Genomic DNA, 144,179 nt, shown 5'->3' with positions numbered 1-144,179 from the left:
AGAAATAGTTCATGCAGTAGCCCTTGGACCAGTCCAGACTGGGCAAGATGTGAAAAATGTGCTCTACACGGCAGTCAGGGAGAATGGTCCTACCTGGAGCCTCTGGCAGAAAGCTCCAGGGGAGACTCGAGGTCGACCCCTCGGCTTTTGGAGTCGGGGATATAAAGCATCCGAGGCCAGCTATACTCCCACTGAAAAAGAGATACTGGCAGCCTATGAAGGGGTTCGAGCTGCCTCAGAAGTGATCGGAACTGAAGCGCAGCTCCTCCTGGCACCCCGGTTGCCTGTGCTGGGCTGGATGTTCAAAGGCAGGGTCTCCTCTACACATCATGCAACTGATGCTACATGGAGTAAGTGGGCCGCACTAATTACACAACGAGCTCGAATAGGAAATCCCAGTCGTCCAGGAATTCTAGAAGTCATCATGGACTGGCCAGAGGGCAAAGATTTTGGGATGTCACCAGAAGAGGAGGTGACGCGTGCTGAAGAGGCCCCAGCATATAATGAACTGTCAGAGAGTGAAAAGCAATATGCCTTGTTTACTGATGGGTCCTGCCATATAGTGGGAAAGCATTGGAGATGGAAGGCAGCTGTGTGGAGTCCCCTGGGACAAGTTGCAGAAACTGCTGAAGGAGAGGGTGAATAGAGTCAGTTTGCAGAGGTGAAAGCCATCCAGCTGGCCTTGGACATTGCTGAACGAGAAAAATGGCCAGTACTTGATCTCTATACTGACTCATGGATGGTGGCAAATGCCCTGTGGGGGTGGTTGCAGCAATGGAAGCAGAGCAACTGGCAACGCAGAAGTAAACCCATCTGGGCTGCTGCATTGTGGCAAGATATCGCTGCTCGGGTGCAGAACCTGGTGGTGAAGGTACGCCACGTAGATGCTCATGTACCCAAGAGTCGGGCCACTGAGGAACACCAGAATAACCAGCAAGTGGATAAAGCTGCTAAGATTGAAGTGGCTCAGATGGACTTGGATTGGCAACATAAGGGTGAATTATTTTTAGCCCGGTGGGCCCATGACACCTCAGGCCATCAAGGCAGAGATGCAACATATAGATGGGCTCGTGATCGAGGGGTGGACTTAACGATGGACACTATTGCCCAGGTTATTCACGAATGTGAAACATGTGCTGCAATTAAGCAAGCCAAGCAGTTAAAGCCTCTCTGGTATGGAGGACGATGGCTGAAGTACAAGTATGGGGAGGCCTAGCAGATCAACTATATCACACTCCCACCGACCCGCCAAGGCAAGCGCTATGTGCTTACCATGGTGGAAGCAACCACCGGCTGGCTGGAAACATACGCTGTGTCCCACGCCACTGCCCGGAACACTATCCTGGGCCTTGAGAAACAAGTCCTGTGGCGACACGGCACCCCAGAGAGAATTGAGTCAGACAATGGGACTCATTTCCGGAACAACCTCATAGACACTTGGGCCAAAGAGCATGGCATTGAGTGGGTATATCACATCCCCTACCATGCACCAGCCTCTGGGAAAATCGAAGGGTACAATGGGCTGTTAAAAACTACCCTGAGAGCAATGGGTGGTGGGACTTTCAAACACTGGGATACACATTTACCAAAAGCCACCTGGTTGGTCAACAGTAGGGGATCTGCCAACAGGGCTGGCCCAGACCAATCAGAACTTTTACGTACTGTAGAGGGGGATAAAGTTCCTGTGGTGCGCATAAAGAATTTGTTGGGGAAGACAGTCTGGGTTATTCCTGCTTCAGGGAAAGGCAAACCCACTCGTGGGGTTGCTTTTGCTCAGGGACCTGGATATACTTGGTGGGTAATGCGGGAAGATGGGGAAGTCCGATGTGTACCTCAAGGGGATTTGATTTTGGGGGAAAACAGCCAATGAACTCGGTTGTATGCTGTTGCCTGCTCTATAACACTTTTATAGCCCACCAGCTAGATATCTTCAGGTCGCCAGCAATTGACCCTGACTTCCCTCCGATCATCACCTCAACAAAGAATGAATTTTGAGGAAACCAGACGAGCTCAGCAGTGACCAGACGAGTTTGGCGGTATCATCAGCAGGCAACAACCCAACACTACATACCGTCCCTCCTGCCCTGAAAGACTATTACAAGAGATGGAGCCTGACATCATGGACTGGATGAGTTCAGCAATTTTACAGGGATTGGTCCATGGACTAGGGAATGATATCTTTCTCTGTGTGTGGGTGTGGGTGTATATATATGTGTATGTATGGGACAGGGGGCGATGGTGTGTTGAGAGATGTGGGATCTGAGCATGACGTGAATGGTATGGAATAAGGGGTGGATACTGTCCTGGGTTCAGCTATAGCAGTCATTTTTCTCCTTCTTAGTAGCTGGTGCAGTGCTGTGTTTTTTAACTTTCAGCCTGGGAACAACGCTGATAACACTGATGTTTTTAGTTGTTGCTAAGTAATGTTTATTCCAACCAAGGACTTTCTCAGTCTCATGCTTTGCCAGGGAGGAGGGGAAGCTGGGAGGAAGCAGAGACAGGACACCTGACCCAAACTAGCCAAAGGGGTATTCCATACCACAGCACGTCATGCCCAGTATATAAACCAGGGGGAGTTACCCGGAAGGGCTAGATCACTGCTCGGGTCAGGCTGGGTATCGGTCAGCAGGTGGTGAGCAATTGTATCCTCTCCACTTGTTATTTCACTAATCATTATTATCATTGGTGGTAGCAGTAGTGGTTTTGTATTATACCTTAGTTACTGGACTGCTCTTATCTCAACCCGTGGGAGCTACATTCTTCCGATTCTCCTCCCCATCCCTCCGGGAGCGGGGGGAGGAAGGGGGGGAGTGAGCGAGCGGCTGTGTGGTTCTGAGTTACGGGCTGGGCTCAAACCACGACAGCAATTTTATTCTCTCCCCTTGTTATTTCCCTTATCATTATCATTATTGGTGGTAGCAGTAGTATTTTTTATTATACCTTAGTTACTGGACTGTTCTTATCTCAACTTGTGGGAATTCCATTCTTTTGATTCTCCTCCCCATCTCTCTGGGAGTAGGGGGAGGTAGAAGGGGGGGGAGTGAGCGAGCGGCTGCAAGGCTTGCGTTCCCAGCGTGGTCATCACCTCTATACTTTGGGAGGTATATAATGGAATTTTTTAGCAATTACACATCTCTTTTTTCTCCTTGGGGAGTCAACCTTTGAAGGAGAAATTCTCTCACACCCCCCGCTCCCCCACCAGTCTATTTACAGCAGCATGTGAGAGTTCTAAAGGTTTTGGATGGCCTTTGAATACCCTTGAGACCTGATTGTGCTGGGGATCAGCAAGTTGGCACACAGAGAGAATGTGTTTTACCCACAGCCATCCCACCCTGAGAATGCTCTGTTTCGTCTGATCTCGAAATTTAAGCAGGGTCGAGTTCGGGTCTGGTCTAGAGTTAGACGATGATATAGGAGGACCACCAAGAGATTTTCCCTGAGGCTGGACAGTTATGAGTGGCAGGGTGTGTGGGATAGTATGGGCAAGTATCTAGGCCAGTGGGACCCTCCAGTGCTTTGGAACTTCACCACTGAACAAGTGTAACATCCGGAAAAACTAGTAAAACACTTAAATGAGGTGTGCTGTCATTCTGGCAATACCAGAGAGGGACAAATCATGGCAACGCACTGGGGCTTGGCCTATGCCTACAGAGCCCCGCTCAACACTATCCAGCACCTTCAAAGGGAAAAAATGTCTCTGGATCTGATGGCAAAGCAACAGACAACGCAGCTACTCCAACTCCAAGCACAGCAGCTACACCAACCCCAATGACAAGCACAGCTGCTACTCAAACCCTGATAGCAACAGACAATGCAGCTACTCCAAGCACCGCAGCTACACCAACCCCAGTGACAAGCACAGCAGCTACTCAAACCCCGACAGCAACAGACAACACAGCTGTTGGTGTTACTCAACCCCCAAGCACAGCAGCTGCACCAACCCCGGCAACAGACACTGCAGCTACTCCAATCCTAGTGGCAGACACTGCAGCCACTCCAACCACAGTGATAGACACTGTAGCTAAACCGAATGGCCAATTCATGCCAGTATCGGTTGCCCCTGTAAGCAAGAGGAAAAGCAAATGAGAGGCACAAAGAGCAACCCATGCTGTGAAGAAAGATGAAGACCCAATGCACTTACTACAGGGGACAGCATCTGAACAAGAGTTATTACTACGTGAATCAGAGGAAGACGAAGAAGAGGTGACTTCGCAACCCCGGATCTTGACTGAGCTGTGGAATATGCGAAAAGATTTCACCCAACTTCCAGGGGAGCACATCATCACCTGGTTGCTCCGATGCTGGGACAATGGGGCCGACGGTCACAAACTAGAAGGTAGGGAAGCCAAGCAGCTGGGATCACTTCCTGCCTTTGGAGGTGGCTTTTGGCAGCTGTGAAGGAAAGGTTTCCCTACAAGGACGATGGTTTGTGTTGCTCAGTCAAATGGACCATGATACTTAGTTTCTGGACTGTTCTTATCTCAGCTTGTGGGAGTTACATTCTTTCGATTCTCCTCCCCATCCCTCCGGGAGCAGGGGGAGGAAAAAGAGGGGGAGTGAGCAAGCGGCTGCGTGGTTCTGTGTTATCGGCTGAGCTTAAACCACGACATCCACCCATTAAAGGCAGTTGTAAACCAAACATCATTCCACCCGGGACAAGGCAGTTGCAAGTATGATTGGAGATGATACTCTGGGCATAAGTATTTATCATACTGCTTAACTTCCTTTGCTCTTTTAGATCTCCACACTCAAGTACTTGACAGGCATCAAATGGTATAGTTTGTGAATTTTGTTCCTTATTAATATTTATCCACCATTTAACTGGGTATCCTTGCATTCCTCTCATTTGGTCAAGATAGATAGGTTTCTTCTTCCAAATTTTTCCCTTGAACTCCTAACAGATAAAAGTTCATTATCACTATGATCTTCCACATTTTCCCCAAAAAACATGTTTTCGACAGAGCAAATACAGCAAATACAAAATAATCTTATAAAGGTTCTCACATAGTTTTGGAAGCAGGGGTGTATGCTTGTCGTCTCTTTATCTTAATACAAAGGTGTTGACGCGGGAGTCACGGACAATGCTGAGACGACCAATGTGATCAAGCGATTGCCAAAGTTTATTGCCGATACATCTGACTATATAGTTACATTGTTCTGTTAGCTAAGCGTCATACATCCGGATACAACGATTTCATTGGTCCTCCCAAAAAGTCTAACATGCTTACTTTGCTAAATATCGCGGTTTACTTGCTAAATATTGCATATCTGTCACCATCCTTAAAACCTTCTGCTTTTTGCAATTTCACATCCTGTTCTTTCTTTCAGTGGAAAGTTTCAACACAACCGTTACTTCTTTACACATAGTTTTAGTTCCTTATACATAGCATTAGTTCCTTATACATAGCTCTAGCTGCTCTTGCTAAGTCTTTGCGGTTTCTGCTCACACTTCCTTATGCATAGCCTTAGCTGCTCTTGCTAAGTAACCCTATAGTTGCCAAAAGGCCTAAGCTCTGCTTCAGGCAATAGTTCTGCCCATTGATCTGTGGCCTCTGCTCACCTCCGTTACCGGCCTATCCACACAAATGGGGTTCTCGGTTGATTGTACATGCCACTGCCCATCTTCAGATGGGAGTTCCACTGGTCCTTTGATCCTACTATAGTGTGTCCAACCCTCTTCATAAGTCCTCACAGCAGTTTCAGTGGTCAACAGTACTTGAAGCAGGCCTTCCCAGTTGCCCTGGGTTCAGTTGTAACAGTTAGTTATTTTTCTCCTTCTTAGTAGCTGGGGCAGTGCTGTGTTTCAGATTTACTCTGAGAACAATGCTGATAACACACCAATGTTTTAGTTGTTGCTGAGCAGAGAAACCACTCCAACCCCAGTGAAAGACACTGCAGCCACTCCAACCCCAGTGACAGACACTTCAGCCACTCCAACCACAGTAGCAGGCACTGCAGCTGAATCAAAGGACCAATCCGTGCCAATATCAGTTGCCCCTATAAGCAAGAGGAAAAGCAAACAAAAAGCACAAAAAGAAATTTGCGTAGTGAAGGAAGATGAAGACTCAATGCACAAATTAGAGGGGGTGACATTTGAATGAGGGGAATTAGTACAAGACTCAGAGGAAGAGGTAACTTCTTGATCCCAGTCCTCGACTGAGCTGCAGAATATGCAAAAAGATTTCAGCCATCCTCCAAATGAGCACATCATCACCTGGATGCTCTGATGCTGGGACAATGGGGCTGATGGTCATGAACTAGAAGGTAGGGAAGCCAAGCAGCTGGGATCACTTGCTAGGGAAGGGGGAATTGACAAAGTGATTGCAAAAGAAAAAAGAGTCCTCAGCCTCTGGAGGTGGCTCTTGGCAGCTGTGAAGGAAAGGTATTCCTACAAGGACAATGTTATGTGTCACTCAGCCAACTGGACCACGACAGAGAGAGGCATCCAGTCCCTGAGGGAATCAGCCATTCTAGAGATGATCTATCATAGGCCGGATGCTGGGAATGCATCTGTAGATCCAGATGAAGTCGAATGTACACTATCCATGTGGCAGAAACTTACATGGAGTGCGCCATCACCATATGCCCATATGCTCTTGGCAGCTGTGAAGGTATCCCTACAAGGATGATATTATATGTCGCCCAAGCAAGAGAACCATGATAGAGAAAGGCCTCCAGTACTTGAGGGAATTAGCCATTCTAGAGATGATCTATCATAAGTCGGACGCTGGGAATGGTTCAGAGGTTCCATGCATCCTTGGCATAGACTATCTCGGGAGAGGGTACTTTGAAGACCCAAAAGGGTACCAATGGGCTTTTGGTATAGCTGCCTTGGAGACAGAGGAAATGAAGCAGCTGTCCACCTTGCCTGGTCTCTCAGAGGATCCTTCTGTTGTGGGGTTGCTGAAGGTCAAGGAACAACAAGTGCCAGTTGTGACCACAACAGCGCACCGGCAGCAATATCGCACCAACCGAGACTCCCTGATTCCCATCCATAAGCTGATCTGCAGACTGGAGAGCCAAGGAGTGATCAGCAGGACCCGCTCACCCTTTAATAGCCCCATATGGCCAGTGCAAAAGTCTAACAGAGAGGGGACACTAAGAGTAGACTATTGTGGCCTGAATGAAGTCACACCACCATTGAGTGCTGCCGTACCAGACATGCTAGAACTTCAGTATGAACTGGAGTCAAAGGCAGCCAAGTGGGATGCCACAGGTGATATTGCCAATGCATTTTTCTCAATCCCTTTGGCAGCAGAGTGCAGGCCATAGTTCGCTTTTACTTGGAGGGGCATCCAGTACACTTGGCATCGACTGCCCCAGGGGCAGAAACATGGCCCTACCATCTGCCATGGACTGATCCAGACTGCACTGGAACAGAGGCAAGCTCCAGAACACCTGCAATACATTGATGACATGGAAACAAAATGAAGTATAGAGGTATTTCCATTTTTAGACCCCTGCTTTATTAATATAGTACTTGCCACTGGCACATGCTCTACCAATAAAGTATCATCTGTGAGATGTCACTCACTGACATTGAGTGCCACATAACGAAGCAGGCCAAGCATTTGCTGAGCTGAGCATGTTCTCTAGAGGGAGGTATATAACTAGAGATTATATGACCTGGATAACATTTGACAGGATTATGCCTTCATACATGTTCGCTCAGCACCTTATGCACTGAAGCTCCCCCAGTCTGGAGCCACAGGACATTACTGCAACCCAAGTATTATTTATGTTGGCAGCTGAGAGATAGATCATGGGTGAGGAAAGAGAAAAAGAAACATTGGTAGTGAATGAATTTAGGTGTGTTCTTTATAGCATCAAACATCTTAATAGAGACTGTACTGACCTAAACACACAGCAGAGACATTCTGTCCCAGAAGCTTTATTTTCTATAGAGATCTAGATTTTCAGAGCTCATGCGTATTTTTATACATTTTTGTGGCTCAAACATGCTCTTTTCTGCATGACAACTTGTACACAAGAAGTTTCACCTCAGCATTCAAAACCCACCTGGATGCATTCCTGTGTAACCTGCTCTAGGTGGCCCTACCTTGGCAGGGGGGTTGGACTAGATGATCTCCAGAGGTCCCTTCCAACCCTAATGATTCTGTGATTCTGTGATTATCGTGTGGGGTGATACAGCAGTAAAATTTTTTAAGAAAGGGAAGAAAATAATCCAATTCCTTCTAAAGGTTGGTTTTGCTATAAAACAAAGTAAGGTCAAGGGACCTGCACAGGAGATTCAATTTTTGGGAATAAAATGGCAAGATGGACGTTGCCAGATCCCCACAGATGTGATCAACAAGATAACAGCAATGTCTCCACCAACTAACAAGAAAGAAACACAAGCTTTCTTAGGTGTTGTGGGGTTATGGAGAATGCACATCCCAAATTACAGTCTGATTGTAAGCCCTCTCTACCACGTGACCCGGAAGAAGAATGATTTCGAATGGGGCCCTGTGCAAGTTGCAGAAACTGCTGAAGGAGAGGGTGAATTGAGTCAGTTTGCAGAGGTGAAAGCCATCCAGCTGGTCTTGGACATTGCTGAACGAGAAAAATGGCCAGTACTTTATACTGACCCACAGATGGTGGCAAAAAACCAGCCCTGTGGGGGCTGTTGCAGCAATAGAAGCAAAGTAACTGGCAACACAGAGGTAAACCCATCTGGGCTGCAGCACTGTGGCAATATATCGCTGCCTGGGTGCAGAACCTGGTGGTGAAATTACACCACGTAGATGCTCATGTACCCAATGGAACTCATTTCCAGAACAACCTCATAGACACATGTCAAAGAGCACAGCATCGAGTGGGCATATCATCCCCTACCATGCACCAGCCTCTGGGAAAATCGAATGGTACAATGGGCTGTTAAAAACTACACTGAGAGCAATGGGTGGTGGGACTTTCAAACACTGGGATACACATTTACCAAAAGCCACCTGGCTCGTCAACACTAGAGGATCTACCTACAGGGCTGGCCCAGCCCAATCAGAACTTTTACATACTGTAGAGGGGGATAAAGTTCCTGTGGTGCACATAAAGAATTTGTTGGGGAAGACAGTCTGGGTTATTCCTGCTTCAGGTAAAGGCAAACCCCCTCGTGGGGTTGCTTTTGCTCAGGGACCTGGATATACTTTGTGGGTAATGTGGGAAGATGGGGAAGTCCGGTGTGTACCTCAAGAGGACTTAACTTTGGGGGAAAACAGCCAATGAACTCAATTATATGCTGTTGCCTGCTATATAACACTTCCATGGGGATCTGAGCATGATGTGAATGGTACAGAATAACCGGTGGATACTGTCCTGGGTTTGGTTGTAACAGTTATTTTTCTCCTTCTTAGTAGCTGGTGCAGTGCTGTGTTTTTGGCTTTAGTCTTAGAACAATGCTGATAACACACCAATGTTTTACTTGTTGCTAAGTAGCATTTACACTGATCAAGGACTTTTCAGTCAGAAAACTTTTTTTTCTGTGCATATGAATCAATCCACAGGTGACAATAACCTGTTGACCCTAAAAATTTTCTTAGCTCTTTCTTAGTCTTTGGAAGGGGTAACTCAACTATTCCTTTTATCCTTTTGTCCTGGGTTCAGCTATAGCAGTCATTTTTCTCCTGCTTAGTAGCTGGTGCAGTGCTGTGTTTTTTTAACTTTCAGCCTGGGAACAACGCTGATAACACCGATGTTTTTAGTTGTTGCTAAGTAATGTTTATTCCAACCAAGGACTTTCTCAGTCTCATGCTTTGCCAGGGAGGAGGGGAAGCCGGGAGGAAGCAGAGACAGGACACCTGACCCAAACTAGCCAAAGGGGTATTCCATACCACAGCACGTCATGCCCAGTATATAAACCGGGGGGAGTTACCCGGAAGGCCCAGATCACTGCTCGGGTCAGGCTGGGTATCGGTCGGCGGGTGGTGAGCAATTGTATCCTCTCTCCTTGTTATTTCACTAATCGTTATTATCATTGGTGGTAGCAGTAGTGGTTTTGTGTTATACCTTAGTTGCGGGACTGCTCTTATCTCAACCCGTGGGAGTTGCATTCTTCCCATTCTCCTCCCCATCCCTCCGGGAGCAGGGGGAGGAAGAAGGGGGGGGGGGGGAGTGAGCGAGCGGCTGTGTGGTTCTGAGTTACCGGCTGGGCTCAAACCACGACACCTTTTCAGGTTTATCTTCTGTTTTCCTTCACTAATTAAGTGTCCCAAGTATTTGACTTCCCTTTCTACATATTGTAGTTTGGTCTTTGAAACTCTCAGTTCCTGTTCTCCTAGGAAATTCAACAAGGCATTTGTGGCGTCTGCCACTACCTCCCTCTTTTTCCCTGAGATTAGGTCATCTACATGTTGCAATACAGTGACATCAGGGAGTGGTTCAAATTTCTCTAGCACCTGTTCCAATACTTGTCCAAATAGATTTGGTGACTCAGTAAATCCTTGTGGTAACACCGTCCATCTAAACTGCTGTTTACGCCCCGTGTACCTCCCATTCAAATGCAAACATGTCTTGGCTTTCTCGATCTAGTGGACATGCCCAAAAGGCATCATTTAGGTCCACTACACTGAACCATCCATGGTCATGTGGTATTTTACTTAACAAGGTGTAAGGATTTGCGACCAGTGGATGTTGGACCTGAACTATTTGGTTCAGTTTTCTCAAGTCTTGCACCAAATGATATGACTCATCAGCTTTTCGTACAGGTAAGAATGGGGTGTTAAAGGGAGACATGCAGGGAGGGTTCTAGAAGCCCATCCTTAATTAGGGCTTTTATGACTGGCTGTAATCCTTTGTCCCTCTAAAGGAATAGGATATTGGTTTTGATTAACAACCTCATCTTCCCTTTTCAATTTAATCTTTAAGGGAGATATATTTAATCCTCCTCTGTTTCCCTCTTTTACCCAAATGACTGGGTCTATCTTTTCCTCATCCTGTTCTGTTAATAAAGCCATTGAAACCAAAATTTGATCCCCATAAGTTTTCATTTCTAACCCTAGTTGTACAATTAAATCTCTCCCTAGCAAATTGCTTCCTGCTTCAGGAATGTATAACAATTACCCTTGAATTGTTTTGCTATTTAATTTCAAGGTAGTGTCTTAAAAAATGGGAACTGGTAATCCTTCTTCTTTTACTCCTGAAACAGCCTTCGGTTTGATAATTTCAGTCCCTGAGGTATATAATTCAATGAGGTTCTGGCTGCCCCTGTATCTACTAAAAAGGCCACCTCCTCCTCCTGAGGTCCCACCTTTAAATTTATCAAGGGCTCCTGGTAGAACCTCAGGTTGAGGAACCCCTGAACCCCTCCCTATTCAGTGTCTTCAAATGTCATCAGTGGGATCGCTTTCTCCTCTCTTCTAAGTTCAGGGCACTTGTGTTTAAAGTGTCCACTCTTTTGGCATAGGAAACATCTTGTGGCTGGGAGTGCAGTTGGTGGCAACTGCCAATATCTCCTCAGTCCCCTACTACTACTGCCTCCCCTTCTCACACCCCTCAGGCCCCAGCCCCTTCCTATTGTCCAGGCCCCTCAGCCTCCTGGAGCCACAGGTTCTATTCTCTTTTCCACTACTTGATTCACCATGGACATAATCATTTTTGCTTTTTGGGCTTCCCTTAGTAATTCCTCTAAGGGTCTTTCACTCCACCCATCTATTTTCTGTATCTTTTTCCTAATGTCCAGCCAAGCCTTAGTTACAAAATGGACTTTCAGTAGACCTTGGGCTACAGGGTCTTCAGGATTCATTCCTGAATATTTCCTCATCTGATCCCTCAATAGCTGTAAGAATGCTGAAGGGGTTTCATGTCCACTTGGAAACCAGTAATGAGTGGTGTCCCTCAGGGATCGGTGTTGGGAACAATCTTGTCCAACATCTTTGTTGGCGACATGGACAGTGGGATTGAGTGCGCCCGCAGCAAGTTTGCTGACAACACCAAGCTGTGTCGTTCTGTTGATATGCTGGAGGGAAGGGATGCCATCCAGAGGGACCTTGACATGCTTGAGAGGTGGGCCGATGCCAACCTCATGAAGTTTAACCAAGCCAAGTGCAAGGTCCTACACCTGGGTAGGGGCAATCCCAGGCACTGCTACATGTTGGGCGGAGAAGAGATTCAGAGCAGCCCTGCTGAGAAGGACTTGGGGGTGCTGGTTGATGAGAAACTTAACACAAACCTGCAGTGTGTGCTCGCAGCCCAGAAAGCCAACCATATCCTCGGCCGCATCAAAAGAAATGTGACCAGCAGGTCAAAGGAGGTGATCCTGCCCCTCTACTCTGCTCTTGTGAGACCTCACTTGGAGTACTGTGTACAGTTCTGGTCTCCTCAACATAAGAAGGACATGGAGCTGTTGGAGCAATTCCAGAGGAGGGCCACAAGGATGATAGGGGGGCTCAAGCACCTCCTGTATGAAGACAGGCTGAGAAAGTTGGGGCTGTTCAGCCTGGAGAAGAGAAGGCTGCGTGGAGACCTCATAGCAGCCTTCCAGTATCTGAAGGGGGCCTATAAGGATGCTGGAGAGGGACTCTTCCTTAGGGACTGTAGCGGTAGGACAAGGGGTAATGGCTTCAAACTTAAACAGGGGAAGTTTAGGTTAGATATAAAGAAGTTCTTTACAGTGAGGGTGGTGAGGCACTGGAATGGGTTGCCCAAGGAAGTTGTGAATGCTCCATCCCTGGCAGTGTTCAAGGCCAGGTTGGACGGAGTCTTGGGTGACATGGTTTAGTGTGTGGTGTCCCTGCCCATGGCAGGGGGGTTGGAACTACATGATCTTAAGGTCCTTTCCAACCCTAACTATTCTATGATTCTATGATTCTATTATTCTCTTGCTCAGTCCTATGATTCTCCTGCTCTTTGCTTTTATAAAATTCTGTAATTTTTGAACTGCTTCTTTTGTTCCATAAATTATCAATTCCCTCAAGTCCCCCATATTTGCCCTATGTGCTGGATTATTATTATCCCAATTTGGGTCAACATTTGGAAATTTTTTTTCTGCTGGTACAATTCGCTGGCTCTGGAGGGTGCCTTCTTTCCCATTCCTGCATAGCTGTTCTCCTAATCATTCCCTGTTCTTCCCCCGTAAACAGAATATTCATTATAGACATCATTTCTTGCCAGGAGTAAAAGTTAAGCCCCCAAACCTGATCTAACTGCTCTGCCACTCCTATAGGATCTTCGATTAAAGATTTCATTTCTTTCTTAAAATCTCTAACTTCAGTACTAGTAAGTGGAGCACTTGCCCTGCTCCCAAGGGAACCGCCTGAAGTGGGTATAAGATTTCGACTGTTCTTCCTTTACCAGACTGTTCTTTTCCTGGAGGTATGGGGAAGTTTGAAAGATCCTTCTTACACTGTTCCAATTCTTTTTCCAAATTAGGGTAACAGCTCTGGGATGGGGCGCTAGGTGCAGCCTCTTGGTCAGGTCCCTGTCCATCCTCTTGGAAAAGAAGATCAAATAAGTTTCTTAAATTAGGCTCATCAGGATTTTCAGGGGGTGGGTTATGAATTATTTGGGGGGAATCATATGGAGGGGGTAAACTTTTTAGAGGATCCCATGCTTTAGACTTTTCAGTATTTTCCTTAACTTTCTTGTTTGTTGTTTTTAAGGGGAACAAGTGAACTGTGGGGAGGGGCAGAATTCTTCCCCCCTGCTTCGTTGTTGAACCCAACCCGAGTCCCCCATGAGACCTCTTTCACCTCTCACACTCCCAGCATACCCAACATGTGGCATAATCAGACTCTTCCTGTGAGAAAGGTTCCTTACCATTTGCATAAAGATTTAAAGCCTGACATACCCATGCTTCCTCAGCCCCATACTTTGGCCAAAAAAAGGGCCGGTGGCTCAATACTTTCCTTTGTCCATATAAAACAACAATATTGTATCATCTTTTTCTTATCTTTTCCCTTAGTACAAGACATGTCTTTCCAGTTTTTCAACATCCTCCCTAAGGGACTGTCTGGAGGAATGTGTGAGAGACTGAACTGAAATCAGACTCCGAGGACTGATGACTACAGACCCCCGGGACACCGCTGGATCCACGGTGGTGACTGTCTCTCTGCACCCCAAATTCTTGCTTCATTTCTATCTATCTTTTTTCCAATCTGTCCTAGCACTATCTCTTTTTTATAATAATTTCCTTTTTTATCATAATTGTCTTTCTATAATAAACAAACTGATTGATTACGGTACTTGACTTTGCTTGTGTCTTAATTTCACTCTGGGGATCACGAATAAAATAGGTCTGACACTGGGTTTTTATCCACTTGGACCCTGACAGAAGATTCTTCTCATCCCCTCTCTTTTCCTTAGGCCTACTCTTCTTATTCCCCATTCTCTTTCCTGATACTCCCTTTCAGCAAGTCCTTATGCTTTGTCCTTCTCTGGCTGTATCCCTTGCGGAATAACAGAAATGCAGATCCGGACTCCACACTCGCTTCGTACTTACTTGTAAGTAAGTCTCAGACACACACACTCACTCAAGTCTCTCAGAATGTCCCAACCACCAAGGTAATACTTAAAGTCCAATTTTCTTACCTTGGTCCATGCATGGAGTTGCCTGGTTGCTGCAGTGGTGCCTACATCTGTGTATGAACTCATAGAACAGTTACGGTTGGAAGGAACCTTAAAGATCATCTAGTTCCAAAACCCCTGCCAGAGGCAGGGACACCTTCCACTAGACAAGGGTGCTCAAGGCCACATCCAACCTGCCCTTGAACACTTCCAGAGATGGGACAGCTACAACTTCTCTAGGAAACATGTTCCAGTGCCTCATCACCTACACGCTAAAGAATTTTTTCCTAATATCTAATCTAAATATCCCCTCTGTCAGCTTAAAGCCATTATCCCTTGTCCTATCACTACATGCCCCTGTAATGTGTCCCTCTGCAGATTTCTTGTAGACCCCCTTTAGGTACTGGAAGGCTACTTCCGGGAGTTACCTGGAAGGCAGATCACTACTCGGGTTGGGCTGGGTATCGGTCAGAGGGTGGTGATTCTCCTCCCCATCCCTCCAGGAGCTGGGGGGGAGGGGAGGGGGAAGAAGTGGGGAGCGAGCAAGCGGCGGCGTGGTTCTGAGTTACCAGCTGGGCTTAAACCATGACAGGTCTCCCCTGAGCCTTCTCTTGTCCAGGCTGAACAAGCCCAACTCTCTCAGCCTGTCTTCATAGGAGAGGTGCCAGCCCTCTGATCATCTTCATGGCCCTCCTCTGGACTCACTTGAGCAGGTCCACTTCCCTCTTGTGTTGGCAACCCCAGAGCTGAACATGGTACTCCAGGTGGGGTCTCATGAGAGCAGAGTAGAAGGGGAGAATCACCTCCCTCGACCTGCTGGTGCATACAGTTGCTTCTCTGGGCTGCAAGCGCACACTGCCGGCTCATGTTGAGCTTCTCATCAACCAAAACCCCCAAGTTGTGGGAGAGGATGGAAACTATTTGATTATTGCCAAAGAGAAGTAACTGCTTGGCTGGAGAAGAAAGAGTTAAAGAAGAACCAAAGTACATTGTGCAATCAAGCAGAGTGACCCAGCTGGACAGAAGCAGGAGAACAGAAAGATAAGGAACTGGTTATTTTGGGACTGTTTGTGAAACGACAAAGAATGTTGAAAAAACAAAACTGTAAACCGGGAAATAAACATGATGTGCTAAAAATAGCTTGGTATAAAAGTTAGACCAATAGGCTAAAAATAGCTTTTGCTAGAATGGTATAAAAGATAGAGCAATAGGCAATAGTGATTCGCTGCATGAAGATGCTTTGAGTCCGTGCCTTTCAGATGCCACACCGAGTCTTTGCACAAGTCCAGTAAGATGACATGAGTTGCTCTTCCCTTATTGACCAACACCATAGGCCTGTCATAGGAAGCCACCAAATTTTTCAGGCATGGTTTCTCCTTAGTGAAGACATGTTGTCTGTCACCAATCACCCCCTTATTGTGCCTTAGTACAGTTTCCAGGACAACCTGCTCCATGATCTTCTCGGGCACCAAGGTGAGGCTGACTGGCCTGTAGTTCCCCGAGTCTTCCTTTTTTCCATTTTATAAATGGGGTTTAGGTTTCCCCTTTTCCAGTCAGCAGGAACTTCACCCTGACTGCCATGACTTCTCATACATGATAGATAATGGATTAGCAACTACATCCGCCAGTTCCCTCAGGATCTGCAGATGCATCCTGTCAGATCCAATCAACCTGCACACCTTCAAGTTTCTTAGATGGTCTCAAACCTGATCTTCTCCTACACCAGGCAGTTCTTCATTCTCCCAGACCCTGCCTTTGCCTTCTGCAACTTGGGCAGTGTGGCTGGAGCTCTTGCTGGTGAAGACAGAGGCAAAAAAAGTCATTGAGTGCCTCTGCTTTCTCCATGTCCTGGGTGACCAGGTCTCCCATGTCCTGCTGCGGGGGGGGGGGCACATTTTTCCATGCCTTCCTTTTACCCCCCATGTACCTAGAGAAGTTTTTCTTGTTGCCCTTAATGTTTTTGGCCAGATCGAGTTCTATCAGGGTTTTAGCTTTCCTAACCTGATCCCTAGCTGCTCTATTTCTCTGTATTACTCCCAGGCTACCTGTCCTTGCTTCCACCCTTGGAAGGCTTCCTTTTTGTGCCAGAGTTTGTCCATGAACTCCTTGCTCATCCACACAGGCCTCCCTGGTATTCTTGCCTGACTTCCATTTTGTCAGGATGCATTGCTCTTGAGCTTGGAGGAGATGATCCTTGAATATTAACCAGCTTTCTTGGGCCCCTCTTCCTTCCAGGGCTTTGTCCAATGGCACTCCACCAAGCAGATCCCTCAAGAGGCCAAAGACCATTCAAGTCCAGGGTAGTGAGCTTGCTGTGCACCCTCCTCACCACCCTAAGGATCTCATACTCCACCATTTCACGGTCACTGTAGCCAAGGCTGCCCTCCAGCCTCACATTCCCCACCAGCTCCTCCCTGTTGTTGAGGATAAGGTCCAGCGTAGCCTTTCTCCTCATTGGTTCCTCTATCACTTGGAGAAGGAAGTTATCACCAGTGTATTTCAGGAACCTCCTGGACTGCTCGCGCCCTGCTGTGTTGTCCCTCCAAGAGATAACGGGATGGTTAAAGTCCCACATGAGGGCCAGGGCTCATGAACACGAGGCCACACCTATCTGTCTATAGAGGTGTCGAGGTTTAAGCCCAGCCAGTAACTTCGAACCATGCATCCACTTGCTCGCTCCCCCCCGCTTCTTCACTCCCCCCAGCTCCTGGAGGGATCAAAAGAATGTAAACCCCACAGGTTGAGATAAGAACAGTCCAATAACTAAGGTACGATACAAAACTACTACTACTACCACTAATAATAATAACGATAAGGGAAATAACAAGGGGAGAGAATATAAAACTAAAAAGGGAAGGGGGAAAAAACCAACAATAAACACAAGTGATGAACAATACAATTGCTCACCACCCTCTGACCGATACCCAGCCTGACCCAAGCAGTGATCTGGATCTTCCGGCTAACTCCCCCCAGTTTCTATACTGGGCATGACGTGTTGTGGTATGGAATACCCCTTTGGCTAGTTTGGGTCAGGTGTCCTGTCTCTGCTCCCTCCCAGCTTCTTGTGCCCCTCCTCGCTGGCAGAGCATGAGACTGAAAAGTCCTTGATCAGGGCAAGCATTACTTAGCAACAACTAAAAACATCGGTGTGTTATCAGCATTATTCTCAGACTAAAGTCGAAAACACAGCTCTGCACCAGCTACTAAGAAGGAGAAAAATAACTATTACAGCTGAACCCAGGACAAAAGGGCCTCATCTTCTCTTTCTTCCTGGTCAGGTGGCCTGTAGCAGACAACCACTATAATGTCCCCTCTTCCTGCCCTCCCCTTAATCCTGACCCATAAGCTTTCAGACAGCTCCTCATCCATCCCCAGGCAGAGCTCTGTGCACTCCAGCTGGTCATTGACATAGAGGGCAACACCCCCTCCTCATCTCCCCAGCCTGTCCTTCATGAAGAGCCTGATTCCTTCCATTCCAACACTCCTGTCACAGGAGTCATCCCACCACATCTCTGATGCCAATAAGGTTGTAGCTCTGCAGGCATGCACACATCTCTAACTCTTCTTGCTTGTTCCCCATGCTATGTGCATTGGCATAGAAGCATTTAAGTTCATCCCCTGATGAAGCTGGCTTATTGGCTAGAAGGCTTATGTGCTGCTCATGAGGTACTCCTTTGCTGACCTACAACCCCTCTCCAGGTTCTGAGCATCTCCTGCTGGCACCAGCATAAAACTGGTAGGAGTGAAATGGATTGAGGTTCCCCTCCCCCAACAACTTTAGTTTAAAGCCCTCTTCACCAGCTTGGTAAGCCTGTGACTGAAGATGCTCTTCCCCTTCTCTGACAGATGGACCCCATCAGCCTCCAGCAGACCAGGTTTCTCAAAGAGAGTCCCATGGTCTAAGTAGCCAAACCCCTGGATGTGGCACTAGTCCCATAACCATTAATTGATTCACCAGATTCAACTGGCCCTTTCAAACCCCTTCCCTTTGACCAGGAAGATTGATGAGAAAACTACCTGCACTCCAGAGTCCTTGACCACCGCTCCCAGGCTCTGTAACCCTTCTTCATAGTCCTCAGACTGCTCCTATCTCTATCAGTGATGCCCACATGAAACAACAGCAGTGGATAACAATCAGTGGATTTTATGAGGCTTGGTATTCTATTGGTGACATCCCTGATATGAGCCCACATTAAGCAGCACACCTCTCGAGAGAGCACATCAGATCAGCAAACTGGTGCCTCTGTACCTCTCAGGAGTCACCTACTACTATCATCCATCACCTTTTCTTAGTTGTGCTTCTTGTTATTCAGAGTGCAGACTGGGATGATGTACTCTCTTCTGCTGTGATAGGTCTTTCACCATTAGTCTGCGGAGCAGCAAAGTAGTTCTGCAAGAGCACCTCAGTCTTCAGTGGAAATGTCTTTCTCCTGCAGGTCTTGCCATTGCAAGCTTCCATTTCCCTGCATTATTGCCCCCTCTTTCTTCTATGTGTGCTGCTGTGGGAGTTTTTGGCTGTAGGTCCATTGCAGACTGTGCTTGGAATCAGCTATCTAACTCCTCCTCAGCCTCTCCACTGCTACCTCCTGTAGCTCAGCCACCTGCTGCAGGAGGTCCTCCTCCTGGGCACACCTTCTGCAAGCAGGTCTGCTGCCTGTCCATGCCACAAGACAAGGGTCTAAGCACTACCCTGCAGCCCAAGGTCTGCACTGCATCCTCTCCCCACAGTCCAAGGTCTGCAGCAGCTCCAAGTGAAGGCATCAGCAACCGCAGGGGTAGATGGTGCAGACTCCCCGGCCAGAGCTGCAGCCTTTGTTCTCCAATGAGTGCCCACCATTCTACCTAGAGGGCCAGATAGTATGAGTGCCCCAATCTGTGCAAATGTCCTGTGGAATGCCCCTCCTTCGAGGAGGCACCATCCCACATGAACTGCCACACAAACTGACAATACACCCTATTCACAGCACTCACAATCCTTAGGCCTGCCTTTTGTGGGAGTGGGGAGTGGGTGCCATTGCTTCTGACCCCGCCCACACTATGTCAGCTGCTGTCGGTTCCCCATGTGTTTTGTTGCTGTCCTGGGTTTCCTTGGCTCAGGAAATCCCTGTCTGCCACGATCTCCTGCTCTGTTGCAGAATGCTCATTCTCCGGAGCTATTCACTTCGGCAAGAAACAAATGTTTCCTCAGAGATTTAGTCAATAACTTCTACCAATTCACTGACTTTACTTTCTTGAAAACTATGGCAACATATATGCTATTTAATATATTCAATATATTTTCCCATTAATGGAAATTATTCAATTGCAACAAATTTAGGGCTTCATGCAGCTTTAATGAAATTTTAATGAAATTTTAATTTGTTTATTAACTGAAATTATTTAGATCTGCTTTAAAATGTATTTTAAATAAAATACATTATAATTAAAAATAAACTGTTAATGTTTTAAAAATTTCTGTTTCTTTGGGTCAGACAAACAAGTAACTGTTTGCCATGTTCCATAGCTTGTATTTGGATATTATTTTTTGTTTGTCTTTCATGGAAGGTTCCACTACCAAAAGATGAACATAGTTGAAAATTTGGTCAATAATGCTAATGCATTTAATAAATCATTCATTTATATTTTTACAGTCTGCCTTCACATGCTTCCTGTGTTTACCTGGCCAGGAGGAATGCTTAAAATGTTTCTAGACTTCAGATGAGTGGATAGATAGTGAGAAATATGTTTAAATGTGATGCCCATGTTTGTATTTTGACACTTGAATAGTTGTATTTTCTATTGAAATTAATTATTTCCCTTATAAAATATTGGTTTTATTTATAGTTATGAGTAAATTGAAGCTTGCATAATCTTCGGTCAGCAGGGATTAACTTGGTATAATTTATAAACAAATTGGACATATTTTATAGTAGTATTGTTATATTGATGTGCTAAGAGCTGATAAATCAGATAGAAACACTTAAGTTCTTACTTCCAAAATCTATATACTGTAACTGTTGTGTAAACTTTCATGAAGATTGCACTAATATGCTGAATAGTAACTACATTCACTTATTTTGATTTTATGACAATTATCCGCACATAGGGTTAAATTTCAGAAATGAGTTAAATTCTGTTATTTGTTCAGATTTTATTATTCTTTTTTCTTTTTAGTCCTACTTTGCTTCATTAGATGCAGTAATACCTCCCTTGCCTGTGACAATTTCCATTATCTCAAAAGCAGCTATTAAGTATCATTACAAGAAAGCATTATAGAAGGATACCACATACATTAATAGTGACAATAAAGATGATATAGTCACATTTTCACTTGTTTCTTTGTTCTAAAGATGTTAATCAAATTTCAGGCTCTTCTGAGCATTCTTTCCTCTGCTTACACTGTCCCAGTTTCAGCTGGGATAATTTTCTTCCTAGTAGCTGGTACAGTGCTGTGTTTTGGCTTTAATCTGAGAATAATGCTGATAACACACCAATGTATTAGTTGTTGCTAAGTAGCACTTACCCTAAGTCAAGTCCATAACAGCTCCTCTCTGCTGCTCCTTCCTCCTTACACTTTTCCTCTGCTCCAGCATGGTGTCTCCACGGGCTGCAGGGCACTATCTGCTCTGGTGCTTGGAGCACTACCTCTCCCTCCTTTGTCACTGACTTTGCTGTTCTTAGGGTTGTTTCTCACATTTTTTTTTTCCTCACTCCTCTTCCTGTCCACTGTTTCTGCCCTTTCTTAAATATGTTTTCTCAGAGGCACCACATACGTGGCTGATGGACTCAACTGTGTGCTGTGGTGGCTCCTTTGGAGTCATCTGGAACCATCTGTCTCCAGCATGGGACAGGACCAACTTCTCACAGAGGCCACCCCTGCAGCCCCCTGCTGCCAACACCTTGCCACAGCCACCCCATACAGCCTCCTACTTCCCAAGACACTGCTATCATCAGTAGGCAGTACGATATGCAGGGACCTCTCTGTTTTCCTCTATGAATCAAGACATTTCGCTATTTAAGATGATCATTAAGTCAGAGAAAAGAAGTGGAAGGAAGAAAAGAGTAGAAACTGTGCAAGGAAGCAAAACAACACACTGAATGGTCCATTAATGTTATTTTCCTTATTCTAACATAATTCCTTTCTCAGTTTTACAGGCAGATTCCTCTTCTGATCCTCACCATGGTCTTCTGACTGTGTCTTTATAGAATCATAGAATAGTTAGGATTATAAAGGACTTAAAGATCATCTAGTTCCAACCCCCCTGGCATGGGCAGGGACACCGCACACTAAACCATGTCACCCAAGACTCCGTCCAACCTGGCCTTGAACACTGCCAGGGATGGAGCATTCACAACTTCCTTGGGCAACCCATTCCGGTGCCTCACCACCCTCACTGTAAAGAACTTCTTTATATCTAACCTAAACTTCCCCTGTTTAAGTTTGAAGCCATTACCCCTTGTCCTACCACTACAGTCCCTAAGGAAGAGTCCCTCTCCAGCATCCTTATAGGCCCCCTTCAGATACTGGAAGGCTGCTAGGAGGTCTCCACGCAGCCTTCTCTTCTCCAGGCTGAACAGCCCCAACTTTCTCAGCCTGTCTTCATACAGGAGGTGCTTGAGCCCCCCTATCATCCTTGTGGCCCTCCTCTGGAATTGCTCCAACAGCTCCATGTCCTTCTTATGTTGAGGAGACCAGAACTGTACACAGTACTCCAAGTGAGGTCTCACAAGAGCAGAGTAGAGGGGCAGGATCACCTCCTTCGACCTGCTAGTCACACTTCTTTTGATGCAGCCCAAGATATGGTTGGCTTTCTGGGCTGCGAGTGCACACTGCACGTTCATGTTAAGTTTCTCATCAACCAACACCTCCAAGTCCTTCTCAGCAGGGCTGCTCTGAATCTCTTCTCTGCCAAACCTGTAGCTGTGCCTGGGATTGCCCTGACCCAGGTGTAGGACCTTGCACTTGGCTTGGTTAAACTTCATGAGGTTGTCATTGGCCCACCTGTCGAGCATGTCAAGGTCCCTCTGGATGGCATCCCTTCCCTCCAGCATACCAACAGAACAACACAGCTTGGTGAGGGTGCACTCAATTCAATGGAATACAATCTACTTTTGTTCACATACAAAATAAAATTATTTGTTGTTGTAAAGGTGGGCAAATGGTCACTCCAATCCCAAGGAAATGTGCCTGCAGCATTAGGCAATGCTATACACCAAGGTAATGTAATATCGAATGTCAATTCTGCCCCATAATAATCTGGTTGCCCGATAAGGGAAAACATGGGATCAAAAGGAAAAGATATGCAGGGAACCACATAACTATCTGCCCGTATAATCTCATGATGCCCTGGAATTAGGGAGGAGTTTGTAAATGCGATAACTCTAGAGTTTCCAATTACCTGTTTTGTAAATGTATAATTCATATTTGGATATGAGGCATTACAACTCCAGCTGTTACCATAAAAGTCAGTCAGAGAAACTCTCTAAGACTCAATTTGGAGTTTTAGAAAGCAGGCATTCTTTATTGCAGCACTGGGCGCACACATGAATCGTTTTGCAAAGCTGAGCGTGCCCGTTACCTGCCGGCAGCAGCTATATATTTAACATACTCATGCATATTTACAGAGTTTCCAGGAACTAATTATATTTGCATCCTAATTAAGCATGCGCTTTCTTGCTGAGTGGGGGTCTCTGGTGGTTGCCGATAGTCTTCCTCACTGTGTTTACTGAATGACCTCAGAGCTTGCGCATGCTTACAAGGTCCTAGTGCTGAGTTGGCAGTTGGTATGTCCTTGCTTCTGTTCTGTTCCAGTCTCGCTCCACGTTGAGCGCCACTCTGCTATCTTGAAGGCTGGCATCCTTGGTCTTATTAACTGTCTCCTTAGATGTTATCAGTCCTATGATGTTCCTTCCCCCATCAGCCAAACATTCCTTTCTCTCTACGTGTTTGTAAGTTAGAGCAGTTTGGTCTATTCTACTATGTTAAAGGCACACACATAATTCTTACTTTAAAATTTAAGCCTACACAGTGATTCCAAATATCTTTATCACTTCAGGTGTAATACCCAGAAAAAGTATCATTAATGTTGGGGCAGTCCAAGGCACAATACAGGTTGGGTGGAGAAGAGATTCAGAGCAGCCCTGCTGAGAAGGACTTGGGGGTGCTGGTTGATGAGAAGCTTAACATGAGCAGGTAGTGTGTGCTCGCAGCCCAGAAAGCCAACCATATCCTCGTCCGCATCAAAAGAAGTGTGACCAGCAGGTCAAAGGAGGTGATCCTGCCCCTCTACTCTGCTCTCGTGAGACCTCACTTGGAGTACTGTGTACAGTTCTGGTCTCCTCAACATAAGAAGGACATGGAGCTGTTGGAGCAAGTCCAGAGGAGGGCCACGAGGATGATAGGGGGGCTCAAGCACCTCCCGTATGAAGACAGGCTGAGAAAGTTGGGGCTGTTCAGCCTGGAGAAGAGAAGGCTGCGTGGAGACCTCATAGCATCCTTCCAGGATCTGAAGGGGGCCTATAAGGATGCTGGGGAGGGACTCTTCATTAGGGACTGTAGTGATAGGACAAGGGGCAAAGGGTTCAAACTTAAACAGGGGAAGTTCAGGTTAGATATAAGGAAGAAGTTCTTTACAGTGAGGGTGGTGAGGCACTGGAACATGTTGCCCAAGGAAGTTGTGCATGCTCTATCTCTGGCAGTGTTCAAGGCCAGGTTGGATGGAGTCTTGGGTGACATGGTTTAGTGTGTGGTGTCCCTGCCCATGGCAGGGGGGTTGGAAGTAGATGATCTTTAAGTCCTTTATAATCCTAACTGTTCTATGATTCTATGATTCTATAAGGACAATCATTGAATGTATAGGACTTTGGACCCTTTCTCCATATCCCTCAGTGAGGAGGTGGTCAGCATTCTATCGAAGAAAGTATCCACCTTTCATTATACAATTTGTGGGAGAAAGCACATAGGGCCAGGATACAGATGTAACATTTCTCATAAAATCATTAGAGTTTGTTATTGGTGTTGCAAAAAAATTTAGACCCTGATCAGCGGAAGGGGGTAAAGCTATGCATAACCCTTGGTCTGTTTGATTCCATAACCTAGCAAATCCTTGGATTAGATTCCACCTGTGGTTTTTATTACCATTATTTTGGGTCATTGAGGGCGAGAGGCTATCTGGTCCCCCCAGCAAACATATCTGCATATGCACAAGTAGCAAGCACAAATAACCAGACACAACATTCCTGAGATGAAAATTGATCATTCGTGGTCATTTTCCGTGAGTCTTCCTTTTACCTGTAAGAAAATAGAAAACATTCGGCTCGGTTCTCATTCGAACCGGTCCTAAAAAGAGGGACTTATGCATCGCGTGTCTGTTAATCTTGTGCTCTTTTCCATGGGCATTGGTAGCCACCCAAGCGTAAATATTTAGTGGAGTTTTGAGAACTAAGGGCCCTTGTCCTACCGTGGGTAGTTCCACTAGCATCCCTCCGCTCTTGGAGGGATGGGGAGGAGAATCAGAAGAATGTAACTCCCACGGGTTGAGATAAGAGCAGTCCAGTAACTAAGGTATAATACAAAACCGCTACTGCTACCACCAGTGGTAATAACGATAAGGGAAATAACAAGGGGAGAGGATACAATTGCTCACCACCCGCTGACTGATACCCGCCAACCGATACCCAGCCCGACCCGAGCAGTGATCTGGGCCTTCTGGGTAACTCCCCTCAGTTTATATACTGGGCATGACGTGCTGTGGTATGGAATACCCTTTTGTCTAGTTTGGGTCAGGTGTCCTGTCTCTGCTTCCTCCCGGCTTCCCCTCCTCCCTGGCAAAGCATGAGACTGAGAAAGTCCTTGGTCGGAGTAAACATTACTTAGCAACAACTAAAAACATCAGTGTTATCAGCGTTGTTCCCAGGCTGAAAGTTAAAAAACACAGCCCTGCACCAGCTACTAAGAAGGAGAATAATGACTGCTATAGCTGAACCCAGTACACTGCTGTAGCTGAACCCAGGACACTGGGATATTTCCAGTTTTGCATGTAAAGGCAACTGAAGTCCAGCTGCATTCAGGCAAGCATCCTCACTAACAGATGGTTAATGTTTAGGATCAACACAAGGAGTATTGCAGGGATCACCAAGACACTTTCGTCCAAGTGAAATGTAGTTGCCTTGGAAAATAACACATAACAAGAAATAAATTCCACTAAACTCCTCTCCCCTGAGACCCATCAAAGGAACACAGCTTGACTCAAAACTCTGAAAGGAAGGCAACCACAAAGGGGATACTACAGACAATAAGGAGGAGACAGGCAAATCATCAGCTAAATATAACTGTTTGCATGAATTTACATGAAATGAATGTCAGTGGTTGCAGGTTACCACTCACTGCGGTGGAAATGCACAGCAGCTCCACATGGGCAGACTGGCTGTCAGAGCCCGGATTAACCGAGAGGGCTGTCTGGAGTTGGGTATTTGCTGGAATCACACCTCCCTGCCCATCTGCTTCCTTTAACTGAGTGTTCACTTCAGCCTGTTGCAAAACACACACCCTTCAGTATCAGAATTTCAAGATTTTCATTCAAGCAACCTAGAAAACATTCACATTAGTCCTCCTCTTCTTGCAGGAGAAGGTTGCATTACAGCAATTCTCAGACACTTCACATAGCTATGCAGAGCAGCTGGATTAGGCATGGAGCTGTGGATACTTGTGCTACAATCTTTTCAAGTGTTTTATTGTTGATGGTGCTCAGCTCTGTAGCCAAACCTTTGTTCAGAATAGCACTTAACATCTATTCAATTTTAAGCAGAAGCTTAACTCCATGCTTTTCCTATGGTGGTCATTTACTGTTCAAATATGAGTTTGCACTTTCCACAGACTGTTTTATGAAGCTCTTTATTCCTGTGCCTTCGCCACCAAGCCACAAGTGTGCTTCCTACACCCTAGCAGTGCTGCCAGCTCTCACCCAATTACCTGATCCTCTCACACAAGCCCCTCTGACCCCCCGAGTTGGCTTATGCATTTTAAAAATACAATTTTCAGTCATAAGCCAAAGCACAGGGCTGGACAGAATCCAGCTCCAAACACAACTGCTTTGGCAAGATGAAGGAGCAAGGAAAATGTTACTTATTAAAATACAAAAAGCAAGTTCTTAACTCACACAAGGAGCAAGCCAGATGCAGAAGAAGGAAGCCCCAGTAGACAATCTTGCTGCATCCTAACAGGTTACAGCTCTGACTTGTTTGGACTGCCCCATGACTGCTTCCCATATTACTCCAGATTTATTAGCAATAGGAAGGTGTGTTTTGGCCCTATACATTAAGTAGTACCTTTGCATTTTCCTCATAATTTCTCAATTCCAGCAGCAGATTTTGTTTCTTCTAAGTTCTCTGATTAGATCCTGCTCAGCACTTTAGTCCATTAGGTTTCCTTTCATCTCCTCACCTCTTGGCAGGTAGCTTCGGATTGTACAGAAACAAAACATAGCCCATTTCAGCAAAGCTTTTCACAGCCTCCCCAAAACTTCTGTCTCAGTAACAAGACCCCCTTGCACCACCTCAGCAGCAGACACTAGTTCTGGTCTTCAGCTGAAAACCTGAGCATTGATTTACACCCTGACTCTGGGAGGCTCTGATTTTCCAGGTGATCAGGACAAGAGAACTGCGCATTTGAACAAAGGTAAATTTCAAACCTGTCTTTAAGCTGTCTTCACCTGACCAGACAAGTGCACAGCCCAGTCCTTTTGCCATAGGATTCCCACTGCAATCATTCTGTCAGGTGCTTAGGCAAGTTTGCAATTATGCAAAATTAATAAAATGTGTACCTGGATTTCTAGAGCTGGTCAGAGGAGTTGTTGCTGTCTAGAAGTGACTTCAAGTCACTGTCACTCAGCCAGTAAACAAGATTTACCCACACTAGTTTTTCCCCAAATTAAGGGATACTTCACTTCAAGGGGTAAGGCCTGTTTCCCAGTAGCCCAGTGGAGCAGTTATGGAAATATCTCCAACTGTCTGTGGAGACAGAAGAGCTGAGTGGATGAGACAAAAATGCTTGCTATAAACTTCCATTTTGCTCTAGGGCTGTGTGATCTGATTGCAGCTGACAACGAAAGCCAGGGACAAAAGTCTTATACCTGAGAAGAATATGCTGCCTGACTTCATATGACTGCTGCTGCCCTGTAAAAAAGTTGTAGGGAACTCAAAAAGCATTCAGCATGCACACTGTTCTCCAATGAAAGGACCTGCTTTATTATGTCTGAGTGAATAATTCATTTAAAACATGAGCAATACAGAAACACAGAAGAACACCTCATGTGAAAGGGTGCTGGCCCCAAACAGAACTCTAATGACAAGGACTGTGAGAATGCATTGTCCATATACCCCCCCCAACAACTATTTAGTACTATTTTATTATTTAGTAACACCTAAAGGCTCCAGCCTAAAGGGATCCACACTGTGCCAAGGTTTGTTTATGACAGACCCATCAGGAAAGGATGATAATGTTCAGTGATGTTAACCTACACAGCTCTGCTAGGACAAGGTATCTTCAGAGCTGTACAATGTTCCCCTTCTGTAAGCTTGGGAATAAGGTTTATATGCTGAAGCCCAAGCACAGCAAATCCCCACAGCCTGTGATTAAGACAGGAGACAGACAGCAAAACACTGCTATTTAACAAGGACGGGCTTTTGTTCCAAATGGGCTGTGCCAGACCTGCTTGTCTCAGGCCATCGACGCCAAGCATTTGGATAATCACACCAGTGTCTTTCCTGAAGCCATCCCTGTAAATTCAGGCTGATCTTATTCAAATAATCTGTGATCATATTTGTTCCCACTCACAGTAACCAGGTTTGATTTCTTGAATGTATGGTGGGATAAATCCACCAGTTCTCCAGTCTCAGGACAGCATTTTCCAGGGAACAAAGTGCTGTTAACATCTAAAATTTTTAATATAAGAACTATTCATCTTTAGAAGAAAACCAACACACACGCACCCTTAGCTCTCTAAACAACTTTAACCACTGTAAAGCAACCAAAGAATTATCACATATAGGAAAAAAAGATTTCCTATACATTCATCTATAATAATGTTGCCTGAAGAATCACAGTCTGTACTGACTATAGTTCTCTTTGCATTATTAGGATGGAACTTCTTGCATTAGGCAAATGAATTTTGATGGCTTCTTAGATCATAATGAAGCTCACACTGATTATCACAGGGAAGGCAATATTCAAAATCCTGTTTGCAGATAGCATAACTCAAAATTCCCTTATCTTCACATAAAACAAAGGGAACTTGGCACACAAAAATGCCTGTGGAACCAAAACAACATTTAGCTAATCTGAGATCATGTGATGTGCCTGATATTATTGTGTATTAAATTAATAACCTGAGCAGTGCTCTTACCTTCACCATCAACTGAACAGCAGATTAACTGGGTGCTCCCATCCATTCTGTAATCCCCCTCCACCACTCCTGCAATTGAGGAAGCAAAGTTGTCCTTAAAGATGACCTCCCCGGTTTGGTCACTGTGTGCATCAACCTGGAACAACAAAAGAGTTCCAAGGCACAGTGTGAACAGAAAAGCTAACTTCAAAATATATGTCATGCCACACTGAGCTGTTAACCTCCACTCACAGAACTGCAGGTGAACTTGCAGCTCTGCTGATCAGAACACCACGCATGAAACAAATACCATCAAGAAATGACCTCTAGACAGACTCAGCTAGAAGGAACTGCTATTCAGAGATGCTTCCCTAAGTTACAAACAAGAGGAAGGAAAGAAGGGGACTGCAAGTCTGCACTGGGAAGGTTATACACACATGAATGCAGCAATGATGGGACTAAACCAGAAATAACCATAATGCAACCTCACCTCTCAGCTGCAGCCCTTGTGTGGTGAATTATTTTTATACACAAATACCACAACCTTTAATTACCTTTTGTTGCTGCGTTGCTTCAGCCAAGACTTGCAGAACTAAGCCAACCCCTGGCTTAGGGCTAGAAGATCACAGACACCAATATGGAGGATGACCAAATAGCGTTTTATTAAACAACAGCAGGTGTTTTATACCTTTCGGCCACACGGAAGTACCTGTGCTGACCCAATCAGAGGGCAGGTTAACAATTTTTACCTTTTATGGTATTGTCCAGCCTTGCCCCACAATTCCCCTCTCCATGCTATGGGGCTTGTGAGAGTATCTAGGGAGGGGCTCTCTCTTTCCGTACATCGCGATATCTTCTGGCCGCCATACCTTAACTACCTACATATCCCCCCTCCCTATGCACCAATAAGGTGATTAAGATAAAACAATCCTAAAAATACATATCATAAAACTTGTGTGCAAACCTAGCAAATGTGTACTGTTTCTACATTATTTCTTATAAAAATTCTAAAAATATACATTATAAGTTTAGATAGAAAATATAAGGCACGCCAAACAGGATAACTGGGGAACAACTGAGAGTAGTGGTGTATAACTAGGGATAGCTAAAGGGAGTTTTAAACGAAAACAGTCTTAGAGCAATCGCTAAAATGCCATTAATCTAATGCTAACACTCTCTAATTGACTCTTAACAAATGAAACGAGCTTGACAGGGTCCCAAAATCACTGCTATTACAATCATTGTGATTGGTCCCATTAGGTAGATATCAGGGTGGTCAGCCATGGTGAATGGTTGAACCATGACGTAAACCAACTTTGCTGTGCCTCTCGTTCCCTCCTTCGTTTTTTTTCCAGACCTTTCTGCAATTTGGTCATAGTGTCTTTTACTATTCTGGTGTGGTCTGCATATACACAACACCCTTCCTCTAGTGCAGTGCACACTCCCCCTTGCTGTAGAAGCATCAGGTCTGATCCTCTTCCTTGTCATCTTCATTCGTCACTGAGACGTACCGGTTGCGAGGGTGTCCAACAATCCAGTCCTGCGGACAAGAACTCACAATTTTCATTAGTTTTATTCTGATCCTGCTTTAATTCTGCCTTAATACATCTGCTAGGTACCCATCTCAGCAATCCCTCCTTTTCTACTGCTGCATACCCTCTTCCAATTGTATGCAGCCTCCACCCGGATTCCCACTGTAGGTCCCCTGGAAATTTAACACGCACCTGGGGAAAGGTAGTTACTTGTTGTTTTAAATACTGTTTTTCCATTGGCGAATACTGTTTGTGTCCTCTAATATAGTGATTTAAAGCTAACAGGGCTCGATTTAAGATATTAGTTTGTTGATCTGTCGGTATTTTTCCCGAATACCCTTCTTCTTCTCCAAGGATCTTAATTTTTTCCTTGAGCGCACGATGACCACGCTCCACAATCCCCTGGCCCTGACAGTTGTATGGGATCCCGTGTTTTAATTCAATGTCCCACTTCTTGCACCAATCTTCAACTAATGTGCTTCTAAAACAAGGCCCATTATCTGTTTTAATCGTTTTTGGGGTTCCCAGCCAGGCCATGACGGTGACCCAGTGTTGTATGACTGTCTTTCCCGTCTGCTTGATGTGTGGTGTGGCCATTATTGCACCGCTGTAAGTATCAACTGTAACCGCAAGGTGCTTCCTAGGGGCCATGAGTGAACATTCCGTAAAGTCTGTCTGCCATAACTCTTGTGCTTGCAGCCCTCTAGGATTCACTCCAGCCTCCCATAATGGGGAGTGCTGGCAATAGGGACAAGTAGCGACAACTTCCCGAGCTTCTCTAATAGGAATATTACATTCTTTTGCCAATGCTTTTGCACCAATATGTAGCTTTCGGTGCAGTTCACTAGCCTGTTGTAATGTCCACAACCTTTTTGCAGCAGAATCTGCTTTTGTGTTACCTTCCACCAGTGGACCAGGGCAATTTTGGTGGCTATTGATGTGAATTACTGTGACTGTACCAGTTCGCTTTCCTAATGCTTCTTGTAATGCATTTGAAATGTCCCCGTTAGCGTATCCTCCTCTCTTCATTGATTGAACCAATTTGTACACGTACATAGAGTCTGTACAGACATTAATATGTTTTTCAGGAGTTTGTTCAAGCGCTAGACACATAGCTTTTGCCTCTAGCCATTGAACACTCTTCCCTGCTTCTACCCAGATTAGTTTTTCCCATTTATCGGCTTCCTTCCAGACCACCACTGCTGTGTCTGTGACAGAGGATGCATCGGTAAAATATGTCAGCCCAGGCTGGGGATTATCGAGCACTCTCAACTGCAGTGAGGGCTGTAATGCATCCATGTATCTTTTCCAGAGCTCTACCTTTCCTGTCTCAACCTTCCCATGGTATGTACTTAGAGATAATTACAGCTCTACTTCGTTCTCCATCAGTTCTGTCACCTGTTTTTTAGTCCAGGGCAGCCAGATGACATCTGGTTCCTTGCCAAATGTTTTTCTGCTTGATTTTCTTAAAGATTCCATTACCAAAACTGCAACCTTGCTCCACCTCACAAAGCTGTCATTTCCCTTTGAAGAGTATGCCCACAACAGGGGACACAATTCCTTCTTTCTGTCTTGTCCTAGCATTCCAAAACAGCCTCCTTTGGTAAAGGCCCAGGCTAAAATGATGTCCTTGCCTGGTTGTATGCGAATAAGGGCAAATTTCTCTGTTCTGCGTTGGATTTCTACCAACGCCTTTCGCGCCTCCTCTGTAAGAGTGCGTGGTTCCCAAATTTGGTTACCCTTTAACAGGTCATAAAAAGGTTCCATTAGGTCATTGGGGATCGGAACAAAAGTTCTCAACCATTGAATGGCCCCCACTAGCTTTTGAACATCGTTAAGTGTCTTAATTTCTGGATTTATTTGGATAGGTTGGGCAGTGACCTGTTCTCCCCTAATTTCTGTTCCCAAGTATTTGAGTGTACTACCCTTTTGAATCTTCTCCTCTGCTATGTTTAACCCGAATTGCTGTAAATTGGTCTGCACCTGTTGGAACAAGGAATCCAGGACGGCTCTGTCCTCTGCAGCCATCAGGATATCATCCATGTAATGCAAAACCTTTGTTGAACTCCACTTTTCCCTGATACCCTCCAGCGCCTTAGCCACGTAACGCTGGCACATTGTGGGTGAGTTTTTCATACCTTGTGGCAGGACTGTCCATTGCCAGCGTGTTGCTGGCTCCTCCAAATTGATTGCAGGTAGGGTAAAGGCAAACCTTTTCCGGTCTTCCAGGGCAAGAGGGATGCTGAAAAAACAATCTCGAATATCAATTATTATTATATACCAATCCTGTGGGATAGCAGAAACAAGCGGCAGACCAGTTTGCAAAGGTCCCATCGCTTCCATCTGCGCATTCACAGCTCTCAGGTCATGGAGTAATCTCCATTTGTTTTTGTTTTTCTTTCGAATTACGAATATCGGGGTGTTCCATGGACTAGTAGAAGGCTCAAGATGACCACTTTGAGCTTCTACCTTCACAATTTCCTTGGCTGCTTGTAATTTTTCTTGAGTGAGGGGCCACTGTTCCACCCAAACCGGATCATTCGTCAGCCAAGTAATTCTATCTTGTTGTGGGTCAGGTTGAGCAGTGGCCCCCCCTAAAAATCCTTCATAGTAATTCCCATTTGACGGAGTGCATCTCAGCCTAACAGGGCTTGGTCTATCCTAGCAATAACAGGAGTCACTGTGGCAACCAACTGTTTTCCCTGCTCTTCATCATCTATTATAAACATCATTGGCTGCGAGCTTACAAGAATGTTAGTATCCCCTCCCACCCTGGTGACGTGCCCCCCCGGTTGGCTTGGCCACGAGGCCGGCCAAATCCTCCAGGAGATTACGGTGACGTCTGCTCCAGTGTCCATGAGCATTGAAATCAATAACCTACTCGGGTATCCTCCTCTCACTGGAGTTACTTCTACGGGGACGACAGGGCGCCTGTCCATGTCTAAGACCAGGGCCACGCTGGGGTCTCGTCCTGGGGACTGGTTTGAGTGAGTATCTTTGACAGGGGAGGTAGATGGCCAGTTGTTTGGGGGCCCAAACCCCTGTACTTTGGGCCCCCATTTTGGTTTCCCGACTGCGGCTTACGACATTGCCTGGCTATATGGCCTTGTTTACCACAATTCCAGCAAGGTCCTTGAGGTTTATCACTGCCTTTCTTGCAGGTATAACTGCGCTGCCCCCCACGCCTCCCGATCTTGCCGAGCCCATTGCAATAAGGCCAATAACTTTCCCAGAGTGATGAGAAGATCTGGCTTTCCCACCAGTGCCTGCTCAATCAGTGTCTGTTTAAGTTGTGGCCAATTTTTGGAATTAAATATCTGAGCAGGGTGACCAAGCACCCCACTGTGAATCAAAGATTCCAGGCACGCCTTAATGCTGCCAGATTTGATACAAATCTTGAAATCCTTTGCCAACGTTTTCAGTACCTTAACCGTCACATCCATGCTCGCGAGCTACACCTCTGCCCTCCGAACGAATCACGTCGGGATCACCACTTGTTGCTGCGTTGCTTCAGCCAAGACTTGCAGAACTAAGCCAACCCCTGGCTTAGGGCTAGAAGATCACAGACACCAATATGGAGGATGACCAAATAGCGTTTTATTAAACAACAGCAGGTGTTTTATACCTTTCGGCCACACGGAAGTACCTGTGCTGACCCAATCAGAGGGCAGGTTAACAATTTTTACCTTTTATGGTATTGTCCAGCCTTGCCCCACAATTCCCCTCTCCATGCTATGGGGCTTGTGAGAGTATCTAGGGAGGGGCTCTCTCTTTCCGTACATCGCGATATCTTCTGGCCGCCATACCTTAACTACCTACACCTTTCATTGGAGAACAACAGCAAGGGGGGCTCAGTTCTGTATAGTCTGTCTTTCCAAAGCCCAGGACCCAGCATTACTCTTTCTAGGAGCTAGGGACTGTTTCAGTCCAACAAGCAGGATAGAGACTGCCAGTGGAAAAGAACAGAAAAAGGAGTAAAGGAAGGAGAGGTTCTCTCTTTAACAATGTTATACACCTAATCCAGCATAAACAACAACATATCTGAGCTCTAGACTGCCAGCCTGATATGAAGTTAATTAAATTCCCCCAGGCTAATAAGAGCAATGAGAAGTGTGAAGGAAAAAAAGCATAGCTTTACATAAAAAAAAACCTGGCAAGCTGTGTGCAGGAGAGATTTGGCAGCTAGAACAGTTATTTCTGGCAAAGAGGAATACCAATCAACAGTCTTAAGAGACTAAGACTGAGCTGTATAGAATACATAGAATTAAATAATGCTTGATTAATCCTGCACAGTCGAGACTGACGCTGCTCTCCTGTTACATAACTGCTTTGTCTTCCCTGTGCTTGAGAACATTGAGGAAACATCACAGAGGATTATTAGCATGTCCTCAAAACACAGATGAAGAGACACTCAGGAGCTCTAGGATGTGGCATATGATCTCTGCTGCCATAGAAACAACTTACCACACCTTAGCAATTGACTCTGAGCTAAGCAGAGGAAGCAGCTTTTCTCTGATCTTGCACTTGGCACAGGATTCGCCAGCCAAACTAGGTTTACTGTAATAGTTCTTCAGTGCTCAGTTTTCAGCAGTCTTTTTAATTTTTTGGCTGTTCTCCTTCAGATAATTTCACAGCCTTGTTCAAACACAGCTTCCAGATTTACAGCTCCTCATTCCCCCCCTATATAAACTTACCTTCCCATTGGACCAGCCAGTGATCACATACACCATCAGAGTTTAGGTCAAACGCATGTATGCTCATTGCGTGGTTTTTGGACTGAGGAGAGAAAACAAAGAACAAGCTAATCACAGAACCATAGACTGGTTTGGGTTGGAAGGGACTGTAGTGTTGCATGGGGTTGTTGTGGCCCAAGTGCAGGACCCAGCACTTTGTCTTGTCGAACCTTATACAATTGGCCACAGCCCATCGATCCAGCCTGTGTAGATCCCTCTGCAGACCCTTCCTACCCTTGAGCAGATCAACACTCCCACCCAACTTGGTGTCATCTGCAAATTTACTGAGGGTGCACTCGATCCCCTCATCCAGATTGTCAATAAAGATATTAAAGAAGACTGGCCCTAATACTGAGCCCTGAGGGACACCACTAGTGACCAGTTGCCAACTATATGTGACATCATTCACCATTACTCTTTGGGATCGGCCAGCCAGCCAGATTTTTACCTAGTGAAGAATCTACATATCCAGGCCATGAGCAGTTTCTCCAGGAGAATGCTGTGGGATAGAGTGTTGAATACTTTACTAAAGTCCAAATAGACAGTGTCTACAGCCTTTCTCTCATCAATCAAACAGGTCATCTTGTCATAGGAGATCAGGTTGGTCAAGCAGGACCTGCGCTTCGTAAACCTGTGCTGACTGGGCCAGATTCCCCTGGTTTTCCCACATGTGCTGTGTGATAGCACTCAGGATGATCTGCTCCATGACTTCCCCGGCACTGAGGTCAGGCTGACAGGCCTGTAGTTTCCAGGGTCCTCCTTCCTGCCCTTTTTGTAGAGGAGTCATGTTGGCCAACCTCCAATCCTCTGGGACCTGCCCACTAGACTAGGACTTCGCCCAAGACAGCCTCCAGCCATCACATCACCCACCAGTCCTTCTCTGTTTGTGAACAGCAAATCTAGCCAGGCATCCCCCTAGTTGGCTCACTCACCAGTTGGGTCAGGAAGTTATTTTCCACACCCTCCAAGAACTTCCTGGACTGCTTCCTCTCTGCTGTGTTGTACTTCCAGCAGACATCTGGTAGGTTGAAGTCCCCCATGAGAACAAGGGCTAGCGATTGTGAAACTACTACCAGTTGTTTGAAGAATGCTTATTCAGTAACTTCATCCTGGTTGGGTGGTCTATAACAGACTCCTATCAGGATATCAGCTTGGTTGGCCTTCCCCCTGATCCTCACCCACAAACATTCAACTTTCTCACAACGTTAAGTTCCATGCAGTCGATGCACTCTCTGACATACGATGCAACCCCACCACCTCTCTTTCCTTGCCCATCCCTTCTGAAAAGCCAGTAGCCATCCATTGCAGCACTCCAATCATGTGAATCATCTCACCACATTTCTGTGATGGTGACTGTGTCATGGTTTTCCTGCTGCACAATGGCTTCCAGCTCCTCCTGTTTGTTGCCCATCCTGGAGGTATTGACATAAATGCATTTAAGTTGCCCTGTGGATCTGACCTCCAACACTGGCATGCTGCCCCCGGCTCATTTCTAGCAAGCCTGGTTTTATCCCCTTCCCCCTTCAAACCTAGTTTAAAGCCCTCTCTATGAGCTCTGCTGACTCCTGATCTAGGATCCTTTTCCCCTTTTGGGACAGGCGTACCCCATCTGCTGCCAGCAGGCCTGGTGCCATGTATACCAACCCATGGTCAAAAAACCCAAAATTCTGATGGTGACACCAGTCCTGGAGCCAGGAATTGATCTGCATGATTTTCCTGATGCTTCCATCATCGTTGCTTGTGACTGGCAGGATAGATGAGAAAACTACTTGGGCTCCTCAAACCTGAACCAGTCACCCTGAAGTCCTTCTTGAGTCCCCTCAGGCTTCTTGTCAATGAGACTTCCTCATTGCCCACCTGACAGACCAGTAAAGGATAGTAATCATCAGGCCGTACCAGACAAGATACTTTTCTGGTGACGTCCCTTACTCTGGCCCCAGGGAGGCAAGCAGACTTCCCTGTGAGTCAGTTCCGGTTGACATATCAGGCCCTCTGTTCCTCTCAGTGTGGAGTCACCAATCACAACCACTCTTCTTTTTTTCTTAGTAGAGGTGGTCATGATACAAGGGGTTGACCAACTCACCCGTGGCAAAACTCTTCCAACCTGGATCATCCCTTATCTACTTCATCATCTTCCTCTTTTTTCTGCTCCTCAAGTACCAGAGCCTCATATCTGTTGTAGAGAGGTACCTGGGAAGGTGACATAGGCTGGGAGGCAATGCGCCATCCACTCCGAGGAGTAACCTGCTTCACACCTCCCCTGTCTCCTAGGTCCCCTCCATCTGCCTGGTGGCAAGAGGGTGGGGGATCCTTAATTTCTTTTGCCTTGGGTGGCTGGCTTGTTTCTCTTAGGGATGATAGAGTACAGCTCCACCAATCAATCTCCTCCTCTGTGGTGTATGAATGGCACGGACTCAAAGCATCTTCATGCAGCAAATCACTTTATTGCCTATTGCTCTAACTTTTATACCATTCTAGCAAAAGCTATTTTTAGCCTATTGCTCTAACTTTTATACCAAGCTATTTTTAGCACATCATGTTTAGTTCCTGGTTTACAGTTTTGATTTTTCAACATTCTTCGTCATTTCACAAACAGTCCCAAAATAACCAGTTCCTTATCTTTCTGTTCTCCTACTTCTGTCCAGCTGGGTTGCTCTGCTTGATCACACAAAGTTTCTTCTTTAACTTTTTCTTCTCCAGGCAAGTAGTTACTTCTCTTTGGCAATAATCAAATAGCTTCCATCCTCTCCCACAAGTAGTTACTTCTCTTTGGCAATAATCAAATAGTTTCCATCCTTCCCACACTCCTCAGATTCCCTTATACTCTTTAGGCTCTCCACTTCTTCTCATAGCTCTGCCACCATGCAGAGCAGATCATCCACCTGGCCACATCTTGCACAGCTACCATCCAACATCAGTGACAGTCTCCGGCACTCACTGCAGCCAGACACCTGGACAGCTACATGTTTTCAAGGGACCTCTGTCTGGGTCACCACATCCTTTCTGGCCAGCAGAGAGGACTTTGTTTTCTTTGCCTTCTGCTGAGAGGATACCATGCTTGAGCACCTTCTGGGTAACCACTGGCTGTGTTGCCTCTTAAGCTGTCTGGGCTTCAACACCCTCCCCACTCACCCTTGTCTGCACGAACTGCCACACTACACCCTAGTCACCTGTGCTCCCAGGGGGAGTAATTTATATGTTTAGGGGGGTGGTGGTCGTAATTCCTGGCGTCACCCCCTATGAGTCAGCTGCTTGCATTATTGTTATCAGCATTATTCTCAAACTAAAGCCAAAATACAGCACTGTACCAGCTACTAGGAAGAAAACTAATTCTGTTCCAGCTGAAACCAGGACACTAGGACAGTGGGTACCTCTAATGTTTTGGAACTTCACCCCTGAACAAGTGCGGAATCTGGAAAAACTAGTAAAATATTTGGAAAAAAGTATGCTGTCGCCCTGCAATTCCGGAGGGGCGCAAATCACTGCAACATGCTAGGGGCTGGCCCATGCCTACTAAGCCCTGCTCAACACTGTTCAGTACCCTCAAGAGGAAAAGAAGTTTTCTAGATCTGATGGCAAAGCAACAGACACTGTGGCTACTCCAACCCTGGTGACAGGCACTGCAGCTGAACCAAAGAACCAACCCCTATTATCAGTTGCCCCTATATGCAAGAAGAAATGGACAAGAAAGGCAGCTCATTTAGTGAAGGAGGACAAAGCAGAGCCATCACAAGAACATGAGAAAGAGGCAGAACCAGAGGTAATGTCTTGATCCCTATCCTTGACTGAGCTGCAGGATATGCAAAAAGATTTCAGCACATAATCACCTGGTGTCTCTGATGCTGGGGCAATGGGGTCAACAGTTTCAAATTAGAGGGTAGGGAAGCCAAGCAGCTGGGATCACTTGCTAGGCAAGGGGGAATTGACAAGTCAATTGGGAGAGGGACACAAGCCTCTGGAGGGAACTCCTGTCAAGTGAAGGAAAGGTATTCCTTCAAGGAAGATGTTATATGTCGCCCAGGCAAGTGGACTGCAATAGAGAGAGGCATCCAGTACCTGAGGAAATTAGCCATTCTAGAGATGATTTATTATAACTCAAACACTGAGCAGTCACCCACAGATCCATATGAATTCCACTGTACATGACCCATGTGGCGCAAATTTGTACAGAGTGCACCATAATCATATGGCAACTCATGGGTTGTAATGAGCTGGAGGGACTAAGCAGGACTGATGGTGGATGAAGTAACATAGAATCATAGAATACCAGGTCTGAAGGGACATCAAGGATCATCTGATCCAGCCTTTCTAGACAAAGCATGACCTAGATCTGTCAGATCTGGGAGTTTGAAGACAATCTCTCCCCTTCCCATTTTAGCTGTGGAAAAACTGTCCTGGAAGGTCTAGCAATTCAAAGAGGATATGTCCTGCTGCCCACTTGTATGGACCCACATCTCAGCTATTGACAGTAAGTGCCCTGTTGCTCACGAGGGAGTATATAGAAGGTACACACCATGGAGTACTCTGTGGTTTTATCTGCGGGACCATGGAGAGGACATGAGCAAGTGGAATGGAAAAACTACCTCAACCCTAGAGGCACAGGTATATGAATTGCAAGGAAAACAAACCACAAATAGGGGTTATTCCAGGAGAGCTTCTGCTCCAACCTCTGGTGGGCAGTTTCCCAAATGGAGTAAGAGCTCATTTTACTCTGAAATCTATGGAAAGGAATTCTAATCCTTTTTTACAAGAATTAAGCAGAGAATCTTATGACCAGTATGAGAGGGGCCCTGCCTCCAGCCAGGTGGAGGAGAGGGACAACTAGATTTACTGGACTGTGCGGATCAGATGGCCTGGCACATCAGTCCCACAGGAGTATAAGGCTCTAGTAGATACTGGTGCACAGTGTACCCTGATGCCATCAAGCTATTAGAGGTCAGAACCCATTTGTATTTCTGGAGTGACGACAGGGGGATCCCAAGAACTAACTGTACTCAAAGCTGAAATCAGCCTGACAGAGAAGGAGTGGCAAAAGCACCCCATTGTGACTAGCCCAGAGGCTCCGCGCATCCTAGGCATAGACTATCTTAGTAGAGGGTATTTTAAGGACCCAAAAGGGTATCGATGGGCTTTTGCTATAGCTGCCTTGGAAACAGAGGAAGTTAAGCAGCTGTCTACATTGCCTGGTCTCTCAGACAGAGAGTGGAGACTAACAGTAGACTATCGTGGCCTGAATGAAGTCACACCACCATTGAGTGCTGCTGTACCGGACTTGCTAGAACTTCCATATGAACTGGAGTCAAAGGCAGCCAAGTGGGATGCCACAATTGATATTGCCAATGCATTTTTCTCAATTCCTTTGGCAGCAGAATGCAGGCCACAGTTTGCTTTTACTTGGAGGAGCATCCAGTACACTTGGAACCGACTGCCCCAGGGGTGGAAATATGGCCCTACCATCTGCCATGAACTGATCCAGACTGCACTGGAACAGGGCAAAGCTCCAGAACACTTGCAATACATTGATGACATTGTGTGGGGTGATACAGCAGCAGAAGTTTTTGAGAAAGGGAAGAAAATCCAAATCCTTCCAAAGGCTGGTTTTGCCATAAAACAGAGTAAGGTCAAGGGACCTGCATGGGAGATTCAATTTTTGGGAATAAAATGGCAAGATGGACGTTGTCAGGTGTCCACAGGTGTGATCAACAAGATAACAGCAATGTTTCCACCAACTAGCAAAAAAGAAACGCAAGCTTTCTTAGGCGTTGTGGGTTTTTGGAGAATGCACATCCCTAATTACAGCTGCTAAGCTGACCCCTGAGGGATGCCACTTGTCACTGATCTCCACTTGGACACTGAGTCATGGACCACAACTCCTTGAGTGCGACCATCCAGCCAATTCCTTATCCACCAAGTGGTCCATCCATTTAGAGACAAGGATGTTGTGTGGGACAGTGTCAAATGCCTTGCACAAGTCCAGGTAAATGACATCAGTTCCTCCTCTGTTATCCACCAAAGCTGTAGCCCCATCGTAGAAGGCCACTAAATTTGTCAGGTACGATTTGCCCTTAGTGAAGCCATGTTGGCTGTCAACAATCACCCCCTTATTGTCCATGTGCCTTAGCATAGTTTCCAGGAGGATCTTCTCCATGATTTTGCCAGGCACTGAGGTGAGACTGCCCAGCCTGTAGTTCCCTGGGTCCTCCTTTTTTTCCTGTTTAAAAATGGGGGTTATATTTCCCCTTTTCCAGTCAGCAGGAACTTCACCAGACTGCCATGACTTCTCAAATTTAATGGGTAATGGCTTGGCAACTTGAGTTGCCAGTTCCCTTGGGACCTGCAGATGCATCTCGTCAGGTCCCATGGACTTGTGCACCATCAGGTTCCTTGATCTTGAACCTGATCTTCCTCCTAGGTTGGCTTTAAAAGAATGCAAACCCACAATTATGTGCATATAACTACAATAGGAACTTATGACTTCTGTGATTAACAAAAATGCTTCTAAACCTAAAGCAATTTTCATCAAGCTGATCTCATTCAAACTAAATTAAGCAATTCTCAAAACAAGGTTCACTCCTGGATATGGCCATGATTTGAGAACAAATCTAGAAGACCAAAGGTAGATAAAAATGAGCAAGGAATGCTGGTGGTTAATAATTACTCTAGTTATTAAAAGAGATTGGTATGCTGTTTTCTGTAGGTATAGAGACTCAGTGGGATCACTGTGGGGGAGTGAGTGGTGCTTAGACTGGAGTTAAGCCATGACACAAGGTTCTTCATAGCAGCATCATTATTGTATTTTTATGCTTTTACTAAGATTATTTCAGGGCAAGATTGAATTTGGGTAAGGGTTTTGTCAGGCATGTTTCTTTCCTGGAACCTGGAGTTCCACGTTCAGCGTTCATCAAATTGATGAGTACCTTCTGATGAAACCTTGGTTCATTGAATGGAGGTTTCAAATTTGAAAAATAATAATGAAATGCTTCAGTGGTTCCATTTCTGTTCAATACAGTATGCAAACACATGTCTGTGTTTGCGGTTAGACATGAGGCGAGCCCTGTGGTCTGGCAGCTCCCCACAAATCACCTCTCCCTTTCCCAGGCATTGCTTGGGATCCAGGCATCACTGTCTGAATGCACTGGAGTTTGATTATCCTCTGCAGCACAATACTATGAAATACGATGTTTCCCATAGTTATGGGTCAAGTCTCCTCAGATCCTGTGGGAAGCTGCTTGGTAGGGAAGCCATTACTGACATTTCCATGGTGATCTTGGGAACAGTGGCCCAGTCATGTTTTAGTCCCCCTCCCTAAGTGGGTCTTAGCTTTACTATCTTCACCTTGATGCTGTGTAAGGCAGAGTCATTACAAATCTGAATTCACAAAAAGAAGAACCATTAATATTCAGGCTGTTAATAAAATGAATGAAGATTGCAGTCCTTTGTTACACTTAGTAAAGGTCTCTTGTTCAGTTTCACAGTAGATAATTATGTTTTTACAACCCATTTACTGTACACAGAGAACTAAAAAAAAACCCAAACAAAACCAAACAAACAAACAAACAACAAAACAACTAAAGAGCTTTAGAATACCCAACAAGCAACAATTAGTTTGATGGGGGAATATGGTCATTTGGACTTTGTGTTGTTAAGCTTCAAACAAGGATGACCCTATATTTTACTAAAGACATTTAGAATGCAACCAGAGCCTTTGAATTTTCAGAACTGTTAGGTTTGTGGTATCTCCTCATGCTGCACTGCCATGGCTGCTAGCACCGATGATTCATTTATACAGATTTTTCAAAAGAAAAAGGTTTTGTGCATGAAAACAGACCTCTATTAATTTTGTGACTAATGGAGTATGGGACTGTATTAAGAATCTCTACCTTACTATATATGCTAAACCTCGTCATGTAAAAATGTGAATGTTTATATTTTATTTGAAATAAAAATATTTTAAATTTATTTTACTTTAAAACAAAACAAATTTAACATTCTGTAGACTAAAAAATGCTTCCCCAAAGATTCTGGTGTTTCCCGTTTTGGCATGTTTATATTTCTGGCAAGTATGAGGCATTATAGAGTTAGTCTAGGGGTATATTCAGAGAGAGAGAGAAATTGCATTTTTTTTCCCTTGAAGTCTGGCTTCTTCTTTCCCGTTCCTATGAACATATGATGCTTGATGCCTTTGGCTTAATTTGTAGCCACCCACTCCAGAGCTGAAGGAGCCTGTGGAGATTAGTCATGAAGGACCTGCTATCCCAACATCTTTTAGGAGAAGGACATTTGCTAGTGGAAGACATGTGGTCATGGACTAAACTATGATGCCTTCAAATTGAGCCTGCTGGGTGCTGATTTAGAGAGGTTTGACTCATTTTCTAGTTGATGAGCTTTACAGGAAATTGAGAGCAACCACAGCCAATTGTACTGATGGTTATTAGACAATGGGGACCAAAGGAAACCCACTGAGTCCAGAACAGTGATACAAAGCTGTCAGACCCCACGTACAGGCAGGTAAATAGCACATAGCAGCAAAGTTTACAGGAGAGTCTGGAAGGTGTGTCTCCAGGGGAGTCACTGCTGGACTTCCTCCTGCTCTCCCAGCTGAAAAGCATCTTTGCAATGTGTTCATCAGCCACCAGAGGTCTTTGCATTATGTTGGGTAGCACAGACACTTCTAGCTAGTAAACAAAGGAGACAAGGCTGGAACTCAAGTTCATGTCTGTAGGTTTTAGTTTAAATTGCTTTAATTTTATTTAAAACACTTTCTCTTTAATAAAAGCCTACATTGTATGAATCTTCTTATGATAATGGTGGGTTACAGGTAAGAAAGTAAGGACAGTAGGATAAAAGACTTTTCAATGCCCAGACAGTGTTGACATTATTAAAACAAGTTTCTATGTCTTTCACCATAAGTCTTTCTTTGAGAATTTTTCTTGTGTTAATGTCCTGGGTTCAGCTATAGGAGTCATTTTTCTCCTTCTTAGTAGCTGGTGCAGTGCTGTGTTTTTGACTTTCAGCCTGGGAACAATGCTGATAACACCAATGTTTTTAGTTGTTGCTGAGTAATGTTTACTCCGAGCAAGGACTTTCTCAGTCTCATGCTTTGCCAGGGAGGAGGGGAAGCCGGGCGGAAGCAGAGACAGGACACCTGACCCAAACTAGCCAAAGGGGTATTCCATACCACAGCACGTCATGGCCACTATATAAACTGGGGGGAGTTACCCAGAAGGCCCAGATCACTGCTCGGGTCGGGCTGGGTATCGGTCAGCAGGTGGTGAGCAATTGTATCCTCTCCCCTTGTTATTTCCCTTATCATTATTATTATTGGTGGTAGCAGTAGTGGTTTTGTATTATACCTTAGTTACTGGACTGCTCTTATCTCAACCCGTGGGAGTTACATTCTTCCGATTCTCCTCCCCATCCCTCTGGGAGCGGGGGGAGGAAGAAGGGGGGAGTGAGTGAGCATCTGTGTGGTTCCGAGTTACTGGCTGGGCTCAAACCACGACAGTTAACCACAGTTTAAAGTACCAATATTATTTTAAGGGAATTTTTATCTGACTATGGACTATATATTTAAAATGTATCATTAAAAGTAAGAAAGATATTTAATGTAAAAAATCACCTGCAGGTACTTGAAATCCTTATTTTTCAAAACTCACAAGTTACTACAAATTTTATTTCACTGACTTTGCATAGTAGTATTTATAGTTTTGGTTTCGAAGCATCAACTCTTTTTTTTTTCTGTTGGTGCAAAGCCAGCATTGTAGAAGGGATGTAAAATTTCAACAAGCCTAAATACCAGTGGGAATACCAGTGCTGGATTTGTATTCTTAAATACTATCTTAAAAGCTCTATATAATCATTATTGCAATGATCTTGAAAATATCAATTAGAAAAGGAGCTAATAATTACTAAGCCTGTAACAGAACATGAACTAATTGGACTTAACTGCAGATTTTGTGTGTATGCTTCCGTAATCAATGAAAACACTTTTCAGTGACTTGCCTGGCAGGAAGAAAAGCTGCTCATTTCTGTTAATAAGCTCCTTAATGGAATACAGAAAGAGAAAACCAAAAAGTGAACAAGACCAATTAGTTGTTTACATTTTGGAATCTATACCTAGCATTGATTTCTTTTATGGGCAGAACACTTTCAGGTGCATGCAGCTGTCCTGGAATATAAGACTGTTCCTCTCACATCAGTCAGGATTAAGACAAAGTAATTTCTGAATTGGAGATTATGATTTATCCCCAAAAATCTATATTTTCATCACAGTGTTTTCCACTGTTCTGTAGAACAATATATGTAGTTCTCGAGCTAGGTTATACTTTTTCCTTCACATTTCATTAGAAATACTTCCAGTTTTGGTGGTAAGATTATAATCTCCATCACACCAATGCTATGCCTTATTCTTGGATTGTGTATTTGGTTACATGTATGTAGACTCATGCGAAACTTACCTATAGTTAGAAATCTGGAAAGGAAGGGGATCCAGCTTGTTCTCTGCGGTGCATGCTCTGCAAGACTAAAAAAAGAAAAATACAGTAAAGCTTAAATTTTGTTTCTGTAGGCAGCAGATATGACTCCAACTCTGAATGTGCACAAAGAACAGCTATGCAGAATAAGAAGGTATCATTTTTACATCACCCCCTTTTAGAACTGAACAGCACTTTAAGAATATTTAAAGACCTGTTGGTAGGAGAATATTATAGATCCTCCATGTCTTCTGGTTGTTTTGAACGCATTAAAAGTAACATCTGGCAAATGTTCTGTAACATCAGAAGAGTGACATGAATTCTTTTTGGCTCATTTTCTGACAGCATTCTAGGAGACAGTGCCAAATGTACAGGTGATGTGTAAGTCTGTAAGTTAAGTTCACTCGAGTTTACTCAGACTCTCTTTCACTTTTCTAGGCCCAGCGGGTGAAAAGCATAGATGAATTTTAAACGAGGGGACATAAATAACAAACTGGTAATTGGCAGTGAGTCCTGGTAGTGCATGTTGGTTAGAGAGAGTACGCAAGAGTCCAAGAGAGCTGAGATGTTGTAGAGAAAGTCCAACCTGATTCAGGGGCCACAACTTAGATGAATTCATATTTCTGGAGATAGCTGCTCAGCATCTGTATAAATTATATCCAATTTTGAGTTTATGGTTATTTGAACACAGTTTCTATGCAAAGAGTACTGATATTCTAGTCTCTACCCTAAATACACAATTTCAGCCTCAGGTATTACACCACGCTGTGTGAGCAGAGGATTGAGGTTACTTAAAAGTAACAATTAGTACCAAGAGTGAATAAACAACATCAAAAATTAACATGGCATGTAAAAATCATCCCCTGTTGTCATTGTTTTGTGCAGGCAAATTGAACACGTATTCAACTCAGCTTTGCTCTGAAGATAACTTGTGTATCATATTGGGTGCAAGCAACACTACTCAAAATACTGTATGTGTCTCTGTCTTTATTGTAAAAAAATATTGTCCAGAAGTAACAGAAACAAAACACATCCGTGACTTTTTCATCTGGGTACATTTGTACATGCCAGGTGTTACCAGTCACAGACCAGCACAGCTAATAAATTAAACTCACAATTCCTGAATTCTAGTCATGATCGGCTGGTAATGTGAAGTCTCAGACAGGTAAAGTAACTTGGGCCAACATTTTAAACTGGGATCCACAAGTGAATCTTCATTTAGATGCCTAAATAAACATGGTCTGACTTCAGGTATTCAGAAAAAATGCTTTGTAAGGTAAATTTACAGCTTCCAGCACATTTTTAAAAGTTTTCCTAGATAGCTACATCTGAATGCTTATATCTTAGCTAATTTTAGTGTTTCTACCATTAAAATGTTTTGAAACTTTTACGGGAAGCAGCCTGAAAGGTTTTCACAGGACATGGTGGTTTGTTCTGTGCTCTTTGTTCAAAACACATGCAAAGAAAAAAAATGTTTTCAAATACTCTTCTTGGTAGCAATGCCAGGCACAGCTGAGATAAAGATGAAACAAAACAACATGGACATAGGTACATTTACTGTACCTTTTATTACACTTGGTACAGTAAATTGAACCCATAGGTCTTGTATATGCTCCCCAAATTATTAACTAGTTCTATTTTATGGGAATATGCAAAAATCACCCCTGTGAACAACTGGACATAGCCTCTCATCAGCACACTGTTGTGAAGCAGTGGTTGGCTTATACCATGAAATCAGAGTACTTATATGTATTTTATATATATATATATTTTTTTTTTTCTGTCTGATATGGGTCCAGTGCTGTAACCCCATTGTAGAAGGCCACCAAATTTGTCAGGCACAATTTGCCCTTAGTGAAGCCATGTTGGCTGTCACCAGTCACCTCTCTGTTTTGCCTGTGCCTTAGCATGATTTCCAGGAGAATAATTTACTTTAAAACCCCCACTTTTATGTGCTTATTGCTCATTGTCTACATCTTTCCCTGTTGATTCCTTTGTGAGAAAAAATACATTTTCATTTCTCCCTATGATCTGTGTTGTCATGCACAAATTACCTATTTATTTCCTCTCCTAATTAATTAGTCCTAATCTCTGAACATTTCTTCTTATAGCTGAACAGTTCTTCATTTTATTTTTTGTCAATAAAACTTGGAATCATTCCACTGAATTTTAGGGTCCTAATCGAATCTCTTGATTTAGGACCCACATAACAGTGGACTCCTGTAATGTCAGGGGAAGAAAGTTTACATCTTTGGAGGTACAGTTTTGTATGCACTGGCTATAAAGAGAGCATGGGATGATAAGACTCCTTATCTGAGTATGTCAAATAAGTATCTAAATTTATGGATATAGTCTTGAAAGGTGAGAAACCCCCATATTTTCATAACCAATCAATTATCAGCAGTGTTTGATAACCTGTTGCTCTAATGTAAGTATTGCTGTGCTAATAACCAGTGCTGCCCTCCGAGCAGTTGTGGAGCTGTTGGCAGAAACACTTAACTATGCCAATCAGGAACTCTAGTGCTTACTTTGATCTCTAAGGAAACATATCACCAAATTTTGATGAACTATACACATGTTAAAATTTTGTGAAAAACTGGTCAGCATACAGAACTGTCAAATTCTGTTAACTTATTTAGATTCTGGTTCTTCCTGAGCTCCTTTAAAATGCTTGATAACTTTTGTTGGGAAGAATTACACACCTGCAAACAGCTCTGGCTAATTCACCATCTCTTTCATGATGCTAAATGGAACCTGCTCGAAAAAGGAGATCCAGGAACTTTTACTGGAAAAGCAGTGCAAGCTGCAGGCATTGCATCTGCATACTTTCTTTTGGTCTGTTTGTATTTTGTTTTAAGTGCATAACTCCCTTGGGAGGCAAGAAATTTATTTTTTTTTTTCCCCCCAGTTTTAGGGATGCCAGCATTTTCAAACTGAATACAAAATTTTAAATATTCAAATCTACATATAAGCACTTGAAGAAATATTCAGTGCTTCAGGGGCACTCACAATTTTTAGTAAAACAACATGAAACGTAGAATCATAAAATGGTTTGGGTTGGAAGGGACCTTAAAGATCATCTAGTTCCAACCCCCCCGCCATGGGCAGGGACACCTTCCACTAGACCAGGTTGTTCAAAGCCCCATCCAGCCTGGCCTTGAACATTTCCAGGGATGGGGCATCCACAGCTTCTCTGGGCAACCTGTTCCAGTGCCTCACCACCCTCACAGTGAAGAATTTATTCCTAATATCTAATCTAAATCTACCCTCTGTCAGCTTAAAGCCATCCCCCCTTGTTCTGTCACTACATGCCCTTGTAAAAAGTCCCCCTCTAGATTTCTTGTAGGCCCTCTTTAGGGGAGCCCTCAGAGTTTGGGAAAAATACTCATTATGCATTTATGCACCTCTCTAGATATTCTGCTGCCTACCCAAAAGTTTCAAAGTCAATTTTAAATTGAGCTTGCCATTTGAGATTTTTTTTTAAATTTTTGATGAACAGTGAAAACTTTTTAGTGTTTGTTTTTGCTGGTTTTTGTTCTTTATTTCATACTCTTTCATGCTTTCACTTGCTTTAGACACACTTGGCATCTAAATTTTAATCATATCTATTCATTTTACCTGTCTCTTTATACACTTTTAAATCAGTGTATACTTCTTCTGGAAGAATATTATGTTCAGATTATTTTTTAATCAATTTTATTGCCAAATCCTGTTTTCCTTACTCATGCAAGTATTCCTGAAGAAATCAATTGGACTACTTGCATGAGAAAATCAATCAGTTCTTGCCTTTATTTGGTAAAGCAACAGACTTGAAAAAAGCAGTATTGCACCTGCTATGGGTAGCCAGAAACAGTGATGAGCTCCTTGATAGGATTAGATGTAATTTTAAGTGCAACTGGTAAAAAAAATCCCTCCCACCAACCCCAACTCCTAACTCTACAGTAATTCCACTGCAGCAAAGAAGTTCAAGAATTACTGACAAGAGCCAGACTGCCTAGTAAGCACCACCTAACAGACATAGAAACATGATCCACATAATTTTTAAGCTTGGTAGACATTTTGTCCTTCTTTCAAAAAAGGAAAAAAGTGATCTTTTGAACCAGGCACACATAAACCGTATACATTCATGGTTTTACTGTTATGGGAAGGCCTTCGATTTGAAACATCCTTGTAGATACACACTGAAAATACTTCTGTTAACCAGCTACTTGTTGCTGATTGATTGTTTCAAAATAAACATGTTCTGCATTGTCATTGCATATAAGGAAATTATTTTAACTTTAAAACAAAAAAGCTCTCTCCAGTCCCAAGTTAATCACTGACCTTTCACTCACAAAATTTATGCCAGCAAAGCTGACAACATAGTCTGCAACTATGAAATGAGTGCAGGACTACATGTAACACAAATTCCCTGGCTTACTTCCTATTAAGCCCCTCTAGAAATCTCCAGGACTGTGGGCAAAATCTGAAAACTCCTATAAACAGGGATATGATACCTGCCTCGCAGTTAAAGATTGTGTTCAGCTGAATGGTACAAAGAGTGCAGATAGCATCTTGTAATAATATCATTGAAGTCACCAGTTATAGAGGGGGGCAGGGAGAAAGCAAATGTAAATAATAATTAAAATAAACTTGAAGAATTAAATGCATCAGTTTGTTATGTGTATATTTATAAAGTGCAATTATATTTGAAATGATAATTGCTCCTTGCACTTTAAAGGTCCTAACTTAGTTGTTTTTCAGAGAGCTGTAGTTGGTAAAAGGTATCAGTGAAAGTTATTAGAGCACTCAAAAAGTTTGTAATGAAGCTGAAAGCATACAAGCATTAGATTTATCTCACCTGACTCCCCTTTCACCCCAAAGTTACAGCTCAGTTCAGTTAACCAAAACGTGCAAACCTCAGAAAAAGATTTAGGGAAAAATATCTTTTTGCCTCAAATATATCTTCATTTTTGAAGGTATTGATGTGAAAACAGGACAAACACTTGAATTTTGTTTGTGGTTGGATTTACGATTTTCATGCTTGTAAAAAAAAATATAAAGGAGGTGCAATTCCATTGTCATGACCCTAAAAGAGTCATTTAGAATGAGCTCTCTCCCCTTGGGACCAAGGACCAAGTTCACGATACCCTTGTACTGAATTAAGGTGAAACAACACCAACCAGTTTTATGATTTATTAATACAAAATACAAGGCATATGGTTAGATATAATAACTCAACAACGATTACTTTAACTGGATAGGCAAGTCCCATGCCATGCATTTTTACTTAGATCTAGTCAATATTCAATTAAAAAGTGAGGAGAGGAGAGGAGAGGAGTAATCCCAGTAAGTTAGTCGGAAACTCCCCTACCACCATAGCAGTAGAGACTGCATTCTTGTCTCCTGGTAAGCAGCATTTTACTCAGGCTGTTGGTTGGGGTTGTAAATTTCCAAAGGCATCTGCTACAATCACTCCCTAAGATAAGAGGAGTTGCAAGCAGATAGTCATGACCTGTGGATCCAGCGACGTCTTGTTGGTCCTCTTCACCCAGGGTATTGCTGGTAGTGGGAGCTCACCCTCTGACCTGAGCCCCCCCTTTTATGTTCACCTGCTTTGGAGTGTTATCTGTAATTTGAATATGAAGTGTAGAGAGGCATTACTATGATAATGATGGATATGTTTTAGTGAACACATGCGTAGTTCCAAAGTTGGGGTTCCAAGAGGGTCCTCTGGGTGGTCCTCTGGGTGGTCCTTGTCCCTCATATTGTGGTGTCCGCTACCGGACTCCATCCTCTGAGTCAGCTCATCCTTGAGTCATCCTTTGAGTTAAGCATCTTTCACAGTCCTGTGGAGGCATATCAGATTCAAACAAAGGGGTCAGAACAATCCTATCTACACAGTATAGAGAGCTAACATCCTTGTCGTTTGCTTCCTTTAAGCTCAAGGCCTCCTATGGTCAAATGCAAATGGTGCCTGAGACAAGCTCATTTTCCTGTCTCTGACTCTCACGCTATGAAATGTAACCGGTGTTTCAGACAAGCTCAGTGTCTAGGCTCTCACACCACCCAGTGGGGCTCAAACACTGCTGGGCTCAGTGTTGGGTGTCTTCATCCACGGAGGTTATAGGCACATAAGATCAGAAGGAAGTATAGAAGAAGAAGAAGTAACAACACACGTAATCATACATCACATAGTAGCTATGCAAATCATTAACAATATCTTCTTTAAACAGTAACATATTGTTGTGGTTTAAGCCTAGCCACTAACTCAGAACCACGCAGCCGCTCACTCACTTGCCCCCTTCTTCCCCCCCTGCTCCAGGCGGGGTGGGGAAGAGAATCGAAAGAATGTAACTCCCACAGGTTGAGACAAGAACAGTCCAATAATTAAAGTATAATACAAAACTACTACCACCACCACTAATAATAATAAGGGAAATAACAAGGGGAGAGAATGTAAAACTAAAAAGGGAAGGGAAAAATAAACAATAAACACAAGTGATACACAATACAATTGCTCACCACCTGCTGACTGATACCCAGCCTGACCCAGGCAGCGAAAGAAGGGGGCAAGTGGAGGAAGATGACTGTCCACAATGGCAATCACAAAGCAAACACACACATATTAAAATAATAATTACAGCAATACCTAAAAGAATAATTGATCCAGTATAAACTAACATGGCTGTGTACAACATTTTTTCCTTTCTTCTTGTGACTCTTCTGGCAGTATAATTCACCGATTGATTTGTTGTCTATATCATGACAGGGGAGTACCTTTTTGTGTTATTCCTGGGTCTCCAGTGATGCAAAGATGGTCATGGTTGTTGACTGTGGCCCTTGTGGTCAATGCAGAGGCTGATGGCCACACTTCCCTGGTCTGCTGGGGTTGGGATTCGCATAGGCAGCAAGAAAACAGATTTCCACACACCCAGCCCATAAAGATGTACACATATTACCATCATTACAGGCCCAGATCAAACCAGCTGGAGCATCATTAGAGGCAACACAACAGTCATTACGACATGCAAAATTTGCACTCACTGACTAGCATGCTGTGATTTCAGCACAAACAGGCCATTTTTAAGGTGATGTAAACTGACCAATAGTATTTTACCCAATTGTATTGTTTCCAGTTAGAGCAATTTATTACATTTTATCAAGACCACAATGCTCACTTTTTTGATACTGAGGCAAAAGAGAATCCTGGATCAAATGGTGTGAAACCCTGACCATCTAACCCAAACCAGGTACAATTATTATTGTTGGGGTTTTTTTTCCTTTTCTTTTGGGGCAATATTGTCCTCTGTTCCATTGTATGCACCAGGTTGTATTTATGGGTTGACTATACAGTAGGATGTTAGTGTCATATCCCCAGTTATAAATCTGTTGTTCCCCATAAAATCTGATCACAGGTAAAAGTTACGTTTAAGCCTTCTTCATAACACATGCAGGTTGTGCTATTGATGGTGGAAAAATTGAATGGCTGATTAATTTGTACAGAAACTTGCCTTCCATCCGAGGAAAAAGGATTCACTATTTCAAGGATACCCTGGGTATTCCACAGTCATAGCAAACTTCCTGCTATGTCCATGGGAAGAATACCCATGGGAAGGGGGTCTGCTACAGATTTAGGCAGAGGCAAGCAAGCAGTAATACTAGATTCATTGAGGGTGGTTGCAAACCCCTTCATCAAGGTTAGGACTAAGTTGTCCTCCAAACCATAAGTGGCTTGAGTTCACAAAGTTCGCTTATTTTTACCTCGGGTATGTTCCTGATTCCGGTAGTAGATTTGCCACAATGCATATAAACACATGTCCTGGGTTCAGCTGTAGCAGTAATTTTTCTCCTCCTTAGAAGGGCTTTGAGCTGCTTTGGAAGTGATTGGCACTGAAGCACAGCTCCTCCTGGCACCCTGGTTGCCCGTACTGGGCTGGATGTTCAAAGGCAGGGTCTCCTCTACACATCATGCAACTGATGCTACATGGAGTAAGTGGGCCGCACTAATTACACAGCGACTTGGAATAGGAAATCTCAGTCATCCAGGAATTCTAGAAGTCATCATGGATGATCCTCCCAAGAAAGGTGCTGCTCCAGTCTCTGGTGAGCAGTTTCCCAGATGGAGTGGAAGAGCTGATTTTACTCAAACTCTTGAGATAAGGAATACTAATCCTTTTCTACAAGACATAAGTGGAGAATCTTATGGTTACCATTAGAGGGGCCCTGCCTCCAGCCAAGTGGAGGAGAGGGACAATCGGGTTTACTGGACTGTGTGGATCAGATGGCCTGGCATGTCAGTCCCACAGGAGTATGAGGCTCTAGCAGATACCGGTGCACAGTGTACCCTGATGCCACCAAACTATCAAGGGGTAGAACCCATTTGTATTTCTGGAGTGACAGGAGGATCCCAAGAGTTGACTGTACTGGAGGCTGAAATCAGCCTAACTGGGAAGGAGAGGCAAAAGCACCCTATTGTGACTGGTCCAGAGGCTCCATGTGTCTTTGGCATAGACTCTCTCAGGAGAAGGCACTTCAAAGACCCAAAAGGGTACCAATGGGCTTTTGGTACAGCTGCCTTGGAGGAAATGAAGCAGCTGTCCACCCTGCCTGGTCTCTCACAGGATCCTTCTGTTGTGGGGTTGCTGAAGGTCAAAGAACAACAAGTGCCAATCGTGACCATAACAGTGCACCGGCGGCAATATCGCACTAATCGAGACTCCCTGATTCCCATCCATAACTGATCCATAGACGGGAAAGCCAAGGAGTGATCAGCAGGACCCACTCACCCTTTAATAACCCCATATGGCCAGTGCGAAAGTCTAATGGAGAGGGGACACTAAGAATAGAGTATCATGGCCTGAATGAAGTCACACCACCATTGAGTGCTGCTGTACCGGACATGCTAGAACTTCACTATGAACTGGAGCCAAAGGCAGCCAAGTGGGATGCCACAATTGACAGTGCCAATGCATTTTTCTCAAGCCCTTTGGCAGCAGAATGCAGGCCACAGTTTGCTTTTACTTGGAGGGGCATCCAGTACACTTGGAACCGACTGCCCCAGGGGTGGAAACACAGCCCTACCATCTGCCATGGATTGATCCAGACTGCACTGGAACAGGGGCAAGCTCCAGAACACCTGCAATACATTGATGACATCATCGTGTGGGGTGATACAGCAGAAGCTGTTTTTGAGAAAGGGAGGAAAATAATCCGAATCCTTCTGAAGGCCGGTTTTGCCATAAAATGGAGCAAGGTCAAGAGACCTGCACAGGAGATTCAATTTTGGGGAATAAAATGGCAAGACGGATGTCGCCAGATCCCCACAGACGTGATCAACAAGATAACAGCAATGTCTCCACCAACTAATAAGAAAAAAACACAAGCTTTCTTAGGTGTTGTGGGGTTCTGGAGAATGCACATCCCAAATTACAGTCTGATTTTAAGCCCTCTCTACCACGTGACCCAGAAGAAGAATGATTTCAAATGGGGCCGTGAGCAACAATGTTCCAGGGATTGAAGGATTCTGGGTGGAGAAGGGTGTAAGCCACGCACACACACACACCAAACTGCTAGAAAGTTTATTACAAGATCCAGAATAGATATAAAAACCAGAAATATAACCAGCTAGAAAGAGAGATAAGTAAAGGCTACCACAAACTAGGTTAGGCACAGATTCTTACCGACCCACACACTTATAAAATGACCAAGAGGCCAACTCCGAGGTGCATCGTGAAGAGATGGGGTGGCAGGCACTACTTTAGCAGGCGTCCCCACGGAGATAAAGTGAACCATAAAAGGTAGTTGGATCTGCCTCCTTCTCAATCTCTCTCGAACCCCGGGCTTTTTATATGTCGAAAGTGCAGACTCATCCTGATGCAGGGGGGCAGTCTGCGCCAGGAGGAGTGGCCTTGCCGGCCCTGTGCCATACACACTCATTCTAGATGATCGGGGTGGTCCACCACGGACCAATTCCACAGTGTTAGACCGGTTTAACAAAAACAACAAACCTTTGAACAAATTAAATGAGAAATAGTTCATGCAGTAGCCCTTGGACCAGTCTGGGCCGGGCCAGATGTCAAAAATGTGCTTTACATCACAGCCAGGGAGAATGGTCCTACCTGGAGCCTCTGGCAGAAAGCTCCAGGGGAGAGTCAAGGTTGACCCCTGGGCTTTTAGAGTTTGGGATACAGAGGATCCGAGGCCAGCTATACTCCCACTGAAAAAGAGATACTGGCAGCCTATGAAGGGGTTTGAGCTGCCTCAGAAGTGATTGGAACTGAAGCACAGCTCCTCCTGGCACCCCGGTTGCCTGTGCTGGGCTGGATGTTCAAAGGCAGGGTCTCCTCTACACATCATGCAACTGATGCTACATGGAGTAAGTGGGCCACACTAATTACACAATGAGCTCGAATAGGAAATCCCAGTCGTCCAGGAATTCTAGAAGTCATCATGGACTGGCCAGAGGGCAAAGATTTTGGGATGTCACCAGAAGAGGAGGTGATGCATGATGAAGAGCCCCCACCATATAATGAACTGTCAGAGAGTGAAAAGCAATATGCCTTGTTTACTGATGGGTCCTGCTGTACTGTGGGAAAGCATTGGAGATGGAAGGCAGCTGTGTGGAGTCCCCTAGGACAAGTTGCAGAAATTGCTGAAGGAGAGGGTGAATAGAGTCAGTTTGCAGAGGTGAAAGCCATCCAGCTGGCCTTGGACATTGCTGAAGGAGAAAAATGGCCAGTACTTGATCTCTATACTGACTCATGGATGGTGGCAAATGCCCTGTGGGGGTGGTTGCAGCAATGGAAGCAGAGCAACTGGCAACACAGAAGTAAACCCATCTGGGCTGCTGCATTGTGGCAAGATATTGCTACCCAGGTGCAGAACCTGGTGGTGAAGGTATGCCACGTAGATGCTCATGTACCCAAGAGTCGGGCCACTGAGGAACACCAGAACAACCAACAGGTGGATAAAGCTGCTAAGATTGAAGTGGCTCAGATGGACTTAGATTGGCAACATAAGAGTGAATTATTTTTAGTCCTGTGGGCCCATGACACCTCAGGCCATCAAGGCAGAGATGCAACATATAGATGGGCTTGTGATAGAGGGGTGGACTTAACGATGGACGCTATTGCCCAGGTTATTCATGAACGTGAAACGTGCTGCAATTAAGCAAGCCAAACAGTTAAAGCCTCTCTGGTATGGAGGACCATGGCTGAAGTACATGTATGGGGAGGCCTGGCAGATTGACTCTATCACACTCCCACCGACCCGCCAAGGCAAGCGCCATGTGCTTACCATCGTAGAAGAAGCCACCGGATGGCTGGAAACATACGCTATGCCCCACGCCCCTGCCTGGAACACTATCCTGGGCCTTGAGAAACAAGTCCTGTGGCGACACGGCACCCCAGAGAGAATTGAGTCAGACAATGGGACTCATTTCCGGAACAACCTCATAGACACTTGGTCCAAAGAGCATGGCATTGAGTGGGTATATCACATCCCCTACCATGCACCAGCCTCTGGGAAAATTGAACAGTACAATGGGCTGTTAAAAAGTACACTGAGAGCAATGGGTGGTGGGACTTTCAAACACTGGGATACACATTTACCAAAAGCCACCTGGTTGGTCAACACTAGGGGATCTGCCAACAGGGCTGGCCCAGCCCAATCAGAACTTTTACGTCCTGTAGAGGGGGATAAAGTTCCTGTGGTGCACATAAAGAATTTGCAGGGGAAGGCAGTCTGGGTTATTCCTGCTTCAGGTAAAGGCAAACCCAGTTGTGGGATTGCTTTTGCTCAAGGACCCGGATATACTTGGTGGGTAATGTGGGAAGATGGGGAAGTCTGATGTGTACCTCAAGGGGATTTAATTTTGGGGGGAAAACAGCCAATGAGCTCAATTATATGCTGTTGCGTGCTATATAACACTTTTATAGCCCACTAGCTAGATGCCCCTCTCCACCAGTCTGGGCTTTGAAGAGAAGATATGTGCTATCATGATCATCAGCAGAAAATAAAATCATGAGAGAAGCCAGCAGCAGCAGAACTGTCCTCAGGACACCACCAGCTGACCCTGACTTCCCTCTGATCATTACCCCATCAAAGAATGAACTTTGATGAAACCAGACAAGCTCAGCAGTGACCAGATGAGTTTGGTGGTCTCATCAGCAGACAATGATCCAACACTACACCCTGTCTCTCCTGCCCTCCAAGACTGTTTCAGGAGATGGAGCCTGATATCATGGACTGGATGAATTCAGCAACTTTATAGGGATTGGTCCATGGGCTAAGGAATGACATCTCTCTCTGTGTGTGTGTGTGCGTGAGTGTGTATATATATATATGTGTCTGTATATATATGAGACAAAAGCGATGGTATATTGAAAAATGTGGGATCTGAGCCTGACGTGAATGGTATGGAATAAGGGGTGGATACTGTCCTGGGTTCAGCTGTAGCAGTCTTTTTTCTCCTTCTTAGTAGATGGCACAGTGCTGTGTTTTTGATTTTAGTCTGGGAACAACGCTCATGACACACCGATGGTTTTACTTCCTTCTAAGTAATGTTTATTCCAATCAAGGACTTTCTCAGTCTCATGCTTTGCCAGGGAGGAGGGGAAGCCGGGAGGAAGCAGAGACAGGACACCTGACCCAAACTGGCCAAAGGGGTATTCCATACCACAGCATGTCATTTCCAGTATATAAACTGGGGGAATTACTTAGAAGGCCCAGATGGCTGCTCGCAGCGGGCTGGGTATCGGTCAGCTGGTGGTGAGCAATTGTATCCTCTCCCCTTGTTATTTCCCTTATCATTATTATCATTGGTGGTAGCAGTAGTGGTTTTGTATTATACCTTAGTTACTGGACTGCTCTTATCTCAACCCATGGCATTTACATTCTTTTTATTCTCCTCCCCATCCCTCCATGAGCGGGGGGAGGAAAAAAGGGGGGAGTGAGCGAGCAGCTGCGTGGTTCTCTTGTCCTCCTTACAGTTCCTCTTAAGAAGCCCTGCCTTTAACACAAAGTACTTTCCATGACTATCTGCTCTACCCACACTTCTCCCTTTCCCTTCTCCCTCCCCATCAGGATTGTCATAACAAACAGTTTATAACCACAACAATGAGAATCAGAAAATGAACAAGAGACATCTCCTTGCCTGGTGGAAGGAGACTGGAGACACTTGAAAGAAAACCAGCGTGTTCCATGAAGGTACCAATGACTTGACAGTTTGCTGGGGTTCAAAGTGTTCTGAGGAGGAAGAAAACACACTCTGGTTAAGATATGAACGGGAACTTCCTAGAAACTGCTGTTTCTCTCTGACTTCATGACATTGTGACTGGTGAGACACCTGGGTTTAAGAGATGGAGCTGAGAGCAAGGGCTTGGTGAGCAATCAGTGGAATTCTGCTGCTGGAAAGGGAAGTTATCATCATCAGTTTAGCTTTCCAAGTACAGTTACTGGCATCACTTCCATCCTGCCTCCGCTCTTGGCTCTTGCCAATGGAAAAAAAGGACATTTCTTTGTCTGCTGTCTCCCATTAGCATTGCATGCAAAGCCCGCTACAGCCCATCCCTAAGGTACAAATTTTACCTACCCATCATCTTCTCTGGACAAAGGAGAAACTCTTTCTCTCCCTTCTACTCTTTGAGGAGAGTTGCTGCAAGGGGCGCACAAGCTTCATTTTTTTCAGCCACCTGCAGCAGAGCTCGGGGCTCTTACCATCTGTGCTGTACAGGTCCAACGTTCCCCCGTCCCTTTTCTCCCAGGGTGGTACAGGATGAAAGCAATTCTCCGACCTTCCAACTCATCATCATGGCACAGCAAGACATCCGCAATTACACACGTTTTGCTGCTGTAGCATCTTTCCAGTACACACATGATTCATTCTAATGACTGCTTCCCAGCTTTGTCCCACAAGGATACAAGAAAAAAAACCACACCTCTTCCAAGAACTGCATTTTCACTCGTCAGCATCACCAGCCCAAGATTTGCAAGATTAACTTCTATGGGACCACACTGCAATTGGCAGATTAGCCCACCCTGAAGGTACAGGCAGTTTTAATTCATCCCCTGCCCCTCCCTGGTTGTCCCTGTGTTCAAGGCCAGGTTGGACAGGACTTGGAGCAACCTAGTCTAGTGGAAGGTGTCCCTGCCCATGGCAGGGAGTTGGAACTGAATGAGCTTTAAGGTCCCTTCCAACCCAAACCAGTCTGCAAGTCTTTAATTCCCCATCCGGAGCCGGCAAGGCCCCGAGCCGACGCTTTACCTCAGCGCCGCGACGTTGCGGCTCCGCCCTTCCCCCAGCTCCTCGGAATGCGGCGGCCTATTGGAAAAGAAAGGATAGGGGTTAGCGCTGCCCAGCTCGTCCCGGCGCGGCCCGGGGCCCACCTGCCACAGCAAGAGAAGTTCGTTGCGTCGCCCATGGAAGCCGAGGCCCAGCAGTTCGTCGCGCAGCGCCTCCACGAAGGCCGTGCCCGCCAGGAAGTCGAGGATGACGCCGTGCCGGAAGGGAGCTGGCTCCACCGCCACCGCCTCTGCAGCAGGGGAAGCGCCACCAGTGAGGAGAGGAGACAAAGGTCAGGGCGGGTGGTGTCGGGTCAAACTGTACCGTGTCGGAGCGGCTCCTCGCGGGCCCAGGCCTCCGCCGCCCGCTCCCACAGTGCCACGTCACTGAGCTCGGCGCACATCTCCCGTTTCCTGCACTTCTTCCCCAGTGCCCCGCTTGGCGCCCATGGTCGCAGCCCTGACCCTGCACCGCGACTCCTAGCAACCCTCGCGCTGCCCGCTGACCTAACCGCACCGCACGAAAGCAGGGCGGCTCCTTTCTATGGTCGCGGCGGAAGTTCCGATGTGGCGGCGTGCGAAAGGGAGCGCGGCTTGACTGGAGGCTGACGGCGATCGCCTCTGAGTACCGATCGCTCCCGCTGCCATGTCCGTGGTGCCGCCCAACCGTTCGCAGACTGGTTGGCCCCGCGGGGTGAACCAGTTCGGGAACAAGTACATCCAGCAGACGAAGCTGCTCACGCTGGAGAGGACCATCAACCTGTGAGTGCCACTCGGGCCTCCCCGCGCCCGTCCTGTTCTGTTAGCCAGCTCTTCTCCGCTCCTGCCACTGGGAGGTTTCTGCTCAGCGCCCGCCGTGCAAGGGCCGCCCGGGGGGACCCTGGTCCTCAGGGGGCTGAGGGGAAAGCGGCGCGGCGCCTGTGGCTGATGCTGGGGCGGGCAGCGACCGGGGGAGTGCGGAGCGATTAGCAACAGAAACAGTGCCTGGCCCGGGCAGTGCAGGCCCCGAGCACTGCAGCCCACAGCGTTTCTGCGCGGGGAACTCGAGCACCAACCGCCCGCGGGGCTCGGGGGAGTGGGCTCGGCCCGGTGGGGTTTGGGCTAGCTCCGTACGGGCGGTAGGACGGGGTTAGGCACAGCCGGTGTTTGCCCAGTGGCTGCGGCTGGCATTTAAATTCAGAGCGGTTCCTACCAAATAAAACTTCTGTCCTAGATACAGGCTATTTGCTAATAACTATTTGCACGATATGAGAAGCCACACACGTTATCTTCCTCAGTAAGTTCTGATGGATGTGTTCTTTGTGAACTACATCTCTCCAGTTGCAGAATCAGCAAATGTTAACTGTAAGTCACCGTTTGATTTTAGCTATTAATTGCAGACTCATTTTTTTTGTATAGCTGACTTTATTCACAGTTAGAGTCTTGAAGTTCAAATATGAACATCAGAGACTCAATGTTTTTATAGTGTTTCTAAAGAAAAGACTCAGCAAGAAGCTGCGTTATCAGTGTCACTTATTTTTAAGTATAGGCTAAGGGTTTTGATGTGCAGACTAATGTACCCACTTTGGAGCATGGATTAGCATAGATTTTTAATTAATAAAGCTGTTTGTGTATCTAAAACTGTGAATTAATGGAAAAAGAAATGTAAATGGTTCTAAGCTATAAGTGAAAGTGGGGGACTTGCTAGTGGATGAATCTCTGTTTAGGAAGCCATTTGTGTGTGTGAGAAAGGGCTCTAACAGCTGCAGCTGGCTTGTGATTTTGCCACTAAGACATTAGGGAAATTTGGAGGAGGGGAAGTGTATGCTACTTAACTTTAACATGATTAAGTATTGGGGAAAGAATACGCCACAAGATGCATCTCAAGGAAAACATTCCCCATGAAATTGGTCATTTATTCTGTTAATTCAGTTGCTGTATGCCACAAGTTGATAAAAGCATGGTGATAACTGCTCTGCCCAGAACCCCGTTTCCTCTCTCTTTCTGACTTAGCTGGATGATCCTGTCTTCCCTTCAGGCCTCATGCTACCAGATCTCTGTGTTACTTGGATTTTTGTGTACAATAACATTCTCCTGTTGCCCTCTGTGCTCTCTAGGACTGACCAATCTCTTGCCTAACTTTTCCTTTGTTTACTGGCTCTTTTCAGTCCCTCTTCCCTGGAGAAATCACTCAACTTTCCGCTGTACTGTCAGGAGAGAATGCAGAAGCCCAGCAGAGTGATCTGCTCAAACTCTTGATCTTACCCCTGGCCCTGCACGTAGAGACTCAGCATTTGTCCTCTTCTGTGATCCAGATGTCTGATTTCCCACTTCAAAACAACCCCACTTCTAACAGTTTAGTCCTCAAGCTCTTCATTACTTCTGCAGAAAAAACCCCAACCCAACTTGCTGTCCTGTGCAGCTTGCTTCCTTCCCAGCAGAGCTTTTCTCTCCTGTCCCTTTCCCAGCTCCTCTCAGAGCCTCAGCTGCCTTTTCTCTGCAGTGTGGAGATCGAAGACGGTGGCTGTTGACTAATAGTTGCTGCTGGTTCTCCTGGGCTTCTTTCCTTCTGAATCAGCACCACACTAGCATGTCCATCAGCAGGATGTTCTGTGCTTTCATGTACCATGGTGCAGATCTTCCTGTGGTAGCGGCCCCGTAAGTCACAAACAAGAACTCACCCAGCGCTGTTCATTCCATCGAGCACAGGAGGTTCTGCCTCAGGGGAGATGTTGTGTCACAGTGATTTAAATTTAGATTTCTTGTCATGCAGTAACTCTTTTTCCCTCCTTGCAGGTATCCACTGACAAATTACACATTTGGTACAAAGGAACCCCTGTATGAGAAGGACAGCTCCGTGGCAGCTCGGTTTCAGCGCATGAGGGAAGAGTTTGACAAGATTGGCATGAGACGGACGGTGGAAGGGGTTCTGATTGTCCATGAGCACAGGCTGCCCCACGTGCTGTTACTGCAGCTGGGGACAACTTTTTTCAAGCTGTAAGTGTCTGTTTCTTGAATGTAACTTTTAGTTTTAACTTTATTATTACAGACCACTAAACATGGAGGCTAGAGGTTAAAGTGTGGCTGACTGACAGATGTTTTAAATGTGATTCATTTCTTGCAGAGATATAGTCTGGAAAAACTTTCTTTAACAATGGGGTTTTCATCTAAAGTGTATTTGTGTGACTCTGCTCATGAGTGGGGTGATGTCATTTGGAACCAACCAGAAATCTTAGTTATGGTGTGTTACTATGGTAAAATCCTGTGTTGTACTGACATTGTGAAAGCTGCTATGCTTAAATATGCTTATGCTATGGCTGCAAAAATGGTAACGTGGGGCTGAAGAAACAAACCCCAGTAAATGCAGAATGATAGCTGTTTACAAACTACTGGGGGAGCTGGGGACAGCAAGAAAGGTTGGTGTCTAAATGTGAGAAAATGGCTTCAGTTCATCTCAGTTATCACTGCCAGAGTAAAATGTTACTGTTTAGATCGTATGGTTGTAGTGATGGTGGTGTTTTCCTGCTTGTGCTTTTGCTTTGATATTTTTAACATTTATATTGTTTGTTCTCAATTTTGTGCATGTGCATGTGGCATGTAATTTTATATCCAGATTCTTTCTTAACATCTTGATTTGGGGGATGTTTGTGGACAAAATAGGCTAGACTAAAGTTTTGCAAAACTCTATAACGATGAAAATGTGTTTTTAGGGTTTTGGTTTGGGTTTTTCTTTTTTTTTTTTTTTCTTCATTAACCTTGCATCAAATGCAGGGTGGTTCCCCACCAGACTTTTATTTTCCACTTCCTGTGTGCATCAGGGAGTGCTGTTTCTGAGATAAGAACAAATACAGTCAGTATTTACAACTCTTTCTTCAACTTCTGGTGCTTACATGTTATTGTTAAAACTTTACCTTTAAGTGTCACAGTTGTTGTGTATATTGTTACACTTTGTCTTGCTGAAGATGAAGCATTTTATAGTTACTTTTTAGGGGCCATACAGTGGCCATTTTAGTCAGGGCTTTGGTGAAAGTTATCCTACTGTCTTCAAATTCAGCAAAGTTGGATTTGGAACTTCTGACTTAAGGGGCCTTGAGTGAATTTGTAACTCCCTGCCTGGAAGCACATCCAGTCTTACCTGTGAAAGTCGGTAAATGTGATAAACCGTAACTTTAGCTTTCATCCTTATTTATTTTGACAGACCTGGTGGTGAACTCAATCCAGGAGAAGATGAGGTAGAAGGGCTCAAACGCTTAATGACAGAGGTCTGTTTTCTTTCATTATGTTGCTATTCCAGAATGTTGGATTATTTTAGAGTCCAAAGCATTTGTCTTCTTTCCGCTTCTGTTACTTTGATGCTTTTGTGATGCTCACAGGTAGCTAACAAATAAAGCAATGAGTTTGCATTTATCTGCATTCCAAGCATCACAGAGTGGTCTGATGGCTGACCTCCCACCTGCTCAAGTCCCATCTTTGTTTGCAGCTTCGCTTTTTGGCTGGCTTCAGGCAAACAAGCGTGCAGATGAGCAGTAAAATATGTTGTGGAGCACAACTGATGAGGACTTGCCTTTGAGATAGCTTTCCCAAGGCACCAATTAACCTTCTGTGCTCTCAAAGTAGCCTCAGTTAATTCTGTCTGGTAGTGTAACAATGCGTTTCATTCTTCCTGTTGGCCTGATGGGGCTCTGTTCAGATGAATCCTAGAATACTAGAATGGTTTGGGTTGGAAAGGACTTTAAGATCATCCAATTCCAACCCCCTACCATAGGCAGGGACACCTTCCACTAGACCGGGTTGCTCAAGGCCCCATCCAACCTGGCCTTGAACACTGCCAGGGATGAAGCATTCACAACTTATTTGGGCAGCCTATTCCAGTGCCTCACCATTTGCACAGTAAAGGATTTCTTCCATATATCTAACCTAAATCTCTCCTGTTTAAGTTTGAACTCATTACCCCTTGTCCTATTGCTACAGTCCTTGATGAAGAGTCCCTCTCCAGCATCCTCGTAGGCCCCCTTCAGATACTGGAAGGCTGCTACGAGGTCTCCACGCAGCTTCTCTTCTCCAGGCTGAACAGCCCCAACTTTCTCAGCCTGTCTTCATACGGGAGGTGCTCCAACCCCCAGATCATCCTCGTGGCCCTCCTCTGGACTTGCTCCAACAGCTCCATGTCCTTGTTATGCTAGGAACACCAGAACTGCACACAGTACTCCCAGTGAGGTCTCACGAGAGCAGCATAGAGGGGCAGAATCCCCTCCCTAGACCTGCTTGTCACACTGCTGGGGGTGCAGCCCAGGACACGGTTGGCGAACATAGCATGGAATTTGAAATACTCTCTAAAGTGTCGTTGTCATTGAAGCTTTTACTAAAAAATGTCACTTTATACAAAAATACTCTCAAATTCTGTTAAAAGCTGTTCCAGAGCAGTTTCAAATGACATCGGATCCTTATTCCAGCAAATCTTCATGCTTCCAGTATGTTTTTTTCTAAAAAAAATTTGACTGGGGGTAGTTAGAGTTTTGACTGTAACTGGATTTTTGGTAGATACTGGGTCGTCAGGATGGTGTTCAGCAAGACTGGGTGATTGATGACTGCATTGGTAACTGGTGGAGACCGAACTTTGAACCTCCACAGGTGAGTACTCACATTGACTTTCATCATCTTCAGCCAAGTATTGATTGTGCTTCCAAAAGCCTTCAACTTACCAGTTGGGCTTTTTGAGTTCCCACTGCATGAGCAATTAGTTTTTTTGGTTTTTACCTGTTAAATCTCCTTTGCATGCCATGTAAATTCCCATTGTAGCCACAATGCTGTGTATGGAACAAATGCCCTGAGAATAAATTAGTCTCATTGCACTATTTCTAAATGCTTTAATATTGAAAATACTTGCTCAGTTTGCTGTTACACGTTTCTGTCTTGCTGGGTTGTTTTAACTGCTCATGAGTAATGGTGCCTCTTTAGATCCTGTCAATAGCTGTGACAGCAACAGCATTCCCTTCCAAGTACTTTCTTATAAAAGTGTTTTTTGTTATTTGATGCCATGAAAGAACAATGTATGACACGTTGAAAGCTTGCACAGTGCTTGGTAATTTGTAAAGTAGCACTTAACATTGCACAGTATTTTCAAAGCTCTGCACAACCAATTTTTGTCGATTTTCTTTCAGTATCCCTATATCCCAGCTCATATTACAAAACCAAAAGAACACAAAAAGCTTTTCTTGGTCCAGCTTCAAGAAAAAGGTGAGTGTTTGTTTGCAGCAAAGGATTGTATTTTTAACAATGTCTAAATGCTTGCATGTCACACAAGGAAAGGCAGTGGCAAGTTTGTGTTCATATGCTTGCAGTTTTTCACAGTTAATCACTAAAACAGTTCAATGCTGGTATCAGTTTTGAAGGTGGGTGATCTTTGGAACATGAGTTCCTAGTAAATTCTCATTCCTGCTGTAGATACAGCATGCGAACCCCATATTTAACTAGAAAAGGAATAAACCTGCTGTAGTGCTATAGGTAGTGACCTTGTTTTGAGGTGGGGAGGGAAGGGGGTGGTGATCTCTTGGCTGAATGTGTGGCGGTTTTTCTCATTAATCAACTTTTATTTGGTTTTAGCTTTGTTTGCAGTCCCCAAAAATTACAAGTTGGTTGCCGCACCGTTGTTTGAGCTCTATGACAATGCACCAGGATATGGACCCATTATTTCCAGCCTTCCTCAACTTTTGAGCAGGTATATTATGATTTATTTGTATTTGGGTTCTTGGGAACGCATTTGCTGTGGGACACCACAGAAACTGACTTGAAAAAGGTTGCAGCTTAGAATGTACCTCAGACAAGGTGTAATGGACAATTTAGAGGCACTGATCACAACTTGCTGGCATCAAAGTCCTATCTAGCAGGTTGTAGCAAGGGAAAATGTGAAAGATGGTGAGGATGAAGCTGTGCATAGGCTAAGGAACAGCTCCTTGTATGCATTAGGGACAGCGTGAGAGTAAAAGCCAAGATGTGTGTTTGAAGCCCTCAGGTGTGCATGTTATCACAGCTTCATGCTGGTTAAATGTGGTGGGTTTTTATAGACAACATCTTTATATCACAAGTATCTGTAAGGACAGCTGTATTTTTTTTCCTTCCTTTTCCCAAAGTACACGCTCTCTGGCTTTCTTACCTGAACATGGCTTGCACCTTGGGTCTCCAGAGCTCACTAGTCTCACTAGTTTCTGTTACTTCAGCAAATGTTCAGGAGCTCCAGGCATCCCACAGCCTGTCAGCTGTTACTTGGGGAAGCAGTTCTGCCATCCACCTACTTTAATGAAGACAGTCTGTTAGCAGAATGGGGGTTTTCTCTATATAGCCCCAATTTTGGCAGTTGTAGCTATGGAGGCTATTCTGCAGCCAGCTGCCAGTGTGGTACCAGACCCATCCCAAGGGATGGACATCTGGAAGCTGAGATGGATGCTTGCTCTCATGGTGGGAATGCTTATTGTTGGGGAACTTAGTTGAGAAGAATTAGCTCTGCTGTTGGGTATGTCCATATGTCACCCCTGGAGTATAGAAGGTTGGCCCTGGCAGCCAAAACATGGCAAAACAGTTGCTGATGATGGGGGAATGTAACTCTCACTGGTATTTTCATGTCTATAAAGCTCTGTTAAGAGTTGAAATATTAATTAGTTCTTGGGCAACCTTAATGGCAATGCTAACGTAGGATTGGCTGTTAAAAATTATGCTTCCTGCTCTACCATAAAACTGTCTTATTAAAAAACACACTTTTGTTCTGTCAGATGGAGGCTTATCAAGCACAGAAATGAAATGTTTGCTTATTCATTCCAAAATATCACTTAGTGAGGAATTTTTCACATCCTTTTAATTTTAGGTTCAACTTTATTTACAACTGAGGTCCTGTATACCTGAAGAGTCTGAGAGAAGCAGCCGTCTCTGTGAGCACAGCTTTAAAATGTAGAGAAAAAAACACAGGGTTTTTTATGTCATTCTTTCCCTGAAGGCTACTAAACTTTCCATGGTGTGAATAGAGAAGTGAATCACAACTGTTTAAGTAATGGGATGGCAATGTGTTATCAGTGTTTTAATCACTTTTCATTGTAATTTTTTTTTTTTTTTTTTTTGGTACAACATTAAACAAAATGGTTAAGATTGCCTTCGGTTTGTAGTTTTCTTTCTTTCTTTTTTGCTTTAGTTTTCTCCTAATTTTAAGTACATATTTTAAACTTTACTACTTCAGGTGTGCAGAAGATCTTGTAAACAAGAGGAGGACCTAAACATTCAGGGACTATTCAGATGTGCTGATCTGCATCCCTGAGCAGGGAATTAGTCTGAGGGAGAAATTAAACAGTAAAAGTAGGTGCAATATAATTTTGAGTTTTAGCTTAGAGAACAGAATTGCTGTTTTGAGGGAGTATGAGTATTTAAAGGCAGGTGTAGCCTTTGTTCAAAGCTTGCCAGAACTGATCTAGAAGCATTATTGCTTGTACAGGGCTTAGAGGAGATGAAACATGTATCTTCTCCTGCTGTGCCTCCTTAAGAAAATAACAACCCAACAAACTGTTGAACTGGCCTGAGATCCAGTTAAAATACTGGGAGTGAAATTAATTTTATTTATTTTTCTATAGCTACAAACAGAATTTGGGTGATGTTGAAATGTTTTGCTGATACCATATGCAAGTGGCTCCACATTATGCCGAGCTGTCAGACCAGTGTGCTGTGTCATCCTGGAAGAGATGCCCAGACCTCTGCTATTTCTCAACATTTCAGTCTCAGGTTGCAAATACCAACCTTTATAGTTTTGTTTTTTTTACTGTGCTTGGCTAAATATCAATTCCAGTTGGATGTGTCGCTTCCTAATGCCTCCAGCCTTCCACGGTTTTGCTTAATAACTCTTTTAAAGACTTGTTTCCAAATTCTGCCTCAGGTCAGAAGATGCACTGTTGCTTGTATGCTGTCCTCTTTTACAGAGGCATTGTTGGAGAGCACGTGCTGCCAAGAGAATTGAAACTTGCCATGGGGCTTGGTTCTGTTGCTGGTAATGCTGATAAGCCATGTACAGAACAATTGCAAGAGCTTGGTGCTTCAGCCAAATTGAAGCTGTGCAGTACAGGATTGATACTGGAAAAAAATACTGGAAAATGTAGTGGTGGGACTGTTCACTTCAGTCTTATGGATGGAACATCCAACCTAGATGTATGGTTAGCAGAATATATGGTTTCTTAGGCTGCTGCCACATGGGGAAAATAAAGCTAGTGGGGGAGTGTAGAACACAACAGCTTTTGCATGGAGCAGGGAGGAAGGGAAGGTGGAGGTTTGGAAGTCAGATGCTATGAGAACAAGCTGCACAGCACTGCTTTCAAGGCCTGGCATTTAACAGCCTGTCATGGTTTAAGCCCAGCCAGTAACTCAGAACCACACAGCCGCTTGCTCACTCCCTGCCTTCCCCCCCCCCCCAGAGGGATGGGGAGGAGAATCGAAAGAATGTAAATCCCACAGGTTGAGATAAGAGCAGCCCAGTAACTAAGGTACCATACAAAACTACTACTGCTACCACCAATAATAATAATGATAAGGGAAATAACAAGGGGAGAGGATAGAATTGCTCACCACCTGCCAACTGATACCCAGCCCAACCTGAGCAGTGATCTGGGCCTTCTGGGCAACTCCCCCCAGTTTATATACTGGGCATGACTTGCCATTGTATGGAATATCCCTTTGGCCAGTTTGGGTCAGGTGTTGTGTCCCTGCTTCCTCCCGGCTTCTTGTGCCCCTCCTCACTGGCAGAGCATGGGACTAAAAGTCCTTGATCGGAGTAAACATTACTTAACATGCCGATGTTTTTAGTTGTTGCCATCAGCGTTGTTCTCAGGCTAAAGTCAAAAACACAGCACTGCACCAGCTACTAGGAAGGAGAAAAATGACTGCTACAGCTGAACCCAGGACACAGCTCCCCCCTCATCTTCCCTTGTGTGCTAGTTTGAGAAACCACAATTAGTTCCACGCGGCCTGTACAGGAGCGCTGCAAGCGCAGCCTCCACTCCCTGCCTCCAGGTTTTATGGATATCGAGGGAGATCTGTTCTCTTCCCCCCTCCTCGCCCCGGCTGGTCGTGTGGAGGCCGCCCCAGGGGCGGGGCCGGGTCCCGGGGAAGCACCACCCCGGCCGTGACTCAGCGTGCTAGGCCTTGTCTGTGACGGGGTGGTTGTGGCGTGCTGGGCCGGGGGGTTCGGGTCCGTTCCCTTCCCCGGCCGCGGGGAGGGGTGGCGGTGGGGTGGGACACGGCATTAGGCCGCAGGAGCCGAGGCAGCGCGGCTGGGCGGCGGCGAGGGCTCTGCGATGCCGCTTTTGTTCCTGGAGCGCTTCCCCTGGCCTAGTCTCCGCACCTATACGGCGCTTAGCGCCGTGGCCCTGCTGGGCACTGGCCTCAGCGCCTACCGCGCTCTCAGCCAGGCCCCCGGCGGGGCTGCGGGCATTAAATCGGCCGAGCCCTTGCGCCGCGGCGGGCCGCGGGCCCTGGATGTAGTCTACTACTTGCTGTCGGACAGCCTCTGCATCTGGGTGAGCTCGGGACGGGCGGGTGGCGGTGGGGCCTGCGGGCCCGGGCGGCACTGTGGGCCCCGTGGCCTGCAGAGAGGCCTCTGCCGGCTCCTCAGCACGGCGGGCGGGCGGGACGTCTCGTTATTCTTGTTCGGAAGTTGCGCCCGGTATAACGAGGGGACTCAGCGGGGCGCGGAGGGGGTGCTGCCGGGCCGGCTGCCCGCTCTGGTCCGGGATGCGCCCCTGCACTCCCCGGGCCGCTACCGCCTCCCTCCCGTGGCCGAATGATGGGGTTGCGTTAGAGCTGAGCGCCCTGAAGGTCCAGCCCGGTGCTGGTGCCCATTCCCCTTCGCCATAGGCGGGTTTGGGGTGAAGCTCTCGGCAGTGGGTGCCCGGTGAGTGCTGCCTCAAGCATTGCGTGTCCCCTCAGCTGGAGATCTGTGGAGGAGACCACCGGGTGTTCAATTTTAAAACAACGTTTAAAGTCATGCCAGTGAGAGGAAGCATTCTCACCATTTAAGAAAATAAAATAATTTTGTGTAGCTATTTAAACCTAAACCTGGCAACAGTATATGATTCTTGGCTCACTAATTTCCATAGTTTAAATAAAGGCTCATCAAAGGGATATCAGAAACCCAGCTGAGCTGCTGCTGTTGAGCTTTGCCTCATTCAAAGGTGGTGTTAGTTGGACATCTCCTTTACAACATGCTTGCTTGACTGAGGCACTGGGTTTTGAATATACCAAGCACATTCAGCCTGTTGAAACTTTGTCTCAGGACCTTAAATTAAGAGCCCTGGAAAAGTTTACTGTATGTCCTTTAGAAATGACAGGGTGAGGCTGCTTCTTCATCCCCCCCCTCCCCCCTTTCAGTATTCTGCATAGGTCAAAAGTTAATTACAAGTGTCTTTGTCAGATGTGAGAAGCAGTTTTCCCAGGCCTGTATATTATGTTCCTTGCTGTTTTGCTTTAAAGCAGTTTCCCAAGCAGGATTAAAGCAGTGTTGTTACAGGAGGGGTAATGCTTCTAATCCTTCTAGACAATGTCTGAATCTGGTTCCTGTAGCAACAGATTCAAACTGTAGTTTTCTTATCTGTCCTGTGTTAAACAAAATGAGCACCTCTGGGATCTGTAAGTTTTGTCCCCATTTTTCCTTGGTGCTAAAATTTGCTGATCTGTATAAAACAATTTATCGTGAAGAGGTAGGTTAGTTCGTTGGCTATACCGGTGTATCAAAATGACCATGTCAGTATTTCTAGAAAAGAAAGTTAAGTGACTTATTAGCTACTGTATGTGTCTTGGAATCAGCCAGGCTTAAATTTCAGCCCTCTCAAAAAAAAGACAACCAATACTGTTCTGTGAACAATAGCAGGTTTTATTAGACTCGTTCATTCTCCTTCTCTCCCTTTCCTTCTAAATAGAGCAAAAGTATTTGTCGCTGACTGCTCGCTTTCTTTCCAGGTACTAGTGAACACTGCCTGCTGTTTTCTGATGTTGGTGGCTAAGTTCATCCAGTGTATGGTGTTCGGTCCTCTCCGTGTCAGTGAGAGACAGGTAAGACTGCAATGTGTTGCCTCAGATATTGTGTTTCGTTATTTCTTGGTGTGTGACTGGTGTCTGTACATTTCCGTATGGAATTGCTGAAAGTACACATGAAAAGTAAATTTCAGGACAACATAAAGTTAAATCTCACCATCTGGTTAGCTACTATATTCACAGCGACAAGCTTCCAGTTTATTTCTTGTCTTGGTTTCAGCTGTAACAGTTAGGGTTTTTTTTTTCCTTCCTAGTAGCTGGTGCAGTGCTGTGTTTTGGCTTCAGTCTGGGAACAGTGCTGATAACACACTGATATTTTTAGTTGTTGCTAAGTAATGTTTACTCTGATCAAGGACTTTTCAGTCTCTCATCCTCTGCCAGTGAGGAGGGGCACAAGAAGCCGGGAGGAAGCAGAGACAGGACACCTGACCCAAACTAGCCAAAGGGGTATTCCATACCACAGCACATCATGCCCAGTATAGAAACTGGAGAGAGTTACCGATTGCTGCTCGGGTCAGGCTGGGTATCGGTCGGTGAGTGGTGAGCAATCGTATTGTGCATCACTTGGGTTTATTGTTTGTGGGTTTTTTTTTTTTCCTTTCCCCTTTTAGCTTTATATTCTCTCCCCTTGTTATTTCCCTTATCATTATTATTATTAGTAGTAGTATGTCCTGGGTTCAGCTATAGCAGTCATTTTTCTCCTTCTTAGTAGCTAGTGCAGTGCTGTGTTTTTTAACTTTCAGCCTGGGAACAACACTGATAACACTGATGTTTTTAGTTGTTGCTAAGTAATGTTTATTCCAACCAAGGACTTTCTCAGTCTCGTGCTTTGCCAGGGAGGAGGGGAAGCCGGGAGGAAGCAGAGACAGGACACCTGACCCCAACTAGCCAAAGGGGTATTCCATACCACAGCACGTCATGCCCAGTATATAAACCGGGGGGAGGTACCCGGAAGGCCCAGATCACTGCTTGGGTCGGGCTGGGTATCGGTCGGCGGGTGGTGAGCAATTGTATCCTCTCCACTTGTTATTTCACTAATCATTATTATCATTGGTGGTAGCAGTAGTGGTTTTGTATTATACCTTAGTTGCGGGACTGCTCTTATCTCAACCCGTGGGAGTTACATTCTTTTGATTCTCCTCCGCATCCCTCCGGGAGCGGGGGGAGGAAGGGGGGGAGTGAGCGAGCGGCTGTGTGGTTCTGAGTTACCGGCTGGGCTCAAACCATGACAGTTCTTTTTGGCGCCCAACGTGGGGCTCGAAAGGTTGAGATAACGACAGATCTGACCAGAGTGTGTTTAATCATATTTGTGATAAGCATTCATTGTTACTACTCGTCACAATGGTGATTATTTGGCTCTCAGACTTGTTGCGCTTGATCTCAGGGTTTCAGCATGTTGTACCTTACTTAAAGCCACTATTTGCTGTTTTAGTGTTTATTGGCTGGGGGGCCTGGGCTAAGGTTCTTGTTTCACTGTACTTCATGGTAATGACTTGTAATACAATAGACTCATTGATCATGAAACTGGTCTGGTTTGTGCTTCCAGCGTGGCCATCACCTCTATATATTGGGAGGTATATAATGAAATATTTTAGCAATTGCATATCTTTTTTTTTCTCCTCGGGGGGTAAACTTACGAAGGAGGCATTCTCTTTCACCCCCCATTCCCCCACCAGCCTATTTGCAACAGCAGTTGAGAGTTCTGAAGGTATTGGATGGCCTTTGAATACCCTTGAAACCTGCCTGCTGATTGTGCTGGGGATCAGCATGTTGGCAAACATACGGAGTGTGTTTTACCCATGGCCATCCCGTCGTAGGAACATCGTATTTCGTTTAATCTCAAAAGTTCAGCAGTATCAGGTTCGAATCTGGTCTAGGATTAGACGACGATATAGGAGGACCACCAAGAGATTTTCCCTGAGGCTGGACAGTTATGAGTGGCAGGGTGTGTGGGATAGTATGGGCAAGTAACTAGGCCAGTGGGCCCCTCCAGTGCTTTGGAACTTCACCCCTGAACAAGTGCAACATCCGGAAAAGCAAGTAAAACACTTAAACGAGGTGTGCTGTCGTCCTGGTTATACCAGAGAGGGACAAATCATGGCAACGTGCTGGGGCTTGGCCTACGCCTACAGAGCCCTGCTCAACACTATCCAGCACCTTCAAAGGGAAAAAAATGTCTCTGGATCTGATGGCAAAGCAACAGACAACGCAGCTATGCCAACTACAAGCACAGCAGCTACTCAGACCCTGACCGCAACAGACAACACAGCTACTCCAAGTACGGCAGCTACATCAACCCCAGTGACAAGCACAACAGCTACTCAAACCCTGACCACAACAGACAACGCAGCTACTCCAACTTCAAATACAGCAGCTACACCAACCCCAGTGACAAGCACAGTAGCTACTCAAACCCCGACAGCAACAGACAATGCAGCTGTTGGTGTTACTCAACTCCCAAGCACAACAGCTGCACCAACCCCAGCAATAGACATTGCAACCACTCCAGTCCTAGTGGCAGACACTGCAGCCACTCCAACCACAGTGACAAACACTGCAGCTAAACCAAATGGCCAGTTTGTGACAATGTCTGTTGCCCCTGTAAGCAAAAGCAGACGAGAGGCGCAAAGAGCAACCCGCGAAGCGAAGAAAGATGAAGACCCAATGCCATTACTACATGCAACAGCATCTGAACAAGAGTTACTACTACGTGGGTCAGAGGAAGAGGAAGAAGAAGAAGAGGTCACTTCTCGACCCCGGGCCTCAACCGAACTGCGGAATATGCGAAAAGATTTCACCCGTCTTCCAGGGGAGCACATTGTCACCTGGTTGCTCCGATGCTGGGACAATGGGGCCGACGGTCACGAACTAGAAGGGAGGGAAGCCAAGCAGCTGGGATCACTTGCTAAGGAAGGAGGAATTGATAAAGCGATTGCAAGAGAGAAGCGAGCCCTCAGCCTTTGGAGGCGGCTGTTGGCAGCTGTGAAGGAAAGGTTTCCCTACAAAGACGATGTTAGGAGTCCCTCAGCCAACTGGACCACGATAGAGAAAGGCATCCAGTCCCTGAGGGAATCAGCCATTATAGAGATGATCTATCGTAGGCCGGATGCCAGGAACACATCCGTAGATCCAGATGAAGTCGAATGTACACGACCCATGTGGCGGAAACTTACACGGAGTGCACCATCATCATATGCCCACACATTGGCATCAATGACCTGGAATGACGGAATATCACCAACAGTGGATTGCCTGATTCGTCAACTCTGAGAGTTCAAAGACAATCTCACCCCTTCCATCATTTCAGCTGTGGAAAAACTGTCCCAGGAGTTCAAACAATTGAGAGACGATTTATCCGATCTATCCAGCTCCCCACTCGTACCAACCCATGTCTCAGCTATTAACAGAAGGCGCCCTACTGCTCGAGAAAGAAAATATAGGAGGTGCATGCCACGGGCCACCCTATGGTTTTACCTGCGGGATCACGGAGAAGATATGAGAAAGTGGGATGGAAAACCTACTTCAGCTCTGGAGCAACTGGTGCGTGAACTGAAGAGGAGAACAATGGTCAAGGATGATCCTCCCAGGAAAGCTGCTGCTCCAGTCTCTGGTGAGCAGTTTCCCAGATGGAGTGGAAGAGCTGATTTTACTCCAGCTCCTGTGATAAGGAATACTAATCCCTTTCTACAAGACATAAGTGGAGAATTTTATGATCACTATTAGAGGGGCCCTGCCTCCAGCCAGGTGGAGGAGAGGGATAATCGGATTTACTGGACTGTGTGGATCAGATGGCCTGGCACATCAGTCCCACAGAAGTATAAGGTCTAGTAGATACCGGTGCACAGTGTACCCTGATGCCATCAAGGTATCAAGGGGTGAAACCCATTTATATTTCTGGAGGGACAGGAGGATCCCAAGCGTTAACTATGCTGGAAGCTGAAATCAGCCTGACTGGGAGGAAGTGGCAAAAGCCCCCCATTGTGACTGGTCCAGGGGCTCCATGCATCCTTGGCATAGACTATCTCAGGAGAGGGTACTTCAAAGACCCAAAAGGGTATAGATGGGCTTTTGGTATCGCTGCCTTGGAGACAGAGGAAATTAAGCAGCTGTCCACCTTACCCGGTCTCTCAGAGGATCCTTCTGTTGTGGGGTTGCTGAAGGTCGAAGAACAACAAGTGCCAATTGCGACCACAACAGTGCACCGGCGGCAATATCGCACCAACCGAGACTCCTTGATTCCCATCCATAAGCTGATCCGTAGACTGGAGAGCCAAGGAGTGATCAGCAGGACCTGCTCACCCTTTAATAGCCCCATATGGCCAGTGCAAAAGTCTAATGGAGAGTGGAGATTAACAGTAGACTATCGTGGCCTGAACGAAGTCACACCACCATTGAGTGCTGCCGTACCGGACATGCTAGAACTTCATTATGAACTGGAGTCAAAAGCAGCCAAGTGGTATGCCACAATTGACATTGCCAATGCATTTTTCTCAATCCCTTTGGCAGCAGAATGCAGGCCACAGTTTGCTTTCACTTGGAGAGGCATCCAGTACACTTGGAACCGACTGCCCCGGGGGTGGAAACACAGCCCTACCATCTGCCATGGATTGATCCAGACTGCACTGGAACAGGGGCAAGCTCCAGAACACCTGCAGTACATTGATGACATCATCTTGTGGGGTGATACAGCAGAAGAAGTTTTTGAGAAAGGGAGGAAGATAATCCAAATCCTGCTGAAGGCCAGTTTTGCCATAAAACGGAATAAGGTCAAGGGACCTGCACAGGAGATTGAATTTTTGGGAATAAAATGGCAAGATGGACATCGCCAGATGCCCACAGACGTGATCAACAAGATAACAGCAATGTCTCCACCAACTAACAAGAAAGAAACACAAGCTTTCTTAGGTGTTGTGGGGTTCTGGAGAATGCACATCCCAAATTACAGTCTGATTGTAAGCCCTCTCTACCATGTGACCCGGAAGAAGAATGATTTCAAATGGGGCCCTGAGCAACAACAAGCCTTTGAACAAATTAAACGAGAAATAGTTCATGCAGTAGCCCTTGGACCAGTCCAGACTGGGCAAGATGTGAAAAATGTGCTCTATACCGCAGCTGGGGAGAATGGTCCTACCTGGAGCCTCTGGCAGAAAGCTCCAGGGGAGACTCGAGGTCGACCCCTCGGCTTTTGAAGTCGGGGATATAAAGCATCCGAGGCCAGCTATACTCCCACTGAAAAAGAGATACTGGCAGCCTATGAAGGGGTTCGAGCTGCCTCAGAAGTGATCGGAACTGAAGCGCAGCTCCTCCTGGCACCCCGGTTGCCTGTGCTGGGCTGGATGTTCAAAGGCAGGGTCTCCTCTACACATCATGCAACTGATGCTACATGGAGTAAGTGGGCCGCACTAATTACACAACGAGCTCGAATAGGAAATCCCAGTCGTCCAGGAATTCTAGAAGTCATCATGGACTGGCCAGAGGGCAAAGATTTTGGGATGTCACCAGAAGAGGAGGTGATGCGTGCTGAAGAGGCCCCACCATATAATGAACTGTCAGTGAGTGAAAAGCAATATGCCTTGTTTACTGATGGGTCCTGCCCTATTGTGGGAAAGCATTGGAGATGGAAGGCAGCTGTGTGGAGTCCCCTGGGACAAGTTGCAGAAACTGCTGAAGGAGAGGGTGAATAGAGTCAGTTTGCAGAGGTGAAAGCCATCCAGCTTGCCTTGGACATTACCGAATGACAAAAAATGGCCAGTACTTGATCTCTATACTGACTCATGGATGGTGGCAAATGCCCTGTGGGGGTGGTTGCAGCAATGGAAGCAGAGCAACTGGCAACGCAGAAGTAAACCCATCTGGGCTGCTGCATTGTGGCAAGATATTGCTGCCCGGGTGCAGAACCTGGTGGTGAAGGTACTCCACGTAGATGCTCATGTACCCAAGAGTCGGGCCACTGAGGAACACCAGAATAACCAGCAAGTGGATAAAGCTGCTAAGATTAAAGTGGCTTAGATGGACTTAGACTGGCAACATAAGGGTGAATTATTTTTAGCCCTGTGGGCCCATGACACCTCAGGCCATCAAGGCAGAGATGCAACATATAGATGGGCTCGTGATCGAGGGGTGGACTTAACAATGGACACTATTGCCCAGGTTATTCACGAATGTGAAACATGTGCTGCAATTAAGCAAGCCAAGCAGTTAAAGCCTCTCTGGTATGGAGGACTATGGCTGAAGTACAAGTATGGGGAGGCCTGGCAGATTGACTATATCACACTCCCACCGACCCGCCAAGGCAAGCGCTATGTGCTTACCATGGTGGAAGCAACCACCGGCTGGCTGGAAACATACGCTGTGTCCCCCGCCACTGCCCGGAACACTATCCTGGGCCTTGAGAAACAAGTCCTGTGGCGACACGGCACCCCAGAGAGAATTGAGTCAGACAATGGGACTCATTTCCGGAACAACCTTATAGACACTTGGGCCAAAGAGCATGGCATTGAGTGGGTATACCACATCCCCTACCATGCACCAGCCTCTGGGAAAATCGAAGGGTACAATGGGCTGTTAAAAACTCCACTGAGAGCAATGGGTGGTGGGACTTTCAAACACTGGGATACACATTTACCAAAAGCCACCTGGTTGGTCAACACTAGGGGATCTGCCAACAGGGCTGGCCCAGCCCAATCAGAACTTTTACCTACTGTAGAGGGGGATAAAGTTCTTGTGGCGCACATAAAGAATTTGCTGGGGAAGACAGTCTGGGTTATTCCTGCTTCAGGGAAAGGCAAACCCACTCGTGGGGTTGCTTTTGCTCAGGGACCTGGATATACTTGGTGGGTAATGCGGGAAGATGGCAAAGTCCGATGTGTACCTCAAGGGGATTTGATTTTGGGGTAAAACAGCCAATGAACTCAATTGTACGCTGTTGCCTGCTCTATAACACTTTTATAGCCCACCAGCTAGATATCTTCAGGTCGCCAGCAATTGATCCTGACTTCCCTCCGATCATCACCTCAACAAAGAATGACTTTTGAGGAAACCAGACGAGCTCAGCAGTGACCAGACGAGTTTGGCGGTATCATCAGCAGGCAACAACCCTACATACCGTCCCTCCTGCCCTGAAAGACTGTTACAAGAGATGGAGCCTGACATCATGGACTGGATGAGTTCAGCAATTTCATAGGGATTGGTCCATGGATTAGGGAATGATATCTTTCTCTGTGTGTGGGTGTGTATATATGTGTATATATGGGACAGGGGTGATGGTGTGTTGAGAGATGTGGGATCTGAGCATGACGTGAATGGTATGGAATAAGGGGTGGATACTGTCCTGGGTTCAACTATAGCAGTCATTTTTCTCCTTCTTAGTAGCTGGTGCAGTGCTGTGTTTTTTAACTTTCAGCCTGGGAACAACGCTGATAACACTGATGTTTTTAGTTGTTGCTAAGTAATGTTTATTCCAACCAAGGACTTTCTCAGTCTCGTGCTTTGCCAGGGAGGAGGGGAAGCTGGGAGGAAGCAGAGACAGGACACCTGACCCAAACCAGCCAAAGGGGTATTCCATACCACAGCACGTCATGCCCAGTATATAAACCGGGGGGAGTTACCCGGAAGGGCTAGATCACTGCTCGGGTCGGGCTGGGTATCGGTCGGCGGGTGGTGAGCAATTGTATCCTCTCCCCTTGTTATTTCACTAATCATTATTATCATTGGTGGTAGCAGTAGTGGTTTTGTATTATACCTTAGTTGCGGGACTGCTCTTATCTCAACCCGTGGGAGTTACATTCTTTTGATTCTCCTCCGCATTCCTCCGGGAGCGGGGGGGGGAAGGGGGGGAGTGAGCGAGCGGCTGTGTGGTTCTGAGTTACCGGCTGGGCTCAAACCACGACATAGTAGTAGTTTTATGTTTAGTTATTGGACTGTTCTTATCTCAACCCATGGGGTTTACATTCTTTCGATTCTCCTCCCCATCCTGCCTGGAGGGGGGGAAGGGGGGTGTGTGTGTGTGAGTGAATGGGTGTGTGGTTCTGAGTTACTGGTTGGGCTTAAACCACGACATTTCTGAAGCGAACTTTTCCAGTGTTCCTATTGTGTTTTCTAAGCCCAACTTGAAACTCCTGCTTCCTTAATGAACTTTGTCAGATTTTTTTTTTTCAAGTGCAAAATTTCAGAATACTTATAACATGGGTTCTGCTGTACTTGGTTTGTGCTTGGTAGCATTTCTCCAGTGTGTTTTGTAGTCATTTATCAGCACTGGCAGTCCAAGTTCCCTATTGTACCTTGTTTTGTGCCTTGATTGCTGGAGGAGTGCTTTCTGTCCTCATATGCTGAGTGCATGGTTTATCTGCCCTCATGTTTAAGAGGGAGTAGGCAGGCATATGCCCAGAGAAAGGAGTTAAGCAGGGCTGAAAACTCAGGTGGTTTAGTCTTGCTCTTGGGCTAGGTGAGAATGTTTTTAAAAATTTAGCATTGAACCCCAGGCTTTTTACAAACAGGATCCTGCAAAAGATGAAAGTAGCAGCAGCAGTTTGAATAGATTCTGTATATTTTTTTAAAAGGAAAGTCAAAGGCATAAGTTGCTCTGTGTAAATGCAATAGCAGTGGTTTGAAATGTGTTTGCATATTTTAGTTAAAAGTATGTAAATGCAGTTTTTCAGGAGAAATCAGGCCATGATGATTTTCGGCATGCAGAACTGGGGCACATAAAGTTTCACTAATAACCATGGGTCTCTCAAAGCCTGTTGTATTTGTAATTCACAAATAGAGCCTCCGAGTGAAGCCTATGAAAAACAAGGCACTATCAAACTGCTTTGGGCCAGATCTACTTTCCAGTCTGCGTCAACTACAAGGATGTGGAATTTTAACCAGCGATAATTTCCAGAATGTTCTCTACCCTCTTAAAAACTGAAGAGAAAAGCAGGAACAGTGTGGATCCATTTGTGTTTGAGCAGTGGGAGTATGCTTCTGTTTTCCACATAAAGGAAAGCCGGTTATTAATATTGGCAAGCCAAAAATGTCTGCATTGTGAAGGAATTCTGGGCCTGTCTTAACTAAACTCCTGGTGATTTTGTCATGTTCTTTAACAAAGCATTTTATTTCATGAATGCTTTTATCCCCAATGAGCTGGCTCGCTATCTGCTGCTTGAGACCATTGTATTGTTTCTTTCGTACTGTGCGTGCATGGGAATAGGGTTTTTTTTCATTGCTCATTTGTCTCATTCTCCACTGCAGGCATTGTGCTTTTTAAGAACAGACTTTGTCATCTTCCCTTAATCATCTGTACTTTTGACAGGTTCTTGGAAGCAAGGTGCTAGGCTATTTGGGCATCTTGTATAACTAACCGTGGCACTTCTCTTAGCAAAGAGGACTTTGTTCACAGCCCAATAGCTGTATTTCTTGGGCATGGAGAATCAAACTAAGATCAAACTTGGTTTGTGCTAAGCTAAGGGTAATAAATGCTATTCAAGAAGTGTGTGCAGCAGGCTTTTGCTAACATATTGTTGCATTTCTACTTCCATCTTGGTTTTTTTCCTTTCTCTTTTTTTCTCTCCTTCTCTCCCCTGCATGTAGAATCATAGAATCAACTAGGCTGGAAAAGACCTTGAAGATCATCAAGTCCAACCTTTACCCCAGCACTGTCAAGGCCACCACTAAACCATGTCACTAAGGGCCTCATCTACACATTTTTTGAACACTTCCAGGGACGGTGATTCTACCACTTCCCTGGGAAGCCTGTTTCAATACCTGATCATCCTCTCACTCAGTGAAGAAATTTCTCCTAATATCCAGTCTAAACTTCCCCTGGCACAGCTCATGGCTTGTCAGTGCTCTCGCTTCAGTAACCAAATGTCTTTCCTTTACAGCATCTCAAGGATAAATTCTGGAATTTCATTTTCTACAAGTTCATCTTCATTTTTGGTGTGCTGAATGTTCAGACAGTGGAAGAAGTGGTGATGTGGTGCCTCTGGTTCTTTGGACTTGTGTTTCTTCATCTTATGGTTCAGCTCTGCAAGGATCGCTTTGAATATGTGAGTTTTGATTGAGGGCTGTTTTTTGGGCCATGCAAATTCAGTTTCTAGTTTGGGCACTGCCTCGTGATCAGTTACAAACAGATTATTTAGACCTTTTCCCTACCCTGTGGCACTGAACATGTGCACCTCCCAGTAGCTTCAAATACTTGCTTTAAAGCGCACATGAATTGTACTCCTTCAGTTTTCCCATGAGTCAAATGGAGCTGAAGATATACTTTTTTTTTCTTTGATAAATTGCTCCTTCTACGTGCTCTATAATTACTATTACATAACTCTGTGAGATGTCTTCATAGCTCTGCTGAGCAGAGAAATCTTGATAGTAGAACATCCCTTAGGTTGGTGCCCTCTAGGATTGGTCTATGAAGCCTGTTTCTGCGGATTCTGCGCTCAGGTTTCAAGCTCGTTTGCATATACCAAATATTGTCTTTATACAGTGCAACTTTCTCCATAAGCTACATCCCAGTTTCTGTTAATACCAAGAATAAATTCAGTAGAGATGCAGAAATTGAAGGCTGGGCAAGGAAGAAGGAACTGGAATGTTAACAGAAACATCTTTTAATGTCTATAATGGACATGTGTTTTCCTCAGCTTCTCTGTCCTGCAATGAAAGTTTGAACTAAGTTGAATCCATGAATTTCCTTTTGGTAGCTCTGTGCTTTGCTGCTTTTTTTTTTTTTTTTTTGTTTAGTATCCAGTAAGGGCTGTTACTTCACAAGAAGCTAAGCACTAAGCTTGAAACTAGATTGGTTGAGGTTAGGAAAATGGAGACAGAAGCAAACAAGGCAGCCATCTGATATTTTTAGTGTTGTTCAGAAAGCTGTGAAAGAACAAAGCTCATGGAAAAAAATCCTTATTATATTCCTTCTGCATTCAAAGCATGTATTGTAATTCTTTACTTGGACAAACAGTACTTGTGTGATCTGCCTTGCAGACTTGGGGGGATGCGGCACTGAACCAGATATAAAGGAGGAAGAAAAGCAATTTAAAAACAAAACATGGAAGTCAACTTCATCAACTGGACCAGAGGGAAGCTTTGGGCAACTCCTTTCCTTGTCCTGTTATTCCCTTTCCTGCCCTGAAAATAAAGGGGTGGGCCACCAATACTTTGCCTCTTGGGTTGTCTTTGATTTCAACAACCTACGTGTAGCCTACTGTTAAGGCAGTTTAGAGAATTAGTATGCTATGCACGCTATTGAATGAGACAACTATTTTAAGCAGACTCTCTCCAGCAGTCTCTAGCTGCAGGTTGAATTTTTGGGGGAGATGTCTCCTTCCAGAAGAAGATGACATTGGAAGAGCTACAGGCTGGAAGATAAAGCTGGACAAGTTCAGATGAAAAATTGGCAGAACAATTCTCATTTCTCAAAGACTGTATATTAAGGTTGGGTGTCTTTGTAAAATGCATGTTCATCCTATGCAAATGCTGTAGATTTGATGCAGAAACTACTGTGTGAGAAAGTGCCTGTGGTTTTCTTGCACAGGTGATCTAAACATTAGATCAGATAATCGTAATGATCCCTTCTGGCTTTAAAAGCCTGGTGACTGTAAATGACAGTGAAACGGATGAGGCTTAGGGATGGTGTGTGGTTTTAGCTTTATTCTGGGTCATCTGTTACTACACTGTGTGGTTGAGGTTATGAAATCTGTTTTATTCTAGAAAGCAAAAGATTTTCCTGGATGAGGACTTGTTTGGTGAGGTGACTATGGAAGGCAGGGTGGATGAAGTACTCCTTTAAACATGTTTTGTGTTTATGTATTTGTGTTGCAGCTTTCCTTCTCTCCTACCACACCCATGAGCAGCCACATAAGAGTCATGACCCTGCTTGTAGCCATGCTCCTGTCCTGCTGCGGATTAGCCGTCATCTGTGGTGTTATCGGCTACACCCATGGCATGCACACATGGGCTTTCATGGCAGCAGAGGTGAGACTTCCTTCGTGTGTCGTGGTTTCTGCTTTGCTTTTCACCCCTTACTTGGGGGTATCGTGGCATGCAGTGGGTTTCTTTTTAGTTACTCACTGTCGTGGTTTGAGCCCAGCCGGTAACTCGGAACCACGCAGCTGCTCGCTCACTCCCCCACTTCTTCCTCCCCCCGCTCCCGGAGGGATGGGGAGGAGAATCGGAAGAATGTAACTCCCACGGGTTGAGATAAGAGCAGTCCAGTAACTAAGGTATAATACAAAACCACTACTGCTACCACCAATGATAATAACAATAAGGGAAATAACAAGGGGAGGGGATACAATTGCTCACCACCCGCCGACCGATACCCAGCCTGACCCGATCAGTGACCTGGGCCTTCCGGGTAACTCCCCCTGGTTTCTATACTGGGCATGACGTGCTGTGGTATGGAATACCCCTTTGGCCGGTTTGGGTCAGGCGTCCTGTCTCTGCTTCCTCCTGGTTTCCCCTCCTCCCTGGCAAAGCATGAGACTGAGAAAGTCCTTGGTCGGAGTAAACATTACTTAGCAACAACTAAAACATCGGTGTTATCAGCGTTGTTCCCAGGCTGAAAGTTAAAAAACACAGCACTGCACCAGCTACTAAGAAGGAGAAAAATGACTGCTATAGCTGAACCCAGGACAGTATCCACCCCTTATTCCATACCATTCAGGTCATGCTCAGATCCCAGATCTCTCAACACACCATCGCCCCTGTCCCATATATGCACATATATATACACCCAAACACAAAGAGAAAGATATCATTCCCTAGTCCATGGACCAATCCCTATGAAATTGCTGAATTCATCCAGTCCATGATGTCAGGCTCCATCTCTTGTAATAGTCTTTCAGGGCAGGAAGGACGGTGTGTAGCGTTGGGTTGTTGCCTGCTGATGACACTGCCAAACTCGTCTGGTCACTGCTGAGCTCGTCTGGTTTCCTCAAAATTCATTCTTTGTTGAGGTGATGATCGGAGGGAAGTCAGGGTCAGTTGCTGACGACCTGAAGATATCTAGCTGGTGGGCTAAAAAAGTGTTATAGAGCAGGCAACAGTGTACAATTTAGTTCATTGGCTGTTTTCCCCCAAAATTAAATCCCCTTGAGGTACACACTGGACTTCCCCATCTTCCCACATTACCCACCAACTATATCCAGGTCCCTGAGCAAAAGCAACCCCACGAGGGGGTTTGCCTTTACCTGAAGCAGGAATAACCCAGACTGTCTTCCCCAACAAATTCTTTATGTGCACCACAGGAACTTTATCCCCCTCTACAGTAGGTAAAAGTTCTGATTGGGCTGGGCCAGCCCTGTTGGCAGATCCCCTAGTGTTGACCAACCAGGTGGCTTTTGGTAAATGTGTATCCCAGTGTTTGAAAGTCCCACCACCCATTGCTCTCAGGGTAGTTTTTAACAGCCCATTGTACCATTCGATTTTCCCAGAGGCTGGTGCATGGTAGGGGATGCGATATACCCACTCAATGCCATGCTCTTTGGCCCAAGTGTCTATAAGGTTGTTCTGGAAATGAGTCCCATTGTCTGACTCAATTCTCTCTGGGGTGCCGTGTCGCCAAAGGACTTGTTTCTCAAGGCCCAGGATAGTGTTCTGGGCAGTGGCGTGGGACACAGTGTATGTTTCCAGCCAGCCGGTGGTTGCTTCCACCATGGTAAGCACATGGCGCTTGCCTTGGCGGATCGGCAGGAGTGTAATATAGTCAATCTGCCAGGCCTCCTCATACTTGTACTTCAGCCATCGTCCTCCATACCAGAGAGGCTTTAATCGTTTGGCTTGCTTAATTGCAGCACATGTTTCACATTTGTGAATAACCTGGGCAATAGTGTCCATTGTTAAGTCCACCCCTCGATCACGAGCCCATCTATATGTTGCATCTCTGCCTTGATGGCCTGAGGTGTCATGGGCCCACAGGGCTGAAAATAATTCACTCTTATGTTGCCAGTCTAAGACCATCTGAGCCACTTCAATCTTAGCAGCTTTATCCACTTGCTGGTTGTTCTGGTGTTCCACAGTGGCCCGACTCTTGGGTACATGAGCATCTACGTGGCATACCTTCACCACCAGGTTCTGCACCTGGGTAGCAATATCTTGCCACAAAGCAGCAGCCCAGATGGGTTTACTTCTGCTTTGCCAGTTGCTCTGCTTCCATTGCTGCAACCACCCCCACAGGGCATTTGCCACCATCCATGAGTCAGTATAGAGATCAAGTACTGGCCATTTTTTGTCATTCATTAATGTCCAAGGCCAGCTGGATGGCTTTCACCTCTGCAAACTGACTCTATTCACCCTCTCCTTCAGCAGTTTCTGCAACTTGTCCCAGGGGACTCCACACAGCTGCCTTCCATCTCCAATGCTTTCCCACAATATGGCAGGACCCATCAGTAAACAAGGCATATTGCTTTTCACTCTCTGACAGTTCATTATATGGTGGGGCCTCTTCAGCACGCGTCACCTCCTCTTCTGGTGACATCCCAAAATCTTTGCCCTCTGTCCAGTCCATGATGACTTCTAGAATTCCTGGACGACTGGGATTACCTGTTTGAGCTCATTGTGTAATTAGTGCGGCCCACTTACTCCATGTAGCATCAGTTGCATGATGTGTAGAGGAGACCCTGCCTTTGAACATCTGGCCCAGCACAGGCAACCGGGGTGCCAAGAGGAGCTGCGCTTCAGTTCCAATCGCTTCTGAGGCAGCTCGAACCCCTTCATAGGCTGCCAGTATCTCTTTTTCAGTGGGAGTATAGCCGGCCTCAGATCCTTTATATCCCCGACTCCAAAAGCCGAGGGGTCGACCTCGAGTCTCCCCTGGAGCTTTCTGCCAGAGGCTCCAGGTAGGACCATTCTCCCCGGCTGCAGTATAGAGCATATTTTTTACATCTGGCCTGGCCTTGACTGGTCCAAGGTCTACTGCATGAGCTATCATTTAATTTGTTCAAAGGCTTGTTGTTGCTCAGGGCCCCATTTGAAATCATTTTTCTTCCGGGTCACATGGTAGAGAGGGCTTACAATCAGACTGTAATTTGGGATGTGCATTTTCCAGTACCCTGCAACACCTAAGAAAGCTTGTGTTTCTTGCTTATTAGTTGGTGGAGACATTGCTGTTATCTTGTGATCACGTCTGTGGGCATCTGGCAACGTCCATCTTGCCGTTTTATTTCCCAAAATTCAATCTCCTGTGCAGGTCCCTTGACCTTACTCCCTTTTATGGCAAAACCGGCCTTCAGCAGGATTTGGATTATCTTCCTCCCTTTCTCAAAAACTTCTTCCACTGTATCACCCCACACGATGATGTCATCAATGTATTGCAGGTGTTCTGGAGGTTGTCCCTGTTCCAGTGCAGTCTGGATCAATCCATGGCAGATGGTAGGGCTGTGTTTCCACCTCTGGGGTAGTCAGTTCCAAGTGTACTGGACGCCCCTCCAAGTGAAAGCAAACTGTGGCCTGCATTCTGCTGCCAAAGGGATTGAGAAAAATGCATTGGCACTGTCAATTGTGGCATCCCACTTGGCTGCCTTTGACTCCAGTTCATATTGAAGTTCTAGCATGTCCGGTACGGCAGCACTCAATGGTGGTGTGACTTCATTCAGGCCACGATAGTCTACTGTTAGTCTCCACTCTCCATTAGACTTTTGCACTGGCCATATGGGGCTATTAAAGGGTGAGTGGGTCCTGCTGATCACTCCTTGGCTCTCCAGTCTACGGATCAGCTTATGGATGGGAATCAGGGAGTCTCGATTAGTGCGATATTGCCGCCGGTGCACTGTTGTGGTCGCGATTGGCACTTGTTGTTCTTCGACCTTCAGCAACCCCACAACAGAAGGATCCTCTGAGAGACCGGGTAAGGTGGACAGCTGCTTAATTTCCTCTGTCTCCAAGGCAGCGATACCAAAAGCCCATCTATACCCTTTTGGGTCTTTGAAGTACCCTCTCCTGAGACAGTCTATGCCAAGGATGCATGGAGCCCCTGGACCAGTCACAATGGGGTGTTTTTGCCACTTCCTCTCAGTCAGGCTGATTTCAGCCTCCAGTACAGTCAACTCTTGGGATCCTCCTGTCACTCCAGAAACACAAATGGGTTCCACCCCTTGACACCTTGATGGCATCAGGGTACACTGTGCACCGGTATCTACTAGAGCCTTATACTTCTGTGGGACTGATGTGCCAGGCCATCTGATCCACACAGTCCAGTAAATCCGATTATCCCTCTCCTCCACCTGGCTGGAGGCAGGGCCCCTCTAATAGTGATCATAAAATTCTCCACTTATGTCTTGTAGAAAGGGATTAGTATTCCTTATCACAGGAGCTGGAGTAAAATCAGCTCTTCCACTCCATCTGGGAAACTGCTCACCAGACACTGGAGCAGCAGCTTTTCTGGTAGGATCGTCCTTGACCATTGTTCTCCTCTTCAGTTCACGCACACATTGCTCCAGAACTGAGGTAGGTTTTCCATCCCACTTTCTCATGTCTTCTCCGTGATCCCACAGGTAAAACCATAGGGTGGTCCGTGGCGTGTACCTCCTATATTTTCTTTCTCGAGCAGTAGGGCATCTTCTGTTAATAGCTGAGACATGGGTTGGTACACGTGGGGAGCTGGATAGATCGGATAAATCGTCTCTCAATTGTTTGAACTCCTGGGACAGTTTTTCCACAGCTGAAATGATGGAAGGGGTGAGATTGTCTTCGAACTCTCGGAGTTGACGAATCAGGTAATCTGCTGTTGGTGATATTCCGTCATTCCAGGTCATTGATGCCAATGAGTGGGCATATGATGATGGTGCACTCCGTGTAAGTTTCAACCACATGGGTCGTGTACATTCGACTTCATCTGGATCTACGGATGTGTTCCTGGCATCCGTCCTACAATAGATCATCTCTAGAATGGCTGATTCCCTCAGGGACTGGATGCCTTTCTCTATCGTGGTCCAGTTGGCTGAGGGACTCCTAACATCGTCTTTGTAGGGAAACCTTTCCTTCACAGCTGCCAACAGCCGCCTCCAAAGGCTGAGGGCTCGCTTCTCTCTTGCAATCGCTTTTTCAATTCCTCCTTCCCTAGGAAGTGATCCCAGCTGCTTGGCTTCCCTCCCTTCTAGTTCGTGACCGTCGGCCCCATTGTCCCAGCATCGGAGCAACCAGGTGACAATGTGCTCCCCTGGAAGACGGGTGAAATCTTTTCGCATATTCCGCAGCTCAGTTGACGTCCGGGGTCGAGAAGTCACTTCTTCTTCCTCTTCCTCTGATCCACGTAGTAGTAACTCTTGTTCAGATGCTGTTGCATGTAGTAATGGCATTGGGTCTTCATCTTTCTTGACTGCAGGGGTTGCTCTTTGTGCCTCTCGTCTGCTTTTGCTTACAGGGGCAACAGACATTGTTACAAGCTGGCCATTTGGTTTAGCTGCAGTGTTTGTCACTGTGGTTGGAGTGACTGCAGTGTCTGCAACTAGGATTGGAGTGGCTGCAGCGTCTGCCACTAGGGTTGGTGTAGCTGCAGTGTCTGTTGCCGGGGTTGGTGCAGCTGTTGTGCTTGGGGGTTGAGTAACAGCAACAGCTGCATTGTTTATTGCTGTCGGGGTTTGAGTAGCTACTGTGCTTGTCGCTGGGGTTGGTGTAGCTGCTGTATTTGAAGTTGGAGTAGTTGCGTTGTCTGTTGTGGTCAGGGTTTGAGTAGCTGCTGTGCTTGTAGTTGGTGTAGCTGCATTGTCTGTTACTTTGCCATCAGATCCAGAGACATTTTTTTCCCTTTGAAGGTTAGTGTTGAGCAGGGCTCTGTAGGCGTAGGCCAAGCCCCAGCACGTTGCCATGATTTGTCCCTCTCTGGTATAAACAGAACGACAGCACACCTCGTTTAAGTGTTTTACTAGTTTTTCCGGATGTTGCACTTGTTCAGGGGTGAAGTTCCAAAGCACTGGAGGGGCCCACTGGCCTAGATACTTGCCCATACTATCCCACACACCCTGCCACTCATGACTGTCCAGCCTCAGGGAAAATCTCTCGGTGGTCCTCCTATATCGTTGTCTAACCCTAGACCAGATTTGAACCCGATACTGCTTAACTTTTGAGATCAGACGAAATAAGGTGTTCCCAGGGTGGGATGGCCATGGTTAAAACACACTTCATATGTTTGCCGACATGGTGATCCCCAGTACAATCAGCAGGCAGGTCTCAAGGGTATTCAAAGGCCATCCAAAACCTTCAGAACTCTCAACTGCTGTTGCAAATAGGCTGGTGTTGGAACAGGGGGTGAAAGGGAATGCCTCCTTTCTAAGTTGACCCCCTGAGGAGAAAAAAAAAGCTATGCAATTGCTAAAATATTTCATTATATACCTCCCAAAGTATAGAGGTGATGGCCACACCGGAAGCACAAACCAGACCAGTTTCATGATCAATGAGTCTATTGTATTACAAGTCATTACCATGAAGTACAGTGAAACAAGAACCTTAGCCCAGGCCCCCCAGCCGATAAACACTAAAACAGCAAATACTGGCTCTAAGTAAGGTACAACATGCTGAAACTCTGAGATCAAGCACAATAAGTCTGAGAGCCAAATAATCACCATTGTGACAAGTAGTAACAATGAGTGCTTATCACAAATATGATTAGACACACTCTGGTCAGATCTGTCGTTATCTCAACCCTTTGTGCCCCACGTTGGGCGCCACAAAGAACTGTCGTGGTTTGAGCCCAGCCGGTAACTCGGAACCACGCAGCCGCTCACTCACTCCCCCCCTTCTTCCTCCCCCTGCTCCCGGAGGGATGGGGAGGAGAATTGGAAGAATGTAACTCCCACGGGTTGAGATAAGAGCAGTCCAGTAACTAAGGTATAATAGAAAACCACTACTGCTACCCCCAATAATAATAACGATAAGGGAAATAAGAAGGGGAGAGGATACAATTGCTCACCACCCGCCGACCGATACCCAGCCTGATTCAAGCAGTGATCTGGATCTTCCGGGTAACTCCCCCCGGTTTATATACTGGGCATGACGTGCTGTGGTATGGAATACCCCTTTGGCCAGTTTGGTTCAGGTGTCCTGTCTCTGCTTCCTCCCGGCTTCCCGTCCTCCCTGGCAGGGCATGAGACTGAGAAAGTCCTTGGTCAGAGTAAACGTTACTTAGCAACGACTAAAAACATTGGTGTATTATCAGCGTTGTTCCCAGGCTGAAAGTTAAAAAACACAGCACTGTACCAGCTCCTAAGAAGGAGAAAAATGACTGCTATAGCTGAACCCTGGACACTCTACAAGGAAGAAACTCCAAAGATGCAAACAAGCCTTTCCTTGTTTTAGAGTAGTTGCTGGGTCTGCATGCTTTTTCTCTTTAGATTTTAAGCCTTCAAAAAAAAATCTTTGTCTGAAGGAGCGAATGAGAGGATAAATCCGTAAGATGATGTTGAAACCAAATGGCAGCCTATGAGAAAATAATGGTTGTGCTTCATGAATGTTGCAAGAAGGGTTAGTTGAAATAGCTGCTAGAGAGAGGGAGACAGTGTCCATCAAAGTGTAATGTGCACCTCAGCTTGTTCCTTTGAGGTTTTATTTCCTTTTTAATTTCTTCCCAAAAAGAATGAGACTATGTTTGTGCCAAGAATAGTGTCTCAACTGAGATGAGCAGCACGTGTTTTTGCACTCCTGAACCCTTGACAGCATGGAGTAAACAGTATGCTTGTGGAACGAGCGTCAGTATGTTTTTGATGTTACAGTGGGTTGTTGCACTCTGCCTGAGGAAGTGATAATCTTCAGCAACAGGGAGGTAACCAGTATAATTGCATTTCAGTCGTGTTAGCATATCCTTAGTTCAGATAACAAGTAGCATGTACAGTTTGTTTTTCTTCTCCTATCTTGAATTCATACTTGGAGTTAGCTGATAGTATGATGCTGGTCACACAACAGTTCAGTTTCATATGTCAGCTTACTTTTCCCTAAATAAGAAAATATGCAAGGCCAGATTTGTAATTACACAGTGGAACGTATTGAAGATTTGTCAGTGTCTTTAATAGGTGGGGTCTTGGTGGTGGGTGTGTCTCTTATCTTGGTGTGGCAGAAGGATGCATCGTATGTGTGCCAGCATGGTGTAGGTTTATCAGGGAGTGTTGCATTGCCCAAGTTTTGCCTCCTTGGTGCTGTGGTGGTGTGTTTTGGGTTGCAGGGTGTGGCCCAGCTATTCATTTCAGTGGGAGCTGTTCTGTCTGGTCATGAACAAAGGAGTAGCTCAGTCAGCAGAAGTGTGTGGTGCTCAGCTAAGTTGTGGATCCGCACATCTTGCTGTGCTGCTGGAAAGGGTCTCTTATCCTTGCAGCTGCTGGTTTTTGAGGGTGTGCCTGAGCTGAGGGTTGCACAAGCCTGTTAGGTTTGATAGCCTCAGATGGACTCTGGAAAGCTGTCTGATTGTTTATTGAACTCATTTATAGTTTGGCCTCTGCAATATCCAAAGGCAACAAATTCTGCCTTTAACTTGGCTTTGTGTACGTGAAAGAGCTCTTTTATTTGTTCTGAATCTTCTGTCTGATAATGTCTTTGGCTGTCATATAATACATTTACAGTGAAAAACTGCAAAGAATCATTCCTTGTTTACTCTTCTTCATACCATTTGTGATTTTTATAGACCTTTCTCCTGTTCCCCTTTTGACTTCCCTTCCAAGCAAAAGAATTCTAGTCTGTTTAATCTTTCCTTATATGAATGTGTCTAATATCTTGTCCTTTCATGAACATTTTAAATATGCCTTTATATGGATTGGGCAACCGCGAGTAGTTTCCTTGATTTTAATACCCAGCAGTGATGGAAGTGGAATAAAACATTTAGGTTTCTTTCTGTAGAGGTACTAGCAGTGACACCTCATGGCAGTCCTCAAGCTCTCAGCAAAAAGCATTAAATCTTGCAGACTAAAATGTCTTCCTGGTGGTGGCTTGTGTGATGCTGTTCGAGAGGGACCCTGCCAAGTGTATTCCGTTAATGTAACTTAATGTAATTAAATACACACTAAGCTATTCATCTCTCTCCTGACTCTGCAAACATTGATTTAGCTTGATGCCTCGGGGTTTTCAGTAAAGCAATATAGATGTTTTTCTCAGGTTTTAGTTAGGCTTCCCCTTGTTCTGGATTGTTTGTCAGCATTTTCTTTCCTGCAAAGGATGGATGTGAAATGTGCAAATGCCCAGAGAAGGTTGAATGGGAACAGTCTGTAATTTTGAGTAAACATTGAGCTTTTTAGTCTTAATATATGGTATTTGAGAATTATAGTATAGCAAGTAGTGTCCAGTCTGTCTATCTTTGCACCTTTTTTTATTGTAAGAAGGACTTACTCCGTTCCTATAGCAGCTATCCTCTGATCCTGTTTCATACATCTCAGTTAAGACTGTATGATGATAGTGATATTCAAATCTTAGAATTGTACCTTGCAGATATTTTCCTGCAAGGCTTCTCATGCCACATCCATTATCCCATGGTTTGAGTGCCTTCCAGTCGTGTGCTAATCTGTGTGACTAGTATCTGCCAGTATCACAGAGTCCATGGGGGATAAGCAGTTTGTTTCAAGCGGAGCAAGAGCTCTCGAGGTGTTGGTACTGAAAATGGCCTGCTGTACATTTAGAACCTCAGATTGTGGAGTTGTGTAGCTTGTGAGGTAGCGTTGTACTTCCTGCAAAGCATTTCTCATGTCAGAATGTTGAAACATGTTTCTGGAAACTGTGGAGGAACCAGAGACCAGGGCCTTGACCCAGTCTGCACTTAGCTCATCCTTTTAATTTTGATGCTCCTGCTGACTCAGCATTAACGAGTATAAATCGGGTCAGTCTTGGAAATACTAACTTCTTAATAGTTGCAGAGACTAGATTCTTCAGATGTCTGCCTGATAGATGTTTTCCATGCTGGAGACCCCATGCTGGAGACCTTATGCCACAGGTACTGGTTTTGACACAGGTTTATTTTATTTTGATCCAGCAACTCAGGTAATCATTCTGTTTCACCACTTGGATGTTTAGAATTTGGACCTATTTGTTTGTCCTCTGTGGTCTGTCCAATGGTTCCCCATAGCCAAAGACCTTGTGTGAACAAGGTGTAGTCTTTTTCTGGTACCCACATACAGGGGAACAGTAGACAGCACAGGGTCTTGTAATGTGCCTTGCAGGAGCAGCTAGTGTATTAATTTAACTTTTATGGAAGATGTTTGTAATGAGAACAGCACAATGTGCTAGGTGACTTGCTGTTATCTTGATGGTTTTTTTGTGTGATGTGAGCATCTTATCCTAAAGCCCTTCTATGGATGAAAGATTGCACCAGTGTTTAAGTAGTCACAGGAACTATTTTAAAGCCAGCTAGTAAACAGTTGGCAGATATGTTGGCTATTACTAAGGATTAAATACACATAGAAGCATTTTAAGAATGCTTTCGTCCTGGGTTCAGCTGTAACAGTTTTTCCTTCCTAGTAGCTGTGGTGCAGTGCTGTGTTTTGGCTTTAGTCTGAGAACAATGCTGACAACACACTGACAGTTTAGTGGTTGCTAAGTAATGCTTATCCCAATCAAGGACTTTTCAGTCTCTCATGCTATGCCATTGAGGAGAGGCACAAGAAGCCGGGAGGAAGCAGAGACAGGACACCTGACCCAAACTAGCCAAAGGGGTATTCCATACCACAGCACATCATGCCCAGTATATAAACTGGGGGGAGTTACCCAGATGGGCAGATTGCTGCTCGGGTTGGGCTGGGTATCGTTTGGCAGGTGGTGAGCAATTGTATTGTGCGTCACTTGGGTTTATTGTTGGGTTTTTTTTCCTTCCCTTTTTAGTTTTATATTCTCTCCCCTTGTTATTTCCCTTATTATTATTATTGGTGGTAGCAGTAGTAGTTTTGTATTATACCTTAGTTGCTGGACTGTTCTTATCTCAACCCATGGGGTTTACATTGTTTCCTTTCTCCTCCCCATCCTGTGCAGAGAGGGGAGAAAGAAGGGGGGGAGTGAGCGTCTGCATGGTGAGTTACTGTCTGGGCTTAGACCATGATAATCCTTTGTGGTGCCCAATGTGGGGCACAAAGGGTTGAGATCTGACCAGAGTGTGTCAAAACGAATTTGTGATAAGCATTCATTGTTTCAGATTAATAGTCACTTGTCACAATGTTGGTTTATTTGCTCTCAGAGTTGTTGCGCTTGGTCTCAGAGTTTCAGTATGTCACACCTTACTTGCAGCCAGTATTTTTTGGTTTAGTGTTTATCGGCTTTGGGGCCTGGGTTAAGGTTCTCGTTTCATTGTACTTTATGATAATGGCTTGTGATACAATAGAATTATTGATCATAAAACTGACCTGGTATGTGTTTTCAGCATTGCTGTAGGCTTAAATTTTAAACTAACAATAGTGTGTGTGCCTTTCACATAGTAGAATAGACCAAACTGCTCTAACTTACTAACATGTAGAGAGAAAGGAATGTTTGGCTGACGGGGGAAGGAACATCCTGATAACAACTAAGGAGACAGTAAATAAGACCAAGGATGCCAGCCTTCAAGACAGCAGAGTGGCACCCAATGTGGAGCGAGACTGGAACAGAACAGAAGCAAGGACATACCAACTGGTAACTCAGCACTAGGACCTTGCGAGCGTGCGCAAGCACTGAGGTCATTCAGTAAACACAGTGAGGAAGACTATCAGCAACCACCAGAGACTCCCACTCAGCAAGAAAGCGCATGCTTAATTAGAATACAAATATTATAATTAGTTCCTGGGAAAGCTATGAATATGCATGAGTATGCTAAATATATAGCAAGTAATGGGTGCACTCACCTTTGCAAAACAATTTGTGTGTGTGCCCAGTGCTGCAATAAAGAATGCCTGCTTTCTAAAACTCCAAATTGAGTCTTAGAGAGTTTCTCCGACCGACTTTTATGGTAACGTTGCCATCACCTCATGCCCCCCCCTCCTTGGAAGGCCAACCTATGGAGGACACATCCTCCTGCACCTTCCCCTCCCCCACCAGGTTATTTACAGTAGCATTTGAGAATTTTATAGATTCGGAATATCCTTTGAGTACCCTTGAAACCAGCCTGCTCCTTTTGCTGGGAACCAGCATGCTGCTGCATATGCTGCATATGTTTTGCCTACAGCCATACCACCATGAGAACGCCTGATCTCATCTGATATCGGAAGCTAAGCAGGGTCAGGCTTGGGGCTTGTCTAAGGTTAAGCAACTAGCTAACAATACCACCTGGAGATCTTCCCTAAGGCTGGACAGTTATGAGTGGCAGGGTGTGTGGGATAGCATGGGCAAGTACCTAGGCCAGTGGGCCCCTCCAGTGCTTTGGAACTTCACCCCTGAACAAGTGCGAAATCCGGAGAAATTAGCAGAACACTTAAATGAGGTGTGCTGTTGTCCTGGCAATACAAGAGAGGGACAACTTGCTGCAACATGTTGGGGCTTGGCCTACGTCTACAGAGCGTCTCTGGAAAAAGATGTCTCTGGATCTGATGGCAAAGCAACAGACAACATGGCTACTCCAACCCCAGTGAAAGACAGTAGTACTTGCCCCTATAAGCAAGAGGAGATGCAAACGAAAAGCAACTCATGTAGTAAAGGAAGATGAAGTCTAAATGCATGAACTAAAGAGGGTGACACCTGAACAAGAGGAATTAGTACAAGAAACAGAGGAAGAGGTAACTTCTTGATCCCTGTCCTGGACTGAGCTGCAGAATATGCGAAAAGATTTTGGCAGTCTTCCAGGTGAGCACATCATCACCTGGATGCTCCGATGCTGGGACACTGGGGCTGATGGTCACGAACTAGAAGGTAGGGAAGCCAAGCAGCTGGGATCACTTGCTGGGGAAGGGGGAATCGACAAAGTGATTGTAAAAGAGAAACGAATCCTCAGCCTCTGGAGGAGGCGGCTCTTGGCAGCTGTGAAGGAAAGGTTATCCCTATGAGGACAATGTTATATGTCACCCAGGCAAGCGGACCATGATAGAGAAAGGCCTCCAGTCCCTGAGGGAATCAGCCATTCTAGACATGACCTATCCTAAGTTGGACTCTGGGAATACACTCGTAGGTACAGATGAAGTTGAAAGTACATGACCCATGTGGTGGAAATTTACAGGGCATCAATGAGCTGGAGGGATGCAGCGGCACCAACAGTGGATGAAGTGAATTATCAGCTCTGGGGGTTTGAAGACAATTTTGCCCCTTCTGTCATTTCAATTCTGGAAAACTGTACCAGGAGTTTAAGCAAGTGAGAGACGATCTGTTCTCCTCCCCATGTGTACAGACACGCATCTCGGCTATTAACAGAAGGCGCCCTACTGCTCGAGAGAGAAGATAGAGGAGGTACATGCCATGGGCCACCCTATGGTTTTACCTGCGGGATCACGGAGAAGACATGAGAAAGTGGGATGGAAAACCTACCTCAGTTCTGGAGGAACGAGTGTGTGAGTTGAAGAGGAGAACAACGGTCAAGGATGATCCTCCCATGAAAGTTGCTGCTCCAGTCTTTGGTGAGCAGTTTCCCAGATGGAGTGGAAGAGCTGATTTTACTCCAACTCTTAGTGATAAGGAATACTAATCCCTTTCTACAAGACAGAAGTGGAGAATTTTATGATCACTATTAGAGGGGCCCTGCCTCCAGCCAGGTGGAGGAGAGGGACAATCGGGTTTACTGGACTGTGTGGATCAGATGGCCTGGCATGTCAGTCCCACAGGAGTTGAGCTGCTTTGGAAGTGATTAGCACTGAAGCACAGCTCCTCCTGGCACTCCGGTTGCCCATGTTGGGCTGGATGTTCAAAGGCAGCGTCTCTTCTACACATCATGCAACTGATGCTACATGGAGTTAGTGGGCCACACTAATTACAGCTTGAGTAGGAAATCCCAGTTGTCCAGGAATTCTAGAAGTCATCATGGACTGGCCAGAGGGCAAAGATTTTGGAATGTCACCAGAGGAGGAGGTGATGCGCACTGAAGAGGCCTCACCATATAATGAACTGTCAGAGAGTGAAAAGCAATATACCTTGTTTACTGATGGGTCCTGCCATTTTGTCGGAAAGTGTCAGAGATGGAAGGCAGCTGTATGGAGTCCCCTACAACAAGTTGCTGAAGGAGAAGGCAAATTGAGTCAGTTTGCAGAGGTAAAAGCCATCCAGCTGGCCTTAGACATTGCTCAATGAGTGTCCTGCGTTCAGCTGTAACAGTAATTTTTCTCCTTAGTAGCTGGTGCAGTGCTGTATTTTGGCTTTAGTCTGAGAACAATGCTGATAACAGACTGACCGTTTAGTTGTTGCTAAGTAATGCTTACCCTGATCAAGGACTTTTCAGTCTCTCATGCTTTGCCATTGAGGAGAGGCACAAGAAGCTGGGAAGAAGCAGAGACAGGACACCTGACCCAAACTAGGCAAAGGGGTATTCCATACCACGGTATGTCATGCCCAGTATATAAACTGGGGGGGATTCCTGGCTGGGCTTAAACCACGTCAGCTTTTTACAGGTGGAAGAAATCATTCAAACCAACTGCTTTATTGCTATGTTTGGAAGTTTGTGGTTTTGATAGTTCTTCTGTATTGTTTTTAATACTTTTGATGAAGGCATGCCATCAGACCAGTTTTACAGAAATGGTTTCAGTTGTTCATTCTAAATCCTCTGCATCTTGGTGACATTTGACCCCTGTGAATCCTCTGAAGGATTTGTTTTGTCCCATTTTCTTTCACTGTCAGGATACAATGAGGGGACAGGGCACTGTGGGCCTAATGGATTAGATAGAGGTGATGTGCCCATGTTTTTTAGATGATAAGAGCCCATGGAGATGTGGTTAGGTATTCTGGAAACAGTTCTGATATACTCAGGCTTTTTTCTTTGTACTTAGCCTAGACATGTAAGTATGATTCAAGAAAAAAGTGGGGGAAATTATTTTGAAGTGCTTCCATCGTTCTTCCTCAAATTCCTGCTACTATTTGGTTCTTCAAATTTTTCTTGAGCAGTGGGATGAGGAGAGGTAGTTGGTGGGATTGTGGTCTTGGCACTCACTGAGTGGTAAGAACTGAAAAAAACAATACGTCCTGTCTAGTGGCAGGGAAAAAACAAGATTTAGCAGTGATGCTAGTGCTCTGAGAGCACTGTGTGCTTGAGGACAATTTCTTCCATATTTATTTATAAGCTTCATGTTTGTCACAGGTATATTGTGCACACAGTTGTCTATAGTGACTGTTGTTTTACAGGAACTTTTTAATACACTGCAATAAATGGATTTTGTGTTTTAGCCCTTTAGCTCCTGCCTCTGGACCACTGTCCCTGCTGGAATGTTGTTAACATATCATTTTTTTTTTTATTTCCTTTTTCCCCTCTTCTGCAGTCTCTACTTGTGACAATCAGAACTGCTCATGTGATTTTACGGTGAGTAGCTGATGTTTGGCAGGATGGTGGTTGAAGAAGGTAGTGCCTATAGCCTGTTGATTTAAGAGGTGTATATAATTATCTTGTTAAATTGCAGAAGTGCATTTGGTGATGGGCAAAGGTGGTTAACTTTAGCCTGTGCTATTTTTAAGCATGAATTCTGCAGTGCATGGATAGCTTTAGTGGGTGCTAATAGCTTGAGGCATGGATTAAAATGGATTGGTGCTGCTGTATGAGGGTTGATACATGTTACTTAATGTTATTCTACTGGGTGATCTCTAGAACTTTTGGTTCAGAAGAGTAGCATGCCTGTATATCTGTAATGCATGTGTGTGTGCAAATGTAGGATGTGACATGTAGAGCAGAACCTCTTAGTCCAGGTCAATGCTGGCATTTGGGGTCTGTCGCCAAACTGTAATGCCTCACCTGGGAAACACCTCACGTACTGAAAAGTATGGGTCTGTAGTTACTATAATCCCTTTTTTGGTACATGCAGAAATTGTTAGCAAATGATATATCTGTCAGCTGGTGGTATCTGTAATGCCAGTGTGGCCATTGCTTTTTGCCTTTTTAAAATGTTGCTGTTTGAAGCCAGTAACATTAAAATGTCCCTCAGGAACATGCAGAGAGTGGGCACTGGGCTTAGGAGGGACAAAGAATTCATATCCAGAAGCTGTTTGTAAAATGGATAAAATAGTTTGAATGCTAGAGATGCTATTTAACAAAAAGACAGAATAATGTTAATTTCCCTGCTCTTGCAGATATGTAATTCACCTCTGGGATCTCAACCATGAAGGAATGTGGGAGGGCAAAGGCACATACATCTACTACACTGATTTTTTCATGGAGCTAATCTTGCTTTCACTGGACTTGATGCATCATATTCATATGCTGGTATGGAATACTAGACATAAAGTTGAGCAAATAGACTGGCCTTAAAATAAAGGGTACTTGGGTATACATATTTGATATATTTTTTTTGCTTTGCTTATTTTAGGAACCAAATATTAAAGAGAAGTTATTTAAATAAGAGGAAAATGTAGGGGGGGATTTTGGCTTTCTCTCTTCCTGTGTAATTGGAGTCCTCACAAATAACTTTGTTATGGAGTGTTAACTACTGTGTAATTACCTGTTTAATAGGTGTTTAATTAGCTTTGCTATTGAGTAATGCCAGCCTGAATTATTTTCATTGGCAGCAGGGGATATTAAGCTGAACAGGACTGAATACAAGTTTATTCTTATTATAAATGCTGTGGTGCTTAAGTTGTATCTGAGACATAATGAGTGGTAATACCTGTGAACACAGAATCACAGAATGGTTTGGGTTGGAAAGGACCTTAAAGCTCCTCTAGTTCCAACCCCCTGCCATGGGCAGGGACACCTTCCACTAGACCAGGTTGCTCCAAGCCCTGTCCAACCTGGCCATGTGTGGTTAGTCTGAATGTCTTGGTGAAAGAAAAATTCTTCAGTGCTGGTTTCTCCATTTCTTTTCCTCTTAAGACCTGGTGCAGTCTCTTGTGGTAGTTTCTAATCACCCTTCTGTTTTTTCCCAAGCTGTTTGGCAATATCTGGCTGTCAATGGCAAGCCTGGTGATTTTCATGCAGCTACGTTACCTGTTTCATGAGGTTCAACGAAGAATTCGGCGGCACAAGAACTACCTGCATGTGGTTGGAAACATGGAAGCTAGGTGAGCCTTTTATTTCCCCTGGGATCTTGATGTGGATCTTGGAGAGAGGATCCTGATGAAGAAGTTGGGATTCTTTTAGGTTCCTTTCATACATGATAGCATGGTATAAGCTGGAGAGATGCAATCTTGCAAATCCAGCTCTAAAGTCTTTACACTTAGAGTATGTTTTTATCCATTTTATTTGTTACTGGGGACACACTTTCTACTTTTAGCAGATACGTAGGATTGACTTTTATAATAGCAGTATTAGTGGCAACAAGTGAACTCCCCAGTCCAGTATTTCTCTCATGTATTCTCTTGTATGCTACCCTGGTGGGGTGACATAAGCTCTGCAGAGCTCTGCCTGTTTCAGTTGTCAGGTAGTGGCTTTGGCTGTGATAGAAATAAATACTCTTAATTTCATTTGGCCATACTATTCAGATACTACCTGAAATAAAAATATTAATTAAAATCTGCTCAGCTTTAAGTATTAATTTATTAAACCTGAAGCCAACTCTAAACAGACTCTGTACTTGTAGGGGAGCTGAGAACACTTTGGGATTACTTTAGTCCATCCCCCTGTTGGAGGCAATATAGAGGAACTGGGAGGCCTGCTAAAACCTAGTATTGTGGCAGATATTTCCACATCTCTGATCCCAAGTTTTCATAACTCAGTTATGTCCTTAATAATTGTCCTGGGTTCAGCTGTAGCAGTCATTTTTCTCCTTCTTAGTAGCTGGTGCAGTGCTGTGTTTTCAACTTTAGCCTGAGAACAACGCTGATAATAAACCAATGTTTTTAGTTGTTGCTAATTAATGTTTACTCCCATCAAGGACTTTGTCAGTCTCATGCTCTGCCAGTGAGGAGGAGCATGGGAAGCTTTGGGAATTTTTAACAATTACACATCTTTCTTTTTTCTTTCGCTCAGGGGGTCAACCAATGGAGGAGATAGTCCCTCACACGCTCTGCTCCCCCATGTCCTGGGTTCAGCTATAGCAGTCACTTTTCTCCTTAGTAGCTGGTGCGGTGCTGTGTTTTTGACTTTCAGCCAGGGAACAATGCTGATAACACCGATGTTTTTAGTTGTTGCTAAGTAATGTTTACTCCGACCAAGGACTTTCTCAGTCTCATGCTTTGCCAGGGAGGAGGGGAAGCCGGGAGGAAGCAGAGACAGGACACCTGACCCAAACTAGCCAAAGGGGTATTCCATACCACAGCACATCATGCCCAGTATATAAACCAGGGGGAGACACCTGGAAAGCCCAGATCACTGCTCGAGTTGGGCTGGGTATCGGTCGGTGGGTGGTGAGCAATTGTATCCTCTCCCCTTGTTATTTCCCTTATCATTATTATTATTGGTGGTAGCAGTAGTGGTTTTGTATTATACCTTAGTTGCGGGACTGCTCTTATCTCAACCCGTGGGAGTTACATTCTTCCGATTCTCCTCCCCATCCCTCTGGGAGCGGGGGGAGGAAGAAGGGAGGGAGTGAGTGAGCGGCTGCATGGTTCCGAGTTACCGGCTGGGCTCAAACCACGACAGTTCTTTGTGGCGCCCAACGTGGGGCACAAAGGGTTGAGATAACGACAGATCTGACCAGAGTGTGTCTAATCATATTTGTGATAAGCATTCATTGTTACTACTTGTCACAATGGTGATTTATTTGCTCTCAGAGTCACTGCGCTTGATTTGAGAGTTTCAGCATGTCGTACCTTACTTAGAGCCAGTATTTGCTGTTTTAGTGTTTATCGGCTGGGGGGCCTGGGCTAAGGTTCTTGTTTCACTGTACTTCATGGTAATGACTTGTAATACAATAGACTCATGGATCATGAAACTGGTCTGGTTTGTGCTTCCGGTGTGGCCATCACCTCTATACTTTGAGAGGTATACAATGGAATTTTTTTGAAATTACATAGCTTTTTTTTTTTTTTCCCCTTGGGGGGTCAATCTTCGAAGGAGGAATTCCCTTACACCCCCCGCTCTCCCACCAGCCTATTTACAACAGCATTTGAGAGTGCTGAAGGTTTTGGATGGCCTTTGAATACCCTTGAGATCTGCCTGCTGATTGTGCTGGGGATCACCATGTTGGCACACATACGGAGTGTGTTTTACTCACAACCATCCCACCTTGGGAACACCCTAGTTCATCTGATTTCGAAAGTCAAGCAGTATCGGGTTCGAATCTGGTCTAGGGTTAGACGACGATATAGGAGGACCACCAAGAGATTTTCCCTGAGGCTGGACAGTCATGAGTGGCAGGGTGTGTGGGATAGTATTGGCAAGCACCTAGGCCAGTGGGCCCCTCCAGTGCTTTGGAACTTCACCACTGAAAAAGTGCAAAATCCAGAAAAAGTAGTAGAACACTTAAAGGAGTTGTGCTGTCGTTCTGGTTATACCAGAGATGGTAAGCTCACTGCAGCATGCTGGGGCTTGGCCTCAGGCTCCAGAGCCCTTTTCAGTACTAACCTTCAAAGGGAAAAAAATGTCTCTGGATCTGATGGTAAAACAACAGACACAGCAGCTACTCCAACTCCAAGCACAGCAGCTCCACCAACCCCAGTGACAAGCACAGCAGCTACTCAAACCCTGACCACAACAGACAACGCAGCTATTGGTGTTACTCAACCCCCAAGCGCAACAGCTGCACCAACCCCGGCAACAGACACTGCAGCCACTCCAACCACAGTGACAAACACTGCAGCTAAACCAAATGGCCAGTTTGCGACAATATCTGTTGCCCCTGTAAGCAAAAGCAAACGAGAGGCACAAAGAGCAACCTGTATAGTGAACAAAGATGAAGTCCCAGTGCACTTAGTACAGAGGACAGCATCTGAACAAGAGTTACTACTATGTGGATCAGAGGAAGAAGAAGAAAAGGTGACTTCTCGACGCCGGACCTCAGCCGAGCTGCGGAATATGCAAAAAGATTTCACCCATCTTCCAGGGGAGCACATTGTCACCTGGTTGCTCCGATGCTGGGACAATGGGGCCGACAGTCACGAACTAGAAGGTAGGGAAGCCAAGCAGCTGGGATCACTTCCTAGGGAAGGAGGAATTTACAAAGCGATTGCAAGAGAGAAGCAAGCCCTCAGCCTTTGGAGACGGCTCTTGGCAACTGTGAAAGAAAGGTTCCCCACAAAGACGATGTTAGGAGTCCCTCAGCCAAGTGGACCACGATAGAGAAAGGCATCCAGTCCCTGAGGGAATCAGCCATTCTAGAGATGATCTATTGTAGGCCGGATGCCAGGAACACATCTGTAGATCCAGATGAAGTCGAATGTACACGACCCATGTGGTTGAAACTTACACGGAGTGCACCATCATCATATGCCCACTCATTGGCATCAATGACCTGGAATGACAGAGTATCACCAACAGTGGATTGCCTGATTCATCAACTCCGAGAGTTCGAAGACAATCTCACCCCTTCCATCATTTCAGCTGTGGAAAAACTGTCCCAGGAGTTCAAACAATTGAGAGACCATTTATCCGATCTATCCAGCTCCCCACGCGTACCAACCCATGTCTCAGCTATTAACAGAAGGCGCCCTACTGCTCAAGAAAGAAGATAAAGGAAGTAAACGCCACAGGCCACCCTATGGTTTTACCTGTCGGATCACGGAGAAGACATGAGAAAGTGGGATGGAAAACCTACTTCAGCTCTGGAGCAACGGGTGCGTGAACTGAAGAGGAGAACAATGGTCAAGGATGATCCTCCCAGGAAAGCTGCTGCTCCAGTGTCTGGTGAGCAGTTTCCCAGATGGAGTGGAAGAGCTGATTTTACTCCAGCTCCTGTGATAAGGAATACTAATCCCTTTCTACAAGACATAAGTGGAGAATTTTATGATCACTATTAGAGGGGCCCTGCCTCCAGCCAGGTGGAGGAGAGGGACAATCGGGTTTAGTGGACTGTGTGGATCAGATGGCCTGGCACATCAGTCCCACAGAAGTATAAGGCTCTAGTAGATACCGGTGCACAGTGTACTCCGATACCATCAAGGTATCAAGGGGTGGAAGCCATTTATATTTCTGGAGTGACAGGAGGATCCCAAGAGTTGACTGTAGTGGAGGCTGAAATCAGCCTGACTGGGAGGAAGTGGCAAAAGCACCCCATTGTGACTGGTCCAGGGGCTCCATGCATCCTTGGCATAGACAAGGAGAGGGTACTTCAAAGGGTACTTCCATCTCAGGAGAGTGTACTTCCAAGACCCAAAAGGGTATAGATGGGCTTTTGGTATTGCTGCCTTGGAGACAGAGGAAATGAAGCAGCTGTCCCCCTTGCCTGGTTTCTCAGAGGATCCTTCTGTTGTGGGGTTGCTGAAGGTCGAAGAACAACAAGTGCCAATTGCGACCACAACAGTGCACCGGTGGCAATATTGCACCAACCGAGACTCCCTGATTCCCATCCTTAAGCTGATCCGTAGACTGGAGAGCCAAGGAGTGATCAGCAGGACCCGCTCACCCTTTAATAGCCCCATATGGCCAGTGCCAAAGTCTAATGGAGAGAGTAGACTAACAGTAGACTATCGTGGCCTGATTGAAGTCACGCCACAATTGAGTGCTGCTGTACCGGACTTGTTTAGAATTTCAATATGAACTGGAGTCAAAGGCAGCCAAGTGGGATGCCACAATTGATATTGCCAATGCATTTTTCTCAATTCCTTTGGCAGCAGAGTGCAGGCCACAGTTTGCTTTTACTTGGAGGGGCATCCAGTACACTTGGAACCGACTGCCCCAGAGGTGGAAACACAGCCCTACCATCTGCCATGGATTGATCCAGACTGCACTAGAACAGGGGCAAGCTCCAGAACACCTTCAGTGCATTGATGGTATCATTGTGTGGGGTGATACAGCAGAACTTGTTTTTGAGAAAGGGAGGAAGATAATCCAAATCATTCTGAAGACTGCTCTTGTCATAAAACAGAGTATGATCAAGGGACCTGCACAGGAGATTGACTTTTTGGGAATAAAATGGCAAGATGGACGTCAACAGATCCCAACAGATGTGATCAACAAGATAACAGCAATGTCTCCACCAACTAACATGAAAGAAGCACAAGCTTTTTTAGCCGGGCCAGATGTAAAAAATGTGCTCTATACCACAGCCAGGGAGAATGGTCCTACCTGGAGCCTCTGGCAGAAAGCTCCAGGGGAGACTCGAGGTTGACCCCTCGGCTTTTGGAGTCGGGGATATAAAGGATCTGAGGCCAGCTATACTCCTACTGAAAAAGAGATACTGGCAGCCTATGAAAGGGTTCGAGCAGCTTCAGAAGTGATTGGTACTGAAGCGCAGCTTCTCCTGGCACCCCGGTTGCCTGTGCTGGGCTGGATGTTCAAAGGCAGGGTCTCCTCTACACATCATGCAACTGATGCTACATGGAGTAAGTGGGCCGCACTAATTACACAATGAGCTCAAATAGGAAATCCCAGTCATCCAGGAATTCTAGAAGTCATCATGGACTGGCCAGAGGGCAAAGATTTTGGGATGTCACCAAAAGAGGAGGTGACGCGTGCTGAAGAGGCCCCACCATATAATGAACTGTCAGAGAGTGAAAAGCAATATGCCTTGTTTACTGATGGGTCCTGCCCTATTGTGGGAAAGCATTGGAGATGGAAGGCAGCTGTATGGAGTCCCCTGGGACAAGTTGCAGAAACTGCTGAAGTGAGGGTGAATAGAGTCAGTTTGCAGTTTGCAGAGGTGAAAGCCATCCAGCTGGCCTTGGACATTGCTGAACGAGAAAAATGGCCAGTACTTGATCTCTAAACTGACTCATGGATGGTGGCAAATGCCCTGTGGGGGTGGTTACAGCAATGGAAGCAGAGCAACTGCCAACACAGAGGTAAACCCATCTGGGCTGCTGCATTGTGGCAAGATATCACTGCCGAGGTGCAGAAACTGGTGGTGAAGGTACGCCACGTAGATGCCCATGTACCCAAGAGTCACACCACTGAGGAACACCAGAACAACCAACAGGTGGATAAAGCTGCTAAGATTGAAGTGGCTCAGATGGACTTAGATTGGCAACATAAGGGTGAATTATTTTTAGCCTGGTGGGTCCATGACACCTCAGGCCATCAAGGCAGAGATGCAACATGTAGATGGGCTCGTGATCGAGGGGTGGACTTAATGATGGACACTATTGCCCAGGTTATTCACAAATGTGAAACATGTGCTGCAGTTAAGCCAAATGGTTAAAGCCTCTCTGGTATGGAGGACTATGGCTGAAGTCCAAGTATGGGGAGGCCTGGCAGATTGACTATATCACACTCCCACCAACCCACCAAGGCAAGTGCTATGTGCTTACTATGGTGGAAGCAACCACCGGCTGGCTGGAAACATACGCTGTGTCCCACGCCACTGCCCGGAACACTATCCTGGGCCTTGAGAAACAAGTCTTGTGGCGACCCAGCACCCCAGAGAGAATTGAGTCAGACAATGGGACTCATTTCCGGAACAACCTTATAGACACTTGGGCCAAAGAGCATGGCATTGAGTGGGTATATCACATCCCCTACCATGCACCAGCCTCTGGGAAAATCGAGCGGTACAATGGGCTGTTAAAAACTACCCTGAGAGCAGTGGGTGGTGGGACTTTCAAACACTGGGATACACATTTACCAAAAGCCACCTGGTTGGTCAACACTAGGGGATCTGCCAACAGGGCTGGCCCAGCCCAATCAGAACTTTTACGTACTGTAGAGGGGGATAAATTTCCTGTGGTGCACATAAAGTATTTGCAGGGGAAGACAGTCTGGGTTATTCCTGCTTCAGGTAAAGGCAAACCCACTCGTGGGGTTGCTTTTGCTCAGGGACCTGGATATACTTGGTGGGTAATGCGGGAAGATGGGGAAGTCCGATGTGTACCTCAAGAGGATTTAATTTTGGGGAAAGCAACCAATGAATTCAGTTGCATGCTGTTGCCTGCTCTCTAACACTTTTATAGCCCACCAGCTAGATATCTTCAGGTCGCCAGCAACTGACCCTGACTTCCTTCCAATCATCACCTCAACAAAGAATGAATTTTGAGGAAACCAGACGAGTTCAGCAGTGACCAGATGAGTTTGGCAGTGTCATCAGCAGGCAACAACCCAACACTACACACCGTCCTTCCTGCCCTGAAAGACTGTTACAACAGATGGAGCCTGACATCATGGACTGAATGAATTCAGCAGCTTTATAGGGATTGGTCCATGGACTAAGGAATGACATCTCTTTCTCTTTGTGTTCGTGTATGTGTGTGTGTATATATATATATGAGACAAAAAGCAGTGGTACATTTTAAAAAAATACGATCTGAGCGTGACGTGAATAGTATGGAATAAAGGGTAGATACTGTCCTGGCTTCAGCTGTAGCAGTCATTTTTCTCCTTCTTGGTAGCTGGTGCAGTGCTGTGTTTTTGACTTTAGCATAAAAGCAACTCTGATAACACACTGATGTTTTTAGTTGTTGCTAATTAATGTTTACCCTGATCAAGGACTTTTCAGTCTCTCATGCTTTGCCAGCGAGGAGGGGCACAGGAAGCTGGGAGGAAGCAGAGACAGGACACCTGACCCAAACTACGCACAGGGGTATTCCATACCACAGCATGCCATGCCCAGTATATAAACTGGGGGGAGTTACCCAGAGGGCCGGATCACTGCTCGGGTCGGGCTGGGTATTGGGCGGCGGGTGGTGAGCAATTGTATCCTCTCCCCTTGTTATTTCCCTTATCATTATTTTTATTGGTGGTAGTAGTAGTGGTTTTGTATTATACCTTAGTTACTGGACTTTTCTCATCTCAACCTGTGGGATTTACATTCTTTCGATTCTCCTCCCTATCCCTCCGGCAGCGGGGGGATATAGAAGGGAGGGGGGGACTGAGTAAGTGAGCGAGCGGCTGCATGGTTCCGAGTTACTGGCTGGGCTTAAACCACGATGATAATTTTAAGAGCAACAGCGAGTTTTACTCTCTTTGTATGTTGCTGTACCATTTTCCTTGTAGACTTCCATGGGTTTGGCTAGCTCTGATGCCTGCTGCTGTAGTCCAAATGGAGAAAGAAGACAGACTTCTCTAGAAATTCCCGAGTGGTTTTTTTGTCATAAGTCCTTTAGTGGCTGTGATATCAGGTTATGAGCTGTATAATAAAGTTCTTCCATAAAGCTTTGTTTCTTTTCAGTAAGATGCAGCCACTAAACTCCTTTAAGCTGTTCATAAAGCTGTTTGAGTTGCAGGTGCTTCAGACTTCTTGTCTGAGCCACTTGATGTGTTTTCGACATTCTGATTTTTCTCCAAGAACCACATTCTAGCTGCTTCTTGAAGCTGCCAATGACAGTGAACTTCCTGCCTTTGTGTAGTTGTTCTTCACTTATATTCCCCACCAGCAATACTATGAAATGTTGTTATACAATTCATCTCTATATTGTCTGTGTTTCGGTGCTGGGTTTTTTTGTTATTGGTTTTTTGGTTTTTGTTTAAAAAAAAAAAGAAATTAGTCAGACCATAAATGCTTATGATCCCAAGAAGACATCTTAATGGGTACAGCTATTAAAACTCATTTAGAAAAATGACATAAGCCAAATCTAGACAGATTATAACTTGAGGTTCTCAACCTCATCATACTTCTTAGAAGATACTAAGTCAAAGCTTTCTGCACTTGGGATATATGTGGAGGTGTGCAAAAAAGTGTGCCTGTCAGAAGGCATGGGAGGGATTAGTGTGTTTGTGTTACTTTTTAGTGTGAGTCTGAGTTACGGAAAAAAATAGCAAACCTGCTGGCACACCTCTCCCAAGGAAAAGTTATCAAGGAGGATAAGGCTTTCTCAGTGCAGGATCCTCTAGACAGGAGGCCATGCTCAGCTGGTGTAGTCATTACTTCTGTTTCTTCCTTTTTCTTCTTTGTAGGTTTGCAGTTGCAACACCGGAGGAGCTAGCAGCCAATAATGATGACTGTGCCATTTGCTGGGACTCCATGCAATCTGCACGCAAACTCCCTTGTGGGCACTTCTTCCACAAGTACGTTTCTGGGGCCAGAGAGGGTGCACCTGACTGTAGAACGGAAGGGAGCTATGGCATGTGTCCTGGGTTCAGCTGTAGCAGTCATTTTTCTCCTTCTTAGTAGCTGGTGCAGTGCTGTGTTTTTGACTTTCAGCCTGGGAACAACGCTGATAACACACCGATGCTTTTAGTTGTTGCTAAGTAATGTTTACTCCAATCAAGGACTTTTCAGTCTCATGCTCTGCCAGGGAGGAGGGGCACAGGAAGCCAGGAGGAAGCAGAGACAGGACACCTGACCCAAACTAGCCAAAGGGGTATTCCATACCACAGTACATCATGCCCAGTATAGAAACTGGGGGGAGTTACCTGGAAGGCCCGGATCGCTGCTCGGGTCGGGCTGGGTTATCGGTCGGTGGGTGGTGAGCAATTGTATCCTCTCCCCTTGTTATTTCCCTTATCATTATTATCATTGGTGGTAGCAGTAGTGGTTTTGTATTATACCTTAGTTGCGGGACTGTTCTTATCTCAACCCGTGGGAGTTACATTCTTCCGATTCTCCTCCCCATCCCTCCAGGAGCGGGGGGAGGAAGAAGAGGGGGGGAGTGAGTGAGCAGCTGCATGGTTCTGAGTTACTGGCTGGGCTTAAACCACAACAGCATGTCTGAAAGTTACAGCAGGATGACAAGTAATGAACCATCAGTAAAGCTGTGCATGCTTACTGCCCGGGTCATCTTGGTCTGCTTCTAATAACAAAGCACAAGTCATGTTCACATGATTTGTTTCCATGTTTGAGTTGTTTCACCTGGTGCATTCTTTTCACCCCCCAAACTAAGAGCATGTATCTTGTCAACAAATGGGTAGGTAGTGTTGAGTTATGCTATTTCAGTTACAAGTCTGTACCCTGCCTTGCTGTGTAACTGCTTGGTAAAACACACTCTTTTTCTCCTTACTTTATCCATGAGGGTGTGTTGATTTTTCAGGTGAGGAAGAAAAATTGGAGTTAGATCCTTAAGTAACTTTCAGATACCGGCTTTTAAGAGAGAACAGGGAATGTTTTTATATAGTGCATCCTTGCATGGTGATGAGGCCCCAAGGACAGTTGTGAAGGACAGGTCTGATTAAATGATTTCATGGTGTGATCAGTCCATCTGGGCTGTAAAGGAGGTTGACCAAATTAGTTGAAGAGGTCCCTAAGAAGCTGGTAGTTGGAACTGGGAGGCTTTTGGCCAAAGGATCTCTCTACTGTGTTTTACACTCAGGTAGTGAATAGTAGCAGGTGCTTGTGGAGACAGTGTACTGTGCTAGATGTGCTTTTCTTAGATTTTCTGTAGCAGTGCTTACATTTTCATACTTGTGCTTAAAAATGAAAGGAGATATAGGGATCGAATTGGGAATTTCTCAAGTTCCATGTGATTAACATGTATGGTCCATTAGATTGTCCCTGTTCTGCCATATGAGCAAGTTACTTTCTGCAAATAGCTTTTTACTTTTCTGGTAACCGTCAAACCAGAGGTTATAATCTGTGTGCTAATTTGTTGTCATTTGTGACAACCTTTGCCATAAATATTTATCTGTGTTCCAAGAAGTCTTTAATGAGATAATGTGTCTCTGTAGCAGACTCCTCTTCCAATGCTACTGAATCATATGAATATTTAATCAGCTACTGAGCACTTGAGAAGCCCAAGGTCTTCAGAGTTGTTTTCTCTGTATCTAAAAGGATGCTTCTGTGTTTTTTTCTGAAGCTTAAGTTACACTTACCTCCTTTGTGCATTTAGGGAGGGAACCTGTTACAGCGTATGACTTACATGTGCATGTAAAACCAGATGTAATTAACAACCTTATTTATAACCTAAGAATGGTTTCTCTCCTCATAAAAGCCTGGTGATTTTGCCAATAGGCTAAACATTGCGTTCATTCTCAGTTACAGGGCATTCTTTTTCATGACCATTTATTTGGAGTAGAAGAGAAGATGACAGCGAAGATTCACATTGCTGAGATGAACTCTGTGCCTAAGTATTGAGGAAGTTTATTGGGAGTAGGTGTCTGAATCTTTTAGACTCTGTTAAAACCCTTTCCTTTATCTTTTAGGAAGCTGTCAGTTTCAAAAGAGTTGTTGCTCTGAAGTGTTGATGGCAATGACCTGTTGTTAGTCATCCTTCTACTGAGATGCTGCAGGCAACCAAGCCCTTCTGCCTGTGTGGTACAAAATGGGTATAACCATAGCTGGCTTACTGCAAGCCTTTAGGGCTTGGTGCTGATGCAGCCTGACAGGGGTTCGTGCCCCTTCCAGCATCGGTGGTTGAGCCATTGAGGAGCACCAGCATGGTGGTAGCTTGGGTCACTCTGCATGTTTCACAGGTGACCTTTTGAGTACAACTCTAGCAGAGGTTTGAGTTTGCTGTGTGCAGGGTGGTTTTGCTGTGGTGATGGAGATGAAGTTGGACAGCATTGACAGTGCTAACATGCTGGCTGTGCTGATGACCAAGATGGTAGATTTTTACTGTAGTGCTTTGGTTCTGGGAAACCCATCATTGTAATTTCTGAACACTGCATATCCCTCAATGTAAATATGACGGAGAACACTATGGCAATGTGTCTATAGGCTACAGCTTCAGGAACTGTATGGAGTGTTCATATCCTTGACTTTGCTATAGTCCTGCAATTAGGTTTTTTTCCTTGCTCTGTCAGCCTAAACCTGTGATCTTGTGCCTTTACTCTATTTGCAAATACACAATTTGGGAAACAAGTTTATTTGACCTTTTTGCATGTCTTCAAGGCCAGGCTGGATTGTAGTTCTGGGCAACTTGATCTAGTTCAAGATGTCCCTGCTCATTGCAGGGGGGTTGGACTAGATGACCTTTGAAGGTCCCTTCCAACCCAAACTAGTCTGTGATTCTATAAGAAATTTGGAGAAGGACTTTTGACAAGGGCATGTAGTGACAGGACAAGGGGGAATGGCTTTAAACTGACAGAGGGGAGATATATATTAGACATTAGGAAGAAATTCTTTACTATGAGGGTGGTGAGACACTGGCACAGGTTGCCCAGAGAAGCTGTGGCTGCCCCATCCCTGTCAGTGTTCAAGGCCAGGTTGGATGGGGCTTAGAGCAACCTGGTCTAGTGGAAGGTGTCCCTGCCTGTGGCAGGGGCTTGGAACTAGATGATCTTTAAAGGTCCCTTATAACTCTAACCATTCTATGATTCTCTACCTTTCTAAACTGTTTTGAGAGCTTCTGCTGGAACAAAATCCACCCTGCAAGTGTGAAGTATGTGTTGTAATATAGAGATGTGTTCAGTTCTCTGAAGTTCAGTTCTTTCATACTGAAAATTAGGTTTAACTCACCAATAAATACCACAATTGGGTCATATCAGTGTGAATCAAAAAGTAAGCACAGCTCTGAGTGTTTAAACCTGCATTTCAAACACTTCTCACTTTCTGCAAGACAGAAAATCTTCAGAATTAAGTAAGCATTGTAAATAGCACAGCACTCATTAATAAATCTGTTTAGAGAGTTCCCAGAGTGGTACTTACTTTGGTGGTGATTTGGGTATTGATAGCATTGAAAAGATATTTGAAAAACTTTGGGGGTGCCATTGCCATATCACACTGTCAGAACTGCTATAGAAATGTGTTAGTGTATATTAAATATTTGTCCAGCTTGATTTTTTCCTTTTTCAGTTGGAGATGGTGAGAGAAGAGAAATGCTTTGTTCCCCCTTCCAGGCAAAACTTGCTTGTTCTGAGCTAGAGGGACAACAAACTCAGAGTGTTTTAAGTTTGTAATAAATCTGCATGCTTATTTATAAAAAGTGAACACTTGAGTGTTTTCAGCTGAAAGAAATGAGAAACCTATGCCAGAGCCATCGGGAGCTCATCAAGTGTACCTCACAAATTATCTCTGAGCAGTCCATGCGTTGATGTTCTGTGCAGAATCTGCTACAGCTGCTTGATGTACTCGTGATACTGGTGTCTTGGAAAAATGCTGCAAGCTCACCATATTATTACTGTTTTCCTGTCAGCTCATGCCTGCGGTCCTGGCTGGAACAAGATACATCTTGCCCCACCTGCAGAATGTCTCTTAATATCACTGACAGCCATCATGTGAGGGAGGATCACCAAAGGGAAAATCTGGATGAGAACCTGGGCCCCGTGGCAGTAGGAGAAGGCAGACCACGCTTGAACCAACATAATCACTTCTTCCACTTTGATGGTGAGTTAAGCAGATTTGACATGTGGTGCTGCAAATAATGAAGGGAACAGCCTTCTGTAGAAGGGCATTCTGTCCATGCTTCAGTTGAAACTCAAACCATGCTTCTGCATATGTTTGTCAAACATGTATATCTTATGGTTCTTTTGCAAGAGCTCAGATATGTGTCTCTGAGGTTGTCCAGAGCTGCAGAGATTTCTTGAAAGATTTTGTACAAGTGCTCCCTTTTTCTTGATGTGTTGTGCTTAGCAGCTTTAATATTGGCATTTATTCATTGCCTGCCATATTGATGAGCAGCATGGGAAATTCATGTGTCTTATTTTGTTACCAAGTGGCAGTTAATCAGTGACAGTCAAAGAGGAAAAAAACCTCTGTGGTATGGTCTTAAAGTTGATCTTTCCCCTATCCCCTAGCTAATGGGAAGTTGTCAAAAGTCCATTTGCCACTCAATTTACAAGAAATTTGCAATGCTTGGTTAGCCACAGAAGCTTATTCTTAGAAGGAATCATGTAACCAGAACAGGGTTTTCTTTTTTTCGGTGGTGTGTTATAAGTACTCTCAAAGCAAACCTCATGAAGTTCAACAAGGCCAAGTGCAAGGTCCTGCACCTGGGTCGAGGCAATCCCAAGCACAAACACAGGCTGGGCAGAGACTGAGTGGAGAGCAGCCCTGAGAAGGACTGATGGTTGATGAGAAGCTCACCATGACCTGGCAGTGTGCACTTGCATCCCAGAAAACCCTGTGTGCTGGGCTGCATCCCCAGCAGCATGAGCAGCAGGTTAAGGGAGGGGATTCTCCCCCTCTGCTGTGCTCTGGAGAGACACCCCACCTCCCTAGCCCCCCTGCAGTCCTGCGTCCAGCTCTGGGAGCAACAACACAAGAGGAACATGGAGCTATTGGAGTGAGTCCAGAGGAGGCCATGGAGATGCTCCAAGGGCTGGAGCACCTCTGCTCTGGAGACAGGCTGAGAGAGCTGGGCTTGTTCAGCCTGGAGAAGAGAAGGCTCCAGGGAGACTTTTATAAGTCTTCCAGTACCTAAAGGGGGGTCTACAAGAAATCTGGAGAGGGACTTTTGACAAGGGCGTGTAGTGATAGGCCAAGGGGGAATGGTTTTAAACCAAAAGAGGGTAGATTTAGATTAGACATTAGGAAGAAGTTCTTTACTATGAGAGTGGTGAGACACTGGCACAGGTTGCCCAGAGAAGCTGTGGCTGCCCCATCCCTGTCAGTGTTCAAGGCCAGGTTGGATGGGGCTTGGAGCAACCTGGTCTAGTGGAAGGTGTCCCTGCCTGTGGCAGGGGGTTGGAACTAGATGAGCTTTAAGGTCCTTTCCAACCCAAACCATTCTGTGATTGTATGATTCTATGTTGCTGGGATGCTGCAAACTTACATAGTGACCCGTTCATCTGTGCTGGTTTTGCAATCTTTGAAGATTGTGGGAGGACAATAATGGGCAGAGAAGGTGTGTTGAGACTGGTGAATAGCTTCTTGCTTGGCTCCCACTTTTGGGGTGCTTTAGGTCTCCAAAGGACATGTAGATTTAGGCCACCACTCTGTTTTTTTGATAGCTGACCTCCCCAGGGCACTCCTGTGGCTTGGAGACCTGCAAAATTACTGTGGAGATAGAAGAAGTGGCACAGAGCAAACCCTGTGTTTATTTAAATGGAAATGCAGAAGGAGGAGGGAGCCAGGCCCTGTGCCCTGCTCTGTTGAGCCTAAGCACACAATTGCAGCAGTCACTTTGTTCAGTTACTGTGTCCCTTTGTAGTGATATTTTCTCAGTGACACCAGCCACATGTAGCTGACCCATTTTGGGACCAGATTCAGCCTGTTTAGAAGCTGGCCTTTTTTTAGTAAAATTGCTATAGTTATTCGTGTATTCCAGAACTGAATTTGGCTCTGGCTTATTTTGATATTCCCTTTAATGGGAACATTAAAACAAAAAAAGAAGGATATGTCGTTTCCTTGATCCTCTTCTGTCCCTCAGATTGGTAAGCCACTATGACATGTTTGAAGAGAGCATTGGCAGTTACTGATTTACTCCAGCCATCTCCATGTTTGGGAGGCCTTAGGGATGGATTGCACTGCAGAACTTCCCTTGTGGAAATATGAAAACTTATGTTAAATAAATGTAGAAGTACTTTGCCTCCTGAGAACTTCGTATTCTTGCTTGACTTTCTTAGTGATTTCTTGTTCTTAGGCTCTCGAATTGCCAGCTGGCTGCCCAGTTTTTCAGTAGAAGTGATGCACACAACAAACATCCTTGGTATCACACAAGCCAGTAACTCCCAGCTTAATGCTATGGTAAGACTGCTTTACTAGTTTGCACCTCAGCCTTCCTATTTGTGTTGGGGGGGGGGAGGTGTGTGCGTGTGTGTACATGTAGATGGAGAACATAAGGGGAAGGAAGTCGGAACAGTGTTTAGATGCTACATGAAAGCTGGGGGGTTTTGAGTTAGAGAAGCTTTATTTTAGTGAAGTTAGGGCTATATTTTGGGTCAAATGTGCAAACATAAAAGAACAGGTTCGGAGGTAAGTAAATGAGGGAGAAAAATTACATGTACTTTCCGAGTAGATAGGTAGACTTATTTTCCTCAGCTTGCCTAGTGCAACTTTAGCTTTTTTTCAGTACTTCACTCACAACTTGCAGTAGCAAAGGGTGTGAGTCTCTAACCATGCGATTTAGCTGTTGTTAGTCAAGTGGTAACTGATCAAACCCATTCTATAGCTATTGATTTTTATTATTTCTTTTAATTTATTTTTAATAGCACTAAGCTCCAAGATAGATAACTGTTTCTGTTTGATGTCTTATCAGTGTGAGACAGGGCTCTCTGTAGCACAGTCAGCTCTTGCTGATTCATGATGATGATAGGAGTGTTGAGCATCAAATCCCATGTTTGTTGACGTCATACTCTAATGTAGTACAAAAAGAGAAGGGTGTGGCCTCATGAAATACACTTGGTTTGTTTAGTTTGAGAAGTGCTGTTTCCTTTGAGTTCTTAAAGCTAGTGTGTACTATAGCATGTTGCTAAATGTTCAGGGAGGTATTTCATGAAAGTGATGAGATCTGACTGTGAGATCTCTCCTGTAGCCTTCACCACTGTTTAAGCCTCAACAGGATAAGGCCATAATTTTTAGTGGTTTGAGGCAGGGTGGCCTGGGAGCAGTAAGGTGTTGGTGGATGATTTCCTAGGTAAATATGCAGGAACTCTCTATCAAAGGTCAGTTTAGCTTTTCTTTTACTGGACACAGTGAAACAAATGGGTTTTTGTTAAGGATGAGTGTCCTGGGTTCAGCCATAACAGTTATTTTTCTCCTCCTTAGTAGCTGGTGCAGTGCTGTGTTTTTGACTTTAGTCTGAGAATAATGCCGATAACACTCTGATGTTTTCAGTTGTTGCTAAGTAATGCTTACCCCGATCAAGGACTTTTCAGTCTCTCATGCTCTGCCAGTGAGGACGGGCACAAGAAGCTGGGAGGGAGCACAGATAGGACACCTGACCCGAGCTAGCCAAAGGGATATTCCATACCACAGCACGTCATGCCCAGTATATAAACTGGGGGGAGTTAACCGGAAGGGCAGATTGCTGCTTGGGTCGGGCTGGGTATCATTTGGCAGGTGGTGAGCAATTGTATTGTGCATCACTTGGGTTTATCGTTTTCTTTCCCTTTTCCCCTTTTAGTTTTAAATTCTATCCCCTTGTTATTTTCCCTTATCATTATTATTAGTGATAGTAGTAGTAGTTTCGTATTATACCTTAGTTATTGGACTGTTCTTATCTCAACCCGTGGGATTTACGTTCCTTTGATTCTCCTCCCCATTCCTCCGGGAGCAGGGGGAGGAAGAAGGGGGGGAGCGAGTGAGCGGCTGTGTGGTTCTGAGTTACCGGCTGGGCTTAAAGCACGACAGTCCTTGGTGGCACCCAACATGGGGCACGAAGGGTTGAGATAACGACAGATCTGACCAGAGTGTGTCAAAACATATTTGTGATAAGCATTCATTGTTTGGGATTAATAATCACTTGTCACAATGTTGATTTATTTGCTCTCAGAGTAATTGTGCTTGGTCTCAGAGTTTCAGCATGTCATACCTTACTTGCAGCCACTATTTGCTGTTTGAGTGTTTATTGGCTTTGGGGACTGGGCTAAGCCTCTCGTTTTGCTGTACTTTATGGTAATGACTTGTAATATAATAGAATCATTGATCATGAAATTGATCTATTATGCGTTCTCAGGGTAGCCATCACCTCTATACTTTGGGAGGCATATAATGGGAATTTTTAGCAATTAGATATCTTCCCCCCCCCCCCCCCAGAGGGTCGACCTATGAAGGGGACATTGCTTCACACCCTCCGCTCCCCCACCAGCCTATTTACAGCAGCATTTGAGAATTCTAAAGGTTTTGAATATCCTTTGGATACCTTTGAAACCTGCCTGCTTCTTCTGCTGGGAATCAGCATGTTGCTGCAAATACTGTATGTGTTTTACCCACGGCCATACCACCTTGAGAACGCCCTATTTCGTCTGATTTCAAAAGTCAAGCAGGGTTGGGCTCCAGTCTTGTCTAAGGTTAAATGATGATCTAAGAGGACCACCATGAGATCTTCTCTGAGGCTGGACAGTCCTGAGTGGCAGGGTGTGTGGGATAGTATGGGCAAGCACCTAGGCCAGTGGGCCCCTCCAGTGCTTTGGAACTTCAACCCTAAACAAGTGCGAAATCCGGAAAAACTAGTAAAACACTTAAACGAGGTGTGCTGTCATCCTGGCAATACCAGAGAGGGACAACTTGCTGCAACATGCTGGGGCTTGGCCTACACCTACAGAGCCCTGCTCTGTAAGGAACAGGAAAAAGATGTCTCTCAATCTGATGGCAAAGCAATAGACAGCGCAACCACTCCAACCACAGTGAAAGACAATGCAGATAAACCCAAGGACCAATCTGTGCCAATATCAGTTGCCTCTGTAAGCAAGGGGAAAAGCAAACGAGAGCCGCAAAGAGCAACTCGTGCGGTGAAGAAAGATGAAGACCCAATGCATGTACTACAGGGGACGGCATCTGAACAAGAGTTATTAATACAGGAATCAGAGGAGGAGGAAGAAGAAGAGGTAACTTCTCGATCCTGGACCTAGACTAAGCTGCAGAATATGTGAAAAGATTTCAGCCATCTTCCAGGTGAGCACATCATCACCTGGTTGCTCCGATGCTGGGACAATGGATCCGACAGTTACGAACTAAAGGGTAAGGAAGCCAAGCAGCTGGGATCACTTGCTATGGAAGGGGGAATTGACAAAGAAATTGTAAAAGAGAAACGAATCCTCAGCCACTGGAGGTGGCTCTTGGCAGCTATGAAGGATAGGTATCCCTACAAGGATGATGTTATATTGAATTGCCAAGGTGAGTATCTCCAGAGAGGACGCTTTTAACACCGGAGCGGGGGGAAGCACAGCGTCCAGGAGCCTCAGTTCGGAGCGGCAAGAGTGATAGAGGGAGCCTCAAGTACTCGACAGGACTTGCCCAGGAGCCGGCAGCTCAGCTGATGCAAGCAGCTGACTCACAGGGGGCGGCGCCAGGAGTGACAGCACCAGCCCTCAGTGGGGAAAAACCCATCCCAGGGAGTGCGAGTAACCAGGAGCGCGGTGACCAGGGCGGGCAAACAGGGCGTGGCACGTCAGTCAGGGCGTGGCGCGGCAGTTTGCGCGGCAGTTCGCACGGGTAGCGAGCGGGATGGTGAGCACTCGCCTCAGGACCAGGGCCCGCTCTGGGAGCTCTGCCCCGGCCGTGGCCAGCGTAGGCACCCAGACAGAGCCGATGAGAGGGGAGGCTGCGGTGCAGACCTCGGAGTGTAGAGAGTGCCTCGACTGGTCTCTTGAGGCGAGGGTGCACAATGGACAGGGCTGCACTCGGTGCGCCCTGGTGGAGGTCCTCCTGCAGCAGGTGGCTGAGCTGCGGGAGGCTGTTGGAGAGCTCAGAGATGCCAGGGAAGCTGAGAGGAAGCTGGGCTGCTTGCTCCAGGCCCAAACTGTGCAGGGGCTGCAAACGTCCAGCATTGCTCATATAGGAAAGAAGGAGGGCAGCAACCCAGGAAGCTGGGAATTAGTCACGAGAAAAACTAACAAAAAAAGGAGGAAGAGGACAATTAACGACAAGGGGCTTCCTCCTAAATCTGATGTCCCCACCCAGAACCGCTTCGCAGCTCTGCAGGGGGCTAATGAGAAAGCACCCACCACACCTAATGAGCATCCTGGTAATGCACCAGTAAAGAGGATCACTACTGGTGCATCCAGGAAAAAGCAGCGGGTCATAGTAGTAGGGGACTCTACTTTGAAAGGCACAGAGGCACCCATCTGCCGACCTGATCCAGTCTCGAGGGAGGTGTGTTGCCTACCAGGGGCTCAGATCAGGGATGTTGCTGAGAGGCTGCCTGCTCTAGTAAGTCCCGCTGACTATTACCCCCTTCTAGTGGTCCATGTGGGTGCTAGAGATATAGATAGTAGTAGCCTGGAGAACATTAAGAAGGACTACAGAGCCCTGGGAGAGGTGGTTAGGGGCTCTGGAGCTCAGATAGTTTTTTCATCGATTCTCCAGGACAAAGGGGAGGACCTTAAAAAAGCTAGGCGCATTTGGCAGGTTAATAAATGGTTAGAATGCTGGTGCCATAGTCAGGGGTTTGGCTATTTAGAACATGGGGCTCCATTTGGGAGGCCAGATCTACTGGAGGCTGGTGGAGCTGGTCTGACAAAGAAGGGGAAGAGCTGTTTTGGTAGGAGGCTTGCCAGGCTGGTCAAGAAAGCTTTAAACTAGATGTGTTGGGGGAGGGGAGCACTGATCCATCCCAACACTCCTGGTCAGTTGCCAGCACCTGTAATAAGTGCTTGGAGTGATGTAGAGATGTTCCAGCTGCCCCAGCCATTGAGTCGGCTGCATTTGGAGCTCGGCTAAGGTGCCTCTATACAAACGCCCGTAGTATGGGGAACAAGCAAGAGGAATTAGAGATGTGTGCAAGGCTACAGGAATATGATGTCATTGGTATCACAGAAACATGGTGGGATGGCTCCTATGACTGGAGTGTCGGAATGGAAGGTTACAGGCTGTTTAGAAAAGACAGGCCAGGCAGACGGGGAGGGGGCGTTGCTATCTATGTCAGTGATAGGCTAGAGAGTATGGAACTCTGCCTGGGGATGGGTGATGAGCCAACAGAGTGTTTGTGGGTCAGGATCAAAGGGAAAACAGGAATGGGGGACATTACAGTGGGGATCTGTTACAGGCCGCCTGATCAAGAGGACTCTGTGGATGAAGCGCTCTACAGACAGATAGGAGCAGCCTCACGCTCGCAGGCCCTTGTCCTCATGGGGGACTTCAACCATCCTGACATCTGTTGGAGGGACGGTACGGCCCGGCACAAGCAATCCAGGAGGTTCCTCGATTGTGTGGAAGACAACTTCCTCTTTCAAGCAATAGAGGAGCCAACGAGGAGAGGTGCCATGCTGGACCTTGTGCTCACCAACAGGGAGGGACTGGTTGGAAATGTGACGCTCCAGGGCAGCCTTGGCTCTAGTGATCACGAGATGGTTGAGTTTGAGATCCTCAGGACAGTGAGAAGAGCATGCAGCAAGCTCACTGCCCTAGACTTCAAGAGAGCAGACTTTGGCCTCTTCAGGAACCTGCTCAGTAAGGTTCCATGGGATACAGTCCTAGAGGGCAGGGGGGCCCAAGACTACTGGACAATATTCAAGGATCACCTGCTACGTGCTCAGGAGTGTTGCATCCCGACTAGAAGAAAGTGCAGCAGGAGGGCCAGGAGACCTCCATGGATGGACAAGGAGCTGCTGAGGAAACTTAGAGGGAAAAAAGAAGCTTATAGAAGGTGGAAGCGAGGACAGGCCGCCTGGGAAGAATATAGGAGCATTGCCCGAGAAGCTAGGGACCAGGTTAGGAAAGCTAAGGCCCAGCTAGAATTAAGTTTGGCAAGGGATGTAAAAGATAACAGGAAAGGATTCTATAGATAGGTAGCAAATAAAAGACAGACTAGGGACAATGTGGGCCCTCTCCAGAAGCTATCAGGAGAACTGGCTACCATGGATTTGGAGAAGGCTGAGGTTCTTAATGACTTCTTTGCCTCAGTCTTCACCAGCAAATGCTCTGACCGCACCACGAAAGTCTTGGAAAGCAAATGCCAGGACTATGAGAATGAAGACCTTAGGCCCACTGTAGGAGAGGATCAGGTTCGAGACCATCTTAAGAACCTGAACGTGCACAAGTCCATGGGACCTGATGAAATCCATCCACGGGTCCTGAAGGAGCTGGAGAATGAAGTTACTAAACCACTGTCCATCATATTTGAAAAATCCTGGCAGTCAGGTGAAGTTCCTGATGACTGGAAGAAGGGTAATATAACCCCCATTTTCAAGAAGGGGAAGGTGGAAGACCCGGGGAACTACAGACCAGTCAGTCTCACCTCTGTGCCTGGCAAGTTCTTTGAACAGTTTCTCCTGGAAAGCATACTAAGGCACATGAAAAACAACAAGGTGGTTGGTGACAGCCAACATGGCTTCACTAAGGGGAAATCCTGCCTGACCAATTTGGTGGCCTTCTATGATGGAGCCACGGAACTGATGGACAGGGGCAGAGCAGTTGACATCATCTACCTGGACTTGTGCAAAGCGTTCGACACTGTCCCACACGACATCCTTGTCTCTAAATTGGAGAGACATCAATTTGATAGATGGACCCCTCAGTGGATAAAGAACTGGCTGGATGTCCCCACGCAAAGAGTTGTGGTAAATGGCTCGATGTCCAGTTGGAGACCAGTAACGAGTGGTGTCCCTCAGGGATCGGTGTTGGGACCTGTCTTGTTCAACATCTTTGTCGGTGACATGGACAGTGGGATTGAGTGTGCCCTCAGCAAGTTTGCCGACGACACCAAGCTGTGTGGTTCGGTTGATACGCTGGAGGGAAGGGATGCCATCCAGAGGGACCTTGACACGCTTGTGAGGTGGGCCAATGCCAACCTCATGAAGTTTAACCAAGCCAAGTGTAAGGTTCTACACCTGGGTCAGGGCAATCCCAGGCACAGCTACAGGTTTGGCAGAGAAGAGATTCAGAGCAGCCCTGCAGAGAAGGACTTGGGGGTGTTGGTTGACGAGAAGCTTAACATGAGCCAGCAGTGTGCGCTTGCAGCCCAGAAAGCCAACCGTATCCTGGGCTGCATCAAAAGAAGTGTGACCAGCAGGTCAAAGGAGGTGATCCTGCCCCTCTACTCTGCTCTCGTGAGACCTCACTTGGAGTACTGCGTACAGTTCTGGTGTCCTCAACATAAAAAGGACATGGAGCTGTTGGAGTGAGTCCAGAGGAGGGCCACGAGGATGATAAGAGGGCTGGAGCACCTCCCATATGAAGACAGGCTGAGAAAGTTGGGGCTGTTCAGCCTGGAGAAGAGAAGGCTGCGTGGAGACCTCCTAGCAGCCTTCCAGTATCTGAAGGGGGTCTACAAGGATGCTGGGGAGGGACTCTTCCTTAGGGACTGTAGTGGTAGGACAAGGGGTAATGGCTTCAAACTTAAACAGGGGAAGTTTAGATTAGATATAAGGAAGAAGTTCTTTACAGTGAGGGTGGTGAAGCACTGGAATGGGTTGCCCAGGGAGGTTGTGGATGCTCCATCCCTGGCAGTGTTCAAGGCCAGGTTGGACAGAGCCTTGGACCACGTGGTTTAGTGCAAGGTGTCCCTGCCCATGGCAGGGGGGTTGGAACTAGATGTTCTTAAGGTCCTTTCCAACCCTTACGATTCTATGATTCTTTGGTTCTATATGTCGCCAACCCAAGTGGACCACGATAGAGAGAGGCATCCAGTCCCTGAGGGAATTAGCCGTTCTAGAGATGATCTATTGTAGGCCTGATTGGTGGGGATGCACCCGTAGATCCAGATGAAGTTGAATGTACACAACCCATGTGGCGGAAGTTTACACAGAGTACGCTGTCATCATATGCCAACTGTCCTGGGTTCATTGGCATTGATGAGCTGGACGGAAGCAGCAGCACCAACAGTGGATGAAGTGAGTCTTCAGCTCTGAGAGTTCAAAGACAATATCTCACCCCTTCCATCATTTCAGCTGTGGAAAAACTGTCCCAGGAGCTCAAACAATTGAAAGATCATTTATGCAGCTCCCCACGTGTACAGACCTGCATCTCAGCTATGAGCAGAAGGTCCCCTGTTGCTCGAGAGGGAAGATAGAGTAGATGTACGCCACAGGCCATCCTATGGTTTTATCTGTGGGAATACGGAGAAGACATGAGAAAATGGGATGGAAAACCTACCTCACTTCTAGAGGAACGGGTGCATGAATTGAAGATGAAAACAATGGTCGATGATCCTCACAAGAAAGTTGCTGCTTCAGTCTCTGGTGAGCAGGTTGCCAGATGGAGTGGAAGAGCTGATTTTACTCCAGCTCCAGTGATAAGGAATACTAATCCCTTTCTACAAGACATAAGTGGAGAATTTTATGATCACTATTAGAGGGGCCCTACCTCCAGCCAGGTGGAGGAGAGGGACAATCGGGTTTACTGGACTGTGTGGATCAGATGGCCTGGCACATCAGTCCCACAGAAGTATAAGGCTCTAGTAGATACCGGTGCACAGTGTACCCTGATGCCATCAAGGTATCAAGGGGTGGAACCCATTTATATTTCTGGAGGGACAGGAGGATCCCAAGAGTTGACTGTAGTGGAGGCTGAAATCAGCCTGACTGGGAGGAAGTGGCAAAAGCACCCCATTGTGACTGGTCCAGGGGCTCCATGCATCCTTGTCCTAGACTATCTCAGGAGAGGGTACTTCAAAGACCCAAAAGGGTATAGATGGGCTTTTGGTATCACTGCCTTGGAAACAGAGGAAATTAAGCAGCTGTCCACCCTGCCTGGTCTCTCAGAGAATCCTTCTGTTGTGGGGTTACTGAAGGTCGAAGAACAACAAGTGCCAGTCGTGACCACAACAGTGCACCGGCAGCAATATCGCACCAACCGAGACTCCCTGATTCCCATCCATAAGCTGATCCGTAGACTGGAGAGCCAAGGAGTGATCAGCAGGACCCGCTCACCCTTTAATAGCCCCATATGGCCAGTGCCAAAGTCTAATGGAGAGAGTAGACTAACAGTAGACTATCGTGGCCTGATTGAAGTCACGCCACCATTGAGTGCTGCCGTACCGGACATGCTAGAACTTCAATATGAACTGGAGTCAAAGGCAGCCAAGTGGGATGCCACAAGTGATATTGCCAATGCATTTTTCTCAATCCCTTTGGCAGCAGAATGCAGGCCACAGTTTGCTTTCACTTGGAGAGGCATCCAGTACACTTGGAACTGACTGCCCCAGGGGTGGAAACACAGCCCTACCATGTGCCATGGATTGATCCAGACTGCACTGGAACAGGGGCAAGCTCCAGAACACCTGCAATACATTGATGACATCATCATGTGGGGAGATAGAGCAGAAGTAGTTTTTTAGAAAGGGAAGAAAATAATCCAAATCATTCTGAAGGCTGCTCTTGCCATAAAATGGAGTAAGGTCAAGGGACCTGCACAGGAGATTCAATTTTTGGGAATAAAATGGCAAGATGGACGTAGCCAGATCCCCACAGACGTGATCAATAAGATAACAGCAATGTCTCCACCAAATAATAAGCAAGAAACACAAGCTTTCTTAGGTGTTGTCGGGTTCTGGAGAATGCACATCCCAAATTACATTAAGCCCTCTCTATCACGTGACCCGGAAGAAGAGTGATTTCAAGTGGGGCCCTGAGCAACAACAAGCCTTTGAACAAATTAAACGAGAAATGGTTCATGCAGTAAAACTTGGACTAGTCCAGGCCCAGCCAGATGTGAAAAATGTGCTTTACACCGCAGCCAGAGAGAATGGTCCTACCTGGAGCCTCTGGCAGAAAGCTCCAGGGCAAACTCGAAGTTGACCCCTCAGCTTTTGGAGTCGCGGATACAGAGGATACGGGGCTGGCTATACTCCCACCGAAAAAGAGATACTGGCAGCCTGTGAAGGCCTTCGAGCTGCTTTGGAATTGGCAGGCACGGAAGAACACCTACTCCTGGCACTCTGGTTGCCTGTGCCAGGCTGGATGTTCAAAGGCAGGGTCTCCTCTACACATGATGCAACCGAAGCTACATGGAGCTTGAATAGGAAATCCCAGTCATCCAGGAATTCTAGAAGTCATCATGGAATGGTCAGAGGGCAAAGATTTTGGAATGTCACCAGAGGAGGAAGTGATGCGTGCTGAAGAGGCCCCACCATATAATGAACTGTTAGAGAGTGAAAAGCAATATACCTTGTTTACTGATGGGTCCTGCCCTATTGTGGGAAAGCATTGGAGATGGAAGGCAGCTGTGTGGAGTCCCCTGTGACATGTTGCAGAAACTGCTGAAGGAGAGGGTGAATCGAGTCAGTTTGCAGAGGTGAAAACCATCCAGCTGGCCTTGGACATTGCTGAACAAGAAAAGTGGCCAGTACTTTATACTGACTCATGGATGGTGGCAAATGCCCTGTGGGGGTGGTTGCAGCAATGGAAGCAGAGCAACTGGCAACGCAGAAGTAAACCCATCTGGGCTGCTGCATTGTGGCAAGATATCGCTGCTCGGGTGCAGAACCTGGTGGTGAAGGTACGCCACGTAGATGCTCATGCACCCAAGAGTCAGGCCACTGAGGAACACCAGAACAACCAACAGGTGGATCAAGCTGCTAAGATTGAAGTGACTCAGATGGATTTATATTGGCAACATAAGGGTGAATTATTTTTAGCCCTGTGGGCCATGACATCTCAGGCCATCAAGGCAGAGATGCAACATATAGATGGGCTCTTGATTGAAGGGTGGACTTAACAATGGACACTATTCCCCAGCTTATTCATGAATGTGAAACTTGCTGCAATTAAGCAAGCCAAGCAGTTAAAGCCTCTCTGGTATGGAGGACCATGGCTGAAGTACAAGTATGGCGAGGCCTGACAGATTGACCGTATCACATCCCCTCTCATGCACCAGCCTCTGGGAAAATCGAATGGTACAATGGGCTGTTAAAAACTAAGCTGAGAGCAATGGGTGACGGGACTTTCAAACACTGGGATACACATTTACCAAAAGCCACCTGGTTGGTCAGCACAAGGGGTTCTGCCAACAGGGCTGGCCCAGCCCAATCAGAACTTTTACGTACTGTAGAGGGGGAAAAAGTTCCTGTGGTGCATATAAAGAATTTGTTGGGGAAGGCAGTCTCGGTTATTCCTGCTTTCAGGTAAAGGCAAACCCACTTGTGGGATTGCTTTTGCTTAGGGACCTGGATTTATTTGGTGGGTAATGCGGGAAGATTGACAAGTCTGGTGTGTACCTCAAGGGGATTTAATTTTGGGGGAAAGCAGCCAATTAACTCAATTATATGCTGTTGCCTGCTATGTAACACTTAGATAGCCCGTCACCTAGATGCCCCTATAGGCCATCACCTAGATGCCCATCTCCACCACTCTGGTCTTTGAAAAGAAAATATGTGCTGTCGTGATCATCAGTAGAGAATAAAATCATGGGAGAAGCTGGCAGCAGCAGCGCAAGTCTCCCAGAACTGTCCTCAGGTGACCATGGACCGAACCTGACTTTGCTCCGATCATCACCCCAACAAAGAATAAACTTTGAAACCAGATGAACTCAGCAGTGACCAGACCAGTTCAGCGGTGTCATCAGCAGGCAACAGTCCAACTCTACGCTTTGCCTCTCCTGCCCTCAAAGACTGTTACAATAGATGGAACCTGACATCATAGACTGAATGAACTCAGCAAACTTTATAGGGATGGTCCATGGATTAAGGAATGATATCTGTCTCTGTGTATGTGTATATATGTATATACACGAGACAAAAAGCGATGGTATATTGAAAAATGTGGGATCTGAGCATGACGTGAATGCTATGGAATAAGGGGTTGATACATAATAACCCATCAAAATGACTGGAGGACCAAGGACTCTTGTGGTTTAAGCCCAGCTGGTAACTCAGAAGCACGCAGCTGCTTGCTCACTTCCCCTCTTCTTCCCTCCCCCTGCTCCTGGAGGGATGGGGAGGAGAATCGAAAGAATGTAAATCCCACGGGTTGAGATAAGAACAGTCCAGTAACTAAGGTACCATACAAAACTACTACTACCAGCAATAATGGTAAGGGAAATAACAAGGGGAGAGAATATAAAACTAAAAGGGAAAAAGGAAAACAATAAACACAAGCGATGCACAAGGCAATTGCTCACCACCCACTGACCGATACCTAGCCCAACCCGAGCAGCGATCTGGCCTTCCAGGTAACTCCCGCCAGTTTCTATACTGGGCATGACATGCTGCGGTATGGAATACCCCTTTGGCTAGTTTGGGTCAGGTGTCCTGTCTCTGCTTCCTCCCGGCTTCCCCTCCTCCCTGGCAAAGCATGAGACTGAGAAAGTCCTTGGTCAGAGTAAACATTACTTAGCAACAACTAAAAACATCGGTGTTATCAGCGTTGTTCCCAGGCTGAAAGTTAAAAAACACAGCACTGCACCAGCTACTAAGGAGGAGAAAAATGACTGCTGTAGCTGAACCCAAGACACAGCCTCTGGCTTTTCCCTCCAAATACTGCCTGAGATTTTTATTCAGTAACACAAAGGCAAACACTTATTTTTTATTAAAAATGTGTAACATTTGCTAACCTGGGCCTTTCCATTAAAGAGGGCATTTTAATATAAGTTGCCGCTGTACTTTTAATAATACAACAATGCTAATAAAACATTACTCATTGTCCTGGGTTTAGCTGTAGCAGTCATTTTTCTCCTTCTTAATAGGTGGTGCAGTGCTATGTTTTTGACTTTAGCCTAAAAGCAACTCTGATAACACACCGATTTTTAGTTGTTGCTAAGTAATGCTTACCCTGATCAAGGACTTTTCAGTCTCATGCTCTGCCAGGGAGGAGGGGCACAAGAAGCCAGGAGGAAGCAGAGACAGGACACCTGACCCAAACTAGCCAAAGGGATATTCCATACCACAGCATGTCATGCCCAGTATATAAACCAGGGGGAGTTACCCGGAAGGCCCGGATTGCTGCTCAGGTCGGGCTGGGTATCAATTGGCAGGTGGTGAGCAATTGTATCCTCTCCCCTTGTTATTTCCCTTATCATTATTATCATTGGTGGTAGCAGTAGTGGTTTTGTATTATACCTTAGTTACTGGACTGTTCTTATCTCGGCCCGTGGGAGTTACATTCTTCCGATTCTCCTCCCCATCCCTCCGGGAGCTGGGGGAGGAAGAAGGGGGGGAGTGAGCGAGCGGCTGTGTGGTTCTGAGTTACCGGCTGGGCTCAAACCACGACAGGCTGAAATGCTAAATCATTTGTTTTGGTCAGAAGTTGGTACAATGTAGAGTTAGGTTTGCTGTGGTTGCTTGTGTTTTAACTCACTGTCAGCTGATGCATAGTTCTTGCTTTGCTCTCAAAACTCCTTCCATACTTCTTATTCTTTACATATATCACCCCCATCTTTCAGCATTAGTTAAATATGGATTTTAATATTTAAAAGCTGTTGGACTCTAAAGGTATATTATTTGTCTGTCCTCTTTTATCTATTTAATTTGGGTTTTTTTTAATTAATTGAAATTCAATAATAACAGTTCCCTGAGTTGAATTTATTTGAGCTTCCAGACCCTGTTAAACTGGCTTGCAGACAGACAGAATAGGTTTTTAAAACACATTCCACTTTTCCTTACCATTACCCATTTGGAGCCCATTTGGGACAAAGAAAGATACTATTTTTATTTTTTTTTTCAGTGTCGATCTAACTTTCAGTCAGTCGTGAATTTTGTATACATCTTTATAATAAAGGTTGTCATAAATAGAGGGTTGGGAAGCTTTTGAAGCCTTTGTGCATCTACAGACATAGTTCAGGAATCTAAATTTTCAGGATCATGTGGTGTCTCTATAGGATTTGCAGTTTTGCTGTTGGCTACGATGGAGTCAAAATATTGCCCTGTAAGTCAGTGCTCGCATGGGTTTTCTTTCTCTTGTGTGGATTATCATATCATAAACAGCATCTTTGAGCTGTTCATTTTTTGGCTTTCTGTTGAGGTGGTTTGGTTGATATGCTGGAGGGAAGGGATTCCATCCAGAGAGACCTTGACATGCTTGTGAGGTGGGCCAATGCCAACCATATAAAGTTCAACCAAGCTAAGTGCAAGGTCCTACACCTGGGTTGGGGCAATCCCAGGCACAGCTACAGGTTGGTCAGGGAAGTGATTCAGAGCAGCCCTGTGGAGGACTTGGGGGTGTTGGTTGATGAGAAACTGAACATGAGCCAGCTTCAGTGTGCGCTCACAGCCCAGAAAGCCAACCGTATCCTGGGCTGCATCAAAAGAAGTGTGACCAGCAGGTCAAGGGAGGTGATCCTGCCCCTCTACTCTGCTCTCGTGAGACCTCACTTGGAGTACTGCATACAGTTCTGGTGTCCTCAACATAAAAAGGACACAGAACTGTTGGAGCGAGTCCAGAGGAGGGCCACGAGGATGATAAGAGGGCTGGAGCACCTCCCGTATGTAGACAGGTTGAGAGAGTTGGGGCTGTTCAGCCTGGAGAAGAGAAGGCTGCATGGAGACCTCCTAGCAGCCTTCCAGGATCTGAAGGGGGCCTATAAGGATGCTGGGGAGGGACTCTTCCTTAGGGACTGTAGTGGTAGGACAAGGGGTAATGGGTTCAAACTTAAACAGGGGAAATTTAGGTTTGATATAAGGAAGAAGTTCTTTACTGTGAGGGTGTTGAGGGACTCGCATGTGTTGCCCAAGGAAGTTGTGGATGCTCCATCCCTGGCAGTGTTCAAGGCCAGTTTGGATGGAGTCTTGGGTGACATGGTTTAGTGTGTGGTTCCCTGCCCATGGCAGGGGGGTTGGAACTAGATGATCTTAAGGTCCTTTCCAACCCTAACTATTCTATGATTCTATGTTTACCAGCTAGTTTTTATTTACTGCTGATCCTGACTGTATAAACCTTGCTTTCTCTAGGCTCATCAGATTCAGGAGATGTTCCCTCAGGTTCCTTATCATGTAGTTCTACAGGATCTGCAGCTAACTCGTTCAGTAGAGATCACCACTGACAACATCCTAGAAGGGCGCATCCAGGTACCTTTCCCCACACAGGTAAGTTGTAAGACCACGCACCTAAAATAACTGACTTTCTTATGACAGAATTAATAATGATCGAGGGGAATGAAGTTAAATTGAAGCATTGGTGAATGCAGCTTAGCTTAATGCAGTGCTACTCTTAGATTTTACCTCTAGGAAGAGATAACATGTTGCAGTTGGAAGCCCTAAATCAGTTTTGGTAGTCTAGTGTATGTTCTATCTCTATGTTTGCAGCATCTGACTCAGTTGGAATCTCAAAGTGGTGCGTGATTGAGGTATATACATCTGTTCCATGCTGTGGCCATTAGAAGAAGGCCTTTCAATGTATTAGAATGGGTCTTGGGTGTACTTTAGCATTATCTATCTGTACTACAGGTGTCCTGGTTTCAGCTGGGGCAGAGTTAATTTTCTTCCTAGTAGCTGGTAGAGTGCTGTGTTTTGGATTTAGGATGAGAATAATGTTGGTAGCACACAGATGTTTTAGTTATTGCTTAGTGCTTACACTCAGTCAAGGACTGTTCAACTTCTCATGGTGCCCCACCAGCGAAGAGGCAGGGGGGGCACAAGAAGCTGGGAGGGGACACAGCCAGGATAACTGATCCCAGCTGACCCAATGGATATTCCATACCATATGATGTCATGCTCAGCGTATAAACTAGGGAAAAGCTGGCTGGGGGCTGCTGCTTGGGAACTGGCTGGGCATGGGTCAGTGGGTAGGGAGTAGTTGTTTTTCATTTGCATTGCTTGGTTATCTTGGGTGTTATTTCTCTCTTTCTGTTGTTTTCCTTTTTGTTGCAATTCATTATTATTGTTGGTGGTATATTCTCTTTCAGTTATTAAACTGTTCTTCTCTCAACCCATGAGTTTTCTTACTTTTATCCTTCCGATTCTCTCCCCTATCCCACTGGGGGGACTGAGCGAGGGGCTGTGTGGGGTTTAGTCGCTGGTTGGCGTTAAACCGCAACAACAGGGTATTTCTTTATGAAAGAAAGTTGGAGTCTGTTACCCATGCCCTTTAGCTTGCCCCCGATTGATGTGATTGGATTGTAGGATTCATCAAGTGCTTCTCTATACAGTCTCGAACACATTATATAGTGCCCAATTCTAGTAAAAAAACCCTCAGGATTTGTTTTTATTTTGTTTAAATCTCTGCAGATGCAGTATATTATCATGTACCAGAAATATTGAAAATGTTCTTGCCAGACTAGACACAAATATTTGATCAGTTAAACTAGCTCTTGGTGGCTTTTTATGCAGAGCCTTTAGAACATTTCTAGTCGATTTCTCTGCTGACAGATAATTGAATTGTACCACTTAGGAGAGTTTTCTGCAAAGAAAGTAGTTGGCAAAATGATGCCTTGTTCTTAATTAGTGACAACAGATTTCAGTAAAGCAGTCTGGGGACAATATTTCTGTTAACAATATTGAATTCTGGTTCTGTGCACATCAGATAGTACTGTTATCTGGAGCCTGTGTGTGGGGAAGCAGAGAGAATTCTCTTTCAATACAGTGCATTCTGTTTATTGCTAACTTATCTGTTTCTAAATTGAACATAACATATGATGTTGCAGAGGGCAGAGTTTGAATGTGTTCAAAGAACATGTTTTTGTTTTGCCATTTCATGCAGTATATTAAACCCATGATGTTTGCATTTCAGAGTGCAGATAGCATTAGACTTGCATTGAACAGTTCTCTGGAACAGCACATTACTGATCAGGAGGATACTGAAACTGTCACCCAGGTAATTTGGCATAAAAATGAGCAAAAAGCACAATTAGATGCTGCATGGACAGGTAAGTGCATTTGGTTCTGTACCAGGTCAGGTTGGTGGCAACCCTTCTGTGCATTTCACACCAGAATTAACACTGTCAGGCAACTGAAGTAAGACTTCAGCATGTAGCTTCTGTAAAGAATTATCTGTGGGCTTTTCTTTTTCCTCCTTGGAAGAAGTGCTCTCAAGGCATAGAAAGAAAGAACAGAAGAAGATCATGTCTCTGTTCACATCTTGTCAGCCCCATGTCCATCTGTGAATATGAAGAGCAGGATGCTTTGCTCTTCCCCTTCCTCTTCCCATTCCCATTTTGTATGTCTCCAGATGCTTCCCTTAAAATGAGTAAAATGTCTCTTCTGGGTATAAGAATTCTTTTGCATTTAGGAGGATGCACTTGGAGACATGAGGAACTTTGTTGTGAATGGAGTGGGATACAAACAGGACAAAGAGATAACAGCCTTTTTACACATAAAGCACAATCATGGGTTTTGCTGTTCTTCACCAAGGGCTTTATTAAGCAGCATGTGCTAGCTAAAATGTGGCAGGGAGAAAAAAATTAGCCCATGGGTAGAATAAGGTCTCAGTCTACTTATGTTTTCCCTGACTGTAGTAGCAAAATCGTGAGGGTTTCTGTTTTATAAACCTCTCTACTGGCTTAGAGAGTGAATATGTGAGATGGGTGACTTTCTGCCTCTTTGGTCTTTAATAACTCTAATAGCCAACCTGTCACTCACCTGAAATAGAATGGTGGCAATTCCCTCGTTAGCAGGTTGCAAAACAGAAGAAACTTCCATTTGGTTTGCTACTGCAGTTGAGGCTGAAGAAGAGGTGGTGGGGTTTGGTACAGCTGTTTGATAAGAGCCTGGAGTAGGAGTCTCAGAACTGCAGGAATGAAAATCTTGAGCTGGATCTAGCAACTTCTTAGTAACTTTTGGGGTTAACTTGAAGATCTTGGTGGCATTTCCCCTGTTCTTTAGTAAAGAGTAAAACCTCTCTTTACAAATGGTATATAACTAGTTTCCCTTAACTTGGTACTGGCTTCAAATCCTGCTTTGAATGATTGTGTTGCTGCTCACCTTTCTTCCTGCCTACCTGGCACTACTTGTGTCTCTGTCCTTCCTTCTACAGAACTTGAAAAACCCGAGTGGTGTTCATACGTCTCGTTGAGCATGTGTTCAAGTGACATATTCTTGCTTTGAATCACAGCTAAGCACTTCACTCAAACGATGTGTTCTGGTTGGAGTGAATGGCAGTTTGGATGGAGATTGTATTTTCGTTTTGTAGAACAGCAGAGTGATAGCCTGGAGATCCATGAACAGTTGTGACTTACCTGCAGCTGAGTGAGGCTGCTGGTGGCTGGGGAGGGGATGAACTGGTGGCCTCCACACAGCTTCTCCTAGGTGGATATTTACTGTGCTAAATAGGATTCATAGGCAAAGACTGAAGTGAGAAACTGAGACTGCATGCACTGAGAGAAACTTGCTGCTGGGTAGAGTCATGGAAGCTCCAGTTGCTGTTGTCCTCATAAATGCTTTGTGCCTCATAAATGCTTTATGGATAGCCACAGAGATCTACCTAGGAGTCAAGCTTGCTTACCTCCTTGCTATGGCTGGTATTTCTGTTGTGGAGAGACAACTTGGGAACCCAGGGGCATCTTTCCTCTAGGAAACTTCTGTCACTTTTGTGTCTCTGATTCTGATTTCCATTTTTAACTGATTGCCTGGCATGTTGTAGATGTTCTCTTTCTTCTTGCCAGAAGAATATGTTGGTGTAATCAGTCAAACTCTTGTCTGTGTGGAAAGCTCTAGTAGCAAACTACTTCAGCAGGTTGACCTTGATTTTTAAGAAGTTTTTTGAAATGCAGGCAGGAAAGGTGTTGTGGTTTAGGCCCAGCTGGTAACTCAGAACCATGCAGCTGCTTGCTCACTCCCCCCCTTCTTCCCTCCGCCCTGCTCCTGGAGGGATGGGGAGAAGAATTGAAAGAATGTAAATCCTAAGGGTTGAGATAAGAACAGTCCAATAACTAAGGTACCATACAAAACTACTACTACTACTGCTAATAATAATAATGATAAGGGAAATAACAGGGGGAGAGAATATGAAGCTAAAAGGGAAAAAGGAAAAGAAAACAATAAACAAAAGTGACGCACAATACAATTGCTCAATACCACGCTTAGTAACATCTTACTGTTCCACTGCAGAGTTGATCTGATTGTGTATGACAGGATGTGATCAGGATATGCTGTTTCACCTCTGCTAGTTCACCAGTGTCATCATTCAGCAGCTCAGTTTTCACATTGGTCAGCTGTCAGGGGTGAAGAGGTGCTGCTGTGTGCAGGTCTGCCAGCTCCTTGTATTGACACCATGCCTGGGACAGTGGCCAGCCTTGCTCCAGCAGTCCGAATACCTGATAAGTTGGGTGCTGCAGAACTTGGTGAACCAAAGCCTCATAAATTCCCTTCTCAAGCACACATCCTCTTTGCAAATACATTTGTTATTCTTCCCTTAGTATATGGATTTCCGCCTTTTCAACTCTTTACTATTGCATTGCTCCTCAAGTCAGCTGCAGAACCTATTTTAAATGCCCCATTTTCAGAGAGCATTAATTATGAGTAATTAATGTTTGTCTTTGAGATTACTTTCAAACATGGCATAAAAGATACAGCATTATAGAATGCAGGCTCTTTGAACATATTTTGAAATAGCTTTGTTCTGTATTTTGGCTGGGGTTTTCAAAGAAGCCCAAGGGAATTGGGTACAGAAGGTGAGAGTCTAGTTCTTTCTAGTGCCTCAGAAAATGACAGTTCTGTGTAGCTCGTTGATTTAATGCAAAGAAGCCCTGTTAGCAAATTTTGCCAAGACTTTTTTTCCTTTTCTCTTAGACTGAGAGAGTGCCACTGGAACTCAACTCCAGACTGGAAGAAATGGTGGAATTCAGTGAAATGGAAGCAGAGTCTAGTGAAGCAGAAGATTTTGAGGCCAGAGGAAGTCGCTTCTCAAAGTCAGCCAATGAAAGGCAGCGTATGCTGGTTCAGCGGAAGGAGGACTTGTTGCAGCAAGCTCGAAAGTATGTTCCTTCCTAAAACTCCAGCCTGGCTACTCAGTTATAGCCCCCCAGAATGGGGTTCAAATGGATTATGACCACTGAGAGCCTGGGTTGATGCAGAAAGTAGTAAGAGGAGTGAATATATCTGCTACAGCAGGCTCAGGGTGCTGTTTAAGATGACCATTGCTGATAAACCCAACTCTGAAGCAGTGTCGTGTCCCAACATGTACACAGCTTCCTTAGTGGCTGATCGAAAGCTCTTTCAAATCAGAGGATGATTTCTCCAGCTTGGATGGGCTTTAGTCTGAGTCTGTAGTAAGAGAGAATGAATTACTTGTGCTGTGTCCTCTAGTAATCTTTAGCTTGTCTCCTGGCATAGGTGTCAGCCCTTGCTGCCTGTGCTGTTCCAGCTGAAATGACTGTCAGGCACCACTTTCCAAATATAGAGCAAGTATCTTAAGCACAAAGCAGCTGAGAGTGGCTACTTCCTAAAGCACACCAGAGGAGCTCATGACCAGCAAGTCAACACTGCTGAAGTGAGACTGACCAACCTGAACAGTTTCTTTTAGCCCAACTACTAATAGGTGTTATAGGTAGAACGAAACTTTCTTTACATGTGTTCCATTCATGTTGGTGAACTTTACTAGCATCCAGTTGCTGATTAAAAAGAGTAGGAAAAGCACTTCAGTCATGTAGAGAAAACTTAGCATTTGTAATCAGTGTTGTCCCTTCCTTTGCATTGCAGGGAGACTCCTGAAAGGGGCTACAAAAACTACATGATGTGTCCTTTGTGTTAGCAGGCTACCTCTGCTTGTTGGTTTTTTTCCACGCTGAAATGCCTACAGATAAACTGGGGGTATGACACCTTTTACAGTTTGTCTGTAAATAGGCTTGCTCTTAGAATAAGTTTTCCTTGATCTTTGAAAAATGTCATTTAGGGAGGTAAAGTGGTTTTGATTTCCTGGTTTACTGGTTCCCTTCCTGCACTGAAGAGCTGTGGAACTGTGAACTGCTGTGTTATGTCACCAAGTGTAATAATTCCTTGGGATGGTAACTCTGGCAGCTGCTTCCTTGTATTTTTGCCTTACCTTACACATTGCAGTCCTAGTGCCCCTTCTGTCAAAGGCTTACTCATCGTCATCAGGGAGTGACTTGTGGTAGAATCATAGAATAGTTTGGGTTGGAAGAAACCTTCAAAGGTCATCTAGTCCAACCCCCTGCAATGAGTAGGGACATCTTCAACTAGATCAGGCTGCCCAGAACCACATCCAGCCTGGCCTTGAATGTCTCCAGGGATGGTGCATCCACCACCTCTCTGGGCAGCCTGGGCCAGTGTTTTACCACCCTCATTGTAAAAAATTTCTTCGTCACGTCCAGCCTGAATCTCTTTTAGTTTGAAACCATCCCCCCTCGTCCTGTCGTAACAGGCCCTGCTAAAATGTCTCTCCCCATCTTTCTTACAGGCCCCTTTTAAGAACTAAAAGGTCTCAATAAGGTCTCCCCAGAGTCTTCTCCAGGCTGAACAACCCCAACTCTCTCAGCCTTTCCTCATAGGAGAGGTGCTCCATCCCTCTGATAATTTTTGTGGCTCTTCTCTGGACCCTCTCCAACAGGTACATGTCTTTCCTGTACTGAGGACTCCAGAGCTGGACATAGTACTCTGAGTAGGGTCTCACCAGAGCAGAAGGGCAGGATTACCTCCCTTGACCTGCTGGCCACGCTCCTTTGGATGCAGCCCACTGCCCTGACCTTTAGAACTGGCTCCTTTCCACAGGCACGAGAATCTTGCACAAAAACTAAAAGCTTCTGCCAACTCTGCAAAGTCTACCATAGGTTATACAGGATTTTTTTTTTTTTTTTTTTTTGGGGTACATAAGTGTGTGTGCACTTTTATCCAGGTATTTTCCTGCTTTCAGCATGCTTTGCAACACTCCCTTGGTGGATGTACCAGCGAAGTATTGTTCAGAGCCAGAGGTGGGCTCTGCTCATCCATCTTTCTCCTCTTGCAGGCGTTATTTCAACAAGACCTTGGAGGAGGAGCTGACCACAGGAAAGCCCTGTCCTCTTCCCCAGGGAGCTTCAGCCAACGCCGTCACCCTGCGCCGCAGGACACTGGCTGCCGCTGCCGAGCGGAGGCTTCAGATGCAGCACAACTCATAGCACTGTCACCCTCCTCCCTCTGCCTTGTCAGCAATGTTGAATAAAGAATTAAACACACCTCCCAACCTCCCTGCGCTTTCTGTACCAGCAGGACAGTCTCTTCAGAGTTCAGCCGGCTGAGCTGCCTCTCTGCTGTGTAAAGCATGTGGTCTGATATGTGACATTAATCCCCTCCATGAACAAAAGGCAGTTTCTAAACCATGGGTGGGATTTCTACAGCTGGCACGAGGCATTATGCTGGTTGCACAGCAGAGGCTGGGGAAAGAGTGTTCTGAATTAGCAGCTGCAGGCACAGGTTGAGATAAGGGAGAGTTACTCCAAGAGGGAAGAAAGCTTTAGAAACCTGGAGCAAACCCTGTGTTAGGTAAGCAGGCACCCACTCTGCAGTCCATGAGGGGTGTTAGGTAGTCCAGTTTGAAGGTAGCGTTGCTGGAAAGTCAGTTCTTAGACCGGGTGGATGTTGTCTAGCTACAGAACATAGGAAAACATGGATTCATGAGTTGTGCAGCAGAGCAGCGATTCACCAGCATTAAATTGTTGAGTGTTGCCAGGCTCTTTCCCACCAGCAGCGTCTGGTGCTGTCACTGCCCAGGGCTGAGCCGTTCTCCTTTGCCCATGGCCAAAGCAACCGAGACACTGAGGGGAGTGAAGAAGAGAGGGTATGAGGTGATGTTACAGCCCTTGCGGTTCAGTGTTACCATCCACCAAGGGGGTATAATAGAACAACCTGCCTGCTCTGCACTCCAGAGCCACACAGATGGGCCTGTCTGGAGACAGGTCTGGTATCTTGCTTTTTATTTCAGTTTTAACCCCACGACTCGGTGAGTTTATTCAGGACTGGAGGGACTGGGGCTGGCTGCAGCTGAACTGCCAACCTCTGGTTGTCCTTAAGGACTGTGCCCCGCGATCCACATGGAACTGCTGACGCTAGCTTTGCACAGCTGAGTTTTCAGTTTCTGAAGAGTGACTTGTGGTATCACCATCCTTTAGAAGGAGCCCAGTATTATCTAGAAGTGTTGTTAGCTATTTTTACTGTTGGATTTTTAGGACATTTGCAGTTGAATTTAATGCAAGGAGTTGCATCGGTGTTTAGGTGACTAATTTATTTCAATAAAACTCTTTGGGAAGCCTTACCTTGGAATGCTATTAGATTTTTGGAGATCTTTGGTTTTGCTCAGAGCACTGCTGTTTTGGTTTTATTGTTAATAAAAAACCCCACACAAATAAAATCTTGGTCAGTGTTGTAAACTGTTTGGAAATTTCTGGAGTGTGATGTGTTCTGTTCCTGTCATGTGTTTGGGTTGTAAACACAGTGCCTGCGTTTTGGTCCCTTTGCTTCCCCCTTTGGGAAGCTGGGTCTACTGGATGCTGATGGGGCCAGTCTGACAAAGAAGGGGAAGAGCTGCATTGGTAGGAAACTTGCCAGGCTGGTCAAGGCAGCTTTAAACTAGATCTGTTGGGGGAGGTGGGCACCAATCCATCCCAACACTCCTAGTCAGATGCCAGCACCTGTAATGAATTCTCAGAGTGATGCAAAGCTACTTCAGCCGTTCCAGCCACTGAGTCAGCTTTATTCCGAGCTCAGCTCAGATGCCTCTATACAAACACCTGTAGTATGGGGAACAAGCAAGAGGAATTAGAAATGTGTACATGTCTATGGGGATATGATATCATTGCAATCACAGAAACACAGTGGGATGGCTCCTATGGCTGGAGCGTTGGAATGGAATGTTATAAGCTCTTTAAGAAAGACAGGCTGGGCAGATGGGGAGGGTGTGTAGCTATTTATGTCAATGATAGGCTGGAGCGTATGGAACTCTGCCTGGGGACGGGTGATGAGCCAACAGAGAGCTTGTGGGTCAGGGTCAAAGGGAAAACTGCATTGTGGGACATTACTGTGGGGGTCTGCTACAGGCCACCTGATCAGGAGAACTGTGTGGATGAAGCTCTCTACAGACAGATAGGAGCAGCCTCACACTCGCAGGCCCTTGTCCTCATGGGGGACTTCAACCATCCTGATATCTGTTGGAGGGATGGTATGGCCTGGCACAAGCAATCCAGGAGGTTCCTTGATTGTGTGGAAGACAACTTCCTCTTGCAAGTAATAAAGGAGCTGACAAGGAGAGGTGCCATGCTTGACCTCACGCTCACCAACAGGGAGGGGCTGGTAGGGAATGTGATGCTTCAAGGCAGCAATCATGAGATGGTAGAGTTCGAGATCCTCAGGACAGTGAGAAAGGCATGCAGCAAGCTCTCTGCCATGGACTTCAAGAGAGCAGATTTTGGCCTCTTCAGGAACCTGCTCAGTAAGGTTCCATGGGATAAACCCCTAGAGGGCAGAGGGGCTCAAGACTGTTGGTTGATATTCAAGGATCACCTGCTACAAGCTCAGGAGTGTTGTATCCCAACAAGAAGGAAATGGGGCAAGAAGGCCAGGAGGCCTCCATGGATGGATAAGGAACTGCTGAGAAAACTTAGAGGGGAAAAAAGAAGCTTAGAGAAGGTGGAAGTGAGGACAGGCGGCCTGGGAAGAATACAGGGATATCGTCTGGGTAGCTAGGGACCAGGTCAGAAAAGCTAACACCCAGATAGAATGGAGTCTGGCCAGGGATGTCAAAGACAACAGGAAAGGCTTCTATAGGTATGTTTCTAACAAACGACAGACTAGGGATAATGCAGGCCTTCTCCAGAAGGAAGGAGGAGAGCTGGCTACCCTGGATTTGGAGAAGGCTGAGGTTCTCAATGACTTCTTTGCCTCAGTCTTCACCGGCAAGTGCCCTGCTCAAGTCTTGGAAGACAGATGCAGGGGACTGGGAGAATGAAGACATTAGGCCCACTGTAGGAGAGGATCAGGTTCGAGATCATCTTAGGAACTCGAATGTTCACAAGTCCATGGGACCTGATGAAATCCATCCCCGGGTCCTGAAGGAGCTGGTGAATGAAGTTGCTAAGCCACTGTCCATCATATCTGAAAAATCATGGCAGTCAGGTGAAGTTCCCGATGACTGGAAAAAGGGTAATATAACCCCCCTTTTCAAGAACCTTGGAGAAACCTGGCTGGGCAGGAGATGCTGCTGCATGTTGGAGCATCTTTTCTAACCAGCATCCCTTTCTGTGGGCAGTGGGTGACGTTTGATGGGGGACCCAGTGCAAAGCTGGGCTGGAAGGTCCTGGCTGCTGGATAGCCTTCCCTATGGCTCCTTCACCATGGGATTTGGAAGTGTTGGGAGGGGATGGCAAGTGCCAGGCTGGGCCATGGGGAAGCTGGGTCTCGAGTCATGGGATTGATGCTGGTGTGCACAGGAGCTGGGGGACCCACAATGGAGGGAAATGCAGAAAGAAAATGTCCTGGGTTCAGCTGTAACAGTCATTTTTCTCCTTCCTAGTAGCTGGTGCAGTGCTGTGTTTTTGACTTTAGTCTGAGAACAATGCTGATAACACACCGCTATTCTAGTTGCTAAGTAATGCTTACTCCAATCAAGGACTTTTCAGTCTCATGCTCTGCCAGGGAGGAGGGGAAGCCGGGAGGAAGCAGAGACAGGACACTGGTCTGTCTTCTATTTGCTACGTACCTATAGAAGCCTTTCCTGTTATCTTTCACATCCCTTGCCAGATTTAATTCTAACTGGGCCTTAGCTTTCCTAACCTGGTCCCTAGCTTCCCAGACGATATCCCTGTATTCTTCCCAGGCCTCCTGTCCTCACTTCCACCTTTTGTAAGCTTCTTTTTTCACTCTAAGTTTCCTCGGCAGCTCCTTATCCATCCATGGAGGTCTCCTGGCCCTCCTGCCGCACTTCCTTCTAGTCGGGACGCAACACTCCTGAGCTTGTAGCAGGTGATCCTTGAATATCAACCAGCAGTTTTGAGCCCCCCTGCCCTCTAGGACTATATCCCATGGAACCTTACTAAGCAGGTTCCTGAAGAGGCCAAAGTCTGCTCTCTTGAAGTTCATGGCAGTGAGCTTGCTGCATACCCAACTACAGACCAGTCAGTCTCACCTCTGTGCCTGGCAAAATCTTAGAGCAGATTCTCCTGGAAAGCATGCAAAGGCACATGAAAAATAACGAGGTGGTTGGTGACAGCCAACATGGCTTCACTAAGGGGAAATCCTGCCTGACCAATTTGGTGGCGTTCTATGATGGGGCTACAGAACTGATGGATAGGGGCAAAGCAGTTGACGTCATCTAACTGGACTTGTGCAAAGCGTTTGACACTGTCCCACATGACATCCTTGTCTCTAAACTGGAAAGACATTGATTTGATGGATGGACTACTTGGTGGATAAAGAATTGGCTGGATGGCCACACGCAGAGAGTTGTGGTCAATGGCTCAGTGTCCAGTTGGAGACCAGTAACGAGTGGTGTCCCTCAGGGATCGGTGTTGGGACCTGTCTTGTTCAACATCTTTGTCGGCGACATGGACAGTGGGATTGAGCGTGCCATCAGCAAGCTTGAGATGACACCAAGCTGTGTGGTTTGGTTGATATGCTGGAGGGAAGGGATGCCATCCAGAGGTGTTAGAAATCATAACGTTCGATTAACAGAAGTTTAATCAGGTTTCAATCTATATATATATATAGAGAGTATTTAGACTTGTTGATTTGGTTGATTTGTGTTTTGTTAAGTTTGTTACTAAGTCAGAGAAGTCTGGTAACTAGGATGTGGACATAGATGTATGAGACTATTCAAACGATATCCTTATAAGGTGATGGTTTGGTAGAAACAGTACCCTGAAGATTATTCAAGTAGAACTTTTAATTAAGATAAGAAATGAAGTTGCATACCAGAACCAGTCAAGGAGAGATAGAAGAATATTGGCATAAGCACAATCATTGGGACTTGTCCAGGACTCTAAAAGGTGAAAAGGACACAGCGAGGAAGACGTCTTACTTCATCTGAGGAAGACTACTTACTTCATCCTGACAACCACCAGAAGGGGGCTGCGCAAGCACAGAAACGACTGATGATGTAATCAGGAGATGAAGCAATTTGTAAATACATATGCATGAGAAGATGTTGTAACCTGTTGAATATACATTAGATTGTGAAATCTCAATAGGATAAATTGCGAGCGCGTTGTGATGATCTTGGAACCAGATTTGGGTGCATACCCCTGGTTCCCGGGGCCTCGAAATAAAGCACCACATATAACCTCCTTAGAGTGGTTATGTGTTCTTCTCTCGGCTAACAGAGGGACCTTGACATGCTTGTGAGGTGGGCCAATGCCAACCTCATGAAGTTCAACCAAGCTAAGTGCAAGGTCCTGCATCTGGGTTGGGGCAATCCCAGGCACAGCTACAGGTTGGGTGGAGAAGAGATTTAGAGCAGCCCTGAGGAGAAGGACTTGGGGGTGTTGGTTGATGAGAAGCTTAACATGAGCTGGCTTCAATGTGCGCTTGGAGCCCAGAAAGCCAACCGTATCCTGGGCTGCATCAAAAGAAGCGTAACCAGCAGGTCAAAGGAGGTGATCCTGCCCCTCTACTCTGCTCTCGTGAGAACTCATTTGGAGTATTGTGTACAGTTCTGGTGTCCCCAACATAAAAAGGACATGGAGCTGTTGGAGCAAGTCCAGAGGAGGGCCACGAGGATGATAAGGGGGCTGCAGCACCTCCCGTATGAAGACAGGCTGAGAAAGTTGGGGCTGTTCAGCCTGGAGAAGAGAAGGCTGCGTGGAGGCCTCCTAGCAGCCTTCCAGGATCTGAAGGGGGTCTATAGGGATGCTGGGGAGGGACTCTTCCTTAGGGACTGTAGTGGTAGGACAAGGGGTAACGGCTTCAAACTTAAACAGGGGAAGTTCAGGTTAGATATAAGGAAGAAGGTCTTTACTGTGGGGGTGTGGCTTATCAAAAGGCACGGACTCAGGTCGGTGAGGATGCTGAGACAAACTTTATTACAATCAAACCCCTTTTATACTCTCATTCGGTACTTTCCTAACATGCCTGGGCATGCCATGCTTAATCTCATTGGAT

General features: G+C 45.7%; 2 protein-coding genes across 2 annotated transcripts; both read left to right on the top strand.

Annotated features, from left to right (window-relative positions):
• The first annotated feature begins 60,438 nt into the window (after window positions 1-60,438).
• LOC115618942 (cleavage and polyadenylation specificity factor subunit 5-like) lies at window positions 60,439-67,972 on the top strand. The gene is made up of 7 exons (XM_030510916.1): window positions 60,439-60,617; window positions 62,631-62,831; window positions 64,033-64,096; window positions 65,376-65,465; window positions 65,996-66,071; window positions 66,438-66,552; window positions 67,693-67,972. Exons 1-7 carry the CDS (start codon window positions 60,502-60,504, stop codon window positions 67,712-67,714), a joined length of 684 nt encoding a protein of 227 aa, XP_030366776.1. The 5' UTR covers window positions 60,439-60,501; the 3' UTR covers window positions 67,715-67,972.
• A 2,184-nt stretch (window positions 67,973-70,156) lies between these two features.
• Window positions 70,157-138,276, top strand: LOC115618943 (E3 ubiquitin-protein ligase AMFR-like). Its single transcript, XM_030510917.1, has 14 exons — window positions 70,157-70,378; window positions 71,817-71,909; window positions 81,755-81,919; window positions 83,691-83,843; window positions 99,188-99,228; window positions 99,990-100,122; window positions 100,783-100,916; window positions 109,777-109,887; window positions 113,889-114,079; window positions 116,277-116,380; window positions 131,115-131,249; window positions 132,892-132,975; window positions 135,888-136,072; window positions 138,061-138,276. Exons 1-14 carry the CDS (start codon window positions 70,157-70,159, stop codon window positions 138,209-138,211), a joined length of 1,902 nt encoding a protein of 633 aa, XP_030366777.1. The 3' UTR covers window positions 138,212-138,276.
• The last annotated feature ends 5,903 nt before the right edge of the window (window positions 138,277-144,179 follow it).

Source organism: Strigops habroptila, chromosome W, assembly GCF_004027225.2.
Source record: "Strigops habroptila isolate Jane chromosome W, bStrHab1.2.pri, whole genome shotgun sequence".
NCBI lineage: Eukaryota > Metazoa > Chordata > Aves > Psittaciformes > Psittacidae > Strigops > Strigops habroptila.
This window is presented reverse-complemented; position numbering and strand designations above follow the sequence as displayed.

What these genes read in the sequence shown, in the direction of transcription:
- LOC115618942 (XM_030510916.1), top strand. Translation starts at nt 60,502, where the DNA reads ATGTCCGTGGTGCCGCCCAACCGTTCGCAGACTGGTTGGCCCCGCGGG. An exon ending in CTGGAGAGGACCATCAACCT is followed by an intron (nt 60,618 to 62,630) that starts GTGAGTGCCACT and finishes CCCTCCTTGCAG; the next exon opens with GTATCCACTGACAAATTACA. An exon ending in GGTCCAGCTTCAAGAAAAAG is followed by an intron (nt 66,072 to 66,437) that starts GTGAGTGTTTGT and finishes ATTTGGTTTTAG; the next exon opens with CTTTGTTTGCAGTCCCCAAA.
- LOC115618943 (XM_030510917.1), top strand. Translation starts at nt 70,157, where the DNA reads ATGCCGCTTTTGTTCCTGGAGCGCTTCCCCTGGCCTAGTCTCCGCACC. An exon ending in CGGACAGCCTCTGCATCTGG is followed by an intron (nt 70,379 to 71,816) that starts GTGAGCTCGGGA and finishes CTTTCTTTCCAG; the next exon opens with GTACTAGTGAACACTGCCTG. An exon ending in ACTCCCAGCTTAATGCTATG is followed by an intron (nt 116,381 to 131,114) that starts GTAAGACTGCTT and finishes TGCTTTCTCTAG; the next exon opens with GCTCATCAGATTCAGGAGAT.